At 35.9% G+C, this 144179-nt stretch overlaps 3 protein-coding genes across 4 annotated transcripts in view; 2 read left to right on the plus strand and 1 right to left on the minus strand.

Moving 5' to 3' along the window:
- Positions 1–6044: 6044 nt before the first annotated feature.
- LOC126979718 (nuclear factor of activated T-cells 5-like) lies at positions 6045–119496 on the plus strand. The gene is made up of 9 exons (XM_050829205.1): positions 6045–6601; positions 102348–102636; positions 108325–108510; positions 109049–109372; positions 110109–110208; positions 111939–112121; positions 115601–115781; positions 117693–117877; positions 119206–119496. Exons 1-9 carry the CDS (start codon positions 6508–6510, stop codon positions 119494–119496), a joined length of 1833 nt encoding a protein of 610 aa, XP_050685162.1. The 5' UTR covers positions 6045–6507.
- A 6598-nt stretch (positions 119497–126094) lies between these two features.
- Positions 126095–129877, plus strand: LOC126979760 (uncharacterized). 2 transcript variants are annotated; one of them, XM_050829279.1, is made up of 3 exons: positions 126095–126432; positions 126558–127758; positions 128116–129877. In XM_050829279.1, exons 1-3 carry the CDS (start codon positions 126382–126384, stop codon positions 128136–128138), a joined length of 1275 nt encoding a protein of 424 aa, XP_050685236.1. In that variant the 5' UTR covers positions 126095–126381; the 3' UTR covers positions 128139–129877. The 2 variants fall into 2 exon arrangements, with proteins under 2 accessions (XP_050685236.1, XP_050685237.1); XM_050829280.1 differs by having other exon boundaries at positions 126096–126432; positions 126561–127758.
- A 3028-nt stretch (positions 129878–132905) lies between these two features.
- The window catches only part of LOC126979758 (prolactin regulatory element-binding protein), a 15392-nt gene continuing 4118 nt past the window's right edge, over positions 132906–144179 (minus strand). The window contains exons 4-7 of the mRNA XM_050829278.1: positions 140964–141121; positions 137136–137379; positions 135228–135387; positions 132906–134750 (exon numbers count right to left, since the gene is read on the minus strand). Of these exons, the coding sequence (XP_050685235.1) occupies positions 134665–134750; positions 135228–135387; positions 137136–137379; positions 140964–141121 (648 nt within the window). The 3' untranslated portion in view covers positions 132906–134664. The remainder of the gene's footprint in view (positions 134751–135227; positions 135388–137135; positions 137380–140963; positions 141122–144179) is intronic.

Genomic DNA, 144179 nt, shown 5'->3' on the forward strand with positions numbered 1-144179 from the left:
AATCCAGAGGGACCTAAGAGTCGAGGGCTTGGACGACTTCACTCGTCGTCTCGCCGTCAACATGTTCGCGCGTGCCGACTCGTCCGATCTCCATCATCTGCGAGATCTGGCCCCCTGGCACGCGCGGCCACCTGACAGCCGCCGCTACCCGCGTGATCTCGTGAGGGACGAGGATGAAGAGTGACGTGTTTGTGCGCGGCTCGGCTTATCGCCCTCCCTCTTCTTCGGGGCTGATCGTCAAGACCCGCGCAAACCAGCAACAATCACTGGATCTCAGCTGAGGGAACAGGCGCTCCCTCAGCTCCAAAAAGATGACCACAAAGGGGGGCATCAGCTCCCCCAACATATATACCATAAATTAAAGAAGACGACCGCAGAGAGCAACAACTCTCACCCCCAATGACCCGCCCGTTTCAAAGGGCGGCGAGTGATCCTTGCTGCAGGGGACGAAAAGTCCTGATCAGCATTCCCCCCACCGCGCCCATGTGGGCGCGGCGAGAGAAGACCACGACGTAATAAATCGACGTTCTACCTAAAGCGAACCTGTGGTGGTATAGTTTTAGTGTAGTACTGAACTCCATTCCCCTTCACCCCCTCCGGCTTCCTTCATGGTCCTTCGGAACGGATCTATCATATAGACGGAGCCAGCTTTTTGTGAGATACTTGCGGGCAGTGGGTTGCTGCCGCAATCGCAAGTGGGAGACTAGCCATCCGGCTAAGTGTCCGCCAGTATCCTCGTGGGAGGAGACTGTCAGGTGAGCAAGCAGCCGGGAGCGTTCGTGTCTGGATGGAAGGGACGTGGTGGAATTGCAGCAACGTCAGGATCCGAGAAGAAAGTTACTCTTGGAAGGTCACGAGATAAGTGATTGGTGTGGTGAAATCGTGAGTAAAAAGCTATATTTACACTACTAGTGAAGTGAAAAGTTGAAAGAATATTATTTGCTTTGCAATATTGATCTTTAAATCTTATCGTTCTGGAACTTTAACTATTCTTACATCGTGTTTGAACTTAGAATTATTTGTTTTGAAAATTTACTTTGTGTTCTGGGACTTGTAATTTTTTCGTGTTGTTAATATTTAGTGTTTGCAATTTTGAACTATAAAACTTACCAATTTGGAACTTTAAGTTTTAGCAATAAGGACTTAGTTAATTTTAATTGCATGTTAGTTTAGACTTAGAATAATTTTGTAAAATCTGATGATACGGGGAACCTATGCCCGATTTTTCTTCGGTTAAAGAGTGTTCAAACACTTAGAAAAATTTCATCAATTTTATTTGACACGCTACCTGCGCTTGAACGGACGAGACGTGTTTGCGCGCTGGTTTTCGTGGAACTTACTATCGCAATTCCTTGTATTATTAATTATACGCGCCCCTTTGGCGCGCTTTTTAACGGTTCGAAGCAGTTGAAAGTTAATTAGTGTGTTGGACTTCTGTGTCGCAGGACATGAAGAGGGGCTGCCCTAGCCCCGGTGAGCAACCCTCGGCGAAGGTGATCGCCGAGATGGATGTGGACAGCACGGCCTCGCCGCCGGAGCAGGAGTCCGGCCAGCGGCTGCACGGCGGCCTGCCGGACTGGATCGCCGTGACGCGGCGGCGTGCGGCCAAGCCGCGCCCGGACAACGGACGCCACGTGTTTAAGCCACTCCCGGTACAGGAGACACCGGGAGCCAAGGTAACGGCCAAGCCCTCATTGGCGAGGCCGACTCCACTTATTATCTCCAAGGAGAATTTTGATTTTGAAAGGTGCCGAGCGGCGCTTCTCGCCGCGGGCATTAAAAAATTTAATTTTAATATTCAGCCTCATATGGCACAGCTGTCCTGCAAGACTAAGGCCGATAAAGAATCGGCCCTTGCAGCGCTCAAAGGTGTGGAACGTTTGCAGTTCCACACATACACTGACAAGGACGACAGAGCCCACATCTCTGTCATCCAAGGCCTGTACTATAGCTCCGCAGAGGAGCTAGGTAGTGCACTTCTGGAACTGGGGTTCAAACCCACCAAAGTTGAATTAATACAAGAAAATAATTAGATTTCCAACCATTCTTTCAACACCCAAACAACCATTTGTAAATAATATTGTAAATAAACCTATACATAAAATTATAAATAAACCTGTAAATAAAATTGTAGATAAATCTGTAAATAATGTAAATAATGATAAGTATGTCTGTACACAACAAGACATTAAAAACCATATTGTTGCCAACAATGATGTGCTGATGGCCCCAGTACAGACATTGGTGGAACTGGCTAATAAAGGTGATGATGCTCCTACCACTGTTGCAACAATTAAAGATGCTTTAATAAAAAATTTAAAATAATGGATCCATACCATATTCAATCAAAGTTATGTATCGCTCAATACAATATACAAAGTTCAAACAGCAAAAAATCTTTACTTACTTCATTTTTAAATGAAAAGTCTATTATATATGTTTATTAAATGAAACTTGGTTTAAAGATAATAGTTTTAAAATACCCGGATATAATATTTATAATAAAAACTCTAATAACCATCATAATGGAGTAGCAATACTCATTAAATCTTATTTAAAATATAATATCTTAGACACTACTTTTTATGAAGATATTCAAACCATTGCTCTGTCCTTATCTACTAGTAGTGGAAATTTGACTATTCTTCGTGTTTACTGTCCTCCTAAGGGACATATAAGAATAAATAGATTGCAAAATATGTATTATTAATAATCTTCCAAAACCTATTTTCATAGGTGGAGATTTTAATGCCCATCACATTGCATTTGGTTGTATATCTACTAAAAGCAGAGGCCTGGATTTATTCAATGTAATAGATAACTTAGACTTATGTATTTTAAATGATGGCAAATTTACTACTGTCAATAACCCAGGGCGAAATCCTTCCGCCATTGATCTTTGTTTCATTAGTGCTGGCCTCGCATCACTTTGCATTTGGTCTGTCCATGATGATACTATGGGAAGTTACCATTATCCAACAATAACAGAGATCTCAATTTGTATTGATAAATATCACATAAATTCTCCAGTAGATAGGTTTATATATAAAAAAGCTAATTGGGAATCATATTAAAATCTCTCCAAAACATTATTTGATAACCTGGTTTTAAAATTACCTGATCCAGTTTCAAGTTACAATGATTTCTGTGTATGTTTAGATACTCTTAAAGAAATTCCAAAGTTCACTAAACGAAATAACTTTGTAAGTAGGCAACCAGCACCTTGGTGGAATAATATTTGTGAACAAAGTGTTATTGCTTCATGTAATGCATTAAAACTATACAGAAGTGAGCCTAATATAGATAATTATATAAACTACAAAAAAAAAGATGCATTAAAAAAAAGGACTACCTCAGAACAGAAAAAGATAGGATGGAATAATTTATGTAACTCTTTTAATAGAACTACTCCAATAAGTAAGATTTGGAATCTCATCAAAATGTTCAAAGGTGTAAGAGTAGGCAATAAATCATATGGAGATGAGTTTATTTCTCCATTTCTAGAGAACTTATCCGATAAAAGAGATTTAACTGAGACTAATGACTTAGATAATTTATATAAATTAAACAATGATGATGAAAATCAAAAAATTTTTACTTAATTCATTTACATGGAATGAATTTACAAGGAGTTTACAATCTAGACAAAACACAACTCCAGGTCTCGATGATTATCCTTACATGATTATTAAAAATTTAGATGAATCTGCTCAAAAGGTTTTCCTTAATATCCTAAATCTACTTCGGTACAAGAAAATTATTCCACAGTCATGGAAAACTCAATGGGTTATCCCCATACTCAAGCCTGACAAATCTCCGGAGCTTGCCAGTTCTTACAGACCAATATCCTTATCTTCTTGTCTTGGTAAAATATTTGAAAATATGATTAAAGTTCGTCTCGACTGGTATGTTGAATCCAATGATATTATCCCACAATATCAATACAGATTTCGTAGAGGGCGTTGTTGTGCAGATAGTTTTGTCAGTATAATATCTGAACTGAAACATACAAAATATAAGAAGTTACACACTGTTTCTGTATTCCTTGATGTTCAAGGTGCTTTTGATAGTGTAGATCCTGCCATACTTGTTAGAATTTTGACTAGATTAGGAATACCAGGACTGCTTAGTAAATGGATATTTAATTTTTTGAATAATAGAATACTATATGTAAAATACAATAATCAATTATTTGGGCCAAAAACTGCATCAAAAGGTACAATGCAGGATGCTGCAATATCACCTTTGTTGTACAATATATATACTAGTGAAATTTGTAAATATGTAAATAGTTGTGATGTAAATATTTTACAATTTGCTGATGACATTGTTTTGTATAGCAGCAATTATAATTTGCAGATTGCCATAAACGAAATTAACCATTAATTATTTCAACTCTTTCAATATTATCATGAAATTTTAAATTTAACGATCAACCCATCTAAAAGCAGTGTAATGATTTTTGGACATGATAACCCAATTTATAATATTTTTTATAATGGACAAATTATTAACAGAGTAAATTCAAAGAAAAATTTAGGCATAACAATAGACAGAAAACTAACATTTGAAGAACATATAAAAGCCATATCCAAAAGTGCACTTAAGGGATTAAATGTTATGAAATGTATTGCAGGTATATCCTGGGTAGCAGATCCCAAAATACTTTCAATTTTGTACAAATCTATTGTCAGAGCTCACTTGCATTCATGAACAGCAGGCATGCAAATAAATTAGATATCTTACAGAACAGAGCTCTGAGAATAGTATCTGGTGCAATGTGTTCAACTCCCATAAGGGCCATGGAAGTTGAAACAAAAATAATGCCTTTAATTTTGAGGCGGCTTTTGCTTGCAGAAAGATACTGTCTCAAAGTAATATACTCTAATAAAAAATTTGTAATGAGTAAAATTTTATCTTATATAAATAGATCTCTAGGATCATTAACGACAGGGATTGATCTCTTAAGTGGTATCTCTCCAGAACTGCCCAACATACTTCTAGAAATAGATATGAAATTTTGTAAAATAAGAAAACAATCAAAATGGCCATGTTACTCCTTTTCTTACCAGTGTATTTTTCAACCCTTAACAGAAATGAAAAACACAATAAACAACAATTTAGATATGCTACAATTTTTAAGTAATAATAAAACATACTATGTTATGTATACTGATGGAAGTAAAGGGAGTGACTATGTACATTCTGCTCTATATGATCCACAAACCAAATTTTGTTCTACACCAATCATGCTCAATTTTTACAGCAGAATCATATGTAGTCTATCAGGCATTAATAAGAATACGCGAAATTCACAACTTTAAGAACTTTTTTATAGTAACAGATTCTTTAAGCTTAATAAAAGGTTTAACTAATATTACAGTTAATTTTAAATCGAGATTCCTATGACTGATTGTCTCCAATATATTGACCAAGAAATTCAAAAGTTATGGTTAGACATATGGAAGAAAGACCAAGATAATAAAGGAAAATGGTATGGCCGCATACAAGAAAACATACCTGTCAGACCCTGGTACAATCAATTGAAGGATGGCAACCGAGATTTTATTATACCACGATAAATAGATTGCGTTTTGGACATAATACTGCACCGTCACACCTTGCAAGATTGGGTATTGTTGAGAATAAAATTTGCCCACATTGCAATTCAAATGAAGGAACTTTGGACCACCTTATTTCCAACTGCCAAACATTTCTGATTGACAGACTTGTACTGGCTAATGAAATCAGTGACTCCAAAATTTTATGTCATTCTTCATCCCGCCCGCCTCCACTTGATCAATTATTAAGAGACACAAGAAGTTATAAACCATTATATAAATATATTAAGAATACAATTCTAACAATATAAAATAAAGTGAAGTGATAAGTGAACTGTGAAATGAAAAGTATACATATTTAGATAATTAAAAAAGACTTGACTTAAAGGTCTTAGTTACCAGGTCATAAAATCCAAAAAAAAAATGCTATGATTACTCAACGTCAAATGTCAAGACTCAGATCATTTTGCGCAAAGCGCCCTCACAACAGTGAACGAACAGTTAGGAGTGAAGTTGAAGCCTATGTTATGCGGATTGATACTCCCCCCTCTTATGACACTCGTAATTCGCAGCAGTATCAATCAGTTATCTGATTAGGATTGTAGTGCTTTTGACAAGAATTGTTTACGAAAAACTTACATTCATTGCGGTTCAACAAGTGTTGCAATTAGTGATATTATTGTGCGAATAACGTAACCACTGCGTGCTACTAAACCAAAAAGACAACAGTTTAAAGTGAACAATTTACGTAATAACCTACAATAATAATAATGTTAGACTGCTCTAACTAGTTTCTGTCTTGATTTGTATGGTTATAAATTAACTCTTGACGTCACACAAGGCGACCAATCACTTGGCATCAAAGAATGTAGTAAACTGCGTGCTTAAAATTTATAACTAAAAAACATTTTTTCTCTTATATAATATATGGGTCCCTACCACGTGAATGCGTGTTGAAAATATGCTATTGAAATGTACTGCCGACGGGAGACGTATCAAAGTGAATGGAACACCGGTGTCTCAAGGGAATGTAGCGAGAGGTAAGATTTTATATAGGTACTTTACGCATTTATTCTTTTCTTAATAAAAAGGCTGTTGGGTAAAATGTACATAATACAAGTTCAATCATAGTCACAAGGGTATGTCGAACCTCTTCATCCTACTTTCCTTACCTTCTTTTAGTGAAGTATTTTGATAAGCCCGACAATAATAACAATAAATTATTTTAGAAATTATTAGTCGTACCGCTTCAATAGTGGCGGGGAGGGAATGTTATGTAAATAAGTAAACCTCGTGTATCCCCCTCTCACCGTCCCTGCCGGAGATACCTTGTTTTCTTTTTTTTTAATTAAGACTAACAGACTTAGTTGCCTCTATGACCACACCCTAACACCTTGGTAAAAAGGCTGTGAGGTCTACAGTTCAAAAGGGTATCTGGGTGCAGGAAATTATAATTAATTTTTTTAAATATTACTTACCATAAATAAACTTTTGACCTGTAAGTTTTCGTTCCTATCCTATAAATATAATATTTTTTGGTTAACAAAAAAAAAAACCAGCCCGCCGCGGGTTTTTGGTAGAACTGCGTAAAAACCGAGCTTATAATTCAGGTAAAGTGGACCTAATGCCATAAGGGTTGTTGAACATAACGTGGAACGAATGGAGGTAGCTAACTTACGAACGCGATACTGTATAGTTTCGCGTTCGTTAGGTCGTTAGTTATGTAGACGTCTCGTAAAATGCGAGTGAAAAAAGGAATTTCCATTCCATCCAAAGAAATTGCACATCCATGTGCAAAATAATAATTTAAATATTATGCTGCATAGAAACTCATCTGTCTGGCAAGGAATCAATATATGTACGCACTGATTCCATGGGAAATTTAACTACCTACTGCTTGTTCTAAATATTTCAAAAGTGGCGTGTCGTGAAGGGCAGATCATGTCTTCTAAAACTGTCCATAATTTGTCCATGAGGTAATGATTTATCATAATTTGTCCAGATCTGTGCTAGATGAGGGCCATTCATCAGCTCTTATAAAGTTGCGCGACCAGGCGCAGACCCTGTAAAGTTCAAGGTACATTTTTAAAAAGCGTATTGCTCAGTAGTTTCACAACGCGATCAGTCAAGCGCAAGTCAGTCTCTTGATACACTTTGGCTGAAGTCTTCACCCCTAAGACATCATGACGCAGGATGACGACCACTTTTCCGACAGCTTTTGCAGCTATTTTGGAGCTATGAGCGTACACTTTGTAAATTGTTTATTGAAGTGCTCTGCAGTTGTGAAATTTTTTCACCAGTAATAAGCCACTTGTAAACTATAGGGGTCGATTTAAGACATTTTCTATATTTCGGAGATATTGCATCAAGCGTTAGTTCTTCTTAATACTACTCGAGAGAGTCCTAGCAGGAGTCTTCAATTCACGCGATAATTTATTTTGTTTTTTAATTTTTTTTCTAATTTTTAACAGGCCTTTTAAATTCTAACTGCCGATTTTTACGGTCACCTACAGAGGATGTGTCGGTATATCTATTTATATTATGATATGAGTACGAACATACAGTAATACCTTTTTAAGTGATTTGAAGTGTCTTGGAAATAACCAGCCCACCGTGAACCACCATGGGTATGTCTTCTGTTTTCTTTAACACCCCATTCCTTTTTTTGTGATTTAATATTAACCTCGAAAAAAATGTGAATTGGCGGGAAATTATCAAACTTTCTAATACAAGAAATGTTCCAATTTTGAATTCTTGTAAATTAAAGTTAGATGGTTTTATAATAATAATAATATTTATGGTTAGACCAGTTATACACCTACATAGTTATCATTAAATTCTCTATAATTATACGAATGCGTGTATCTTTTTGAGTTAAAAATAATTTTTAGATAGGTACTGCCATAGGGCTTAGAGATTCTTATTACATACAGCGACTGACGTTCTTGCATACAGCTCTTAAAATATGCATAGCCTATGTTTACATACTTGCAGAAAATTAAAAATTAAAATTCGCACATTCATTTGTCAGGTATAGACGCAAAGTTTACTTTGCATCAACTGAGAAGCAGCCACAACAAACTCAATTTAAATGATTAACATATTAATCAACATTTAAATTTATAATAAAATCACTTAATCTATTTCACTGCCAAGCAGCCTCATCACTAATGAAGTCTATTTATTATTAAGGCCTTATAACTCAATATAATTTTAACATAATGTGCATATCTGTTAATTGACAAATACTAGAGAGTAAAATGTCATTATTTTTATCTCTTATTTCTCAAGTAGGGCCCTCGTGAGTCGCTAAGAGATACCTATACCTATGACACGACATCCCTCTTCTACAAAAATATACAGCCAATATCAGCAGCGTTACCTCACAATATCTCGTTATATGATATGATAAATAATTTTTTTTAACAATATTTGCCGCAGAACTAAGTCTGTCCTGTAAAATTCTTCTCATTATTTTTTTCTGTTAAATTGTTGATATTGTTTTCGTGGGTTAACGTTTTGTCGAAAAAGACTTGTTTAAGAATTGAAGAGTTCCGTTACTTTATCCGTGGGATCCATATCCCATAGTCAGAACCGCACCAAAATATCCTCAAACTAATCATTAACTACATCCTTTCCAATAAAAAAAAGAATAGTCTAAATCGGTTGGCATGATATTGAGTTATTCGTCCATTTGTCGCGCACAGACTTAATGCAAATTTAAGACTTTTATGGTTTTCTCATGGATGCCATCGTCGGATCTGGAACAAACTACAATGGGAAGCACCAGCTTTCAAACAAAAAAAAGAATCATCTACTCCGGTTTACTCACACGAAAGTTGAGGTAACAAACATAAAAAAATAATATCGAATTGAGAATTCAATCCTCCTCTTTTGAAGTCGGTTACAAAAGGTTTTCCAATTTCAAACTGAAAAATCAGGAGGGTGTCAACGTTATCTATAAAAACGCGAAATATAGTACCATTTTGGTAAAACAAGCATCGTTAGATCCGCTATGATGGCGAAAGCTGTTATTTATATTTTACTGGTAGTTTCGTGCCCAGTTGGGTGTCCCATTTTTTCCTTACGATGAAATCACCTTGTGTGGCTCTTACTACCTACCTACTGAGGGTTTGTGTTTTATTTTATGCTTAATTTATTTCTTGTTGGCTTCTAGTAGGAAGTGGGTAAGTACCTAGGTTTAATATTAGAGACAAAACCCCTTATTCATAATAGTCTGCTAACTTAAAACATTTATTGATATTTTATCTGACATCGTGTACTGGTTTAGCGCTAATAACCTATTGTTAAATAGCAAGAAAACTAAATTCATTAAATTTACCGTACCAAATGTAAAAAATGTAAATGCAAATGTTTTGTTAAATGGAGAGGTGATAGAACCGGTGGAATCTGCTATATTTCTTGGCATAACTCTAGATTCCAAATTACAATGGGGCCCCCATATTGAAGGACTGGCGAACAGACTTAGTTCTGCAGCATACGCGGTTAAAAAAATTAGACAATTAACTGACAGATACGGCGCGACTAGTATACTTTAGTTATTTCCATAGTATTATGCCCTATGGTATATTGCTATGGGGCAACGCTGCCGATATTAATACAATATTTGTGCTGCAGAAGAGGGCTATTCGCGCTATTTATAACCTAGATCCTAGAGAATCATTGAGAGCAAAATTCAAAGAAATTAACATCTCGACTGTTGCTTCTCAATATATTCTTGATAATGTAATGTATGTTCATAGGCACATAAGTGAATTTGCCAGAAACTGTCATAACCATAATGTTAACACCAGGAACAGACATAAACTGATGATGCCTACTACTCGGCTAAGTCGAGTTAGTAAGTCTTTTGTAGGGTGATGTATATGCTTTTACAACAAGATCCCAGAAAATTTTCAAAACAAAGGTGTTACGTTATTCAAAAGAATTGTTAAAATACGTTTGTGTGGTAAAGGTTACTATAACATAAATGACTTTCTTAATGATACCACAGATTGGGAATGGAGCGACCGCTTTCAGGCTATTAAATAATAAGTTTAATTGTACAATGTTACTTTGTAAATGTTACTTTAATTGTAAAACATATTTTTGATGAAAAAAAAAAGCCCGCTGAGATTGTTGCGCCCATTCTTCTCAGGCCTGAGGCATTCACTTTGGAATGGGTGGTAGTTTTTTTTAACTTTCAATAAGTGATTTCACATCCTATTTTGAATAAAAATATTTGAATTTGAATTGCTAATTCTCACTCTGTCTTCTTCTATTGACCTAAGTCAGAATGAGAAAAAACACTCCTTAGCGGCTGTTTAAAGTTAGCGGACCATTATGAATAAGAGGGTTACTCTGTACATATATTATGCTTGATGTTGTTCTCTTTTCTGGTAATAATTTTGTATTTTTTTTCTGCAATCCCAAATCGCGATAAACCGACATGTAACTGCCGATGGAAAAAACAGGCCTTTATCAAGTCAACATCCAGGGAGAATGTTTTACCTTGGATTTATCACGAGAGCAAAAGAAACCTTGACTGGCAACCGCAGCCTTTTAATTATATATTGGTAACACAGTTGGATCGGAATCGATTCTCATTAATAATGGCACATATTAAGTTTATCATATATTTATTGTTTTTCAAATTATATTGCTTCAATGTTTACACACTTTTGAATTCCTTGAAATCATTGTAGTTGTTGTTTAAGTCTTCCTGGGGGTCGTTTTGAATGACCTCTTGGAAAGCATTCACCGTCTCTTCAGGGCTTTTCTCACTGTTGTTTCAAAGATATTGTCAGTGGTAGCTTTAATGTAGAGGGAACTGTTTTCCCGTCATATTGTAAAGAGTAACGACAATTCCCGAAGAAGCTAGCTTCTACCAAGTGTTTCGAGAGGTGACTTACTTCATTGTCTCGCGTATTTTAAATTATCTCCAGAACTATACAACTAAATAAAATTAAATACTGCAAAATCAAATTTTAATAAAATAAGATTTTCTTAATGACAACGTCACTCATTCAGGAAATTAATATTAGATTCCTAAAGAAGGAAGAAAGTTAAATCTTATTTTAATCCTATACTTTTTATTTTACTTAAATTATGAGTACAGAAATAAGGGTTGGTTTATGTTACTTCGGTATAACATTTTTTTTAAATAATAGTGTATAGTGAGAGCTTATCGACTATAGCTTTCGGCTGGCGGCGGCGTAACCCATAGTAATCTTCACCTGCCCGTATGTTTAACACTATACGTCCAAATATATTATTAAAAGGCATAAAAGGCATTTATTTTCTCAATAATTGATTCCTTTAGAATTATTTTTGATGATTTTCTAATATACTAGTTACTACTACCGCTTCGGAAACAAATGGCCTTGACCCAAACTGAGAGATAAGAAGCGCCGCAAGAAACTCTCCCAGAATTCTATTTTTGCGCTCTTTTTCATGAAATATACAATATTGTACTGTCATTGCTATTGCTATAAAATAATCATAATCTAGTCCCAGGCTGTCGGGTCACATAGATATTCGACTGTAGAGTAGTAGGATTTAAGACAGGGCCATTTTTAAAAAAAACATTTAAACTTATAAATTATAGATAATGCCTGAATAGAATCTTGATGTAGATCAAGACTAACGCTTGTGTACATACATTGTATTAACATATTACTCACCATTACGTCACAGTAAGGGATTAAAGTTTTTCGGTAGTGCTTCTTCTTCTGACTTGTTTTACAAAAGTTAATTTTCCACTGACTAAAGAATTTTTATAGTCGGTTCAGTAGTTATAGAGATTTAGCTCCTACAATTCTACAAACAAACTGACTGCCTACATCTACAATTACAATTTAAATACATATTTTTACACTAAAAGCAAAATGAATAAAATATGACACTGTTCTGATGTTTATAAATTTTTGTAACACAGCTACAGTCATAGTTTATTGTTGAAACATGTAAACTTCGCGGACACAGGATATAATGAGAATAAGAAGAAAGAAAAATAAATTGATAATAGATAATGCCTGAAAAGTGGCTGGTTAATAATTAAATTAATAATACTGAAAGCAAAATTTTATGTACGGTGCGGGACTCGAACCCACGACCTGAGAGTTGAAAAAAGCATACAAGATAATATGACGATACGTGACTCGAACGGTTGGCTCAGTTGGAAAGAGCGCTCGCACGGAACGCGAGAGGTCGAGGGTTCGAGTCCCGCATTGTTCATAAAATTTTGTTTTCAGTATTATTTGTGTAATTAATCCCAGAAGTAAGGGTTATTACTTTCAAAGGATTACCCCCCCCCCCCCCCCCCCCCCCTAGGATTTTGAGAAAAACATATCTCTGGGGCTCTTTCGGGTTCAGCATAAAATAAATTTATAGAAGTGTTCGCCACTCGTAACATTTGAACTAGAAGCTTAGAATGTACTAGAAATGTAAACAAAAAAGGAAAAAACTAATACATATTCTAGTTAATAACAGCAAAACACTTCATATCGAAAACGGAATTACCCAAACAATTCAATCTACTTATTTTTCTAAAGGTCACTCGATATTATATTTTCTTACGTGTATTATTTTTTCGATTAATTACTTTTTCTTATATATTTATCTTTTTTCATTATAATTTATATTCTTATTATAAAATTTATGTTGAATAAATATAATGCTATGTGAATTCACATCACATCCACTTAATTATTATTTTTTCTATGATTTCATTATTATGAATTATTATCATAATTTCAGCCAGAAGACGTCCACTGCTGGACAAAGGCCTCCCCCAAAGAGCGTCATGACGATCGTTCCTGCGCTGCCCTCATCCTACCTATTCCGGCGATCTTGACTAGATTGTCTACCGATACTACGTCATCCGGTACATGGTCACCATTCAAGGACTCTACTAGCCCCAACGGCTATCTGTCCGTCGAACTATGTGCCCTGCCCACTGCCACTTCAGTTTCGCAATCATTTGGGCTATGTCAGTGACTTTGGTTCTCCTACGGATATCCTCATTTCTGATTTGATCTCGTAGGGAAACTCCGAGCATAGCCCTCTCCATTGCCCGCTGAGTAACAATGAGCTTCCTCATTAGGCCCAGGTAGGCCCAGGCCCACTCCGTCCCCGCCATCGTCTGTCACCCCGTGGGACGGTCGCGCACGAAGTTGTCGGACTATAGCGACCCGCCCCGGACTGTCAGACGTAAATGAGACAGACATGTAGCTTAACACTAATCAAAGTATTTTCAAATTATTTTATCTCCTTCTTCGGCATATTTAGTACAGAAATAAAAAATGTGTAAACGAATAAGTATCCTTCTCTTCAGATTAATGTTATAAATGTAATGTAATAAATTCACGATTAATGATAAAAGTATGCTATATGGTCATAATAAAACTAATAAAGCTTTAATAGAAAACTAAACTAAAAAGTAGAATTACTCTGTCAAGATTCGCAATTTTTCCATATTTTTGTTTATTGTTTTTACCTTCAATAATTATCTTTGCGGTTAAAATTGTTCAAAACGTTCAAAAGCATACGGTATGCAATGGTCAAGGTCACCTGGACTTTCCATGCGCAAGAATTACTGAAACAGTTTTCCGAGAGCTAGGAGAGAGGCGAAATACTTGGAACTGCCCTGGATGTAAGTCGGGGTCTTTACTTCGCCCGCTATCCCTAGCACCACCTAATCCAGATTCATATAAGTTGGTTACGATTTACTCGCCTCAGAAGTTAAAGCTCCTGACAGCCCAAACAGGCTCCTTACCTGAACTTATTAAAAAAATTTAATGTACTCCAAACAGACATTAAAGCTGACCTTAGCAATTAGAAGCGATGTCAGCGATTTAAAAAATTCAAATTTTTTACTCTAATCAGTGGAATCCTTTAAAAATAAAATTGCCAATATCGACCGTGAAGTCCAGCGGCCTAAAATACAAACAATGACGTCACACTGCTTCAGTAGAAATTCAATCGCCTTTAATAAGCAAGCAAATCAAAGGTATTACGACGAAAAACGAAAATTTATATTCCCTTATGGATAAAATTGCTAAAAACATTAAGTATAAGGTGAATAAAGAACATATTAGCTATATCGCTCGAAACCGTATTCGCAACGATTTTATGAGTAAATAATGGCGGCATTGCAGGATAAAAAAACTAAATCAAATAAAATAATAGATTTAAAAGACCATTTTGTCGTTGCTGCGAAAGTCGGGAATCGTAAACCTGCGGATTTGGACTTGCGAGATGATAATCATTTATTTATCAAGGACTTACTTTTGATATCAAAGCGGTTTTTTATTATGATTATTTATTAACTTAGATGGGGTGCAAGATATTTTTAAGACAAAATATAACGCTTCCTATTATTCATATCAAATCAAAGGAGGATCTAAAAAACGGTTGTAACTTCGTTTTATTTTTACATTCTAACATCATATTATTACTGGTTAATATTTTATTATTTTATTCAGAAACAGACAGTCATTTATTACTATATTATTAGCTCAGAAACACTTATTAAAATATAGACCTACAGTTTCCTAGATTTTTAGAAACAACACCATTAATTATTTTATATAACACAAATTCTTAATAATAGACATAAGTTTTGAAGAGTTACATACTATCTACATTATTAACCATCAGTTTCTGAAATTTTAATTTCTTACCAACTAGCGCCTTTTCATTCATTAACAGTGGCTTTTACTTTATCGTATGTAGCATCGGATTAAAAGTGTTTTTGTAACTATCGTGTTTGCTTATAAAAACACACATTGTAACTTCTAACTATCCAAACTAAATAGCAAATTTGTGCTAAGTGCTTTTCAAATTTTTATCTTATCTTATAATTTTACTACTGCTGTAACTGTTGCTATTTTTATAATAAACACACAATTTGTTACTTTATCTATAGTAGCATTTGTTTACACGGGTTGACAGCACCTGATCGCAAATTAGAACAGATGTTGCTGCAATGTAGTCACATTAACCGGTTTGCTTACTTATCGCACCGGCGATCGACACTTGTTTGCCGTTATTCCACAGCTGCAATACTCTTAAATATTTATTCACTAAGCTTTCTTGTTGCAATTATTATAATGGTACGTTCATACGTTAAATTCAGACATGCTACAAGGAATTACTCTTAAGTTTATTATTTTGAGCCCCAAATATCTATATTATTTATTAACTGTAAGGTGCAGCCATCATCGTTTGAAACTAAAATATATTCTGATATTATATGCGTCACGCAATTGCTTAACTCAACTATCATATCTAGCTAGATATTTAGAAATTAGTATACTGTCGAGGTTACAATAATCTTCATTTCCTGATTACCAGTGGGAGGCTCCGCGCATATTTCCGCCGTGATGTGTAAGCATTACTGTGTTTCGGTCTGAAGGGCGCCGTAGCTAGTGAAATTACGGGGCAAATAAGATTTGACATTTCATGTCTCAAGGTGACGAGCGTAGTTTTAGTGCCGCTCAGTATTTTTGGGTTTTTCAAGAATCCCGATCAGGATGATCGGCACTGCATTGTTATGGGCAGGGTGTATCAATTACCATCAGCTGCTTACCCTTATTTTCATAAAAAAATACCTAACTTTTGATTGCAGGGTTGTGTGTGTGATTACTACAAATGTGTAGCTTTAAACCACAGGTTCTCAACGTGGGCGTTTGAGACTTTTGGGGAGGGCAGTAGAAGACCCAGAAAAAAATTGGGGCATTGAGATGGCGCAGATGGGGCATGGGTAGATTAAAAAATATAGTCTAAAAGGCAAAAAAATACAAGAAAATACTCTAGACAAAAACATATTCTCAAAGTGGGCGGTGAGCAAAATAAGGTTGAGAAACTATGCTTTAAACTATCTCTCTATCTGATCTGGTAAGCCAAATGGGTTACACACCCACCAATCCTCCGCAGGATCCTCCTTACATACTGTGAAAATAACTGAAGTAAACTTTATTGTGTCACTTAATTTTTTAGCCATGTATGCTGCAGAATTGTGTCTTTTAGCCAATCCTTCCTTGTTTGAGACCTCTGCCTTGATTTTTAGACCGCTTAAAAATTAAACAACTATAAATAAATATACAAGTAACTTTAAAGTAATTTTTATCATATCTTATAATAATTTCGTTCATTTAAGCTGCTTGGTTATCTCTCCCGTATAAGATCGCCATAGTTTTAAATCCGAATTAGAAGCATTTTTTTTATTTATTACAAACAAAATACAATTTTCTTTACAAAACAAACAAAATATGTCATGTTGAATTAATAGTATTGTACAATAAATAAATTTTCGTACAATAAGCATGGCTCCAACTGTATAAGTTAGGGGTATTTTGGTGATTTTTACTTCGCACTGTCTATAATAATAGAAATGTAATAAAAACTTGAATTTTCTTCTCAAATTTTGTAGATATAATATCTATTTTTTTGTAAAAATATACACCGTCAATAAATGGTTTCATGATTCATCTATGCGCTATTGTGGCGATTTATTTTGATAGCAGCCTTAAGGTGGCAGCGCAGTTTGAGTAAATAGTTAGGCATAAAAGGCATTTATTTTCTCAAAATTTATTCCTTTAGAATTATTTTTGATGTCATTTCTAATAACTACTAGATACTACTACTACTACCGCTTCGGAAACAAATGGCGCTCTGAGAGAGAAGAAGCGGCGCAAGAACTCTTCCAGCATTCTTTTTTTTGCGCTCTTTTCAATAAAAATATACAATATTGTACAGTCATTTCTATCGCTATAAAATAATCACAATCTAATCCCAGGCTGTCCGATCATTTAGATATTCAGCAGTGGAGTAATAGGATTTACGACAGAGCCATTTTTTTATAAAACATTTAAATTTATTTATAGATAATGCCTGAACAGTGGCTGGGACTTTATTATAGAAGTGTGTACATTTACCCTTAAAGCTATTATGTATCTTATGAAGCCTACTAGAATTAGTTACAAGTTAGTTATTTGTAGAACCTAGGTACGAACCGCAGGTGAAAAATAAGTTCATTCGACTCGGTATTCATGAGTATATAAGGCTTTAATGGACTCGCATCTAAGAAGCCTAATTACAAGTGGTTTGTCCTTATTGATCAATTATATTTTATACTGAACATACGAACTAAGTCACGCGCCCTACACATGTTGTTAATACTAAATTTTTATATTACATAAAGGACACCCGAGTAATTGCAAGCAATGGTATTTTATGCGAGTGTAAACTTTGCAGGTGCTGACTCGCTTTTATATGACATGGTATATGTACAGTGTACACGATAGGCGACCATCCTGTCGCATGTATAGATTCCATTTTACATTGGACATATTTTGACACTATCATGACATTTCATTGAAATATATTAATACTTCAACCGTGTTGTTTTTTTTTTTAATTTATATCATGATTGCCGTGTTGGTGGTTGGTGGATGTAACCATACTCATGTTTAATATAATTTACGCATCGCTTGCTAGAATGTTGCCATTTAGAAATAATAGTTTTTGCTAGCCTGAATAATTAATAGGAACATTGCCCCGGTCCACATCGATGAACCAACAAACAGATTAAATTATGAAGGATAGTCGCATTAATAGCTTTGAAATGTTATTTGTTTATGCTGTGAAGTTTATATCGATCAATACTGACGCAGATCAAAAGGCCGGTCCACGATCGAATTACGAGATCCGGTTCGAAATAACCGTGTGATATTAATATTAGCGCACCTTGAAACATTTAATTGGGACACTTTCAATGGCTATTAATTATGATTTATACCTAAATAAAGTTCAAATTAATAAAATCATTAGCTCTTTAAGAAAGCTGCAGTTCCCAAATTCTATTACTTAATGAATATCTTTAGTAGTTTTACTAAAAGTCTGTCCTATACTATTTATTGTATGCCTTTCGAGGTGCATGTGATAACTTATTACTTGCATCCATTTATTTTTCAGCCGGAAGATGTCCACTGCTGGACAAAGGCCTCCCCCAAAGATCGCCATGACGATCGGTCCTGCGCTGACCTCATCCAACCTACTCCGGCGATCTTGATCATATCGTCTGTCTTTCTTGTGGGGGCCTACCAACACTTCCGGTACGTGGTCGCCATACGAGGAGTTTGCTGCCCCAACGGGCATCTATCCGTCGAGCTATGTGCCCTGCCCACTGCCAATTCAGTTTCGCAACCATTTGGGCTATGTCAGTGACTTTGTTTCTCTTACGGATCTCCTCATTTCTGATTCGATCTCGCAGATTAAACATGTATCTCGATTCATTAATCTCGTTTATCCTCCTTTTTTATTAAAAAGAAAACCGGGTTGGGTCGTAATAATGTGAAGCTGTGTGTATGGTGGGGCTGTTCATTATGAGATTTTACCATCGATTCGGATCTCTTCTGCTAATTACTGATGATTTTAAAGCAAAAAAGTTGAGAGAAAGTGGTTGGAATTAAGAAAGGGTATGGTCTTTCATGACAATTACGCTAGACCACACAATCTTTAGCCACTCTTATAGAGTTATTAAATCATTATCCATATAGCCTTGATCTTGCACGTAAAGATTACCACCTGATTCGATTACTCTAGAATTATTTAGACAGTTTCAGGCTCATATCAAGACAGGTCAGCCAAAACTACTTGACGCATTTTTTCGATCAGAAGTGTATTAAGTATTCCAAAACAAAAAATCCATTGTTATAAATATTTCAGATATTCAGCAAATTAATACGGAGGAATACAATATGAACTCGACGTATAAAAAATGTAAACAGAAACGTGAAAAAGTGAAAAATGTGAAACGCAGTGACTAAGCGCGGGCGTCTCGTTGCGACTTGCGAGTGACAAAATGGCAATAAAATGGCCGCCGTCGTTTCTTCGTTATGTTCTCTATGACCTCCCTGATTAATTTGGCCGAGTAATAAAATTTACCGTAGTGCTAAACATAAATAAATTAATTACTTCAGCATTACAATTATGTTTCCTTATTTTGTACTTAATTGAAATTAAATCTAAAATTTATAAGGAATAAACAAGTTTATATAACATAATAGTTGAGAATCGGTTTCGTAATGTCAATTTACAAGCTATCTGTCATAATAAACCAACGTTGGCGATAACGATTAACCTAATTAAACATAGTTATTTGGTCTACATCGCAACTACCAACTACAACATTATTGTCGTATGATACGGCTGTTTAAGTTCTGTTTAACTATTGTACATTATATTATAATCCTTACAATTTGAGAAGGCGACACTCATCAAGCGAATTTGTTTGTAGTTGGTGTTGAAGTGAATCGTAGGAGTTCGTGGCTTATCGTTAATTTATCGCGTGGCTATCGAGTATCAAGAGGTCGTAACCGCCTCGCTCTCGTCTGTGTTTACGAATACAGCAACACGCGGTACTCATATGATTAGGTACGTTGCGTGACCTTCACCTGGCTAAATTCTAGAAGTTATCGTTAGTGCGGTTGTGTGCGTTGGCGAGTAGACTCGCTCGGGATCCCATTGCTCATTTTTACATTTGACCTACGCTTTTACTCATTCATTTATATTATGCAGATCTCTTACAAAATAATTTAATAATTTCTTTTTTAAATTCAATTAGTACCTAAAGTCCTCGAATGGCGACCACGTACCGGAAGACGTAGTGTTGGTAGGCACCCCACAAGATTGTCCAACGCTATGGTCAAGTTCGCCGGAATAGGTTGCATGAGGGCGTCGCAGGACTGATCGGCATGGCGATCTTTGGGGGAGGCCATTGTCTAGCAGTGGACGTCTTCCGGCTGATATGATGAACCGTTACGTTAAGAACCGTTAAGTCTGTTCGCCAATACTTCAATACGGGGGCCCCATTGTAATTTGGAATCCAGAGTAATGTTAAGAAATATAACAGATTCCACCGGTTTTATCACCTCTACGTTTAACAAAATATTTGCATCTACATTTTTGACATTTGGTACGGTAAATTTTATATATTGCGTTTTCTTGCTATTTAACAATAGATTAACCAGTACAGGATGTCCGATAGAATAACGTTCACTACATCCTACATAGCTTGTTTTTTTTTTACTTTGAAAATCAGTCAAGTGTCATCCGCAAGCAATACTACCTTATGTTTTTTCTCTATAAGATTAGGAAGATCATTCATATAGATAAGGAAGAGGAATAAGTCCAAGAATAGACCCTTGTGGTACCCCCATACTGAGAGGATTCCTAGGAGATCTCCTACCATTCACGTCGAGCCTCTGAATTCTATTGTTTAGATGTGAAGGCAGAAGATCGAGCGCAGTTCCTTTTATGCCATAGTGACATAGCTTGCTGACCAGCGTTGAATGTTGAACAAAATCAAAAGCCTTCGATAAGTCAAAGAAGATGCCAAGTGCATTCTGCGATTCCTCCCAGGCATCAAAAATATTCTTGATTATCTCAACACCTGCATCCGTTGTTGATCACACATTATTTCAAATGAAATACTTTATGAGAGTTAAAAAAAGCCCTAAACAAAATAAAACTTAATATTATAAACAGCTTACTTACTCTAATTATTAAGATTGTCTGGCCACGCGTGTTTGTCCGCTTGGGTTGTTTTGTTCTAGACGAAGCTATCCCGCCCAAAGTCACGCGTGGTGAGTACTTACTATTACAATTGGCTTGTCACCGAATTCAAAGCTATCAAAATGTAGCTTTTCAGTTTTTGAAGTCGGTTTTTTAAACGTAGTTTTTTTTTTACTTTTTAGTGTCAGTTTATAATCTTAATATATATGAATTGCGTGACACGTTGTTTGTGCGCGATGGATTCCTAAACTAATGAACGGATTTAAATGGGGATTACTTCATGGAGTGCAGTTTAGTCCAACTTGAGAGATAAGATAGTTTTTATTTCGATTTGGGACCAATAATTATTTTTATTACCATTTTTGTTTTGTATGGACATTTTCCATGAGAGATTTTTTGACGCACGGTTTGCACCAGAACTGTTCGGGGGTGAGACAATTCCATTATAACAACAGGGAGCATATTTTACGAAATAATTATTGATGTTATTAAATATTATTGACAAATTCATAAAAAACAGTATTTTATTCATTAAAGAACAACGTGTGTCGGATTAGCTAGTTATAATATAAAATCAACCTGAATGAAAACTTCTAAAAAAGCCGTACACAAAAAACCATTATATCGTCGACGTAAACAAAAATTTTCATAAAAAATGTTCATAAAATGAAAACGACTGGGCCAAACTATGTAAAATTTTATGGGACCAAATGGAATCTATTCTGCATCGAACTGAAAAAAAATCACGTAATCGGAGCATAAATCTCAGAGTAATCGGTGTACAAAAAAATAGCGATCGAATTGATAACCTGCTCCTTTTTGAAGTCGGTTAAAGAGATACATATTATACAGATCTAGTTTTCACAATAATGAATAATATTGTAAAGTTTCGAAAATCTATTTCGGCTCCACACACTCAGTACACGTTCAGTGAGCACGTTGGCAGATTCTTCGTTGTCATATAATGCTAGTAGTTGGAGATAATCATCACATAAGCTCAAGAAGATATTCAATATTAATAAAATTTCGCTTTTCGAATTGTGCTCAGGTAAGTAAACTTGAATACATAAAATATTTGTTCAGTATAGTAATTATAAAATTTGTTTGGTTATTCAAATGTTGTGAGCCCACTTGAGTGTAAATTCGGGTAAGATTCGTCTTCAATCAATTCGAAACGTGTTTCATGAGGCATCCTCAGGCGATGTTGACTCGCCAAATTCTGGCACGAGATTGAATTGAAATTGAGCCTTTTTTTTCGAGAGTAGGAAAATATAAGCCGTTAACCGCTCTTTTATACCCTCGTCCCATGATAAGACGCGTTGTGATTGGTCGGCTGTTTTGACGTATTACCGGAATTACGTAACAATGGCGAAGAGACCAAATTTTTTTGTTCATTCAAATTATTTGATTGTTAAGTATTCGTTTTTATGATTATAAGTGTTTACATAAACGCCTCAAATAAAACTGCACACATCGATATAAAACGGTCTTTAATGTTATGCGAGAACCCGTATCGGCCTCGTTGATCGAAACGATTAGACGCTGGCCGCTGATATCACGCATATCAACAACTCGATTCACGATTCTATATAATATTACTAGCTGACTCGACAGACGTTGTTCTGTAGATAATAAAAAAAAAATACTGTTTTATAAGAATTTTCCAATAATATTTCAAAACATCAAGAATTATTTCGTAAAAAATGCTCCCTGTTGTTATAATGAAATTGTTTCACATCAGAACTGTCAAACCGTGCGTCACCAAATTCTCTCATGAAAAAAAAAATCCATACAAAACAAATATTGAAAATAAAAATAATTATGGGCCCCAAATCGAAATAAAAACTATCCTATCTCTCAAGTTGGACCAAACCGCACTCCATGTAGTAATCCCCATTAAAATCCGTTAGGTTAGGAGTCCATCGCGGACAAACAACGTATCACGTAATCTATACTAATATATAAAGCTGCAGTGTTTGTTTGTTTGTTTGAACGCGCTAATCTCTGGTACTACTGGTCCGATTTGAATGATTCTTTCAGTGTTGGGTAGTCCATTTATCGAGGAAAGCTATAGGCTATGTTTTTTTTTTCAAAATTAGGGATCCGTAATAAAATTGCTATTTTGTAACATAAGGTGTAAAATCGAAAACCTATTTTTGCGTGCGCTGCAAAAACTATTGACAATAGAACAAAATGATGTACAGGCTATAATATAGGCAATATTTTATTACTTATAAAACCATCGCGTGAATTATACTTTATAATAATAATAATAATAATAATAATAATAAAAAATTTATTGCCTTGAACTTAATTTAAGTATACAATATCAGCTTATTACAAAACATACATTAAGACAAAAGGGAGTAGGCTCAGCTTATGCTGCCTGAAATAATATTTTCATGCAGCGCTGATTTTCAGCCATTCCCATCTCCCTAAGGTGTAAGGTGGGATACATAGTAAAGAGGGCAAACTAATAACGATTACAATGCAGATCTAAACTTTTTCTAAATGTATCAACCTCTGTATAAATTATGAGTGTATTTGTGAGTGTGAGTGTGTGTGTTGTATAAATATATGAGTGTGTGTCAATGTGTCAGTTTAAATGTAATATGAAACGAGTTGCAAATGTTATGGTTTAATCATGAAAAATATTTATATAAGGGAAGTTCTTTCCATACACAATAATTAAAATTTTCAGCTTCCTGTTGTTTTTTTAACAATGCCATTTTATATTTACCCTTAAACTGATTTATATTTTTTATTATTCTAAGAGGTGGTGGCAAATCATTCCAAATACGGGAAGCCATGAATTTGAAACTGGATCTATATCTTGTTGTTTTGTAGTATGGTATATTTAATAAGTTTTGAGAGGCAAAACGTGTACATTTTAAATTATAACTTCGGCTCCAGGACAATTTTTCAAATAAATATTCAGGGCGCTTGCTATAGATAATTCTCTTTATACTACAGGCATAATGCAATTCTCTCCTAGCTTTCATATTAAGTATTCGTTTGTTGTTTAAATATGGAGTTATATAGCCTCTGTTTGGAACATGAAAGGAGAATCGAATACATGCATTTTGTACCCGCTGCACTGCTCTCTCCAATTTATAACTAAGTCTGGGACCATATGTTGTACTGCAGTGGTTGAATTGGGAGAGGACAAGTGACTCAGTCAATGAAGTACGTAGTTCCTCTTTTAGGTATGGCCTTATTTTATATAGTGTTTTTAGTTTATAGAAAGCAGTTCTTATTTTATTGTTAACATGTTCCATAAATTTTTGCTCGCCGTCTAATACCAGGCCCAAATTACGCGCAGTTTTGACATATTCTACTGGTATATCATTTATTTTTACTTTTTCGTTGCAGTTACATATATATTTAATTTGGTTTTTTGTTCCAAGGGCTAACATCTGTGATTTAGCTGGATTAAGTGACAGCGAGTTTTTTTTTGACCAATTGTAGATATTTTCTAAGTCCTGATTTATTTTACGTATAGCGTCTTTGACATCCTTGCCTTTGAAAGAGTAATACAGTTGCGTGTCATCAGCGTAGAGGTGGTACTTACAAGTTTTTATATATTTGGGGAGGTCAGCAGTAAAAATGGAGAAAATTATCGGGCTTAGCAAAGAGCCCTGTGGGACACCTCTAATCACAGGCAGCAACGAAGAAAGAAGTTTTTTACCAGTTTTGTCTTCAATTTCCACCATTTGGCTTCTACCGGTCGGGAACGTTTCAAACCAACAGCAAGTATTTTTGGTGAAACCATAGTGTTTTAGTTTTGACAGCAGTATTTCTGAAGGGATACAGTCGAAGGCTCTAGAATAGTCTAGCAAAACTAGTATACTACTATATCCCATATCCGATGCTTCTGTCAAATCATCAGTGATATGTAGAAGGGCTGTTTCTGTGCCGTGACCATTACGAAACCCAGATTGATATTTTTGTATTACTTTTATACTGTCGAGATAAGCAACCACTTGATCTAGGACTACTTTTTCTAAACATTTGGATAGTACGGGTAAAATAGAAATTGGTCGTAAATCATTTAGTCCATTAACAGTTGTTTTTTTTGGTATAGGTTTAACAAGTGCGTTTTTCCAACAAGAAGGGAATTTATGAGTTAATATTGACGTATTATTGATATTTGTTATTATAGGCAGAGTAACTTCAACGGTAAGTAAAATCATGTCAATGTCTAATTTATCAACACCCATAGCTTTAGTTTTGATAGCCTTTAAAATATTAAGGACTACCTGCTCTGATGTAATTTTCAGTTCAAATGCTTGTTGTATACTGTCTTTTTCGTTTGTCGTAATTTCTATATCTTCTTTGTTGTATGGGGGTAGATTTAAAAAATGAGCGTTTATTTCATTTGGGTCTTTAAGGTGGTAACGAGGTGTTGACTGATTTAGTAATCGTAGTAATATTTTTTATATTTTTCCACAAGAGGGCTGGTTTGTGAATATTGTTATTAATAGAGTGTTCAAAAAATGCTTTTTTTTCTCGTTCCTTAGTAGCTGTAACAAGATTCCTGAGGGTACGATAGTATGTTTTTGAGGTATCAGATTTAGTAATGTTTGCTTTCTTTAGAGCTTTATCTCTCAGGTTCATCATAATTTTTAAACTGTCTGTGATCCATGGTTTAGGTGGGCCTCTTAGAACTGATCTCTTAATTGGGGCATGAAGGTCGAATAATGTTAAGATATGATCGTTAAAAGTATCAACCATATGATCTACATCATTGAAGCTGTTGATAAGATGCCAGGGAATTAAATTAAGGTCTTTATATGGCAAAACAACGTTTGCCGGGTCAGCTAGTTTATATATATATTAAGATATCTACACGTGTACATACGTGTAGATATAATATTAGTACGTGTGTTTTACAAATTGTTAAAAATATCGCGAATGACAACAAACATAACATGACGCCGCGGCCGCTCTGACACCGGCTCCGATCTACATTTGATAATCTACGGCTCCGAGGTTATATTTTATCACACAATTAAAACATTTGCAAGCTTATCGCTAAGGAGATGTGTGTAGCTACTAAAAGTATCATTTAACATTTAATCGGAATTATTTTTAAACGCTTTCTATTAGATTTACCTGTATGTATGTATGTTTGTTTGTTTGTTTGTTTGTAACCGACAAATTTGGGCGCGATTTTGACCCACTTTAAGCGGCCGGATTTCGTTCAAATTACGTTGATTTATCGAGGACCGATGAGAATACATTAATTTGGTAAAATTATTCCATTTTTCAATTTGCAAAATAAGATTATTGTTAATTTATATATAATCTTTTCATTTTAAGTTTCAATCAAAGCGTGTTTTTTAGTTTTTTTTTTAAACTACTTTTATATATTTCTATTTATTATTAGTATTTTCTTTGATTAAAGAGAGTGTTAAACATTTAAATAAAACACTTTTTAATGGATTGAAACGCGTGAAATTATAACTGTGTTTTTATATTAGATTTTGGACTGAAAACCCCCCTGTCCCCTAAAAATGATATCTGGAAAGGTCTCGAAACATCAGGTTAACTTAAACAATAATTAAAATGTAATTTTTACGCAAAAATGTAATGTTAACAACACAGTTACAATTACACGCGATTTAATGCTTTAAAAAGTGTTTTATTTAAATTAATTTTGTTATAATGTGGAGGAGTTTAGATTCTAGAAATCTAGAGAATCATTTATTCATTATTAGTAGTTACTAGTTTTTTTTTATAGTGTGGCAGTTAATTACGTAGTATGTTATTTTCGCCTATAAACCATAATAAAGTGTAATAGTGTTTTGTTTTAAGACTTTCTCCTAATATATACAATATTTTAGAACTAGCTTACCCGGCAAATGCTGTTTTGCCATATAAATTATTTTTAGGGTTAAACAGTATCTTGGAAATTGCAACATTACTTTATTTTTCTAAAATAAACGTAGCCTAAGTTACTCCTTATTACATCAGCTGCCTGCCACTAAAAGTTCCGTTAAAATCGGTCCAGTCATTTCAGAGATTAGCCGAAACAAACAGACAGACAGACAAAAATTGTAAAATAAAAATAATTTGGTGTATGTACCGTATATATATTCATATACATGTAGTAAAAATCGGTTGTTTGAATATTACAAACAGACACTCTAATTTTATTTATATGTATAGGTATAGATGAACAGACGCCTGTCGAACAAATTGAGACACAATTATTGTAATACATATATGTATGTATTTTACAAATATAATTTGTCAAACTGACTGGCGTGAAATAACAAGGAATAAGTAAATAATACTCCTCCAGCATACTAAAGAAACTTATCTATAGCAAAATTATTAACCGTGTTGATAACTAAACGTGACTGGATTCTTTATATCTTAAGAACTTCTCTGTACCGACTGAATAATGTTATGATAAGCGCAATAACGCTCTTTATGAAATCGGCCACAACATTGTGAAGGATGAAATTAATAAAAATTATTGAAAAGACTCAATAGGTACTTGTTTTAATATATTCTTGATAATGTAATGTATGTTCATAGGCACATAAGTGAATTTGCCAGAAACTGTCATAACCATAATGTTAACACCAGGAACAGACATAAACTGACGATGCCTACTACTAGGCTAAGTCGAGTTAGTAAGTCTTTTGTGGGGCGATGTATATGCTTTTACAACAAGATCCCAGAAAATGTTCAAAACAAAAGTATTACGTTATTCAAAAGAATTGCTTAGAAACGTTTGTGTGGTAAAGGTTACCATAACATAAATGACTTTCTTAATGATACCACAGATTGGGAATGGAGTGACCGCCCTCAGGCTATTAAATAATAAGTTTAATTGTACAATATTACTTTGTTAACATATTTATTCGATGAAAAAAAAAGCCACACAAACAATGCAAATACACACTACAATATAGTTGCCGTAATAAAAAAAAGCTATTTTTCTTGGGTGTTGCGGTATTTAGTTTGAGCACAGCGGAGACCAAACCTTAATCTAAGTAAAAATGTTTAGTTTTAAAATAATATGATGCATGTGACAGCTGTTTTTGCACTTTATTTTTCATCATCTGGCGGGCTTAGTATGTGTGCCTCTGAGTTGATTCCGATACGAACCTGTTTGTTGTCATAGACCAAGTATAGTTACTAAGTATAGTATAGTAAGTAACTAGACTAATTGATAGCTTCCGTCTCACTCACATGAGAAAAAGAAAAACTTATGCGAGTCTTGTGTAAAGAAATGAGATAGAGTGATTAGATTTTTGGTTTCGCCATGCGTGCCGGTTTTTTCAAGGTAGCACACACGGTGTGCCAAACAAACTTGACAGCGTTGCACAGATATTTTGTTTACTTTTAATTCCGTCTATAAAAATAAGCTATTATTGTTTAGAAACGTATATCCACGATTTATTCCACATCCGTGACAATTTTAAGTAGAATCGAAGGAAATATGGTGCGATGTTGTGTTTTACGATGTAAAAGTGATAGTGAAAGAACACTTGTGTTATATTATGTACATATATATAGGGTATTATCTGTGTTATGTTGGCCACGCCAAACCGATGTCTAGTTACTATACTTGGTCTATCATTCTAGCACTCTCAAAAACACTTTATCACGGATTACGTAGAGACGTATTCTTGAGTACAGACCGCGTAGTAAACGAACAATATGTACTACGAAGCTCTTACGTTTACCGTGTCATACATGATTCATCTAATTTTGTTAATGATTTATATTTAGCGAAGAATGCGGACGCGTAACTTCTTCGAAGTGATGTATCGCTTGATATATTTACCTCTCACTCTTTCGACTGTTGTATGCGCAAGAGTAAAAAGGGAAGATGTATTTTGCACGTCGCGTCAGCCCTGACCTTGGAGAACTATGTTAGTTAAGCCTGTATGTGAGTGATCTCGAGTAATCTGCAATGTGGGTGATAGTGGGCTTGATTTTGTTGATGATAGAATACCAACTGGAGCTCACGGTCCACAACAATTGTGGCACATTGAAGACCACAATTTTGATGAACGTGGCAGCCAGTTTATTAAAAACCGCACTGCCTGATGGTGAGGACAGTATGAGAGCTCAATAAAAAACAATCATGAAATTCGGTGTCAGAAAGCAGGTCATATAAATCTTGGGAACACTCCATGGGCGAACAAACTGTTCAAAGAGAACTGGACAGTTTGAATTCATTCAATTGGGTTTCACCTGGTCAAAATAAAGGGTTGCCAGGCAAGCGATGACAGCTGCTGCACCCTATAGCGCGCGTTTTTCAGTTGGTTAGGTATTAAGAGGCTTGTACTTTGAAAGCTGACACCCAGAAACATCATGAAGCCTTTGAGATGTTGTGTTACCGCAGAATGCTCCGTATCAGCTGGACACAGAAAATCTCGAAGTAGAAGAGAGTACTTCAGGGCGTCGGCAGAAGCCGGGAGTTACTGCAAACCGTCAGGACGAGAAAAGTTGAATATTTGGGCCGCGTGCTAAAGCACGAGAGATACCAACTGCTCCAACTTATAATGATGGGCAAAGTAGAAGTCTTCTTAGAAGGCGTCGTTTGCCTTGCTTCTTCGAAGAAGAAAAAAGTCCTGGTTGCGTAACATCCGGACGAAGATCGCCAGCGTAGAAATGCTATTTTCTTGAGGCAGACCGCGAAAAAGTCGCTGACGGCCAATCTCCAGTAGCGCAGAGGCACAAACAGAAGTAGAAGGTATTAATAAAAAAAAACTATTCGTTATATTGTTTTGCCCAAAATTGTTTTATAGGTCTGAAATGATATAATATATTTTATTATGATAGAAAAATCAATTTTATTCATATATTATACTAAATAGGACGTTTCAAGTGACGTCATCCGAACCAGTTCGCAAGGCTAGGTAATTACAATCAACTAATAGTTGTTTATTGAATAGCAAACAGCTCAATATTACCATTCATAGAACTAGTGGCTCACTTCTACTTTGCTCGAGTTTCATTTAAAAGATGAAATGTGAGAATTTAAAAATATATGCATTATCTTTCAGTACTGTCTCATATAATTAGGATAATCGGAGGAGTAACCAGTAGGAGGCTTCTAGGATGCCGGTTATATTATGGGTACCACAGCGGCGCCTTCTTCTGCCGTGAAGCAGTAATGTGTAAGCATTATTGTATTGAAATGGGACTTAACATCTTATCTCTCAAGGTGATGAGCGCAGTTGTATTGCCGCGTAGTATTTTTGGGTTTTTCAAGAATTCTGAGCGGCACTGCATTGTAATGGGCATTGCATATCAATTACCATTAGCTGAATGTCCTGCTCGTCTCCTTATTACCATAAAATAAACTTAAGAACCTTACAGTCTTACAGATGACCTTATAAACATTAAATAGATTTAAGTATAGATAAACTATTAATAATAATAATACTGACACACTCTTACACAAATGATCTTGCCCCAAATTAGGCATAGCCTTGTACTATGGGTGCAAGACAACGATATATTTAATGGAATAAACTAACTTAAACATCCATGACTCGGAAAGAACCATCCATGTTCATCATATTATAAATGCTTGAACCTACCGGGATTCGCACCCTCTATCTCGGTAGGCAGGGTCACTAACCACTGGGCTATAGAAAGAAAGAAAGAAAAAACGTTTATTCATGACGATATAATACAATAAAACATAAAACAAAATTGAGAAATACTATTTTCTATACGTTACAAAGTGGTCCCAACTCAGCATATTTGCTGGTATGAAAACCAGCGCTGATCTTCCGTTGGGCCATTTGGTGAAGTCGCCTTAAAGATAATTATATAGTAACTAATGCGTAGACTGAGTCAACAAGATAATGTATTAGCTTGTCAATTTCTGAAGTTTCTAAAGTTCTGACTGACAAGTTGACAACTCTGTCAAATGTCAATCTGAGTTCGAAACATTAAAGTAATAATATTAAGTAGGGGTCGACATTAATTATTATTATAGATTTGAAAGTACCACTTGTTTAGCGTGAGGAGTATAAACATAGTGACAAGTCAGGAAGAGTGGGGGATGTAGAGAACAGATAAAAGCAAACAGTAGCGGTCGGTGGTTTTTTGTCATGACTTGCAAGAATGCGATGTTTAATTCAATAATTAATTCGGTAGTGTTGCGTTTTGCTTGATGATTAACATTTGATTGAATATTAATGTTTTTATCTAGAATTGATGTTCGTGTTAACATGTTTCTGTGTAACACGAGATCAAAACTACGTCGTTGGTTTAAAAACAAGCCTTTTCGAATATTGTTTTACAAATGATATCGTTAAGGCAATGTCTGCGGTATATTGTTTGGGTATTAAGATTTTTTTCATGAAAATAAAACAGTATTGGTTACACAGTTTTGCTTCACGGCAGAAATAGGCTCTATTGTGGTTCCCATAATATAGCCGGCATCCAAGAAGCCTTCTACTGGTTAATCCTCCGACTATCCTAATTATATATGGGACAGTATTGAAAGATAATGCATTTATTTTTTAATTCTCACATTTCATTTTTTAAATGAAACTCGAGCAAAGTGATAATGATACCCATATAATCTGGTAACCATAACACACTGGTTTGTCAAGAAATTTAAAAGTGCTTTGAATCTTTCTTCGTTTAATATTTTTTTTATGTTTGTATAGCGATAAAAACGATCTAGGAACATGATATCTATCTCAATATTATGCCTCTGTTCTGAAGCGTGACGCTGCGCCGCCCCACTTCTACGCCACGAGTAAGTCCCGCCCACGAGCTCTGTGTTCGAACCGTAACGCGTAACCCAACAAAGTTTTTATACTCGCAGCAGCGAATTCTAATTAAAAAGCGATTCACTCGATTGTATGAAACGTGATTGATAGATTGACAGATAACGGCTGTGATCTTGTAAAGAATGGAGACAGCCGAAATCCACTTCGCTTTAAGCAATTGTTCGCTTTCAAACTTAGCCGGATTATACCGACTTCGTCGCCAATTGCCATACTGTAATTACAACTAATTCAAACTTAAACATTTCACACTAGGTAGGTACCTACTGTAAATCAGTGTTGGAATTGGGGTGATCCTTATTTCAATTCCAAAAAATGCTGAGTGGTTGTCCTTTTCGTGACGCCGTATTTTTAAATTTGTTAATTTTACTATGTATTTAATGTTTTGTGTTGTAATGAATAAATAAATACTTTACTTACTAAACTAAATTTAATTTTTTCTCTTTGAGCCGTAGCAGCACCTTTAAATGTGTGGAAATGTGGTCACGTATGGTGCGATTCGGCAATTAAAGTCAATAATTCTGAAAGAGATTGCATTATGTATGAACTGAATGATATAGAGGAGATTACGAGAACAAGAACAGAATCGAAATGAATATTTTGGTTTTCTATTTTGTTCGTGTTGGCTTTAGATGATGATTTCGACAGATCACGGTGGCAAGAAACGCGCCCGCGGCTCTCGGTAATTCAAAGTGTTAATTGTTCAGATACGATAAATGACTGTCCGAATCTCTGTGGCGCCATTGTAGCTTGGGATCTAATATTATAGAATTCAGAGGAGGAAATTAGAGGGAATAAATAGGAAGAAAACAGGGACACCACTTTGCACAGGATGCCGGCTAGATTATGGGTACCACAACGGCCTATTTCTGCCGAGAAGCTGTAATGTGTAAATATTACTGTGTTTCGGTCTGAAACGCGCCTTATCTAGTAAATTACTGAGCAAATAATAATAATAAATCTTTATTTGTTGCCAAAAGAAAATACAATTTTGCATAAAATTACCCTCGACCCTCAAACTAGGATAGCCCATCACATGGAGGTCTCTTCCCAGTTGTGCAATGTAAAACGTCAAAGAAAACATGAACTTATTTTAAGGATTTTTTTAAAATGACACTTAACATCTTATATCTCAAGGTGTGACGAACGTAGTTGTAGTGACGCTAAGAAAATTTAAATTTTTCAGGAATCCTAAGCGGCACTGAATTGTAATGAGCAGGGCGTATCTATTAGCTGAACGTCCTGCTCGTCTCGTCCCTTATTGTCATAAAAAAACTCAAATTAGATCAGCCCACATAGGCTTTGTATGGTAATTGGGAATAGAACCTTATTTCAGAAACAATCACCTATAACGGATAATATTATAAGTACAACTAGTGGACCCAACAGACGTTGTCCTGTACACACGTCTTAAATTTGAAAAATCGGTCAAAAATTGAGAATTATATTATATGGACGGAATTGAGAATCTAAACCAATCTCAAATTCACTGAAACAAACAAAAAAGTCATCAAAATCAGTCCAGCCGTTTAGGAGGTAGTTTAATTGTGAATCTAAACCATTTTCGAATCCACCTGAACACACACACCAATCTCAAATTCACTGGAACACACAAAAATATCATCAAAATTGGTCCAGCCGTTTAGGAGGTAGTTCAATTGTGAATCTAAACCATCCTCGATTCCCCTTGAACTCACATAAAAAAATTCATCAAAATCGGTCCAGCCGTCTAGGAGGAGTTCAGTGACATACACACGCACACAAGAATTATATATATAAAGATAGTTAGAACACAGTGCTAGTCCGATGTTTAGAACAGATACCTGCCCAGGGGCGTGCATATCATATAGGCAATTAGGCAGTGCCTACCTCGTTATAAAACTAAATAAATATAGCACTTGTGTTTATGTTAATTTAGATTAATTTGGTTCCTTTATTTTATATCCAAACTTCTTATTGAACACCCACTCATAATATTTTTCCTTAAGCTACTTACTTACTTAATACCTTCGGTAAGCAATCCTTTTATATTCTAAAGCTCAACTACGACTAGTTAGAACCACAGTGCCTACCTTACTAGAAAACTATTGCACGCCCCTGTACCTGCCCCATATATTTATTACTCCTTAAGTCAGTTGTCGCGTTCGATCCATAAAGGAATGTGAAATATGAGAATAAACAAATTTATTCCAAATTCAAACAGACAAATATACACGTTTTTGATAAAATTATAATTATATACGCTAAAAAAAAACTTCTCAACCTCTATAACCACCATTTTGCCGCCTCCCCTTTTGTATAACCACCATATTTTTAAAGTGAAACTTTTACTACATCGTCTCAAACTTTTTCGTCTGTGTGTTGCGTGTCGCGTGACGGTCGGGCGGCGCCTATAGTTCGCAGCAGCTGACCGTGTAGTGTATAGACTATTACTCATTTGTGCCAGTGCTCCACGCTATTTTGTTTGTTTTTGTCAGTGTTTAATGTAAATGTTGTTATTTATTATTTCCCATTATCATTCCAATTTTCCAAGTATAAAATTAACATTGATAAAGCGATTTTAATACCCTTAATGGAATATTATTCCAAAATTTTTTAGTAAAATGTCTATAATGTGAAAAAGAGTTTCACTTTTACCGTAGTGTCATAAAACCACAAAATCCTTTTTGTTTTACATCCTGTATATCTAATATATAAAATTCTCGTGTGATGGTGTTAAACTTTGAACTCCTCCGAAACGGCTTGACCGATTCTCATGAAATTTTGAGTGCATATTGGGTAGGTCTGGGAATCGGACAACATCTATTTTTCATTCCCCTAAATGTTAAGGGTGGTCCACACGATTTTTTTTAATTTTTTGACATTTTTTTTTAAATTTGTTTGATTATGAGTCAGCATTAAAAATACATACCTACAACTTCAAATTTTCACCCATCTACGATCAACAGTTACTTTTGTATCGCGATTTTAATATCGGCAATACAACGTTTGCTGGGTCAGCTAGTGTAGGTATGTATTTACCAAATGTTTTGAAATTCAAATATACCTTCTGATACGACATTCAAATTTCTACACACCGGAATACATTAGAATAATTTTATAAAAGGATAACAAACAAAGTGTGTACTTTGTGCATTACATAATACTAGTTTCAAGGCCGTCGCCATTATAACGTGTGATATAATCTGTGTTTGTTCGTGACTACCCACATTAACAAATTATTATATGTATTTGGCATTTTATGGCGCGCTGAGAGAAGGTAAACTCTCTGTATAATCCCTACTATCCCTAATAATATTATAAATGCGAATTTAAGTTTGTTTGTTACGCTTTTACGCCGGTGCTACTAAACCGATTTTAATGAAATTTGGGACAGCGATAGACTGGAGCTTGGGAAAGCACATAGCTGATATTTTATCCCGGAGAAATCTACGATTCCCGCAGGATTTTTGAATAATTGAAATACACGTCTATGAGATATAACTATACCAATAGAAGGTTTAGTTTGCCATACCAATCTTCCTCGAAATTAGATTAGGAACGGTAGCGAAAACGGGAACCAGAACTGGATTAGGACATTAGATAATCTTTAATACCAAACTTGCTTATTATTATTAAAAACCCTTTGTCTCGCGGACGAAGTCATGGGGATCAGCTAGTCATTATATAGAGTTATAAACAAGCCGATATAGAGTACAAATAGTACTCTTCTGCAGCACAACTTAACATGCAATTAAACATTAGCTAGAGGTCCCGGGTTCGAATCCCAGAGGTGCAAACATTTATAAATAATATGATGGATATGAATGATTATTTCCTAGTCATGGATATTTAAATGTATTTATGTCAAAAACAATTAATGTTTATTCAAATATACCTAAACTAACGCTTTTGAAGTCGTCATTATAAATATTAATTTTTATTTTTTCTGAGTTATTTTCGGAAAAGTAGAGCTCGTGGAAAGAATATACAATAAACTCAACGGCCACTTTTTTTTTTAAATTAATGAGTATTTTACAATAGCTGTAATACTTATACATCACAAATTAGTTTTTTGTAAGTCGGTTGCATCTAATACATGCATCGTGATCAAAGTTAATGTATACTAATATTATAAAGAGGAAACATTTGTGTTTTTATATGTATGTTTGTAATGTTTTTTACTACTAGACCAATTTAAAAAATATTTCACCATTAGAAAGCTGCATCTTCACTGAGTGACATAGGCTATATTACATTTTCAAACAAAATAGGGATCCGTAATAAAAGTTCAATAATATTATAACCCAAGATGTGAAATAATTAGTCATAAAAAAATCTATCTGCGGTAACTATTATTATAAAAAATGTTAACAGTATTATAGTATATCAATATCTACAAAATAATAGTTAAAAAAAAACTAAAAAGCACGCTTTATACAAAATTCAACTAAAAAATAGAAAATAAATTAAAATTGAAAATAGTGTAAAAAAGGGGTGTAGAAGAATTATTATTTTAATAATATCTTAAAAAGCACCCCACGCTTTTTTTACAATAAAATATATTTTTTACACTATTTTCAATTTAAATTTATTTTCTATTTTTTAGTTGAATTTTATATAAAGCGTGCTTTTTAGTTTTTTTTAACTATTATTTGTTTTTCATTGTTTAGTTAAATTTTCTATAAATATATTTATAATATCATATATTTTTAAAACTATTAAGTACTTTAACATCAATTCCTGCCGTATCGACTATAGATGAAAATTATATAAATTAACAAAAATCATATTTTGCAAATTGAAAAATTGAATAATTCTATCAAATTAGTGTAATGTCATCGGTCCTCGATAAATCTACAAAGTTTGAACAAAATCTAGCCGTTTAAAGTGGGTCGAAATCGCGCCCAAAGAAGTCGGTTACAAACATACATACAGGTGAAGCTAATATAAAGCGTATAAAAAAAGTCCGCAATGTCATATGTCCAAATACTGTAGTTGTGCCACTATAACTACTTTTTTACATTATAAAAGTTCATATAAGTGCCAACAATAATCGAACCAAATTATTCATACCTCTGTATTAATCCTTATCCCATTAAATGATATTTTATTAAAGATCGTTTCAATACCTGTATAAAACTTTTTAAATTATTAAAATCGGACTTACCATTTAAAAAATATAAGGAATTTAAAAAATGTCAATCTAAAGAAAATAATAAAACTTTTAAAATTAACTTAAATTTAAATGTTAACAAAAATAAGTTTGTAGTCTGACTTAGTAGACTTTCCACTACCACGAGATCGGTATCTAAGCGAGTGAAACCGCGGGGTAATGCTTGTAATTTATATAATTAAACATTTCCTTGTCTTGCACCCACAGTACCTTGCCCCAATCTACCAGTACTATTGTAGTACTATGCCTAGATTGGGGCAAGATAATTTGATTGTGATTGATTTATTCCACATCACCCAAATTAATTTACAAAGTTTTATTATACACGTTAAAGTAAAACATAACAATATCGCTTAAAGTAAAATAATATTTGTGAAAATAATTATTTAACAATACAATCAAAAATGATGCGAAAATGGACACCGCTCAGCGTATGCTGTAGCAAATGATTCTGCGCTGGTTTTCAGCGTAGCCCATTACGAGATAAACTCGCGCGGTGGTTTAAACTAAATTTTTTATATACTTACAGCATAACACATACTTAAAACTGAAAACCTACCCAAATAACTTATACGGAGAAAAACCAACATTGAAGAATAAAGAAAGAAAAAGTTATCAATATAAAAGATACAAAATATGCAAAAGTTGAAAACAAAATATGATACACAAGAAAAAATACAAACGTTGCGATTACAATATAAAATAAAGCCAGTTGAGAAAATATACATACATAATATATTCAGTTTACCTAAGATACAGACTCAAGTTTGCGCGTTTACCACTAAAAAAAACCCCATTTGTCGTATCACCGCTCTTCGACAACACTTCCCTTAAAGCCACGCCTAGTATCGGAATACTGGGTCTCGAAATCTCAAGCGATTGCCAATTTCGTGGCCATCTGGAGGGCAAAGCCAAATTGGCTTCGAAGAAGCTGGGCGTCATCAATAGAGCACGGCAATACTTCAAGCCGGCCCACATTCTAGTGCTCTACAAAGCGCAGGTCCAGCCACACATGGTCCAGTCATCTCTGGTCTGGCGCACCCCAGTATCAGCTCGATCCATTTGACCGCGTGCAACGCAGAGCAGCTTGAATTGTCGGGGACCCGGTGCTCTGCGAACGGCTGGATCACTTGGCGTTGCATAGAGACGTCGCTACATTGTGTGTTTTCTACCGCATTTATCACGGGGAGTGTTCCGAAGAGCTGTTTAACCTGATTCCTGCCGCCGAATTTCACCTTCGCACGACACGCCACAAGTTAGGATTTCATCCCCACCATCTGGATGTGTGGCGGTCCTCCGCAGTGCGGTTTTCAAGGAGCTTTCTTCCGCGTACTACAACGCTGTGGAATGAGCTTCCTTGTGCGGTGGGTACCTTCAAAAAAAGCGCGTACTTAAAGGCCGGCAACGCTCTTGTGATTCCTCTGGTGTTGCAAGAGAATGTGGGCGGCGGTGATCACTTAACACCAGGTGACCCGTACGCTCGTTTGTCCTCCTATTCCATAAAAAAAAGATATTTAAATTATAATCCAGAATTATTATTTCAAATACTGGTTTCTAGTAGGGCTTCCAATGCCGCGGCCTGTATTTAATCTCGGTATTTGCGGGATTCCGCATATCGAATATATGCACATTTTAAAACAATGAATTTATCAACTCCACATTTATTTACGAACATATTACTATTAAAAAGAGATCAATCAAATTACCGGTTTTTCACAAAAAAAACAATAACAAATTCTGAATAAAAAGCAAATCAAAACAAAACAAATCGTTTTCAAAAAATACACAAAGCAAAATTTAAAAATCAAGCAAAAAAAAAACATTTTAAACTGATAAATTAGTACTTAATTATTAAGTTTGTCAGCTTTTAATCTTAACTGAAAATGTTTGAGAAGGAAACACAACATGTCCAAACTGACGTCTGCCAAACTACTGCGTATTTTAGACGCAATATAGCCTGCAGCAGAAAATGCCCTTTCTGGTTCCATACTTGTGGGCGGTATTCCTTTTAAGGGTTTGTACGTGAATGAAAGATTCATGATTCAGGATGTATCAATAAACTTCACGAACATACGAAACAGTTAAAAACTTGAGCTATTAATGATAATAATTCACGCAGATTATCCTATTTTGCATCGCATGCACGCTTTTTTTCAGTCCCGCAATTCCCGCGCCCGTAATCTCGCGGGATTGGAAACTGGCGCAAAGTATTTGACGTGATCTATCCCTTGCTACCTTATAATTTACTAGCTGACCCAACAGACGTTGTTCTGTGGCTAATAAAAAATACTGTTTCATAGGAATTTGCCAATAATATTTCAAAACATCAAGAATTATGTCGTAAAAATGCTCCCTGTTGTTATAATGAAATCGTTTCACAGCGGAACTGTCAAACCGTGCGTCACTAAATTCTCTTATAGAAAATATGTCCATACAAAATAAATATTGAAAATAAAAATAATTATGGGTCCCAAATCGAAATCAAAACTATCCTATCTCTCAAGTTGGACCAAACTGCACTCCATGAAGTAATCCCCATTAAAATCCGTTCATTAGTTTAGGAGTCCATCGCGGACAAACAACGTGTCACGTAATTTATATATATTAAGATAAGATTGAAGCCACAAAAGCATGACCGAGATTCTGAGTGTATTGACTTGTAGAATGATTGTTACTGACGACCCCTCGGCCTCGTCGTAAAGAGGATGTAAATACTACATAATAAGAGGCGGACTGCCTAAGTAACAATTGCAATTTAGTTTAGTATGAAACGTGCAGTGATTTGACATAAGTTTGAAATAGTATTAATTGCAGTATCGCGATTGGCCACAAAGTATAACCCGGCTAAGTTTGAAAGCGAACAGTTGCGTAAACGTAGTGGATTACGGCTATCTCCTTTTTCTACAAGATTATAGCCGTCATCTGGCAATGACTGCATGTTTCATACAATCGAGTAAATCGCTTTTTTCATAGGCTGCCTCGCCGTAAAATGAAATCGAATAATAGAAACCAATGGCTTGAAAAAAATTTATAACGTTTTTTTATTAATTATTAACATTTGAAATTTCTTAGAACCTATTTAATTACAAAAATTAAGCTTTAGGTCTTTGAAAACTTTTTTTTATTTAACCCTATATTGTGTTGGGGGATTGATAAAGTTTTTTATGCTTATGATACAATATGTTTTGTGGGAGAAATCACGGCTATTTACGAATGCTAAAATGAACATAAAAAACATTTATAGCAAATAAAAGAAACCTTAACAAAACATATGATATAATACAATTCATAAAAAAAACAAAGTGTTGGTTAATGTAGGGCTCAAAGGATAGGTAGGATGCCGGCTAGATTATGGGTACCACAACGGAGACTATTTCTGCCGTGAAGCAGTAATGTATAAGCATTACTGTGTTTCGGCCTGAAGGGCGCCGCTAGCTAGTGAAATTACTGGGCAAATGAGACTTTACATCCTATGTCTCAAGGTAACGAGCGCAGTTGTAGTGCCGCTCATAATTTTTGGGTCTTTCAAGAATCCTGAGTGGCACTGCATTGTAATGGGCAGGACGTATATTGATACGTCCTGCCCATTACAATGGTAATTGTACCATCAGCTGACCGTCCTGCTCGTGTCGACGCCCCTTATAATAAAAAAAAAATTAGAAGTAATTACTCTCACTTCTGGGATTAATTACACAAATTAAATTTAAAAAACATAATCTATGAATGATGCGGGGCTATGAAATTCCAATTCAAATCCAATTAAAGAAACATTTCACAGGTAAATACTAGTTCTACTATACTGCTTTCGTGGTGCTTATTTTCGTTGAATATGTTAACAAAAATATTTTGTATTACATTTTATATACGCAGTTCTCTATTTTCTAAAAATTATATTATTTAGAAAAATATGTGTTAGAAAATAAAATATTGTATACGTGAATATGACGCCGTTTATCAATATTTGTCATGAGGATTGTCTAAAATTAAAATACAACACACTTCACTAACCCACTAACACATCTGAACATTTAAAATTTAGTCTCGCCGTAATGAGGAGAGTGTTTGTCTATAACGCCAGTATACTAAGTTTATCATTATAGGCTAATGATGGATGTTAAGGCTGGGGACAGAGCCAACGGCCTTGAGGAATCGAGCGGAGCTAGTTTACCGCTCTCGTACAAGATCGCCATATTTTAAATCGGAATTAGAAGCATTTTTAATTTATTACAAACATAATAAAAACATTCTTTACAAAACTATGTTATGTTAATTGGTGTACAATTAATAAATTTTGTACAATTTTTATCTAGATTGAATGATAAGTATGGCTCTAACTGTAAAAGTTAGGGGTATTTTGGTGCTTTTTTTTCGCACTGTCTATAAAAAAAAGAAATGTAATGAAAAAATTAAAAGCTTTCATAAACCGTCAAGAAATGGTTTCAACTATGCACTATTTTGACGATTTTTTGCGATAGCAGCCTTAAAGGGAATGCTAGTTTATCAAGTGGTTATAAAGTGAGATTAGTTTCACCCGATGTTAACGGTCACACGGGTTTCGTAACTGCGTTTAAATGTGGTATTTATTATAATCTGTGCCGTTCTCGAGAACGGTCGACCGCGATGTGAAAATCATACGCCACGAATATATTATTTAAATAACTGATAATTATGTTGATTAATGTTGTAAATGCAAACTTTCAATTTGACGTAGCTTCGTATGCTAATTTAATAATAATTTAATTGTGAATCCCAAAAAATATTCACTCTCTTTAAACAAACGTACAAATTTTATAGTCTGACCTAGTTTTTTCAATGTACCGTCTATTTCAATAAACTTTCCGAGCTAACTTTGAGAATCGATGCCATATCCGTTTTTTTTATGAAAATAAGGGATGAGACGAGCAGTACGTTCAGCTGATGGTAATTGATACGCCCTGCCCATTACAATGCAGTGCCGCTCAGGATGCTTGAAAAACCCAAAAATTCTGAGCTACACTACAATTGTGCTCCTCACCTTGAGATATGAGATGTTAAGTCTCATTTGCCCAGTAATATCACTATCATACAGCTACGGCGCCCTTCAGACCGAATGCATTATTAAAATCATACAATGATGGCCCCCGGATTACAGCGGTCTACCATCCGCATGTCTATAGAAAGCACGTGCGAACTAAACAGCTAATACTACCTACATGTAATAAAATATCAAAATAACTATGATATTCTTTTATTAATAGGAATGATTGCGATAGTAAAGATTAACATAATTACATGAGCGCTATCGCAGTCTTGTCGTTTATCTTATGTACACTGTACTACTCGTATCTACTTGTAGATAACAGGCGCATGACACGCCTTCACCGAGCCTGTTTGAGTTTCATTCGGAGTTGAATAACTGCTGTTTGTAATTCCTCGTTACACAAGGTGTTGGGCGCCCCACGTGCCTGCTCTCACCCGCCTCGTGTTTATCGAGACCTGCCGGTACTCCACAACTACTCTAACAAGACAGCCGCATAGACTGGTTTTGAAACATTGTCCTAAATCAACACTTTTTCTTAAAAATAGCCATAGTATATAATATTTGTATAAAAAAAGAAATATCGAACTTCTGCCTTCTACCGCATTTATCATGGAGAGTATTCCGAAGAGCTGTTGAACCTGATTCCTGCCGCCGAATTCCACCTTCGCACGACACGCCACAAGTTAGGATATCATCCCCACCATCTGTATGTGTGGCGGTCCTCCACAGTGCGGTTTTCAAGGAGCTTTCTTACTTCTACTACAAAGCTGTGGAATGAGCTTCCTTGTGCGGTGTTTCCGGGACGATACGACATGGGTACCTCCAAAAAAAGCGCGTACACCTTCCTTAAAGGCCGGCAACGCTCTTGTGATTCCTCTGGTGTTGCAAGAGAATGTGGGCGGCGGTGATCACTTAACACCAGGTGACCCGTACGGTCGTTTATCCTCCTATTCCGTTAAAAAAATCGAAATCGGTGCAACCAGTCGAAAGTTTTGAGGTAACATAAAAAAAACATACCGACGAATTGAGAACCTCCTTTTTTGAAGTCGGTTAAAACTTATATAAGAAATTGCCTGAGGACTTGAAAATCTGTCAAATAATATGTTTATACGAAGACTCTTTAAATGGCTGCTTGAAAATATTTTTTATAGTATTAATGAATATTTAACTTAGATTAATAAATAAGTTTTTCCATGCTTTTAATTTAAGCTGGGTAGAGGACAAATTGTAATATTTAAGATATGGATTTAATTTCATTTATTTTCTTGTTATTTGGCCTTCATCTAGGTACTACCTTCATGAAAAAAAAAACAATATTTTATATTTGATTAAAAAGAAAAGCAAAAAAAGCTGTGAGAGTTTCTTGCGCCGCTTCTTCTCTCTCAGAGCGCCACTCGTTTCTGAAGTGTAGTATATTAGAAATGACATCAAAAATAATTCTAAACGAATCAATTTTGAGAAAATAAATGCCTTTCATGCCTTAAGGGAAGGACTTTACGAGACAAATAAAAATTGACAACAAATTTTTATACAAATATTATTTGAGTATTTATCCCAGAAGTGAGGGTGAGACTTTAAAAATATAATAAATTGTTTAGATTTGCAAGAGCTGTTTAGAACTCCTGTAGATGCAGCCACAACCTGAGAGTTGAACAAAGCATATAAGATTTTATCAACTAGTATTAGATTAAAACGTGCCTTTATGCCTACTTATAAAATGGCTACTCTAGACCAAATAAAGTCAACGCCGCAGTCACGAGTGACGACACTTTTGATATTGTCATTCAAAAACATATGAATGATATGTTGGATACCTCCGAAATGCATTGCTATGCGATAGCATGGTTTATTGGTAGGTTTCTATCGACATTTCTATCGAAAGTACTGGAGATTCCGGGAAATCTGTCGAAAGAAACTTGTCTTCTATCGAGTCCTCTCTTGATAAGGTTGCGGAATGGGGTGAAATGAACCTTTTGATTTGTCCAATTTAACTACCAGATGACTCAAATTTACGTTAACCACTTAAAAACCTATTTGTTCGCTCTTCAACAATACTTCCCTTAATGCCTCGCCTAGTATTGGACCACTGGGTCGATTGACAATTCAGCGGTCATCTGGATCTGGTCACGAATTGCATATAGCAATACTTGAAGCCAGCCCACATTCTAGCATTCAATTCGGTCAATTTAGACATGTTCGACCCTCATAATCAATTTTCGTTTATGTGGCCATACCCCTGGGAAAGCACTTTCGACAATAAGAAGTCGATATCGATCAATTTGGGAATATCGATATTATAATATAAACAATGAATTTTTATTCTATCATACATCATGAGTTTTTGAAGGATTATCTAAATGCACACGATGGAAATAATAATTGCGAAAATTATGATCAATACTGGTAGACCAGAAAGACGTTGTTCTGTACATTATAAAATAAAATACTGTATTTTATGAATTTGTCAATAATATTTCATAAAATCAAGAATTATTTCGTAAAATATGTTGGTTGTTATAGTGAAATTGTTTTACAGCAGAACTGACAAAACGTTCTAAGATTACTTTTTATGTATCACCTTATAAAACCAATTACTCAGGAAACACATATTTTGTAAAGCGCTCTTCTACTGAAATCATACTGTAATTTATATATTTTCATTAAATATACAAAAATATAAGATAATAGGCGATATAATACTCAATATAAAAAATTGTTAACTCTAAATAATAAAATCATTGTTGTTGTGTCTTGCTCTTAACTATCTTAATATATATAAATTACGTGACACGTTGTTTGTTCGCGATGGACTCCTAAACTAATGAACGGATTTTAATGGGGATTACTTCATGGAGTGCAGTTAGGCCCAACTTGAGAGATAGGACACTATTTATTTCGATTTGGGACCCATAATTATTTTTATTTCCAATATTTGTTTTACAGTATAGACATATTTTCTGCGAGAGAATTTTTTGACGCACGGTTTGACAGTTCTGCTGTGAAACAATTTCATTATAACAACAAGAAGCATACGGTACGAAATAATTTTTGATGTTAAAATTTTATTTATTTACCTACGTCCGTAGGGTCAGCTAGTACTCTTATAAATTTAAATTTTTGTTTTTGTTTGTTTTTTTTTGTAGCTTACATTAGTCTAAAATATCTTTGTTATTTTTTTCATTTATATTGTCCATTGTAAACATATTAGTATTTAACTGTTTTGTCTTTTAGTATATGTATATTATATATATTTGTTACCTGACTGTTTTATTCCTGAATAAATAAATTGGAATATTGGAAATAAAAATAATTATGTCTTCATTAATCAATAATAATTAAGTCCTAAATCGATTTATTGAAGTTGCTACGGAACCCTCGCTGGCCCTTGGTGAAATAGACGCTTACAAACTAAAGGTGTACTAAAGATGAAGTATATGGTAAAGCTTTGAAACATACACACAAAAAAAAACACAGTCATAGTAAAATAATGCACCTCCTCGTAGTACCAGAAAATTGTAAACCTTTCGCTTGTGTAAACGCTGAGGTCAGTAATACGATATTCTGTGGATCCAGTTATCGTCCTCTGCATCAAAAAGCATAGCCGAGTCACTGCAGAGTGAGGTCTCAATCTAGTTTCTTCTCTACGACGATCCTCGACGTCGGTTACCTTAAGAATTAGGTATTTAAAAATTAGGTATGATTTTTGAGATTTAAAAAAAAAATTGTTATTTAAAATGTTATCTTATTAATTAATAGCAACTTAATCTCCTATTTCAAAAAGATATTAGGTTAGACAAAGACATATTTTTTCACATCATATTATAAATATTTACCTAAAACCAAGTACTTAAATTATACACAACCAAATCGCTTAAACTAAACATAATTAATTTTAAAATTGTTTAGCTTTGGAATACAATGAATTTTAATAGTGACGCGAAAATGGACACTTATCAGCATTATATATCAAATCAAATCACTTTATTCATTTAAGTCACGGAAATGACACTTATGAATGTCAAAAAATTTAATTTCTTGTTAAATTTACCGCGAATGCGAATTAAAAGCGCGTACACCTTCCTTAAAGGCCGGCAATGCTCCTGTGATTCTTTTGGTGTTGCAAGAGATTGTGGGCGGCGGTGATCACACATAAATACCGCTGCTTCGTAGAGGGTTGAGCTAATGAGAAAAAGTGGCAAGAAACCAATTGCCACTCTTATAAATTAACATTTACAAGTTCATCGTTTCACAAATCATTTCAATCACAATATATGTGAATGTAATGTAACAAAAAAACTCTTACACGAGTAAGTTAAAAAAAAAAATCTCAAAACATATATATTATTTATTGCAATAGTAGTAATAAATAAACAATAAAAACACTTGGAGATTTTTACTAAATATTACTGACCAATTTAAAAATATTTTTTAAAACCAATAAATTAATAACGGCTTAAAAATAATTTCAATTGACTTTTGCACTGAGCGTTACTTCCGTCAGAAAAAAATTCTGAGTTACCCCCAAGTCGCGCCTAAAGACATTTTACTTCAAAAATACTGAAGGTTGAACGGTGACGGTTGAACATAAATAAATACGTGTTATCAATGATCATAAATTGAGTTAGAAGAGTTGATCACATCGATGCATCAGGTTTGTACAAGTCTATCGAGTTAGTTTCTCGAGACATTTCCGCACTTTCACAACGTCCAACTAGTTTTTGTAAATAACTGATCATTTATGGCGGCGTGCGGTTATCACCGCACGTAATTTGTCGTGCGTTATAATTAGTACCTACCTTTCGCCGTTTCGAGGTAAATTTAACTTATTATAAATGTAAATAGGTATACTACTTCAGCTTGATTAGCACTTTAAAAGGTATAATTAATTAAAGTATTGCTCTAATCGTCGGAATCCAAAGTTTGAAGTTTTTATATTTAATTTTATTGAAAAGAGAGCAAAGAAGTTCTTGAGCCCTTTCTTCTCTCTCGGAGCGCCATTTGTTTCCGAAGCAATGGTAGTGTTTGAATTGACATCAAAAAAAAAATCTAAAGGAAACAATTTTGAGAAAATACTTTGGCCTTTTATACCTTTTAAGAACCGCTTGTTGTCTTGGCGTTGCATAGGGACGTCTCGTCATTGTGCACTTTTGACCGCATCTATCACGGGGTGAGTTTCCGGGAGCTATTTGAACTACATACATACATGTAATCACGCCTCTTTCCCGTAGGGATAGGCAGAGACCACTTCTTTCCACTTGCTACGATCCTTACATACTTGTTTCGCTTCGTCCACTTTCATTATTCCTTTCATACATGCTCTTCGGTTTAGGGTACTCTTGACCTGGCTTTTTATCAAGACGTCCCTGATTTGATCTCGAAACGTCCGCCTAGGTCTACCCCTTCCAACACTTTCATTCACACTGGCCTTATACACTTTCTTCGTCAATCGTTCTTCATTCATTCTCTCGACATGTCCAAACCATCTCAGCATATTTGAACTGTACCTTCGTTTTCCCTCTCTTGGCACCCACGCTAACACTTCGTCAATCTATTGTTGTTCATCTTAAATCCTTCAAATATATTCTGCCCGGCGCCGTTTATGTAGCCTGATTCTTATTTCAATTTTAACCTCACCTTCTTCTCTGAATGACAACTCGGTGGTAACCTTTTGTAAGATAAGACCCAATAAAACTGCTTCTTCATATTTTGTTTTTGAAATGAAACTTCTTTAGAGTCGTTGTGATTTCAAACCGGATGCAACGGAAAAAACGACAGGTAAGAGACACAAATATAAAAATGTGTAGGATGAAGCCAGCAAAGAATGAGACAGAAATATGCATACTATTTTATTTTTAATTATGACGCGAGTAGACCTTAATATATTATTATGTCATACGCACGACTTATAACTGCATAGAAACCAGGAGAACATAAATATGGTAGCGGTGTTAGTAATGTCTTTCATAGCGGTTGAAATCATGTGTCATCGTAGCAACATGCACCAAGACTTCATACTATGCAGTTTAGAGGTTCATGCACAATGCAGGTTTCACGTCTGACGTGTGTACTTTGTACACACGCATTTTTTTTTAAATATTTATATTAAGTGTATGCTTGTACACAGTGCTATCATATTTTTTTTATTATTATTTATTTACTCATATTAAAAAAAGAGTACAATGAAAACTTAAAACTAAGATGCGCCACAGAAACCTGTGTAGGTTTATGTGTGGTGCAAATGCATCACTTCGCTCACAACTACTGTACTTAAGAAGTATTTATATCAATATTTTATTATTATACATAAGAAGGTATATTGTTAAATAACAAAAGATGAAATAGAAAAAAAAAAATGACTTATAAACATAAATATTAAGAACTGTTAACACCAGACATTACATCCCCTTTTCCTCTTAGTGTATACTGCATATTGTTAAATGCGTATTTACACGAATTTTTATTTTTGAAGATGATTGTGTATAGATCTTCAGGTAAGTTATTTAATATGTTAGGTAGCATGTATTCCCACGTCCTTTTGCCATACACATTAACATACCTAGGTAAAATATATCTGGTTTGATTAACCCCGGTCCGCAGTTTATCATGCCTAATTTTTTTTACTAACAATTTTATTTTATCATACTCTTCCAGAACTACCGACATGTTTATTTTATCAAAGACAGACATCACTTTGCAATGTTTAAAAACGTCGATTTCATTATTAAAGTATGCAGGTATTATCGTTTTAAATATATCTGCTTTGGAATAAGCAAAGATTGCTTACCGATGGTATTTATTATCTAGCGTAAGGAAAAATTTTAGATGTGGGTGTTCAATAGAGGTTTGGTAATAAAATAACGGAACCAAATTAACTTTAACACTAGTGCTATATTTATTTAGGTTCGTAACGAGGTAGGCACTGCCTAATTGCCTATATGATATGCACGCCTCTAGTATTCTTTGACATATTCAAATTGTTTCCCCCACTACTTTTATTAAAATCTTTTATTTAAATCTTCAACAAATAATATGTAATAGTATGTCGGAGCCGCCGCGGGTACAAACAATTTTGATACCTACATGGGGGGTGAGACAGGACTGGTAATCAAACATTTTGGCTTTTTCATATCATAGACGTAAGTCTATAAGCTAGTATATTGTAAAATATACTAGCTTATAGACTACAAAGCGTGCAAGAGAGAAGAAAAGCGAATCTTTATTTTAACTGTAACGACTATCAAGATAATTATTGCTGAATTAACTAGGTAGGCTTTTTTATGACAATAAGGGACGAGACGAGCAGGACGTTTAGCTGATGGTAATTGATACACCCTGCCCATTACAATACAGTGCGCTCAGGATTCTTTATGTACCCAAAAATTCTAAGCAGCACTACAACTATGCTCGTCAACTCGTCAGTCTCATTTGGCCAGTAATTTCACTGGCTTCTATTACCGCTTCACGGCAGAAATAGGCGCCGTTGTGGTACCCACAATCTAGCCTCCCACTGGTATGCTCTTTCAACAATTTGTCTATCTCAGGTTTCACGAGGTTATCATCACGCGGAACGATATTATCAACAATAATTATTACCAGACGCTCTAACCAATCTAACATAATATTATATCAAGCTAATTATTATATTATCATTATTATATCTAAAACCTTAAATCACTTTAACGAAATTATACAGCTGACTATTTTATTATTATCAAAACATCATTATAAATTGAAATAAGAACCGTGTCGTACTTTATTTGATATTTAATTTAGATACTTTGTTGTGTGAACTGCGAATTGAAATTGAATCCCATGGATCTAGTGTGGGGACATGTCAAGGGGTATGTGGCCCACAAAAACACAACAGTTAAGATGGTATTACGTAACGTTTCAGTACAAAAAATATGGCAATAGTTTTTGGTTTTTTTTTATATTGACACACCTTTACACAAATTATCTTGCCCCATATTAGGCATAGCCTGTACTATCGGTTCAAGACAATGATTTTTACTATTTATTTATTTATGTATTTAAGACAACAAAAGGTCCATATATAAATGTTAGTAAAATAGTCTTAACCTATGTTAGGAAATACAATAGTAAATTACATATAGTATGTTAGTAACAAACTTATTCTATATTAGTTGATATAATTAATAAACTTACAAACTAAAGCAGACATCCAGTGCGCTTTGAATGCGCTGTCCTGTCTGTCGGCTATCACCTTCAAAATAATATTGGGACTCCTCTCCAACCTGTTTTTGAGGGAGGCGATTCTTTTCCGTATGATTGCGGTAAAACCATCGACACGGTTCTCCACAAACATACCGGACGCGCTACAATACCGAGGCAGTCCCAACATTATCCTGAAGATGTTATTATATTATATGATACATTTAATACAATATACTTAATTAAACATACATAAATACTTGTAAACATGCATGACTCGGAAACAAACATCCATATTTATCATATAAATGATTGCCCCTACCGGGATTCGAACCCGGGACCTCTAGCTTAGTAGTCAGGGTCACTGGTATATCTGTTGTCAAATTGGATCAGTTCATTTTTTTTCCCGCCATATTGAGAATTGTTACTAGATTTTTGTAACGGTTTGTATTATATAACAAGTTAATTTATATAATCACAATAATTTATTTAATAAGCTAGTAAGTATATTTATTTTTTATCCTTCAAATATTTCACATAAACCGCACTTAATACAAAAAGGTTTGTTACCACTGTCAGTAGGCAAAGAGGTCATTGAACCAACCTCTTCCTGCTCCGCGACTGGACTTACAAGAGTTACATGTGACTGCAAAAGAGGCTCTCCGTAACGTGCGCCACCAACCCTCTGTCAAAATTAAGTAAACTTTATTGAAATAGGATTAAACTAAGCGCTTTTAAATCATCATTCATTTAAATTACGAAATATATCCTATTTCGTAAAAAGTAGAGTTCGTGACATGAATATACAATTGGCTACTCTTTTGAATCAATGATGATTTTACAATAGCAGTATTATACTTACATATATAATAAATCAGCCTATAATTGAATCATGGTCAAAGTTAAAAAGCGTTAATTATCATAATATTTAAGATATCAATTGGCGTTGCGTACAGACGTCGCTTCATTGTGTATCTTATACCGCATTTATAACGGGGACTGTTCCGAAGAGCTGTTTCACCTGATTCCTGCCGCCGAATTCCACCTTCGGACGACACGCCACAATTTAGGATATCATCCCCACTATCTACATGTTTTCAAGGAACTTTCTTCCACGTACTGCAAAGCTGTGGGATGAACTTCCTTGTTCGATGTTTCCGGGACGATATGACATGGGTCAAAAGAAGCGCGTACACCTTCCTTAAAAGCTAGCAACGCTCCTATGATTCCTCTGGTGTTGCAAGAGAATGTGGCGGTGATCACTTAACACCAGGTGACCCGTACTCTAGTTTGCCCTCCTTTTCCATAAAAAAAACGATGTATTAATGATACGATCCGCTGATCATAGATACATCTCTATATATGCATTAACAGGGAGTTAATTAATTAACATAGGCATGCCGCTCACCTGGCTTACAGTTGATTCAACTCGGCGTGGGACGGATCTGTAGTCTGGACGCAGCTGTTTACTCGTACACTATTAAAACACTTAAATAAAACACATAAATTTCTTGCCTCGCACAGCCACTTTGTGGAATCAACTACCGGCAGCGGTCTTCCCGAACAGATACGACTTAGGGACCTTCAAGAAAAAAGCATACTCCCATCTTAAAGGCGCGCAACGCATTTCTTGACACACCTGTTGTTGCGAATGTCCATGGGCGGTTGCCTCACCTCTCCCCATCCCGTGAGCCTCTTGCCCGTTTGCCCCCTCTCATATAAAAAAAAATATTACTCTGTGTTTACTCAGTTCTGTTAGATTTAATGGTAATCGTATTTACTTCACATCAGGGAGAAGTTTGGCCACAATAGCAGAACACTCACCATCATTATACAAATGATTTGAGTTTTCTTTAGTGTTAATTCCGCCAATATTTGTCTTTAAACAATTCGACACGTGTTTCGCCTCTACACGAGGCATCCTCACGAGATGCTGACTCACCAAACTCTGGCACGAGACTCGTTCTTGTTAAAGACAAATATTGGCAGAATTAACATTAAAGAAAACTTAAAACATTTGGATAATTATGGATTTTCGCAATGTAACGCCTTCAATAAATTTTCGAAAACTCACCACTTAAGCCTAGTACCCATTGCAAATTTTTACCGCACAGTATTCACCGTGTTGATTATAATCCGCTTCATTAAAAAATAAATCTAAAAATTCAAGTAAATAATTGAAACTTTCATAATTTCTAACACAGTAATTTTATACTTAGAAAATTTTTCTAATCATCCTTATGGCACGCACAAGATGGCACGAAGTATGTGTCAATGCCTACGCTAGCGCGCGGCTACTAGATTACAGGTTGCTCCGAAATGACATTATGGAATATTGGTTTATTTAGGTGAATTATGTTTTTTTTATATTTATATTTTTTATGATTAAGGTTAAATTTATGTATTAATTTTATGTTGCCATCGTAACGGCACGCTGTTTAATGAGCCGACCTTTATTATAAGCTTCTTATCACTGCAATATTGTTTGATATTCGTTACCAAAGATTTTACTATATGCTTTCAACATACCTTACATACAAAGTAACAATCCTAACCCCAGTTTCATATAAATAGTGTGCTAGGACCTCATGTTATCGGACATATAAAATTCTCGTGTTTGTCACCAAACTCCGCCGAAACGGTTAAACCGATTGATATGAAATTTTGTGTGCAGTTCGAATAGGTCCGAGAATCGGCCAATATCTATTTTTCATACCCCTAAATAAAAAGGGTGACCACACCCCTAAATACTTTTTTTTTGACAATTTTTTTTATTTTCATTTTATTATACATACAACATCAAATTTTCACCCTTATACGATCAACCCCTATTTTTAATCACGATTTTTATATTATTCTATTCCATCCACAGATCCGCAATAGGGTTGCAATATGGCAATCGAATATAATGATTATTGTAGTACGATAAATTTTATGAACGATATATTCGGTAGGTCTGAGAATCGGTCGTCATCTATTTTTTATACCCCAAAAATTTTAACTATTAATTTTTTTTATATTAATTATTATGGCAATACAACGTTTGCTGGGTCAGCTAGTTATACTATAAGTTCCTTCAGATAGAGCACAGTACTTGCAGATTAAAACAACGCTGCATCCCGGTGAATTCTATTTCGGAACGGTATTTTCGCACGAATTATTATCTGTAAGTTCAGGCGCGAAACACCGTTTGGTAGAATCCGCAATGCACGTGAGGCTTATTTTTGCCTTTTTACCGCACTTCAACCGCTATCTTGCTGCAAGCGATTATGGGCAACTCTGACCACTAGCTTCTTATTAGCTCACCTCAATAACAAAAGATAACACTATAATACTGCACAAATAAAACTAAACAAAATTTTATGAACGATGCGTGACTCGAACCCGCGACCTCTCGCGTTCCGTGCGAGCGCTCTTTCCAACTGAGCCAACCGTTCGTGTGACGTATCGTTGATAAAATCTTGTATGCTTTGTTTAAACTTAGTTTACCAGAGGGAGGCTCCTTTGCACAGGATGCCGGCTAGATTATGGGTACCTTAACGGCGCCTTTTTCTGCTGTGAAGCAGTAATGTAACACATTACTATGTTTCGTCATAGCTAGTGAAATTACTGGGCAAATGAGACATAACATCTTATGTCTCAAGGTGACGAGCGCAATTATTGTAGTGCCGCTCAGAATTTTTGGGTTTTTCAAGAATCTTTAACGGCACTGCATTGTAATGGGCAGGGCGTATCATTTACCATCAGCTGAACGTCCTGCTCGTCTCGTCCCTTATTTTCATAAAAAAAAGCTCCCAGGTTGTGGCTTCATCTACAGGACCTAATTTTGTTTTCAGTTTTATTTGTGTAATTAATCCCAGAGGTGAGGGTTATCACTTTAAAAACATAAAAAATTGTTTACTATAATACTGGTATAAATCTATACATATAAATAAAATAGGAGTGCCTGTTTGTAATATTGAAAAAACCGTTTTTACTATATGTAAGTATATGAATATATTTACGGTACTTACACCAAAATAACACATTTTAAAATTTTTGTCTGTCAGTATTTCTGTCTGTCTGTTTGTTCCGGCTAATCTTTGAAATGGCTGGACCGATTTAGACGGGACTTTTATTGGCAGGTAGCTGATGTAATAAGGAATTACTTAGGCTACGTTTATTTTAGAAAAATAAAGTAATGTTACAATGTCCAAGAAACGGTCTAACTCTTAAAATAATTTATATGTCAAAAAACGTTTGCCGGATCAGCTAGTATCTAATATTAGTAAAATGTAACTTATTTTAATCAGTCGCGATGTTAACTTGTTTACAGCCGGACCTTGGTTTCATAATATAACAGAGTTTGCCTCGGCGTCTGTGCTGTCACTCAGATACCTGAGTTGTACACATATTATAATATTATCTGTAACGTTGCGTTACAGTTTGCGTTGTTACGCTTGGCCTACTTCACTGCTAATTAAGTGAGAAATTTTAAAAGTATTTGATCAACCATCATTATTTATTTGTCCCATTCGTGGCATACTTTTTTTTCCACCAAATACTTGATTGTTATCGCTATATGCATTTAGGTTGCATTACTTGTGTGGTTACTTAATCACACATGGATTTATTTTTTATTTTTATGAAAATAAGGGACGAGACGAGCAACACGTTCAGCTGACGGTAATTGATACGCCCTGCAGTTCCGCTCAGGATTCTTGAAAAACCCAAAAATTCTGAACGCCACGGAACGGAACTACAATTGCGCTCATCACCTTGAGACGTAAGATGTTAAGTCTCATTTGCCCGGTAATTTCACTAATTACAGCGCTCTTCTGACTGAAACATAGTAATGTTTACACATTTCTGCTTCACGGCAGAAATAGGCGCCGTTGTGGTACCCATAATCTAGCCGGCATCCTGTGCAAACGAACCTTCCACTTGTGAATGGATCAGAACTAGACCATCAGAAGTAGATTTTAATCAAATAGAGCCTCATATTCAACGAAAAAAGAAAGTTTAAGGTATTTGGTCTATATAAGAGTAACAATTTATTATAAACTTTAAAAAACAATATTCCGAATCTGTTCTTGATAGATAGAATGCTGATGCAGATTAACATAAGAAACTAAATTTTAAATTAAAAAAAATATTTCTTGCGTGCGTATAAAAGTTCAAACTGTCGTGTGTGAGTCCTCTCTCATACGCGGGATCGTTGTTGAATAAAACAATCTAATATTCTCTCGTACTTCTATATTCTTACCACCTTTTTCAGAATAGTCTGCTAACTTAAAGCATTGCTAATTCTCACTCTGTCTTCTTCTATTGACCTAAGTCAGAATGAGAAAAAACACTCCTAAGCGGCTGTTTAAAGTTACTTTACTTCATTCTGTCTATTCGATTGTCTTCTTATTCGCGTCAATATTCAAATTTAAATCATTTATTATTTTTTATATTTACGGCCAACCTTATAATAATGAGTTTTTATATACGAATAAGACCTCCTTGTTACAATGCACACTTATGTACGTACGCATGGAGACAAAACAAAAGTCGAAATCGGGTGTCGGTGTGCGCGTGCATTCACTTATAATTTTTCCCTAGCGCGGCAAAGATGTAATAGTAATTTCATAAGTTAAACGAAATTTTCAATGTAAATGGATTGAATAAATATTCATAAGTCACAAACGTAACAACGCTAAACAGATGGAAGTATAAAAGCTTGTCTCTACACTTAGAGCTCCCTGTCTAAAAACATAAAAAGTTACTGACCACATTGTATCTATGGAACCAGTATCTTGTCAATAAAGATATTATCATGCGCCGGGTTCAATACATTCACTCATTAAAATAAAATTATTTACCCTGTCTACTTAGCTAGAGGTCTAGGGTTCGTATTGAAATTCAAATTTAAATTTACAAGTCGTTATATATAAATATTTTTTTTAAGATAATAAGGGACGAGACGAGCAGGACGTTCAGCTGATGGTAATTGATACGCCATGCCCATTACAAAGCAGTGCCGCTCAGGACTCTCAAAAAATCCATAAATTCTGAGCGGCACTACAATTGCGCTAGTCACGTTGAGACATAAGATGTTAAGCCTCATTTGCCCAGCAATTTCACTAGCTACGGCGCCCTTCAGACCGAAATACAGTAATGCTTACATATTACTGCTTCACGGCAGAAATAGGCGCCGTTGTGGTACCCATAATCTAGCCGGTATGCCATAAGTATGCTTAAGTAGGTGTATTGTATTTTATGTATCGTTGTCTTGCGACCATAGTACAGCCTCTGCCTGGTTAGGGGCAAAATAATATATTGTGTAAAAGTGTGTAGTTATTAGTTAGTTATGTAAAAAAAAAAGTAAACATTAACTAACAATCTATCAACAAAACAAAATTTAATAATTAGAGCCTCCAGCTCATTAAAAATACAGTGCTTTGCGTACTAATGAAAACAATGGGTGACGTATTGTTTGATAACAGATGTCGAGACCAGAAAGACAGACACTTGATGGTAAATCATACGCCCTGTTCATTACAATGCAGTGCCGCTCAGGATTCTTAATAGAACCTCAGCCTGAAATACCAGGAGAAACTTACAACCCATGTAAAGGATTGCGTCTTTGAGCGGAAAGAGTGGCTTCTAGTTCACTAGGCATAATAGATATGACGTCACAAATCTAAGTAAAAGATTTCAATAACAACAAACGGAGAGTTTGATGTAAAGTAATTTTAACAACAATTTCTCGACGATGACTCTATGCAGATATTCCATTTCAGCCGGAAGTCGTCGACTGTTGGACAAAAGCCTCCGCCTATCCTTCCTGCGCTGCCTTCATCCAACCTATTCCGGCGATCTTGACCAGATCGTCGGTCCATCTTGTAGGGGTTCTCCAACACTAAGTCTTCCGATACGTGGTCGCTATTCGAGGACTTCATTGCCCCAACGGCCCTCTGTCTGTCGAGTTATGTGCAGATATACATATGCAGAAAAAATAGTGGCTTATTGTTGCTAGCTACGGCAAACCGAAATACAACTAGATCTTGCACAATTACTTCTTGGCAGCAGCAAAAAGAACCATTGTGGTATACCCACTTAGCCGGGCTCCTGTTCAACGAAACCTTCCATTAATATGATTCATTTTGTTTCAGGTAACATTATTATTTATTCACAATATTACTTTGAGCAACTAGAAATTGTAAGTACCTACTGATTAATTCTCATTTGGAGCTCCTATGTTTACTTCTACCACGTTTCTGAGACGGGGCCTTGACAGCGGACAGTCGGGAAGAAGGACGCCTTAGTGATTATCTATTATATCATTGTTATTTTTTTTAAATTTAACTAATTGCGGAACCCCAATAAACTGTTGAACAAAATGGTTTATATAAATAGGGACTAATCACTCCAGCAGGTACTTATGGTACTTCTAATTCATATAAGTACCTAATACGCGCAAAAAACAAGAATTTATTCTCATAAACATCTCGCCGTCGCTTATAACTACTTGATAATATTATGAAAAGAGTATTTACTAAACATAAGTTAAATGAATCCAAACAGCAGCCATATAGTATAACTAACTGATACCAAATATTGTTAATAGCTCTTCAAATTGGACTTTGTTCTTACTAACGAGTGCAGCGATTATTAAGCCATTAGTAAACAAGAGACCACACTCCCGGCGGGTGATCATTTCGTAGAGAACAGTTTTATATCCGGGCTATAATTACTGTTTATTAGTAAATTAAATAGTTTTAACAAGTGATCTGTTTGAGCGGTAAATGTGTAAATAGGGCTAATGATATGCAAAGACGCCATCTTGTCAAACGTCACTTTTGGTTTTTATGCAAATGGCCGCGATTAGGGTTACCAACTAGTAAATTGTAAAAGTCCGGACTTTTTAGTTCATCTCGCTTAGATTTCGTTTCTCGTAAAGATTAAAGTCTTATTTGATATAAGTTAATATGGAGTTTTGTTACTATATTCTATCTAATTTTAAATAAAATTCGGACAAGTTGGAGAGCCTGACAGAATCGCAACAAGAGTCCAAATAAGTCCGGACATGTCCGAATTAATCCGGAACAATGGTAACTCTATTCGCGATGGGTAGATACAGCGTAGTATACTAATTCCAGTGATCTTGGTTGATATTCGTATATGATATAGATATAGATTGCAAATGATTTTGTTTAGTTCAATAGTACCTTAAGTAGGTTCATAAAGATTTAGGTTTGAGTTCGCACTCTCTCTCTATCTATCTACGAACGTGAAGGATTTTATTGATATTTATTTGTTTACATTTGTCTCTGATTTGTGATAAAGTTTGCTGCGTGTGTCTCACGAGTTAAAGTTAGAGTACATTCGTTCATCGCAATTTATTATCCAATATAAATTCCTATGTCGTGGCGGTGGTGAAGTTTAAGGCTACCTTTTGTTTCAGAAGTACAATGCTGGTTGTATAATTAATTAACTGTAGGTACATAATATGTTCGGATAAAGTAGTGGCCATCAGAAGTCAGAAATATTTGTTCAATTTTAGTTTTTGCCATGTGCGTGCAAACCCCGGACGTAAAAATAATAGGGGAGTCCCAGGCCCTAAGGTGTCGTAAGAGGCGGCTAAGGGCTTTCTGGAAGTGGGAGAGTCACGGTGTCGTAAGAAGCCACTAAGGGCTGTTTAGAAATGGGAGAGTCAAGCTGCCGTCTTATGACGTCAGCACAATCGGGCCAGACTAGTCCGGGTTAATTACCGGCGTGAAGTAGCGGTCTAGTTGCGGTGTTCCGGGACGATACAACATGGGTAGCTTCAAAAAAAGCGCGCACACCTTCCTTAAAAGCCGGCAACGCCCCTGTGGTTCCTCTGGTGTTGCGAGGGAATGTGGGCAGCGGTGATCACTTAACACCAGGTGACCCGTACGCGCGTTTGTCCTCTTTTTTCCATAAAAAAGTATTATAGGGTCAGGGGTAAATCCTATTTAAAATTTGCTTAAAATATTACAGAAACACAGAGAAAAATATGTTATCGTTTAATGGTGTGGCGGGAAAACCTCTGTATTCTAAAATATCCTGTGGTCTCATAAATATTCGTTACGGAAGGAGATATGTAGTGATTGGGCTTCTTGTCGGTACGTGACTCGTAACGCAGGCTATGCGGCCGATACTTGACATTATTAAGATGTATCCGGAGAACCTAAGCCCTGAGACACAATCGGTCTTACAAAATAAACTTGTTATACCATTATACCTGAGATCAGAGTGCAGCAACTAATATGCTACGTCCAAGTGTGTGTACTCGAGCTAGTCTAGAACAATGTGTGACGTTGACGTGCCACATGTTCGGTTAAACTTTGCTAATAATTGAAACTAAAATGCCGGGTTGCGTAGTAAATCTTTGTAAAAATAATACTTCAAGAAATAACTAAGACACGGGGATCACATATCATCAGTAAGTATTTTGTATTTATTTAATTTCAATGTAAAATAACACGAAGCGTATTAAAGATACAAAATTTTAAAGATAACACGCACACAAGCATCTTACCAATACACACTACAATATAAAGATGCCGTAATAAAAAAGCTGCTGCTCTTAGATAGTACGGGATACCGTACCGTACAACTAGATATAGATGGAACGCAGCGGAGACCAATCCTTTAGCTAAGGATTCAAATGAAAACACTTAGTGTAAATCGTACAACTAATGCATTTGATTGTTCTTTGCTTGTCCTTGGTCCACAGACACGTACGAAAGTAATTCATAGCATTAATGAAATTTACTCACATATGTTTAATTTAAATGCTACTATAATTATACAATCTATTTTAGGATGTTTTGCACTTTCAACAAACGAAAACCGGATTGAAGCGGTTCTAAAAACGTATTTGCTGCGCAGGTTAGGACGTGTTCATTTAAATATTTTTATTACATCGATAAGCTAATTACAACGGTTGAGGGCGGGGTCCGATTCGTTCGAAGTTTAAATAATCATGAGACTCAGCTCCTCAATAAAATTGGTGTGACGTTTACCATCTCATATATTAAGCCTCGTATCGTTGATTCGCAGTCTATATATATTTTTTTTTTTTAATTAAATAAGTACACTTTTAACTTATTGATATATCTTGCCAAACTTTAACAGTTTGTTGGCAAGGTAATGCGCTTAAAAAACATTTAATTATGTGTACATACTTAACTACTACTTACTTTAAACTTAACTATGAGGACTTACAACTAAACATTATTTTTAATTATTAATATTAGACCAAAGAAAAGATTTACCAAATCTATATACTAAATTAGCCTATAGCATTGTTGAATAACATTGAACAACATTCAGTGAGATTTATTCAATGCTATTCAACAGCGCATTTTTAATCTTAAATTTAACTGCATTTTTATTTAGTTTGGGAACACTCCTCAGCCACGCTATCTCGTTGTATATGACTGGCACCACATATTCATTCAATCTTTTATATATCAATATATAATATATGAATCGAGACATGGCACAGTCACGGTAGAAGAAGCAACATCAAGTCAGTTCAAGTTCCAAAAAGGAGTTCGTCAGGGATGCTTGATCTCTCCTATTTTATTTTACATATATGGAGAACATATGCGTATATATATACATGCGTCAAACTCTGGAGAACTGGCATTGCGGTGTTAAGATAAACGGTGTCAGACTATCCAATCTCCGCTATGTAGATGACTCCACCCTATTTCATCACCTGAAGCGGAAATGGCGGAAATGATTAATCGTCTAGAGACAGTCAGTCTAGAAATGAGTCTAGCCATCAACAAGTCAAAGACCAAACTCATGGTGATTGACCGTTTCGGAGCCATCCATCGTACCAACCTCCTAAAAGAAAGAAACAGAAATTACCGAACTGAGTAAGGTGTGGAAAGACCGAAATATAACAAATCGATCAAAAATGCACCTTATTCGCACACTTGTCTTTCCCATCGCTTTCTATGGTGTGGAAACGTGGACAAAAAAGGCCGCCCTTAGGCAGAAAATCGATGCCTTCGAAATGTAGTGCTGGCGCAAGTTGCTGATGATACCTTGGCCAGCATACCCCACACACGTCTCTGTACTGAAGGAGCTGAAAATAGAGAAAACTCAGCGCCTGTCCGCAATCTGGCCTGCAAAGAATAGTGCGACACTTTGGCCACATTGCTTGCAGAAATGCCAATAATTTGGAGTGTCTTATGGTGACAGAGATGGTAGAATGAAAGACACCGAGAGGCCGGAGTCTTATACGGTGGTCTGACCAAATTTCCAAAGAGCTGGAGGTGTCAATGCATATTGCAATACATCAGGCAACGGAACGTAACCAATGGCGACAGCTAGTGGACAGGATCAGAAGGAGTCACGATCCTCAGCAGGGAGGGAAACGATTGAGAAGATATTTAGCCTGTCGTCAACAGCAAACGTCGCAAATATGTCGGTTTCAGTGAGTCTTACATCTTTGTGCTGTTTGGTGTCGAGTCAATGGCCCGTGGGGTCCAGAGGCGCGGATCTTCTCGCCTCAATAGGGCTACTAGCAACCTAAGCGCTGGCAGCTATTTCGGTCAACGGATCAGCCAATCTATCCGACGTGGAAATGCTGCAGTATTCTTGCTACGCTTCCTCGTAATGATAGTTTTAATTAAATGTAACCATAGTATGGTAAACATAGTTATAAGAATAGCCTGTTGATGCCGACATCGAACTCGAATTTCGTAACGTTAAAAATGCAAACCTGTGTTCCATTATATTACTGTTATAGTCTTACTAAAAGAAACTACAATACACTTCACCATCGATGACGTATATTATTTTTAGACGACATTTCTTCTGCCAACGATTGATTGATTTCCAATTTTTTCCCTGACTTATACATAGGTGGCTCGCTCTAGTGCTGTAACCAGTATACACGCTTATAGCGACATAGATATAGAAGAAAAGGTCGTATGTGACGTGCATGACTTCAACTACACGGAGTCGATTTAAGTTTATAATAATATTGACACACTTTTACACAATATACATACATAAATACATATAAACATCCATGACTCGGAAACAATTGAAAAAAAAATAAACAAACAGTGAACAAGTAGTTAATCGATATGGACACGCCTTTAGTCATATGCAGTAATGGGTTCTATATAAACAGATAGAATAAGATGTTATGGTTTTTTACATAGGATAATAGGATAACGAAAGGATAATAGTTTTTTAACACGCTTCTTATTAGCTTCATCTGTTTGTATGTATGTATGTATGTTTGTAACCGACGCATTTGAGCGCGATTTTGATCCACTTTAAACGGCCAGATTTAGTTCAAACTTCGTAGATTTATAGGACGACCAATGACAATACATTAATTTGATAAAATTATTCCATTTTTAATTTGCAAAATAAGATTTTAATTAAGTTATTCGATTTGATTGATTGCTAGGGACCCTGTTTTGGAACGCCTACATTTACGATATAGGAGCTAGCATCGTTAACTCAGATTATTTGTTGTATGCTGATGATAAAAAAGTCTTCATTAAGGTGCACTCTGAGGATGATTGTGAATTATTACAACATGAGCACAGTCAGCCTCAAAAAATGCCAGGTCATTAGTTTTTCTCGCAAACCTACACCAATAATTCTCTCTTACAGTTTTAATGGAGAGTGAATACTTAATCTTGGTGTCTTCCTGGATTCCAAAATGAATATGTCAAATCACATACATTGCATAATAAATCGCGCTTATCGTAATTTGGGCTTCGTAATGCGTACTTGTCATCCTTTTGAAAATCCACTTTCCCTAAAAATAGTTTATTACGCATACGTTAGATCAATTTTAGAGTATGCCTCCGTGATATGGAACCCATTTTACGCCATATATATTAATAGGTTAGAACGAATTCAGAAAAAGTTTTTAACACACTTAAACTATAAATTTCGGAAAGTTGCATCCAACTACAAAGACAATTGTCGCATATACAATCTGCTGACATTGCAGGAAAGGCGTACTGTCTCGGACATAATGTTCTTACATGATGTGCTGAGCGGTCGTCTCAACTGTCCCTTTCTTCTGGCAGGAATATGCCTACGCGCTCTTTCGTTGCGCACCCGTGACATTTCTACTTTTCAAGTTCCTACTCGTCGTAGTAATTATGGCCAGAACAGTGTTCTCACTCGTTGCACAAATGTATATAATAAATCCTTCAAATATATAGAACCATTCTACGGTTCTAGGTTGACCTTTAAAAACCACACCATAAAAAGTATTGTAGAGAAATCTCATTTGTAACAAATATCTTTATTTATTCATTAATAGATTAAACTATTAAATGTATGTATTGTACTATTAAATCTGTATATCTGTGTATGTATCATGTTTTTCTCTTATTTATATTCATTTTTCAGACTTATACATTACCATTATGCAACCAACGCAGGCACTTTTAAATACTTTTTTTTTAATTCCTCTGATCGTGTGTTATTCATTGTTAATTTTTTTCTTTATTATTGTAAACACTGCTGTTCCTTCCATTAGGTAAACTGTGGTAGACTATAATTGGCTATGTTTTTGTATTTAACTATAAGTGATTATTTTGTATTAAGCTGTTGTCAACCCAAATAAAAAAAAAATTAATAGAACCCATTTCAGTTTCTATAAAAAGCGTGCTTTTTGTTAACTATAATTTATTTGTAGGGTGATAGGATAAAGAATAGGATATATATATCGTCTTTTGTAACGTATTCCTTGTCATGTTTTATCGAGTTGATAAACGACACACGATAGAATTAATATGTCTCGGGATCGGATCGTTGTGTCGCGCCTTGCGGTTAACCGATTATTTACTGGACAGGTGGTCAGTGGTCAGTTCTGGTCAGCTGCTGATGGGAGCATGTTGTGTGCTGTGCTATTAATATTATGTGCCTTTGGAGCTTAAGGAATTGACAGAGCAAGAAACAAGTCTGGTATGTTTTTTTTTTATCTGCTCAATGGCTGAATTTAGATATCAAAATTACATACATATGCTATTAAAATGTAATATATTTTGTAATGTAAACAAATACAACGCAGTGTGAACGTATGACAGAAGCGTGCACTCCAACAAGCCGCGGGCGAGATTGATAATACCATATACGGCCGTTCCCAATATTCAGTCTATCTCTTACTTGAGATAAAAATCTTAACTATCGTTGACATTTCTGTCCCAATAAACTTATCGACGGTAACTCACCTTATCCGTACACGTCGTCTGTCAATGGGACGACGCCGACTAATAGCTTATCAGCGATAGAAGTTTGTATGGAAATTGCAATTCACGCCTCCGAACATAAGGCGATAAGAATAAATTATCGGGTATATTGGGACAGCTTCAGATTATTGACAGCTAATTACTGACAGTAGAAGGTAGTAATTTATCTCTATCTGTAGATAGTATATTAGGAACGGCCGACACAAGTATGCAAGCGAGTTTTCCTCAGTCGACCCGAGCTGACTTTTCGCGATCGAGCGCGACGTAGCCAAGCGTGACGGCTCAGTCTCATTAAAAGCCGCCAAAAGAAGTTTTCGCATTATTATGCGGACAACCGAGCTTTACTCGGATTTTTAAGAATGTACAAAACCTGAACAAAAAAACAACCCTATAGGACATCTGGATTCGAGCCGGAACCGAAATCAGAAGACCCTTCTGCCTTCCGGATCACCCAATTGTATTGTATATTACAGTATTGTATAAAGTGGCGAAATGTATTGAAAAAAGATTAAATTATATTGAAACCTAGCTAGATTGATTTATCGCCCCCGAAATCCCCTGTGTACTAAATTTTATGAAAATCATTGGAGCCGTTTCCGAGATTCAGATATATACAAGAATTGCTCGTTTAAAGATATAAGATATACTCATATATATATTGAATATACAGTAAATTAGTTGCCCGATGACTCTAGAGTTTAGTAATCAGCAAGAGATATCACTTTTGCTTATATTCAGATACTTATCATGTGAGTAGAAAGAAAAGCACCTCAAGATAATAATGAACGTGTTGAGTTGAAATCAGACTTGTTTGGTATTTTTAAATTGTTTGTTATTGTGTCAACGAGTGTGATAGTTCCTTAAGCTTATACAAACAATAACACAACGCAAGCCCGTCGTCCGGGCCCGGGACACTGATAAACATTATAGGAAATATGACTTGACAAATTAACCGCAATCGTGTAATAAAATCCGAACTGTGAACTGTTGAGTCATTAAATTATTGTGACGACTGCGGTAGTGAACTGCGTGTCCTGGAACTGATTATTATATCCGAAAATGGATACATCGAAACGTTTTACTAGCACACGGACGGAGCTAAGGCAGGCCGCACACCAGATAAGTACTTGTGTAATTGTGGTTACACATTGGGCGAATGCGCTCGGCGAGTGCACACCCGTTTGCTCATTTATAAATTCGGCCAACGCTTTTACGACTGTATAATTTTATTTAATGCAGATCGGGTTCTACATAGAAAGTGAGACTTTTTTTTGATAAACTAGAACTTTTCTCTGAAGATCCCGATTTTTGGGTAATTTTAAAATTTAGGTTACCTAATTGTTAACAATTTGTTATGTTTTTTTAAAGTGATAACTCACTTCTAAGATTAATACGAAACTTCTTTGATTTGATAACCTGCTCAACCCAAATATTTGCATAGTAGGAAATTGCCTTGAGAGATAACTGTAAAGTAGATCCGGTATCCACAACCTGAGAGTTGAACAAAGCATACAAGATTATATGACGATACGTCACTCGATAAAATTTTGTCTTTAAATTATTTATTACTTAATTGTCTTTATAAAAAGCACGAATACAATGTTTTTATTTATACTTAAAAACCGCAGTTGGAAATGTGTATCTTCTATCGATGAATTCGATATGATGGAATACACAAAATAGCTGTACGTCCTGTGTGCATGTAAACAATACATTCACTCGAAGTGTATTATCGTTTGCGAGTGGTTCTGGTGTGCGGCCTGACTAATAATGCATACAAGTGACGCGTAGCATTGTCTGAATGTATAGCTGCATCATTAATTAATAATCCATTGAGTGTAAGTTCTCACAGCTTGCAACTCAACCCGTTTCGTATTATTTGCCAGACCGTGTTTTCCTTAGCCACCAGCTTCGATAAAATATTAATTTATTATGTATGGCTAATGGCAACTCTTTGCGACTCATCCAACAAGTGTTATTTGATAGCTTCGATTCATATTACTGTTGGATTATATTCCTCTATTCTATCCGGGATGAACCCTCCAGAACAATCGTTTAATATTTAAATCAAAGTTTTTGTAGGCAGACTAGGTTCATTTACTTTTGGTCCAATTTTACAACTAATTTATTTATTTATTTAAGCCTTCAAACTACTTTTAACTATACAAAACTGTTATTCTACTATAAATTCTAGTTTCTACTTCATCCCACTGCTGGGCGAAGGCCTCCCCCTTTTTCTTCCACAATATTTTGTCAGCTGTTGATCGGGTCCAGAGTACTCCTTCAATCAACCTGGTGGTAGGTCTGCCTCTTTTTCGTTACTATTACCAATAACTAATTACCAGAGTTAAATTTTTCCTCTAGTATTTACCTTTCTCATTTTACGGTATGATAATACAATTTGAAAAAGCTTTTTAAGTCAAAAACAACTATTCAAACAGTCGTGACCATTTGTACACATGTTGTCAGTGGTATGAATTTTTATGAGTGTGGTTTTTATTATCTCGAAATTTTAATGAATCCCTGATTATTCGCAATAACAATTTAACGCGGATGAAGTATATAAAAAAGTATCACTTACTTATATAAAATTTTAATTGTTCTTCTGCAAATGAATTCATCAATTATAATGTTTTTTTTTTTTTAATTTATGTAGATATAAATAAGGAATAACTTTACATGTGAATAAAGGAAAAAGAAAAAAAAATTACGTTGTAAACAAGTTATGAAGCTATCTAGGTGAGTGAATAATTATGTCTGTCTGTCACTGTAATTGTGAGCGTTATAATTGATTAAATACGGTGTGCGAGACTTTGTTATTAAGATAAATATCTTAAGGGCATATATTCAAAACAGATTGAAACGGTATGGGCGTGGTAATTCCTTTCACCTCAATACCATGCAACTGGGGTAGCATGTGCTCAAAACCGTAGATATGCAATTTACTTGAACACAATATTTTTGATAATTAATCAAATACGTAAAAATTAAAAAAAAGTATTTACGTGTATAGCGTAAATATAGTAGGTACTACTCCACCGAACTTATTGAAGTTATAATATGTACGATGCACGCGCAGACCGTCACGCAAATTCGACCCCCTGACGTTATCTGATCAACTAGACCATTTGTATCAAATCACAGCTCCCAAGCCTCTTGTAACTCTTATGTCTACTGAAACACAACCAATGAACGAGAATTAAATAAATCTAATTTTACATACAAGTTTCAGAATAAATAAAAATATTTCTCTCGAATTGTATAAAAATAATTTAATCATATTTAATTATACGTTATATTTTATCTTTATTATAATATTAACTTTATATAATAATATTTTCATTGGTTGTACTTAATACCTTCTTTAATGTAATATCTTTTTTTTTACAAACACGAGTAATAATTTTTCAAACGATTTTTGTTTTATTACGCCAAAGAAGAATTAATTCTTGCGAGCGTACATAAGTAGACACCTTTTTTTTTCAAATATTGTTTTATATATGTAGTAGTAAAACGGTATCTAATATATAAAATTCTCGTGTAATGCAATGTTTGTAGTTAAACTCCTCCGAAACGGCATGACCGATTCTCATGAAATTTTGTGTGCATATTGGGTAGATCTGAGAATAGAACAACTTCTATTTTTCATCCCCCTAAATGTTAAAGGTAGTTCACACCTAAATTTTATTTTTTTAGTTTTTGATATCACTTTAAAAAAGCCACACAACTTTTTCACCTGTCTACGATCAACACCTATTTTTGTATAGCGATTTTAATATTATTCTGTTCCGTTCCAGCAATAGGGTTGCAAGATGGCAATCGAATATAATATTTTTTTGTATTATATATATTTTTTAAGTTTGCTGGGTCAGCTAGTATATGTATAAAAGGTGTTGCTCAGGCACGGTCTACTTTCGTGTTTCTATACCAAAAGGGAATGTTATTTTAATCGTGTGTCGGATAGAGTCAATAACGATGTATGGACCTGTCTGGAACGGAAAGTAATCTCAAGTAATTATGTATGTTACAGTTGTGTAATTAGTTCGGGGAATTGTATTATTGGTTATTCTGTTGCGGGTGTTTGATCGCAGAACTTGGCGTCTGGTTACCTGGACACTTGGTCACTATCGAACTTACTTAATTAACATCGCATAGTCTATAATACCCGGACGACCGAGCCTTGCTCGGATTTTTAAGAATGTACAAAACTTGAACAAAAAAAAAAACTAATAGGACATCTGGATTCGAACCGGGGTCTTCTGCTTTCCGGATCACCCAATGTCCCATCTGAGCTATAATAGTCTTGTATATAGTGGCGAAATTTACCTTTGTATTCTAATGTTATTGTAGCTGTTTCTCATTCAAACATGGATACAACCATTTTTTTTTAAATTGAAACCTAGCTAGATCGATTTATCACCCCCGAAATCCCCTGCATACTTAATTTTATGAAAATCGTTGGAGCCGTTTCCGAGATTCAGATTATATATATATATATACAAGAATTGCTCGTTTAAAGATATAAGATATAGTACACGTGTCATGGAGACTTTGATACCACTCAGTTGAATCTTAATAGTGCGCTGGATACTTCATTTTCGGGATTGAATGAGAGACCAGAGTTATAATTATACACCACTAGTATTTACTGCAACAAAAAATTGAGCTACGTTAGGATAGGTTGGATGAGGGCAGCGCAGGACCGATCGTAGTGGAGATCTTTAAGGGAGGAGGCCTTTGTTCAGCAGTGGACGTCTTCCGACTGATATGACGATGATGATTTAGAATAGGCGGAGATCGTAGACAATTAGTTTTTTGTACTTAAAAATAACAGAATAATTATATTACTGATCGAAAATCCTGTCTAAAATAATCGTCATAATACTTATTTAATGAAAGTGTATCAACGTAGGAATTCTGCCGGTGTCGGGGAGTGACAATCACGGGTTCAGGCAACTTGCGATTTATGAAAAGAAATGTGACTTATTGGGATCTATGGACATATATTTCGAGTTTACTCTTTAAGAATCAATTTTCATATAAGGCGCCCGGTATGAGAAAAATGTTGAGAGTAAAACCTACTCCTCAAATGGGATAGTAACGTATTTGGTGCGCATCGTTTCTCGCTCGTTGAGGATTTATTTGATTTTTTTATTAATACGCTTTTATTAGCTTCTGCTGTATGTCTGTTTGTAACCGACTCCATTGGACTTGATTTTATTTAGTACCTGTTCAAAGACAATCGTTCTTGAGGAATAAACTCCAGTCGTGTGTCGGAGCTGACACACACCCTTTTATTTCTCATAAATGTGTTCAACTTTGACGCAGTGTTCAGTTTTGTCGTCTTAAGCACACACCTCTTATAGTAGTTCAATATTCCTTTTATGTTAAATGTTATTTTTTGTACGAACAAATCAATCCAAGAAGTCTTTTTGACACTTCTGCTGTGACATTTAGATGGCTTAGATAAATTCATAAAAGCAGCCTTAGATTAGGAATTGGATAGGAAGCGGAGACGCTTCGATCCATCAACCCCGTATTGCAACAAGTATTTTTGAAGGATGTATCCCGATTTATAATCCGACATATGTATACTATGTCCACCTGCATTGAACCAACACATTCCAATAGAACCACATCGATTATTAACATAAGTGGCCGACACTCGACTCTTGCGCACGTCACTAAACGACTGCGTGTTTCCAGACGTTATTAATTAAAATGCATCTTTATATAAATGCGTTGAGGTTCATTTTATGTTAATTGAATGTGGGGTTTTCCGCTTGAAGGTGATCCGGGGGTTCATTCTGGGGTTTCTGTGCGTAATTACTTCCATACATTGCGCATATGTATTCTGCGTCGAAGGTGTTGATAATATTTAACCGACTTCAAAAAGGAGGAGGTTCTCAGATCGATTTTCTTTTTTATGTATGAGCACCGATTACTCTGAGATTTATGAACCGATTCACGTAATTCCTCTTTAGTTCAATGCGAAATAGATGCCATATGGTCCCATAAATATTAAAGGTTTTCATAAGAGGTTAATTAAAAGAAATTTTTAGTTATTTGATACTTTTCAGTTTTTGAAGTCGGTTTTTTTAAACGTAGTTTTTTTTATGAATATTTTCAAATGAATGTAATGTAATTTCAAACGAAGAGGGAGTAACATTGGTTTATAAAACTTGACTTATAGTGAGTAGGGTTTATTTGCCAATTATTGTATTTAAATGGCTTACATAATATTTTCATTTCTTTACCTATACTAAATCATAATAATTAATTTCGCTTCGATGGAATCGAAATTTGAATGTGGCCCTGAAATGGATTTGGAATGCCTTTCACTATATCGAAAATTGCAGCTTTGGGCATATTTATAACAGTGACCCAGACACCAAACGAGAATCAATGGTCTAATATGAGTTTAAGATGTATCATTTAATTTATGAATACGGATTTAGTCAGTTTCTATCGGTGTGGGTACCGACTAGTTTCGGACCATTCGGTCCTTCATTAGGGTGAGTGAAATGGGTTCGCAATAACGTCCCGTCAGATACTGCGGCCTTCTGCAGTGGTGCGTGGCTTGAATACGCAGAATAGAAATTCGGATATTGAAGTCGATCTCGATCTTTTACCAGTGGGAGGCTCCTTTGCACTGGATGCCGGCTAGATTATGGGCAACACAACGGCGCCTATTTCTGCCGTGAGTAACGTGTAAGCATTACTGTGTTTCGGTCTGAAGGGCGCCGTAGCTAGTGAAATTACTGGGCAAATGAGACTTGACATCTGATGTCTCAAGGTGACGATCGCAGTTGCTTAGAATTTATGGTTTTTTCAATAATCTTGAACGGCACTGCAATGTAATGGGCAGGGCGTATCAATTACCATTAGCTGGACGTCCTGCTCGTCCCTTTTACATTATTTAGAAAAAATAAAATAGTTTTGAAGAGGGTAATTACTCTAAAAACATTAAAAAAAACTGGTAACACACGTGATACTATGACAATGTGTTTGCAGAACAGGGACTAATCACTGTTCCAACACGCGGGGATTATGCACCACTACATTCGCGTTACAGTTATTGTTTATATTGTACTAGCTGACACAGTAAACGTTGTATTGCCGATATTAAAATCGCGATACAAAACTAACTGTTGATCGTAGACGGATGAAAATTTGAAGTTGGATTTTAAAAAAAAATGTCAAAAAAATTTAAAAAAAAATCGTGTGGACCACCCTTAACATTTAGGGGGATGAAATATCCCCGTCCGATTCTCAGACCTACCCAATATGCACTCAAAACTTCATAAGAATCGGTGAAGCCGTTTCGGAAGAGTTCAAAGTTTAACACCATGACACGAGAATTTTATGTATTAGAAGATTATATTACTTGCATTATGTGCTACTTGTCTTGTAATGTATAAATACTTTCTAAGCGATGTCAGCCGGGTAATTGTATTGTTACCACTCTTTTTCAATACACTTCGTAAAGTAAAGTGAGCCTTATTACATCGTGCAAAGTTAAGTTAGTATCTAACTGCAAATTATATGAAAGTAAACAGGCATTTACAATTTAACCGGCTGATACAATTTTTTTAGTAATAACATTTTTTATGCCGCTGATAATCCATTTACATTTTTGGAATGAATAATTGTTCTTTATCATTTATAGGGTGTGCAGTGCCGGTATTAGTGTTTTTTTTTTATGCCAATGTGGAACGACGAGCAGGACGTGCAACTGATGGTAATTGATACACCCTGCCCATAACAATGCAGTGCCGCTCAGGATTCTTAAAAAACCCAAAAAATTCTGTGCTGCACTACAATTGTGTATGTTAAGTCTCATTTGCCCAGTAATATCTGAACTACGGCGCCCCTCAGATCGAAACAGTAATGCTTACACATAACTGCTTCACGGTAGAAATAGGCGCGTGTTGTGGTACTCATAATCTAGCCGGCATCCTGTGCAAAGGAGCTTCCCACCGGTAACCGAAATGCAGGACCTTTATTCGTACTAATGATAATATTATATTTTAACTTATAAATTAAAACTAAATTTTTCAACAAACACTACACTTATAGAGTTTCACGAAAGAAGCTTCCTGTATTTGTTACATATGTTCACGTCTCATACATCCTGTCTATGGCCCTGAAATTAATCTCGTTCCTACAATTATGCTCCAATTTTCCTATAATGAATCAATTCAGGTGCATAAATAGCCACAAAGTATCTTGGCATTTAATATATAAATGAGGATATAATATGTTAAATATCCACGCGAAATTATTGAATTGGTTCGATAGAGTAAAGTTTATTTGAACATGTTTTATAGAATCGTAGAAAGCAATTTGAAAGGAGACAACAGCTTAGAATAAGTATTTAAACTAACGCTTCTAAAATATTGTTTCTACTCAATTTAGGAATCCTATCAAATGAGTTGGTAACTGCAACCAGTTGTTATTTGTTATGGTTTATTTAACCGTTTCACCTATTCAAACCATTACATTTATATTAATATTAGCTGCTGACCCAACAGACATTGTTCTATTAATAAAAAAAAATCAGATTTGTAAATTTGTCTGAGGATTAACACGCCTATAGTTTTCATTAACTAATTTAATTTGAACGTACTAAGTTAGAAGAAGAAATCGTATTTTAAGTTGTTTTATAATATTTTATGTTGTTTAGTAACATTTATGTTTTTATTGGGATAATTTTATTGGTAGAGACATTAACTTGTTATGCCTATTGTTCGGTAAGGTTCAGTTACTAATTATTTTGTTGGGCGATGTATGTACTTTCATAAGATTTTATTAGAAAATGTGCAAAACAAATGTGTTAAGATATGACTTACATTATTTTAACATAAATGACTTTCTTATTTGTACAAAATATTGATGGCCTTACTCAGAATGTTATTTAATAAAAAAAATTGTAAGAATTTTTACAAAAAGAAAAGAAATCCGTTGAATTTCTTGCGCCCGTTATTCTCAGTTCTTACGCATAAATTTACGAATGCGTGGTAGTTTTTGACGCTCAATAAGTTTTTCAAAATCCTATTCAAATACTTTATATAAAAATATTTGAATTTGAATTGCTTCACCGAAATTATATGTTATAAAGAGTATTTTCTGATAGAATATATAATGTTGACACGTTTGCGCTTTTTTCTGGTGCCTTTATTTTTTATTGAATGTTTTTGCGGTAGAGATAGGGTTAGAGTTGCCACAAGACTTGGAACATGTTTTAAATTTACCGGTTATTAATCGGTGCTAAATTCAAATTAAAAAAATCCTTATACAATAGGATCAACGCAATCACTTTGAATAGTCAGTTTGTATGTATTATTTTATTTGGAGCGTAAACGTTAAGAGTGAGTGTTGTATTAACCCTTAGTAACCGGTGAATTATACGAATGTCGAATCGTGTCGAGCGTACTTACAAATTGTGGACTGTATGCAATAATTTTAATGGTCTTAAATGTTAACCAGAATTTTTGTCCGATTTTGCAAGCCTTGGTCTCCATAGGGTGATATTATGTTAGCGATCCGGCTACGGATACTGGTACCTTTTATTACTTAGGTCCGTCTGCAGAGGACGTCTCAATATTGCGACCAAGTGTATATAGTGTCTTTTGTACAGGTGTGAGCAGCGACAAAATAGATTTCATAAGGTTCAGGTATTGAGATGCCTTCTGGATTACGGAGCTTAGTAAGTACATATCTATGTATATTTTACAAGAACAACTATTGAACTCGAGTTTTAGTACGTATAGATTCGGTTAGCGTTAAATTTACGGCGCCTTCACACAAATAATATAGTATATATATCCTTATAGTTATCAATCCAGTGCCGATTTGAAATCTCTGAAAATTTCAAGTTGCAATGTGTAAATGACCATCTCGCTATTGTGCTGACAGTAATCATATTCGATTTAGTGCCCATTTCGTCACACAGAATCAGATTACCAACACACATGAAATGCGCGCCAATTTTACACTTAATACAAAATTAAAATAGATTTAGTTTTGACAACCCTGAGACCTATATTTAATTGTATGTCTTATTTTCACACCCAGTGAATTATATAATACTAACTGCCCCGACAGACGTTGTTCTGTAGATAGTAAAAAGAAATACTGTTTTATAGGAAATTGCCAATAATATTTTGAAACATCGAGAATTATTTCGAGAGTCCCAAATCGAAATAAAAACTATCCTATCTCTCAAGTTGGACCAAACTGCACTCGATGAAGTAATTATTTAAATCCGTTCATTTGTTTAGGAGTCCATCGCGGACAAACAACGTGTCACGTAATTTATATATATTAATCTTAATAGTATATTATGATGCAAGTGACCAAAGTTGAATAATACACGGTTCTGCGGGTTGTCGCCTGAACTAATCTGGTGAGCAAGTTGCTCACGAGTATCATTCCCACTTATTCAACACAAACAAAAAAAAAACTATGAAAATTATGGCGCGCAAGTTTTTTTTTGCGCGCGCCAAATGTAAGGTTGATTGATTTTATATAGCCATACTTCAAAATTATAATTTAAGAGATAAAATGCATATATTTTATAACAAACTATTGTGAATTATAAATAATTTGATAAGAATAATTGTTGTTTAATTATAATTGTTTAACTATTCAAAAAATATAAATGGATTTTAAAATCTCTTTGTTGTTACAAATAACTGTATTACCCGGTTAAATTGAAAATGCTCTGTTTACTCTCATATAATTTGCAGTAAGCTACTAACTTTGTAGGGAGAATTGTATTATTTACTAGTGTGTAATATTATTATGCACACGTGGGTTATAGTTAGGTTTATGGCCCTAAGAACCATGTAATAAGGCTTTACGAGCAAGTAATTGTTGAAAATAATTTTCCAAAATTTTCTGACTGATCTATTATTTTTTATCCAAGTTTTTTTGGTACCGTAGTTAAGGTTTGATACCGTACCGACCTGGGAACACCCCGCAAGGGAGTTCATTCCACAGTTTGGTAGTAAGTGGAAGAGAGTTGAAAACCGCACTGAAAAGGAAAGCTACTCCGCCATCCCAGGAGGGATTCCGACAACTCCAGTAGAAGAGTAACTCTTGAGTTGCTGCTCCAGCTGAGATTGCGGTGCACCATACGAGAGATGAGGGAAATACTCTATATGTGACTCGCTCTATTGATTATCACCAGTTTCTTCGAATCTTTACAGATGATTTTACTTTTCAGATGACAGAGTTGGCAATCGGTCAAAATTTCGGGACCCAGTTTTCCGATACTAGGCTACAACGAGAGTGTTGTGCTTTCTTGAGATTAATATGCAAACTTGTGTGATCTGGGGCTCAAACTGAACAAGGTTCAATTTACCTCCGCGACTATAATATAAGATGTCTCCCGCTATTGATCGATGATGTCCCTTGAGAGCCCTGCATGGTCGATGTATCACTAGTCCTGTCGTCAGCTTAGCGATGCGTGTTGGGAGCGTCTAACATATCATTAAAATGTAGCAGAAACAGTGTAGAAGATAGTTTCTGCTATCGCCTCGGGTAAACACTGTCATTCATGGGCAACAACCGTCTACAACTTGTATGCTGGGTCTTGGAACCTATACACTAGCAAAAATTCTCGCGCAGCCAAAATGATGGAAATTTTGTGAAATACACTTGTGCAATACTTGATAAAAAGTCTTTTTCAATACTAATTGTTAAGCCTTTTCTTGCTTTCAATGGCACCGCCGTTATATCCTAGAAACACTAGAAGACCATTTAGATACAACAGAAGGTCTTCTGTTGTATCTAAATGGCGAAAGGCGTACTGTCAGTCATTGATATGTTGGCGATCCTTTAGATATGCCATGAGCTGGTGGTTCCAGATGCTCTTTCCATGATTATCGCTAGCAGGTTGTGGCAATATTCTTAGCCGGATGTGGACTTTCGCCTTTTCGGCTTTCAGCTTTAAGAAAGTCTCTCATTCCAAGTAATATTTCAACACACTTCTACTGCATTATTTTTACAATTATCTTATTAAGAGTGCGGTGTGCAGACTTATGTAATAAAAGCCTTTCAATTGCTCCACTTTCTTGAAATATTATAAAGTAGTACCGACAAATTTGACACATCCGTTTCATAAACTTATACGTCTTAAAATAGGTTGCCAAATAAAAGATTTTATAGGAGAGTTAGAACTTAGAACCTCTCCCTGTGGGAGGCTCCTTTGCACAAGATGCCGGCTAAATTAAGGCCACAACGGCGCGTATTTCTGCCGTGAAGCAGTAATGTTACACACTTTACTGTGTTTCTTTCGGTCTGAAGGGCGCCGTAGTTAGTGAAATTACTTACTTAATCCTGAGCGACACTGCATTGTAATAGGCACGCCGTATCAATTACCATCAGCTGAACGTCCTACTCGTCTCGTCCCTAATTTTCATAAAAATACAGTTCTGTGAAGGAGATAATCTTTTAATCTATAATTATTAAATATAATTTTTCAGGTCTTTAAAAGTGCTTTGAGTGATTCTGATTAATGTTCGCCCAAAATATTCATATGCATAGGCCATAGCTTTTAAAGCGTCTTGAAAAGGCCCAAGCGTAAGTAAGCCGTGTATATGGATACACTTTGTAGAAACCAATCGCTACAATTCTTTTTTCTGTATTGTGTTTCCATTCCATTATTGCGATTGAAATGTTATAATTCTGTATTAAATTTTAATTATCGAGGTTTCTAACATTCGAAACTGTATAACACGTACCGAATCTGAATTAAAATCTCAAGTTTTTAAGTTATAACAATATTTATGGCCAGGCGTACTATGTTATCGCAAGCATGTAGGTTTGTTATTTTTTTAGATCTGATGACATAACTTTGTATTTTTATTTAAATATCGTGTATATAAATAACACATACAAAAGTACAATAATAACTGTACAATAAAGGAACCAATGAACTCATTCATTTTATAATTACGTATCGCTTCGGCGTGCCCTTAAGATCGTCTTAAGTTACCACCTCACTACTGGTGTAATTGTTTATTTTACGCACAAATAAAATGACTTGTGATTGTGGTGCCAGGTCGACCTATTATGTTATATCTTTAAACGAGCAATTCTTGTATGTGTATATACATATCATCTGAATCTCAGAAACGCTCCAACCATTTGCATAAAATTTAGTATTCAAGGGATTTCGGGTCGATAAATCGATCAAGGTAGGTTTCAATTTAAAAAATGTAGTTTTATTCGTGTTTTAATGAGAAACAGCTTCAATAACATTAAAATACAAAGCTAAATTTCGCCACAATATACGAGACTATAACAGCTCCGACGAGACATTGGGTGATCCGGAAAGCAGAAGACCCCGGTTCGAATGAAGCATTAGTCCTTTTTTTTTTCAAGTATGTACAGTCTTAAAAATACGATTGTTGGATGCAATTACTAATTGTGACATTAATCACAATCACGCACCCTAACACAAACAATGAGTTCAGGCTCTACAGGTTGATGCATCCAATATACGATAATTTTCATTTATACAGTTAATTTTTTATTACTTTCAATGGATTAATTTATATTATTTAAACACGACACATATTTTGAATGCAGCATCTTACAAACTATATTGTTCTGTATATTACAGCCATTATAAAATACTCTATTTGATTGAAAAGTTTGGCCATTGAGTTTCTTATATGATCTTGTCACGAGCTCAACTTTATACGAGCGTATAGTAAATTCAGTAATTTAAAAGAAATATTTGTAGTAGTTTAAGCTTAATTGAATAAAGTTTATTGGACTTCAGCGAAAACATCGTGTATTATGTCTGAGTTTGCGTCGGATGATAATTGGATGTGTGCTCATCATCATAAGTGAGCGTCAGTAGAATGCACTCGGCAGTCGCTTATCGATTGTGGTGATAAGAGTGCATTGAACTGTTGTGACGTCGGACTGCCCAGCGCCGCGTCCGACTCACTCTATAATCACTCTTGTCTGGGTTGTGACAATTATTCGCTCGTTCTCAAACAAACAATCACATTAATCAAGTACATTGCTATTGCTAAAGACTATTATGCGAGGACTCATAAAGTTTGAGCAGCATCTGTCCAACACCTCAAGTCTGTTAGTAAATAGATCACAATCAGGGCGGGCTTCTACGAGGCGTTTAAATAATTTCAAGACTCGCGGCACGGGCGCCGCGGCCGCACGTGATACCGTGCGACACGTGGGTACCGTCAGAAGACGGTGATTTCGGCTCCTGTTTTGAGCTCATTATGAATATTTTCAATTTCAATTTATTTGTTAAGATTTTATTAAATTATAAAATAAGAATAATAATACAAGTCTTACTTAAAAGCTAGTTATCACTGTGCCTGAACTAGGTACCTGTGTACTAAATAATCACAAAAAAAGAGAAACTTAATAAAGTAAAATGGTATAAATTAATCTACAGGTTAAGTATATAAGTAAAAAATGTCTTCAAAGTAATGACTATTAACTAATACAAATAAAATATAGATAATGTTTATTTTAACACTATTAGTAATTTTTCTGTATCATCATGTATCTTCATATTTTGAAGTACTTCATGACATATCACATATAAATATCAGGGACATTTATGAAGCCCCGGCTAACTTTAAGTATATTATACTAACTATGGGTCAGCCAGTGACAGCCCATACCTGTTTTTAAAAACTGTCAAAAAGATTTCAAATAGCTTTGGCGTATATTGATTTAGACCCTTGACTTCGTCACATGCCTCATGAGGAATTGCTCACATACTTGGTAAACAATGTACTATTGAACTGTCACGTACATATTTCCGATACCATCGCTGTGGAAAAGTGAATTAATTGTGAAAAATCGATAAAAAACTAAACAACAACAACCCATGATTAAGTAAGTAGGTTTATGGCACTAAGTAACCCACAACCCCCATTTTCCCTTGGGTATGTTCTCATTTAAGATGAGCGTGGGTCTACCTGAGTTTGCTGAAAGTTTACACTAATAGGACTGTTAAAAGCACGCATTTTGTGCCATCGAGTAAAAGGCTCTTTAAAACTATAGTTAATCGAGTAAATATTATTATGTATTTTCATTTAATTACGAAAGTTTTCGGCGGCCGAACCTGTTTGAACTGGATATGGTCGCCTTTTACCGGAACAACCAATTGCACACAACATTCTCTTGATGGCATGTCGAAAACATAACGTTTTATACGATTAAGGTCCAGTTTTAACAACAAGGTGAAAGTATATTAACTGGTGCACTTTTTAATATTAAATTACTCATATTTTCAGAGACTCTTATGTATAATTGAAGCTTTTATTTGGGTGGTCCATTGCATCAAATTAGAGTCGCGATTATGAATACAGCTATTTTCAATTTAATGATCGATGTTTGAATAATATTTTTTTAAACTGCACATTGTAATAAAGACGTAAAAGATATAAGTATTGTAATTAGCGGTATTATAATCATGTCGTCTTTGAGTTTGAATACTATTTTTGTCGAGTAACTTCTGTCTTTCTTTGCGTAAATAAACAAAGTCATAATACTTTATTATTTATTTTGTAAAGCGAAAACTCGAATGCTTTTTTTGTATATGGAAATTATGGAAGCTAGGCTGATACTAAAGTAGCTGGGCGTCATAAATAGAGCACGGCAATACTTCAAGCCAGCCCACATTCTAGCGCTCTACAAAGCGCAGGTCCGGCCCCATATGGAGTATTACTCTCATGCCTGGCCTGGTGCACCCCAATATCAGCTCTAACCATTTGACTGCGTGCAACGCAGAGCAGCTTGAATTGTCGGTGAGAAAGTGCTCTGTGAAAGGCCAAGTGGCGTTGCGTAGAAACTTCGCTTCATTCTTTGTCTTCTATCGCATTTATCACGGGGAGTGTTCCAAAGAGCTGTTTCATCTGATTCCTGTCGCCGAATTCCACCTTCGCACGACACACCACAAATTACCCACCATCTGGATCCTCCACAATGCGGTTTTCAAGGAACTTTCTTCCACGTACTACAAAGTTATGGAATGAGCTTCCTTGTGCGGTTTTTCCTCTGTTGTTGGGTGGCGGTGATCACTTGGCGGGTTGCCAGATTGACAGAAATTGTCGGACATTCTCTATGTCACTGCTATGGGACCGGTTAGGTATACAGTCATGCGTAGAATCGCGGATGGTCATTACAGTCTACGCGAAGTCAAAGAACGGATAGGTCAAAGGCGCCATAGAATGTATAACTTCAAAAACTATGTCTAAAACCCAGCGGAATTAAACAGTAGAAAATACGGAAAGTTTACTATTTTAGGTATCCCCATATAAAATCAGCCAAATGTTAAAAATACTTAATAGGTAGTTTTAATAAAAGTAGAGTTATTATGAAGAAAATATTTACGTACCTACAATATAAGTGAAACTCAACTATTTCCGACTAAATGCAGGTATAGGATTTCATGATTATAAAAGAAAAACCGTTGTGACACAACATACTCCCGTAGTGCCGACTCCAAATATTTTTTCCAAAGAACAATATTAATAGATATAACAATCAATATATATATAACAATATATTTATGTTTGTTACCTTAAAACTTTAGACTGCATGAAGCGATTTTCATAATTCTTTTTTTATTTGAAAGCTGGTGTTTCCCATGTCGTCCGGATACCTTGGCTGACACCGACTCCAAAAATAACAATAATCATTACTAGAATTAGATCGTATAAAAATACGCAATTATTTTCATACTTTTTAGTGCATATTATATCTATTGCTTTGGAATAGTGTTTTTGAAGTCGGTTGTTTTTTTTTGTTAACTTTTTTATTAGTAACAGAAAAATCTCTATCGTTTGATACTTAGTTGTTTTTATAAAGCAAAAGTTAGTAGGCTGGGGACACGTCTCGAAGGATAGAAAGAGCCGATCATGTTCGATAGAGCGCCGGCCTCGCTCGACGTCGGCCCTGGTAACAAGTGGGACAGCGGCGCCCGGCGACTGACGACCGACCGCCGAAGGGTGTGTGTCAATAGCTCCACGATCAACAGTCCACCAGCTCCGGACAACACCCCCCACCCCCCACCCGCTCCTCACACCTCTACGTCTGACAACATACACGTTGCTGCTCAATTTATTGATGCACAACAAACGTTTGCTCTTTGTACATTTTTAATACTGTAGTACCTGAGGTTAGTGATGGGACGAACATTCGGCAAACATAAAAAAAAATGTTGTTTTTTACCGCGCTTTTTCGGGTGTGATGAGGTAGCGTCTTGTTTATGCATCGCGGTTAGTTATGCCCCACCCGCACTCCGCGCACCCCCGCAATTAGCAAATATGTCATCTTCTTCATCCTGAAAGGCGTTTTTGTTTACACTAAATGGCGCCTCTTCACAACCGGCGATTACATGCGAGCACGGTCGTTTTTTTTTATGGAATAGGAGGACAAACGAGCGTACCGGTCACCTGTTATTAAGTGATCACCGCCGCCCACAATCTCCCGCAACACCACAGGAATCATAGGAGCGTTGCCGGCCTTTAAGGAAGGTGTACGCGCTTTTTTTGAAGGTCGTATCGTCCCGGAAACACCGCACAAGGAAGCTCATTCCACAGCTTTGTAGTACGTGGAAGAAAGCTCCTTGTAAACCGCACTGTGGAGGACCGCCACACATCCAGATGGTATGGCGTATGGACGGCTTATCCGCTTCTAGTCGCCGATAATCGTCATAGTGATGGCTGCGATCGGTGACGTGTCGGTTTTTCGGGCACGCGTCAATGGGAAGTCCCGTGTAGTTTGTGTGCGCGTGCCCACACAATCGCTGGTAATTCATTCTCTGGAGGACTCTATACAGTGAGCGATGCCGTGCGTACTTCGCGTCGTCGTCGCGGCGTTGTTTTATTTATTTACATAGCGCGAGAAAGATACAATTACTACTGGGTGGTCAAATGAAGAAACATTTAAATTCATAGAACTTTATCAGAACTATCCAGAAATATGGAATCCCAGACATAAATATTACAAAGATAAAAAAGGTAGGTATATAGGCACTCAAATAATTATCGTTACTAGGTTTATAATCGCTCATCAATATTATAAATAATATTAACAATTTGTTATGTTTTAAAGTGATAACCTTCTCTTCTGGGATTATCTACATAAATAAAAAGGAAAACAAAATTTATGAACGATGCAGATCTCGAACTCGCGACCTCTCGCGTTCCCGGCGAGCGCACTTTCCAACTGAGCCAGTTCGAGTGACGTATCGTTTATAAAATCTTGTATGCTTTGTTCAACTCTCAGGTTGTGGCTTCATCTACAGGGTCTACTTTACAGTTGATAACCTTTTCAACCCCAATATTTGCATATTAGGAAATTGACATGACTTGCAAATCTAAACAATTTGTTAAGTTTTTAAAGTGATAACACTCACTTCTGGAATTAATTACACACATAAATCATAACATTATTAAATCATAAAATCCATAATGTCCATCTTGTGGATGCTTTCACGATGATCAACTTTGAGTAACGATCATCGCCGATAGTGGAAAGGAGTCATTACATATTATTATGTGCTCTTAGATAAATATCAATATTTTCTTGTTGCAAGTGTTAAAGGGCTTGTTTTATTTAACAGATATGACAGATTTTTGACTCTATTATTTTCAATCGAAAAGTGCAGTTATTTTGTTTAGTTTTTTCTTGTACCGTATTTAAGCTGAAAAACCTAAGTTCGGTTAAACCGTATGTAAAACAAAGTTCGACCCATTAGCTAATTTATAATTTGACACTTTGAAATATTGTTATCAATCTAAAATAACACAACGGCCGACATCACTTTGCTTACCGTGCTTACGTAGAGAAGTCGCGAGTTCGTTTATGTTAAATAACTTTACCATAAAAAGTAACGCTCATAACTTATTTTAAGTCTTTTGTTGAGCGATGTATGCTTCTACAATATGATCCCAGAAAATGTACAAAACAAATGTGTTACGAATTTTAAAATTGTTAAAAAACGTTTGTGTGTGAAAGGTTATTATAGCATAAACGATTTTCTTAATGACACCACGGACTGGGAATAAAGCGAACACCCTGAGGCTTTTTAATTATAAATGTTTATTGTACGATATCACATTGTAATCCATATTTTATATTAAAAAAAAGACCGCTGATTTCTTGCGCCCATTCTTCCCAGGTCTGAGGCAGTCTCTTTTGAATGGGTGGTAGTTTTTGACGTTCAATAAGTGATTTTAAATCCTATATTTTGAATAAAAATATTTGAATTTGAATTTATGAAGGGCCTAATTAATAGGGCTAACAACGTAAGTACACCTACGTCAATTTACCGAAGCGTGTATTTTAATATTATGCATCCCCTTAATTAAATAATGTATTAACTTGATTCTGCTTATGTATACTAATCTGTATTTATACTATTAATAGTCATAAAAGTTTCCCTAGGGTTTAGTTGTCATATTTGATTGATTATTGTGGCATGTAGGAGGGCGGGTGGGGAAAATCCCTCCCCACCACCCCGAGTGTACTTGTAATAAACCTAAAGATAACTTTGTTACTTCAAACAAGCTCAAGCCCACTGCTTTATCTGTTGTTCGTAGATTGATATAATAATAATACATGTTTATTCAAGAGTATAGATTACATATTTTAATATGTTAGTAACTTAAAAAATTATACCTTCTAATCTTGATCCCATCCGGGTATATGCCTCCTCCATCTTCTTCCACAACTCTCTAGTTTTTACCTGCCACTGTAAGGAGGTCATCACTCCACCTTATTTTGGGTCTACCTCGGTATCTGTTACCTAAGGGACCACTCCATCGTGTCGCTTTTAAAGTTTATCTTTGGTCTGGGACCTACCATGTGGCTAGCCACATGTCCTGCCCATTTCAATTTCATTTTAATGCATGTTCAAGGACATCTGTAATGTTGGTTTTTTCCTGATGTTTTTGTTTCGGACTTTATGTATCTTTCCGAGCCTCAAGAGCGTAGATTGATATAATTTAATCTAAATACATAGTTTTTTTTTAAATATATTAATTTACTTCAAGTATGATTGATCACTACTGGACACTTTCGTTGCTTTGTACAGATGTTTTTTTTTAATCTAATAAAGAATATTGCAGTTAGTACGCTCTCTCAAGATATTTACCACCGATGTTATATTAATTCTCAAATATCTTTGTTCTTGTTGTATATGCACTGCCAGCTATGCACCTTTCACTAACCCACTCGGCCAAATGCACATTACCGATAACTTCCTTCTATTAACTATAATTAACCAATTTGTCGTTATTACTGCGCATTTAGAATCCATTAGTTTATTTTGATGCAAAACAAAACTGTGTTTAAAGTTAATTAGTGCCTAACTACTGACGTATATTGAAGAGACGAGTGCAATGTACGGAGTGCTCATCGGCGCATGCGCAAAGTTTTACCTGGTATATCTGGTTTGATCTGGTTTCGTCCCCGAACCCTACTACGGACTCCACATACGATGATTTGTCAGCGGATTGTTTCTTATAATTCGCAATAACTATTATTACTAAAATTTATTGATATACGGCCTTACAAATAAACTTCGTATAAAGTTATACGTGAGAATAAACCAAGAAAATGCAAAATGATGACTATATCGCTGACAACACTGTCAATTCAATGTATAAGACTTATTTATTTTATGTATAACATTGCTGTGCCCTTGCAGGGCGTCACATATTGTGTATCCATTAATGTACCTACCACCCTATTGTAAAATGTGACTTGCAATAAAATACATAATATGATTTGATACAATGATAATTCTGAAGTTTTCCGAATGTCAAGCAGCCTTGCAAATAAACGCGGGAAATGTTATACGTCCGAATAAACCAATCTATGTCTATTCTATTCTATTTGTAAAAACATTTTGCGTATAGTTTATCTAGGTTTATTCTCAGGAATAATTTTATACCAGGTTTATTTATAAGGCCGAGAGTCTATAAGTCTGTAATTTTTGACGTGATAACAACGTAATACTATATAAAAACAAGATGGCGGATAATGATATGGCCGCTACGCAAATGAAAAAAAAAGTGAAATATTTGGCCAGCTCGGAAATATTATTATTTTTGACGACATTTAATGAAATTAAGAAAACTAGCGCTTTACAGAAACGTATTTGATTTGTTGCAAAATACACATTTTAACGAGTAATCTTTAAAAGACAAAAAAAAATTGAAAAACAAAATTTTATGAACGATGCGGGATTCGAACCCACGACCTCCGGCGTTCCGTGCCGTTAAAAAACATAACATATTGTTAATCTTGAAAAGTTTGATTAATATTTTTGAAGTTAAGTTAAACACCCCAAATAAGGAGTTTATTTGGCGCGTTAGGGAAAAATAATTATCAGAGGGAATTTAAACTATGCGCGCGCACACCGTCACGCGAATTCGACACCCTGATGTTAGCTGGTTAACTAGACATACCTACTACAGCTCCCAAGCCTCTTGTAACTCATGTCTACTGGAACCACAACCAATGAACGAGAATTAAATTTATATACAAGGTTTAAAATAACAAAAATAATTTATCTCTAATTGCATAAAAATAATTTAATGATATTTAATTGCACGTTATTTAACTAATTTATGCGGTACAATAATATTTTCATTGGTTGTACTTAATATCTTCTTTATTACAATGTTGTTTTTTCTACAAACTTAATATAGCATTTTAGCACAAAAATATTTTTCTTTTATTACGCCAAAGAAGAGTAACTTCTTGCGTCTATTATGAAAGGAGACGTGCCAAGGGTCCTTGGACCCTCACCCACCTAATACAGTTTAATATAGTTCAATATCTAAACTTCTTCCAATCGTGATCTATATATATAAAAATTTATTGCTGTTCGTTAGTCTCGCTAAAACTCGAGAACGGACCGATTTGGCTAATTTTGGTCTTGAATTATATGTGGATGTCCAGAGAAGGTTTAAATAAATAGGAAAATGCTGCTAAATTAAATAAAAACAACAAATTTGTTTTTCCTTTGATGTGCCTATACTAAATTTCTATCAGAGAATTTATTGACGCACGGTTTGACAGTTCTGCTGTGAAACAATGTCATTACGACAGCAGGGTGCATATTTTACGAAGTAATTTTTGATGTTATGATATATTATTGACAAATTCATATAAAAACATTATTTTATTTATTATATACAGAACAACGTCTGTCGGGTCAGCTAGTTTCAAATAAAACTTCAGTGTTTCATTGTAAAAGAAATTACTTTAGTATGACGTTTGTTACTTTGTGGGCAGTGGTCGGTGAGTCTGTGATTTTTAGATCTGTGCTTGCGACTGGAGAACAAAATACGACATAATGAACTGCTTTGTTTGAATGAATCAAATTTCTAAGAATTAATATCTTTCTTTGACGTACTCTAAATGGCCGGGCTCAGGATGATACAACACTCTCTTACCAGTTCCTCACAGTAATTGTTTCGCTGTTATTGAAATGAAAAACACCGAACTTCTATTCTGAATATATATTAAATCGTAAAATGGTCGAGTGAATCTTTATTTGGGTCTGACATAATATTGATACTAACTTAAGAAGAATCTCAAAAACGATCTGGATTTCAAGTGTCTGACATTACAATACAAATACCCGACCGTCAATTAAATATATATAATGTTATTTGTAATAAGAACAAGATAGATACTTAATGACAGCGACATAATATATTTGACATCAAGTAGACATATAGTGCCAATTTCGTGTGCAAGCGAGAGCGAGGAACAAGCGATAAAGAGGCACGATCGGCGTAAGTGTTCGGCTTGCAACGCATCTTGTTCTTTGATTATTTAAAAAAAGTAGCATCGGTCGGCGAGTGCAGTAATAATAGGTAATTTTGTATGACTCATATAAACCATCTTATAAAAAGATGACTTCTTATGACTTTATCACCTGAGATTATAGTCTGTAAACTGACCTTACAGACTTAGTCGGCGTTGAGCACTTCTTGGGACGGGTATAAAATGTAAAACTCGCGTTAGGTCACGTGGCCTGATCGAAAATTCGTAACACAGCCGTTGAAATTATAGAATAATTAAACTTTCGGTGAAAAGTGAAAGGATTCAAATTAGATTGTCGACAAACTTTAACTTCAGTTGATATAATGATATCAACATTGACTATTGACATGCAGAGACGGAGCTTTTTACCATTACTTTTGGTTTTAGTAGCTTACTGAAGTGAAAACTCCTTTAGCGGCGTAAATTCGTAGGACAGTCATTGAAATTATGGATAAGTTGAATTTTCTGAGCGATTAACTTTTTTAGGTAAAATAATTGTAGTAGATCTGAAGTGTTAATTTTTTTATGTAATATAAATTTTCATTTTTGTGTACGATAGCGCAAAATTTAATAATGTATTTAACCACATGAATGCAAGTACTGTTATACCGATAAAGCAATCCGTGCGATATTATTCCCTAACCATTCCAAAATATTTATTCCAAAATGCACAACGTTAATGTTCACGATTTCACTTCTTCCGGAGTGAAACCCGTAATTTTTTTGTGTATCCAATATTGTGCTGTTAATTTCTCAAAAAGCACCTCGTCTGTCACTTCAGGGCTACAGCCAGCTCACGTGGCCGATAGTGTGCAAACTGCAGACACTCTTCAATGTCGTGTGCTTCGTGTGCAATGAGTGGAGACGAGTTTCTCTTGATCACAATATAATTGCGCGTGCGCGGGCGTCGAGCGTGCGACGCGGAAACCACGTGATGCCGGTCCCCTCCCGCGCCTCTCCTCGCCCCGCCGACCTGCACGACGGACGCGGCGTAGCTGTCTCGTAGTACGTAACTTACTTAACCGAAATTCAATGATATAACTAGCTGAGCACGGTGAACTCGTAGCACCTATTTATAAGCTAAAACTGAATGAAGCGTATGAAAATATATCATAAGACAGCACAAAGAAATGGGAGGCTTCTTCGGATAGGATGTTACCACAGGGACGCCTTGTCACACTATTGTCGCTATTATATTTTAGTTGCTAGTCAAATAAAGTTCCAAAACTCAAGATAATGTAAGTAAACCATTTAGAACAAAAAAATTAGGCGGGACAATTTGGAAGAGTGTTTTACAAAATATTACCAACATCCAATGTTTAGAATTAAAGTTTTTATAAATGTCACAAGATGATTTGAAATATGAAAAATCTGTAAATTGTTAGCGCTTGTCCCTTAGATAATAATATATGAGCAGTCCAAAATATTATTTTCCACGATTTTTAAAACTCTATTATAAGAACTGTCTTAAGACGTGTGTGAAGTGTAAAAACCTAAAACAAATAACATTGTATTACAAATCAGTTAATTAAATTAAATAATTCACTCAGTAATTTTCTCTATGTTAGGCACGCACGGGTAACACTTGTCAAAAATGATTAGCGAAGCCCACACTATAGTTAAACTACTATCCCCTTATTCATAATGGTCCGCTAACTTTAAACAGCCGCTTAGGAGTGTTTTTTCTCATTCTGACTTAGGTTAATAGAAGAAGACAGAGTGAGAATTAGCAATGCTTTAAGTTAGCAGACTATTATGAATAAGGGGGCTAGTCTCTGACACAACTTTGCTCACATAAGGCCTTGTCCACATGCAAAGAACGACGGCGAACGAAAGCTATTTCGTTCAATAGTTTTCTTTTACCATAGATCGTTATTTATTAGTATGTGTACCCAACCCAAAATCTCTTGAAAATTTTGGTGATAAATGTAGCTACCCTAAATCCAATTTTGTTTCCCTCATGATTTCCATACACGGTGTGCAAAATCTATGATGTTCCATTAAATACTTGAAGCGTGATAGGGTGACAATGAAACGAACTTACATTCACATTTATATATTTTTTTTTTTTGAGAGGAGGAAATACATTTACGTGTTACGTAATATGTCGGACTCGACACCCCATACCGACTAAAACCTCCTCTATGCTGTTAGCCCTGGCTTTTACAGCGAAGTAGGACGTGGGCCGTGGAGGCCGCAAAGACTACGCAACAACAGTCGCGGGGCGTCTCCTAAGAAGACTCGAACCTCGGACCGGCTGTGTGCTTGTGGGAAGGTTTATCACATTTATAGTGTTAATTAGGAATAATATTAACATCTTGTTGACTTTACTACAAATATTATACTACATAATAAATAAAAAGTAATCAAAAAATGTAAAATGTTGTTGTACACGAGACAATGATAAACACGATTTAACGACAAATAAACGACTGTTTTATAGCGTTGGCGTAGCCATTAAATTATTCAAGTGAGTTAATTATTCAAGATCTGCAAATAATGCTATTTGCTGATATTTACGACCGCTGACTGCTGCTGCCGGAGGCTATCGGAGACTAAATTTGAGCTGTAATTTTCTAAATTTGATCATAGTTTACCAGTGGGTGGCTCTTTTGCACCGGATGCCGGTACCACAACGGTGCCTATTTCTGCCGTGAAGCAGTAATGTGTAAGCCTTACTGTGTTTCGGTCTGAAGTACGCCTTAGCTAGTGAAATTAATGGGCAAACGAGACTTAACACCATATGTCTGAACGTCCTGCTGATCTCTTCCCTTTTTGTCATAAAAAAATCTCCTATGAAAGCGACTTGCCGTAGAAACCTTTAACTTTATTAGAAATTGTTTGAGCATACAGCGCTTATAGGTTATGTCGGAAATTACAAGTGGAAGATTTTTGAAGTACCTAATAACACTTTTATTTGCATATTATCACGTTGTACTAAACGAGGTGTATGTACTTCGACGAGGCGAATTCATTTGTACTTAATTAAAAAAAATCTAAACATCTATTTGGTCTATCCATACGAGTAGTAAATATCGGAACAAAAGCGTATGTCATTCCCATTCTCAGGACTGAGGCATACCTTTTGGAATGGGTGGTAGTTTTTGACTTTCAATAAGAGATTTTATATCCTATTTTGGATAAAAATATTTGATTTTGATTTCAACAATATTGGTAACGACACAATCGTTGAACACAATACACTTATATAAAATGACATGATTTTTTTCTCATCTCAGTACTAATAATTATGACGCACTTATGATATACTCAGAATAGACGTATTAATAAATGGCGTTGTTCGGATTTCAGTGGAACAAATTATATTGCAATTATAGTTGGGAAAACCAAGTAAGGTGCTCTTCCGCACCTCCCCGCGCGCCCTCGCACTGAACAGTAGTGGAGCAAGATATCATGATAAGCCCTGGCTATATACAAATAACAACGATAAACGTAAGCCAGCACGAAAGGTCACATTCCTTCGTTCGTTAGCTTTGATTCGCGGTCGTTTGTAATTATATGTGGACCCGGCATTATTTGCGGGGATATCTGCGAGTGGTACATACTTACTCTTAGACCGTTTTATTATGAATAGTTTGCTAAGGCCTTCAACTACAAGGTGTAAGTTATAGAACAAAAGAGTATCAATGTAATATATTAAATAATTATTTACTTATAAATGTTGAACGTGGAGTTTATTTGGTTGTAGTTACTTAGCTACCTTGTCTCGAGATACTTAAATAATTCCAATATCATCACCTCAACTGAAAAATGTCCACTGCTGGACCAAGACCTGCCCCAAAGATCTCCACGACGATCAGCCATACGCTGCCCTCATCCAACCTATTCCGGCGATCTTGACCAGATCATCGGACCAATTTGCAGAGGGCCTATCAACACTGCGACTTTCAGTACGTGGTCACTATTCGAGGACCTTACTGACACAACGGCCACCTGTCAACTATGTGTCATACGAACTGCAACTTCAGTTTTGCAATCATCCTGTCTATGGCGATGACTTTGGCTCTACTACCGATCTCCTCATTTCTGATTCGACCTCCGAGCACAGCCCTCTCCATCGACCTCTGAAATACCATAAGCTTTCTCATAAGGGCCATAATTTACGACCACGTCCAATTCCGTAAAACTTGGCCGTCTTTTTCATCAATATAACTTCACCAAATGTTTGTGTATACAAACACTTTATGTTATATATTATACTTATACTTACTATAAACTTAATTTATTAAACTTGTTCAATTAATAATAGATTCCATCATCAGATCAGATGTTAAATAAAATCGGTCCACGAACGGCGCAGATACAAAAAACGTTTTAAGTCGAATTGAGAAACTCGCACACACTATTTCACAATTAACTTTAATTGACAAGTTACTTGGACGTAGTGAATGTGATTCTAAGAGCGCTTTCACACTACGTCCGATCCGTATCTGTGAAAAACGGTCCGGTGTAGTCGTAGAACTATTTCTAACGGTTGACGGAAAGAAATCGGATGACGGAAGCCGGATTTAGTGCGTAGTAGTTTACCAGTGGGAGGCTCCTTTGCACAGGAAGCCGGCTAGATTATGGGTACCACAACGGCGCCTATTTCTGCCGTGAAGCAGTAATGTGAAAACATTACTGTGTTTCGGTCTGAAGGGTAGCTAGTGAAATTACTGGGCAAATGAGAATTCACATCTTATGTCTAAAGGTGACGAGCGCAATTGTAGTGCCGCTCAGAATTTTTGGGTTTTTTAAGAATTCTGAGCGGCACTGCATTGTAATGGGTAGGGCGTATCAATTACCATCAGCTGAACGTCCTGCTCGTCTCGTACCTTATTTTCATAAAAAAAGTAAACTACCATAGAAATTGTTCTTCGATTACTTCGGACCCTGTTTTCACGGATACGGATCGGATTCGGATCGCACGTTGTGTGTAAGCGCCCTAAGTGTATTAATATTCATTATAGCCCTAAATTGCGGTTAGTACAGCTAAGTTACAATTTGTTTACAACCTCATCTTAATCTTATTGACGTCATCGTGTTTTTAAGTTTGGTATTTCAAAGCTTTCCAACAAACTCCAAAGCGTCATTGGTTTTTACACTCGGCTCGCAATCCTTTTTTATTCACAAAAATATTTGCAACGTTTTTTTGCTGTGCTGTAACGAGTAATTTTAATTAAGTACTTGTTCAATGAGCTTAAGAGATACTTTCAGTGTAGCAACTGATTATTATGAAATAATAATTGGACTTTTTATCTCCCTACTTTTGTAATTATCATACAAATGTGCAGGGAATTTTAAATCTTTCACACACTTCTATAATATTTTGGAATTGAACGAGGTACAGTAGTGTTTTCGACAGTCTTGCTTAAAACCTTTGACTTTTTCTACAAAAATTTTTATTTTACGAAAATATATTATTATAAAATAATCTGTATCATGAATTATAATATAAGTGTGGGTAAGCATATTGCTTAGGACATTGAGATACTGTACAACACAATTACTAAAATACCTTCAAAAATTGTTACTTTTTTAACTACATACTAAAATTCGTATCCCATTTGAAAGGAGAAAGATACTGTCAGAAAAGTTTAATATCTCGATTCGTCTTGCTATTACGGTCATACTGCAAAATAAAACAAAGTAAATTGTTCTAAAATAAAAGTAATTTGACGACCTGTATAGCCGAGTGGTTAGCGTTCCTACCTACTAAGCTAGAGGTCCCGGGTTCGAATCCCGGTAGGTGCAAGCATTTATATGATGAATATGGGTGTTTGTTTCCGAGTCATGGATGTTTAAATGTATTTATGTAAATTTATGTAATGTGTGTAAGTATATTGTATTAAATATGTCATTGTCTTGTAACCCATAACACAGGCTATATATGCTTAACTTGGGGCAAGATAATTTGTGTAAAAAAGTGCGTCAATATTATTATTGTTTGTTTAAAATTTTTATAAATCTAAAAAAATATTTAAAATTTACTTAAATACTTACATAAAAAATACTTAAAATGATTTCAATAAATCTAACAAAATACTTTTTTAAAGTTGAAACAAAATTTTAATTATGGAGAGTTTTTTCTTTTTATTCTTTAGCGATATAAGGTCCACTACGCTTTTTTATTTTATCTAATAACCGAGTGAAATATATAAGTATTTATATTATATTTTTTTACTTTTTAAAGCGAATTTATTTCATCTATACCAAGTTGATTTTCTAGTACTAAAAATAGTTAAATTAATTAATGTAATAGAACTTATAATTAAAAGGCTCGATCGTTTCTTATATCGTATGTGTGTTGATATATTTTTAATTAACCTGGTGCTCCAGGTTACGGTGCAAAGCCAGAGTAATGACAATATGTCATCGGCCCAAATCGGCGACCCGAAGTATGCAAATTTGTTGTGAAAATGGTGGAAAATCATCCGTAAATTCTAATATATAAAATTCTCGTGTCATGGTGTTAAACTTTGAACTCCTCCGAAGCGGCTTGACCGATTCTCATGAAATTTTGAGTGCATATTGGGTAGGTCTGAGACATCTATTTTTCATCCCCCTAAATGTTAAGGGTGGTCCACACGATTTTTTTTTAAATTCTTTTGATTTTTTTTTTAAATTTGTTTGATTATGAGTCAGCATTAAGAAATACATACAACTTCAAATTTTCACCCATCTACGATCAACAGTTACTTTTGTATCGCGATTTTAATACCGGCAATACAACGTTTGCTGGGTCAGCTAGTAATATTATATAATAGTTTAAAAAACTAAAAAACACACTTAAAAGCTCAAAATTCTCTTTGGTATTCGAAAATTCCCTAATATTAGTTAAATCGGTTAGAGATAATTTTTAAAATGTAAAATTAACAACAATTTTTGTCAACGATTGATAATAATTATATAAATTAACAAAAATCTTATTGTGCAAATTGAAAAATGGCATAATTTTATCAAATTAAAGTATTGTCATCGATCCTCGATAAATTTACGAAGTTTAAACGCAATCTGGTCGTTTAAAGTGGGTCAAAATCGCGCCCAAATGATTCGGTTACAAACAAATATACATACAGATGAAGCTAATAAAAGGCGTGTCCAAAACAGGCAAGCTTATATAAATCGTATAATCAAAATTAAAATATTTCATCACATCACACAAAGCTGAATCTCAACCGGCTCATTTACCTTCAGACTAAATACAACTTTTACCACAAGCTCACCGGATTCCGGTCCTGATAGTAATCTGCGGTGTTTACAAAAACATACATAATACTTATGTTTCATTAATACGCAGAACTGCGAACGCTCGGCCAACGAACTGCGAGTACGACCTCAAACAACAACTAATTAAGATAACATTCTGTTTTGCTACATCGTGTTTGAAACGCTTACATTACTTCATGATATTATAAGATACTATATATACTACTAACTGGCCCCGGCAAACGTTGTTTTGCCATATAAATTATTTTTAGTGTTCGAACGTTTTTTCCCAGACTTACTTTTTAAAGCCGACAACCACGACCACGAAAAAGTCTTTTCATTTTTCGAGTTAATATAATAAAGCATAAAGCACTCATACAAAATGTGGCTTTCTATACGTAAGAAAAAAATTAAAATCGTTTCAAAAGGTCCAGAAATTATTAATAGCTTGCAGATTGCAGATTTCTTTTCTACTTACTTCACACTTCTTTTATATTGTGGATAATTCACAAAATATTTTTATAAATTATAGCCTATGTGTTATTCTGGTGTGTAAGCTATATTATTGTAAAGTTTCATCAAAATTCATTCAGTAGTTTTTGTGTTAAAGAAGTACAAACATACATCCAGACATACAAACTTTCACATTTATAATATTAATAGGATATGATATTATCTATCTTACCTTGTAGAAAAAAAAACACAAGGTAGTAATGTTTGCGGATAACACTTCACTCATATTCAAAGTGAAAAGAGGCCAAGTTTTATATGACGGAGTAAGCAATCTGACATCATTTCCTTAGTTGTTTTTGAAGTTATACTTCTTAAGGCGCATTATGAAAAAATGATGAGAGTGAAATTTTAAGATGCGCGCGCATCACTGTAACTAAAAAGTAACAGTGTGAAGCTGGTTCCTAAAATTTTCTGACTTTTGCGACGTCTGTTATTTTTGTTTGGTTTCTTCGTGCATTATTAGGATAGGCAAAGGGTTCAAGCCCCTATAGCCGTATTCATTATGTAATAATTAATAGTCAAAGCTAATATTATTTCTACAATTGTTATTTCTACAAACTACTACTATTACAAACTAAAACTAGCACGAGGAATAAATAATTTGAAGGATATTTGCTTTGTTAGGCCAAAGAAGTACAACTTCTTGCGTGCATACATAAGTACACACACACTTTTTTTATAATGATATTATATATGCCCTGTAGTACTTATAAAACAAGTAGATAGGTTATTTTGGCATGACGTAGTGTTTACAGCATAATAGCCTCAATGTGTCTCGTAAGGTCCTGGAAGCCATAGAAATCGACCGTCGACCTTTTTTTAATAGACACAAGGGTTGGGCTCTGCAACCTACTTGGAAACCTGTGTTACAAAACGCATCTCGCAATAAGACCCATAGTGCCGATGATCACGTAGCGGACATTGTGAGTACATTTTGTGCACCCGTGGACAGCAATAGTGACACAGTGTCAGTGATACGGTGGTCGTCATCACCACCTGCGCCCCCCGCCCTGTCCAGCCGCGCACTACGAGCCCAAGTCCGCAGTAAGAGACGGGACGTTATCGCGAACCCACTGCACTTACCCTGATGAAGGACCTCCGAATAGTCCGAAACTAATTGGTGCCCACACCGCTGAAACGTGAGTAAAGCCGTATTAATAAATAAGCATAAAAGCCGTTGGATCAAAGTGCACATCACATCGGAACTATCGGCCCGTGACCTGCTTTCACATGTGATAACAATTCGTTTGTTTACTTATTGAGTGTTTGTTTACATTTCTCTGTTGCTCTGTTATCTAATGTCTTCATAACCCTCCATTTGATTGAGGAACAGATAGTGACCGACGCCCGGTGTTAAGTGATCACCGCCGCCCATATTCTCTTGCAACAACAGAGGATTCACAGGAGCGTTGGTGGCCTTTAAGGAAGGTGTACCTAAGCTTTTAGTTTAAGGGTGTTCATGTCGTATCGTCCCGGAAACACCGCACATGGAAGTTCATTCCACAGCTTTGTAGTATGTGGAAGAAAGCTCCTTGAAAACCGCACTATGGAAGACCGCCACACATTCAGATGGTGAGGATGATGTTCTAACTTGTGGCGTGTCGCGCGAAGGTGGAACTCGGCTTGATACCCAGCTGAATCAGCCCAAGCCCGGAGGTTGGCGTTGTAACTCCTGAATAGAACCATGCAACCAAGCCGAGTTTGGCCTTATAAGAATTATTATGAGACGTAGGTACTCTTTCTATATATAAATAGTAGATATCCTTTCTTTAGATTGTACTGATCCCTAGTAAGAAATACTACTTTTTCGCGCCACATATACGTAAATGCGAATGTTTATGTGTGTCAACTTAATTTTTATTAATCAACAATCAACTTTATTAGTTAGCTTAAAATTATATATTTATATTCAATTTTTGCGCTATCGTACACAAAAATTACAATTTATATTACATAAAAAAACACTTCAAAACTGTTGCAATTATTTTACATTAAACAGTTTATCTCTCAGAAAAATCATCCATTATAAATCAACTTTCATCCATTATTTTAACGACTGTCTTATGAATTTTAGATCTGGCCACGTGTCCTGACGCGAGTTTAACATTTTATACCCATCCCAAGAAAAGTGCTCAACGCCGCTAAAGAAGTTTTCCAAAATTACAACAAAAAATACTGACTTACGATATTACCTATTTACTATGAGAAAACAAGGCATCTAAACTGAAAACAGCATTTTTTTTAAATATAAAACATTAAATAGAAATTTAATAAAAAGGCAAAAAATGTGTACAAAGTACCTAATCACGCGAACATAAACTAAATACAGATGCGCATCGAAAAAGATCTGTTTCAATTTAAATAATTACGCCACCTCACTTAATATACAAAACTATGAATCCTAGAAGAGCTAATTTGAAATTATAATAGAACTCGATCACGTGTAGAGCCACGGTGCCCAACGGTTTATTCGGTTTGTGACCTATTATTTCGATGCATTACGCAACACACACCTTGATATTATATTCTGTAGTAGACATACACACGTAACAAATATTCAAACGTAATCTTATCTTTAGTCTTTAAATATCTTATAAGTGACTAGCCACTGGCCTGCTAGCTTACATTTTTTTTAATGAAATTAAGGGACGAGGCGAGCAGGCTGATAAGCCATGCCAAGATTTTTGAAAAAATTCTGAGCGGCACTACAGTTCGCTCGTCTCCTTGAGACGTAAGATGTTAAGTCTCATTTGCCCAGTAATTTCACTAGCTACGGCGCCGTTCAGACCGAAACAAAGTTATGGTTTTTACATTACTGCTTCACGGCAGATATAGGCGCCGTTGTGGTACCCATAATCTAGCCGGCATCCAGTGCAAAGGTGCATTGTAGCAGGGCGTGTCAATTACCATCAGCTGAACGTTCTGCTTATGTCGTCCCTTATTTTCATAAAAAAAACTATTTATTATTTGTTTCATAATCTGACGAATGTACTTTCACCAATGTATTGATAAGCGGTGCGTGAACACTGAACCGCCTATCCGTAGCAGAGACGGGCCAGGGTAATGAACTCAGACCGCTTCTATTTACATTGATGTTTACGGAACAATTACGACTAATAAATTTACTTCGATTATAGTTTTTTTCATTTTAACTATTTTGTACGTCGTTTTTTAATCCAGTAGTAGTTAAAAGTTATATCATCTTATCTTATCTTAATATATATAAATTACGTGACACGTTGATTGTCCTCGATGGACTCCTAAACTAATGAACGGATTTAAATGGGGCTTACTTCATGGAGTGCAGTTTGGTCCAACTTGAGAGATAGGACAGTTTTTATTTCGAATTGGGACTCATAATTATTTTTATTTCTAATATTTACTTTGCAAGGACATATTTTTTGTGAGAGAATTTATTGACGCACGGTTTGACAGTTCTGCTGTGAAACAATTTCATTATATAACAAGTATATAATATGTTACGAAATTATTCTTGATGTTTTGAAAAACTAATGACAAATTAGTATAAAACAGTATTTTTTTTATTATATACAGAACAACGTCTGTTGGATGAGCTAGTAGTTATACATAATTAATTGGTAATGCAAAGTTGTATATCGACATTTAACCCTTCAAAAACTATAGATATCTTTTATTTTCCAAATCTATTTATCTAAATTGTTATTTGATTCACCTACCGCTTTATTACCTGTACATAATAAATTGTCAAACAATTGTTTAAATGCGGGTCATACAATCTTAGATCATTATCCTTGCGACATTTCGCAAGGACGAAGTTTACAGCTGAATTTAATCGCTTCCTTCGAACTTTATCTGAATTTATATGAGCTGCCGAATAATGACTCATAAACCAGATTACATCACTATCATCAAGTAAATCTGGGCTTTATTTGAAAAATAATTATATAATGTCACACAATATTTCTTTTTTGTAGAGGTGACCTCGTAACTTTAGCGTCTCGTTTTAAGGAGATTTACCGTTAGTCTGATCAGCAGCATAGCTAATACTGCTTTTTCTAAAGTAAAAATGAATGACGTTTGAAAAATTATGAATTTTTAGATTGATATCTCAAGATAATCATCGAGTATGAATCTGTGGGGATGACGCTGAAAATTTGGATGACCCTATTTCGTCAAGACTCTGGCAATAGCCACAGTCGACATTTGTCTACTGTGGCTATGCTATATAATATTTTACTAATATGAGCTCCAAATAATATCTTTACACGTAGACGACCCCATATAAATTTTATTATGCTTCAGCTTTATGTTGTAGTTTTATGTTTTGTACGGCTCGACTAATACGGCGTCGTATTTATATTGTTTATTTGACTGAACTGCAAACGATAGCTCTAGTAAGTATCGTTTTGATGATTATGCTATAGGGCTGTCAATTTACCGTGTCAACGTAATTAATAACACACAAGAACGACACATGTGAATAACTTCGAACATTATAATATAATAATTGACTAATTAATAAAAAATTAAAAAAAAACTATCCATTTTTGTTTTTAAATTTACGAGTGTTCCGGAATTAAATCTACGTCCAATGCGATGACAGAAGTCTGCAAAATGTAGATAAAATAAAAATACTTTGATCAGCATATACTGATATAGGTATTATTGTGTACATCTTGTTTTGTACGTTTCTCAGCCTATGTGAATATTTAATACAACATAGATTTAAAGTTCTTATGTAAGTGAATTGTAATATTTCTTTATGAGAATATATACCTTAATCTTAAAATATGAGCTTTCAGCTGGGAAATGTTGTGGCGAACGGTTTGTGATCAGCGCAGTGTCAGTCTAAATCATCTAGCTGAAACATCCAGCACGGTAAAACTATTGTTGTAAAAGTGCCAGTTTTGTTAGGACTTATATATAGGATATTATTAATCTCGTCTCATCATCAATGCATCCCGTTTCTGTTTTGGCATTTGAGGTTTGTAAATTCACATTTGATGGGATTCCAATACCATCACGATCATTTTTGTACACATTCAAAATCTAAGTAAGATAGAAACAACGACTAACCCAAATGTAAAATCTTTTATTAAAATCAAGTTGTCAGACAAATATTAAAACTGGCAACTTACTAGTAAAACTATAGGAAATACATGATTAATTGCAGAATGCAGACATATTGAATGAGTCGTTAGTCATTTACGTCATACCTTGTAAATTAATTACTATTAGTACCTACGATTCTTTGAAACTCCCTACGTTTTGATTAACTTCAGAGTAATGATGCTGTTCAATGTTTATTAAAACCACTGCGATATATCTACATACCTACTGGTGATATGTAAGATACACAGAACAACTTAACTTAGATCATCTTTGATGATGGTTAGGTGACTTGGTAAATGATCAACATCTCCCATGTCCTACACACCAGAGGTTTTATAACACGTTATTATTGTTATAAGGTTACATTATCTGTCGACACAACAAACGTATAAATAAACTTTCGGCAAGATATCCTAGGAAATATTATTATATTTAACATATTGTGCTTAGTATTGTTGTGTACCAAATTATTTTGATACATTGACGAATATAATAACCTCACTGTGTCTGATACCGCAGTATAGACCTGTCTTATCATCATAGTCTGAATGATTATGTTGGCACTTGGCAGTCAAAGCTACTTCAGTAAAATCTTTATGAGGTTGATAATTTACACTCAACACGGCGCGGTCGAAATGATCTAATTTGTCACTTTAATAATACAATATCGATCCCGATCTACATATTCTGAGTGGCGTACCAGTATTTACGAATAATTCTATAAGTATGGCGATTCGTATCATTAAACTGTATCGTATTCTCATCACAAGCGACGGCGAGATGTCAATATACAGATAGGTCTCCCAAGCGAGTACATGTACGCGTAGATGTTAGAAGACACCCATGTGTTTTTCGCAAATCCTACAAAGGCTTTTAAGGCCATCGCCATCGTAATCTAAAAATAATCTTTGCCGCGCATCACAAACATTTTATTCTTGTACGAACGTACTTGTTTCTTTGGAGCAGGGAACATTAATATCTTATCTTACTAAGGCTGCGATCTATAAAGCGTACTTAGACTTTACTCAGACTTTACTTACATACAACTTAAGTGACAGTGATGATACGCGAACAAAACTTTTTGTCGGCTGTCCTATCTTAAGCTCAGTATTATTTCAGCTGTCAAATGACGCATGTTTTGCGCAAGTAAAGTATGATCAAAGCATTTATACTTCGCTCTATAGATCTGAGCCTAAGCTGGTACACTATCAACCCTTAAAAGCCTCCTTGGACATCACTTTTATTAATTCGTAGGCAGGATGGATACGGACGATGATATTTATTATGCACCCCCTTATATTTATGGTAAATGAAATGTCACGGTCGAAGATATACTTGAACTACTACAAATGAACCCGCTTACATAACAGTGATCGGTAAAACTGCGGAAATATCTAAATCAATTCATGTTTTTTGTGGTATTTAAATTTCCCAGAATTTTGGTTGACAATAAATATGTTCTTGAATATGTAGCGATCGAAGTTTATATTTTTTATCGGTATCTGAAAGACTTTTGTCATTTTGATTTGCTCTACCTCTTAATACTTTGATAAATAATGAGAAATTTTATTATGATTATAACATTGGCAAATTGAAAAGTAGAGTCAAAGGTAGTGATGAACTATGAATGGGTTGTAGGGTCACCTAACCGTAAGTGATCACCACCGAAACACTAGATGCATTCCGACTATCTCCGGACTTAAATTAACGTTCAGTTTTCAGGTATCTATGTCGTATCGACAGGGAAACAACGTTAGAAATTCTATTCGAATTTAGAATTAGTGGTATTTCTGCCCTACGATAAGAAGAAGATGAAGATTTGCTGCTACATCAGAAGAATCACAAGAGTGTTGCCGGCCTTTGAGATCATCTCCTTTTTCTGTCGTCAAGCAGTAATGTGCAAGTACTTTTCTGGATTGAAGCGTGCCAAAGCTAGTGAACTTATTGGGTGAATAAGACTTTACATCTTATGTCTTAAAGCGACGAGCGCAATTGTGATGCCGATCCTTTCCGCCAGTTGAACTTCACTATTTCTCATAACAAACAAGGCTTGACCCTTGTCTTCCTACGAAGTTAGGTATGATAGTGGAGGGTCTTTACACTATGCATACTATATGGAAGTTCGTCGGTGGCTAACATAACTATTACTATTTCGATATCTAACCTACCGTTTGTTGACAGGCATGAAAATGACTATGTCTACGAGTGCTACCATGAGTGCCCGTGTGCATAGAAAGGTAATTCGGGCGCCGCATAAACGTGCGCACCCTGGCAAGTACATCGCGGGCAAGATGGTGCACCCCGGGAAGAGTGCGCTCGTTCCGAGCAGGAGTGCGCTCAATCCGGGGAAATTCGCACACTTGGGCAAATTCGGGAAGTTCGCCCATTATGCGCACGCACATTCGTTCAGGCCGCCGGAGCCCTGCGAGAAAAGTAATGACAGCGGACTGGGCCCGGAGCCCCTGCACAGGTAAGGCTTGCACCGCCATGCTTATGTCCGTACCTACGTGTTTCGCTTATTGTTGTTCAGCCATGTCTGATGTCTGCATACGCTTGTTGTGTATCAATTCAATTCTGGGATCGACCTATTACAAAGATGCATCGATACTAACAAATTGTGTTATGATAAAATATCAGTAATATGTTGGATTGCGATATAGCTGCATGACAACTAAATAATAATTGCTAGAGCGGCATGTGGCTTGGCATTGTAATCATGCGATCAAATAGTGTCTGGCATGTTTTACTTACTAACTTTGGGAATATTCGTTAACAATATTGTTATTTCTAAATTAATTTTTAAGGTTTAGAGTAATATGATTAATAAAATTAACGCTTATGAATATAGTCACAAAGCATTATATCGCGTTTTCATGTATTTATGAAGATAACTTTTAATTGTCTACAGAATTGTGCCCCCTTTAGTCTATAATATAGGTCATACCTAGTTGGTGCACAACTCCCGATACGAGAGGGTCAAAGGTCGCATCTAAACAGACACACACACCGACATGTATCTAATTTACTAATTATATGTTTGAAAATTTCTAGTAAAACAATTTTCTGACTAAATTAGCTGGCGAAATTCAACAGTCTAATATGTACTAAAAACATTTCTTAAATGAAAATTAAGTCAGTTAAAAGTTCATTTTAGGTAATTTAGGTGTGCATACATAGCTAACAGATATCTCTCGCCGACGCTAAAATTGTTCTTTCTGTTTATTTCAGCATTGCAAACCTCGTGACATGCAATGCAATGCGCACCTTTCCAATTGTGAAATGTGGTTTAATCCGTCATGCATTTTTCCCTGTCTTGAATTTTTCGTAATCATATACTTGTTTATAGATTATGATCGTATAGACACAGAGAGTTATTTTAACTAGATTATCAAGCTGTTAATTAGCAATCGCTCCTAGTTCCGACCTTCATAAATCGTGAAATCACATTGATGCACGTACGCCTGTCGCAGTATCTTCAAGAGATACGATATCATCTTTATAAATTATTTAAAGATTAGCTTTTGCTGAGCAACTCTATGATATAAGTATTAAATATTTACACATTGATCGGTAAACAGACTTTCCTGACAAAAATTGTATTTTCTAATCGAATTTTCATTTCATATTTCAGCCTTTCAGGCTCACTATAATAAAGCCTGGATTGTTAAATATTGTAGGAAATATTTGGCACTGAATATTGATTTTCATGACCTTAAGCCAAAAAGTAACCCTCGAATCCGTTTGTTTCAAAACCGTGGCGGATACCAACACACGGAAGAACATTGGGTCAGTGTGTGAATACAACAGTAGCTAAAATCGCAACTAGCTTGTAATAGTCTGCGTAAACATGTTACATCATTTACTTTTTGGTCAATTAACGAATGCTTGAATTGCTCACTTTGGTTTCGTTTCGCAGTTTGTTGTTAAAAATTACTTCTTCGATGTATGAACTTGTATGAATTACTTCCAATCTCGCCTAGATTAGTTATTTCGTTAGTGGATTTTTTGATGTTGTTGAAATCAAAACTTCAGTTGTTACAATTATAGTATCTGCTGGTCAACTGTCTGACTTTGATTGACAAGGCCTCATCGGCAATGGTTAAAGTTGCACTGCTTTCTTATTTTAGCTTATTTTCCTTCCCTACGATATGAATTAATATCATCTTTGTTCTGTTTCTTGAACGTCTTCTTATATTCTGGTGAGTATTGTGTTAGATCATCTGAAGACTAATATGCTGCAACAAAACATTAAAATAGTATTACCGCTAAATTTACTGTTCTATCATCAATCATCTGATGAAAATATTGATATGGGCGGGCGGACTAATAGGACTGGACAACATATTGCTGGATGATACTGTACAGCCAAGTTGCCAAATCCCACGTTTGTTAGACGTCGCTCGCTTTAAACTTACTATGTAGATCAACTTCAGACACATTTTGTGACACGTAATATAAATTACAGCGTAATACCAGACAGTGGCCTTGATTTTACATTTCCGCATTATCATTTGCGAAAGTGTGTTTGTATCGTCTTGAACATTCAAATTTCAAAACACATTGAATCAAAACACTTTTAAAGCAATGGAAGACACTATATATTTTTGTCACAAATCAGATAATAAATAAGACAGAAATACTCGTAAAAGATAAAACTTTCCTGTTTTAGTTCGATAATTTATTTTGAGCGCAATGTATTTTTTACTCAAGAAAGTTTCATGATGTTTCTAAAATCATGACATGCATATTCATTAAAACCATGGACATTAAGATTTGATTGATTTTTATTAACATAATAGTTAAGACAATAACTGGTCTACGTCTCAAGTTGAGGTCACCAGTTTACTTGGCCTAATTTCTATAATTTAAATAAATAAGAGATTTTGCCAAGGTCTTGTCAAGGCAGACAGCCTACCTACCATACGTGGCGCTGATAAACTTAGTGCAGTATTTAATTACAGCACAAATAATGTTTACATTGCAGTAAATATGTATATTTCATAATAGATTTATGTTATGAATTGTAGTTCAAATTCATTAAAATGTCATGGTAACAGTATAAGCCATAATTATGATTTTATCATTATTCTAGGCATTTAAGTTTGACGCTGTTTTAAGGTAAACTAATGGGGGTTTGGGTGGTAAATTAATAGTTATTGCCAATTTCTATAACTTCTAATTTGTTAGAAGATCTCAAACGGCTTTGCCAATCACCTTATCTGTAAACTTACAATGTAGTAGAAAATCTAAGACCTGTTTGTTGGCCTCTTCTTCTATTTTTATAATACTTCGCAAAATATGTCTAACCCACAGACTTACAGCCCGATAATACATGACCAATTTTGCTTTGGCAATGTGTGCGTTAGCTAGTGGTAGTTTAGTATTCAAAATACTAAAGAGCCAATTCCAAACGTGGCTGTCTGTTTACGATTTGACTCAAAGTCAGTTACGGTCGCAACAGTTTCTTTTTTTATCTTGCTGTATCTCCGTTAGAGTGGTTCTTCTCTTTCGCGCGCTTTGTCTGTTTGAACGCTAGTATATTGAAATTCTATTGTCTGACGACTTTGTCATGAATCACTTGAATTTTTATGATGTGTCTGATTCCCACTCCACATAATTCTTCTGGAGAGATCGGGGATGATCGTGTCACTTGGTGATCCTTGATTGCTTCCTTTATGCCGGCCACGGGCCACCATTTATCCATACTCTGTACTAATATTATAAAGAGGAAAGATTTGATTGTTTGTTTGTTTGCATTGAATAGGCTCCGAAACTACTGAAACGATTTGTGTTGGAAAGCTACAGTAACCCCGGGTGATATAGGCTATATTATATTTTTTTTAAATAAGGGATCCGTAAGGATTCCAATAATGTAACCCGAGGTGTAAAAAAAATACCTAATATATTTTTACATCGCGTGTGCTGCGAAAAGTATTCATGGCTTTGCAGAACACATAATTAAATGTTGCAACACCGTATTACGTAATGAGTGTTCTTTTATTACTTCTTTGGTCCTGTGTGTACGCAGACGAAGTTGCGGGGTATCAGCTAGTATTATATATACTTAATACCACACAATAATATTAACACTCGGTTTGCGTCATCACACGTCTGGATAGAAATCATTGACACAATTTTAAGTTATAAATAAATTCACTGCTTTATGTATTGTTTTATAAATAACACGTGGAAAAACAATTTAGTTATAAAATTATCTCAATCGTAAGAATAGCAATAATGATTTTGTATTTAAAAGATTCTTATTTTTATTAAATTAATATGATTAAATTGTAGAGTTAAGTTTCATTGATTATTCCCTGCTTGCTAGTGATGTGCCGGATTTTCAAAAAAGTATCTTAAGATTATACGGATCATTATAGAATATCGTAGTGAAATACAAATATGACTGACAATAATAAGTGTCTTTATAAACGTTTTAACTTAGATTACTCTTTTTTTTTTTCGGTTAAATCCAGTTCTCAATAGCGTCCTGAACTTCATTATATAAGTTTGTTATAATGGAAATTATTGATTTTGGGCAAAAAAGTGATTTTTGTGAACTCATATTAAAATTTTGTAAATATACTGACAATAATCAATATTTTTTTTCCTTAAATTTTTTTCTTTGGTGACTATCTATACCTAGCTGATATATGTGTTTCGGTCTGAAGGGCGCCGTAGCTAGTGAAATTACTGGGAAATGGATAATTAACGTCTTATGTCTCAAGGTGACGAGTGCAATGGTAGTTCTGCTCAGATTGATTGGATTTTGCAAGAATCCTGAGCGGCACTGCATGTTATGGGTGGGGCGTATCAATTACCATCAGCTGAACGTCCTGCTCGTCTCGTCCCTTATTTTCATAAAAAAAAGTACAATGTACGTGATACGCCAACAGTAAGATATGATAAAGATACAGACACGGGTATCTGGCACATCACTATTTATTGCCACATAGAACTGCAGTTAATACATAGTTGTTAACGGTCTTCTAATGTCGAGCATGTGTTAGTATCTTACTTCGTTTAATGGTCTCTGATATAGGTATGATGAATCGAAAAATATAAATCATATTGTGAGCCATGAATAATTTTAGTTATCTTCGTAGTATAATAATAATTGATGTATTTCTGTATTTTATTATTTTATGGCTACGTTTTGGTGAAAAATGAGAGCATGTTCATGGTGATGTTCGTATAGCGATTATGTTATTCTTGATTAGAATGAAGACTGAGATTTTTTTATTTTTATCTCAATTTATTGTCTCTTTCTATCCTTCAGCTTTGACACACTTTACATTCGATTTCGAGTGAATGAGCGAAAGGTGCAATATTATAGATATTTTTTGTGTGGTTCTAAGTATTATATTTCGTTTTATATAATTAGTTAATTCAACCACTTATCCTTTGGCTTTCAACCCTATTCAGTAGTTCGTGTGTGTAGCTTTGAGTGGTTATACATTTACACTCATAGATTTTTTAAGTATGCCCAAGACTGTTGAATTGAATTTCTGGTATCATTCGTCCATTTTATGCTTGAATGTTCGCTGACCGCTCAGTATTTGCGCCCGGGCCTATACTAAGGCAGTGATTGTGATTGCATAAAGTATAAGTACCTGATTAAAAATGAGTCACCTATTAATAAAAAAATACTTTTATGATTTTTCACCGCAGTGCAAAATTTAATTTGCTTAAAATTATATCATGAAATAATGTCTTGTGACTAATTCGCATTAGCTTGATAATCAAATACTATTATAAAAATATAGGCATAAGGTACAAGTTACAATTTCCTTGTCCAAATAAATTTTTGCATTAGATGAACACTAAATACATAATGCATTAATTTAACTCTCCAAAAGGCAGAATATCTGACCTGAAAATCTGATGGCATCCTTCGCACAATTCATTGCACTTTTTAAATTGACAAGATGGCCATCAAAAAAGAATTTATTTACCAAAATTGTCTACTTTATATCTTTGATCAAATTTTCTTTTAAGAATTTCGTATGTAGGAACGTAGTGTAACACTAAGATGGCTGACATGTTCAGGGTATCTCCTGTTTATGTAATTTGCAAGTTGAAGGTGACATTAATATCCTGTCAGTTTTCTCGTCAGAAATTGTGTGCCATTATTGGAAATATGAACGGGTATGCGCAGACTATCAGACCCGTGCGAGGATTGGGATCAGCGAGAAGCAAAACGTCCGCGCCGGCGCGATATCGAGTCTGCAGTTAAGTTAGAGTGTGACGACGCCAATGACGCTTACTCGTTTGCTTCGCCCGCGCTGCCCGCTCCCGCGCTCGCTACGCTGGACGCTGCGCCCACTACTGTGCCCATACCCGCGTACGTTATTACAATCATTACATAAAATATTATTATTCGGGAAATCGTATACCAGTTGCTCCTTGATAGCTCTGGTTAGAGTATACCAAACAACTTGTCAGACCCCAGCATAATATCTGGTGATGGAATTGACCCAGCAGGCGATCGATACATTTCACACTCCGTCACATCCATCATAACTTTTCAGTTATACAATAATATATAAACATTAAATTAACTTATGTATATTTGTTTGATTTTATAATATTGAGTGTTACAACACACAAATTCATCAACCAAAAACCAACCTATTAAACTAGATGACATTCCTATAATTTTAATTAATAATATCATTGTATTAAATAAATAAGGTAAGTATACTTATGGTGTTATACTATAATTATTTCCAGATAATTTTTGATTGAGTATCGTTATGCATGTATTGTTTTTGCATTTCTGTCGCATAATAAATTATCTTGTGACTATTGGTAAGATCATGATAAAGACAGTAAAGCACACTCCAGGAATGAATGATCAGCAAAACCTATTCTAATTTCAGAATACGAGCGGGAAGCAGTCTTTCTAGTCCAAATTTATCAGAATCGCCTGGAAAAAGGTTTCAAGACATCTCCTACAGGTCTTGCGGGAAACTTGCAAATAGCGGGAAATTGGCCAGCAAGTACGCAACAGGTGGTAAACTTTCTGGCAAGCTAGGGGGTAAATACGGAGGAAAGTTAGCCCAGGCGCTTGCGAGGCGAAGAGCTTTAGCCTCCATGACGCATTCCGGGCCTTCGGGGCTGGCGGCCCCGTTAACCAGCAAATCCAAAGATGGGACTGTGGAGTTGCAGATATTATGCCAACCAGAGTCTCAACACAGAGCGAGGTGAGACCTTTTGAACTTTCGTAGTCCTTGAGTTGATCGGAGCCAAAAATGATAGTTGAACATGTGGCACGTGGACTTCCACCTATATTTAGCTGATCACTATTTAAAAGTGTCATCCGACTTTCTGAACCAAGATGCTTAATTATCTGATGAAATAAGTCGCTGAGTACGACTACTCAACCTCAGTTATTTATGACTTACCAATACACGAATTTGCACAATGCTTGTCGACGAAAACAACATTTATCTTGTGACAGCCAGCGCTCTAAAGACTCGTACCAGACTTTTTAGATTTTAGACCAAATTTTAACTTACTAGAGGTAAGACAAATCTATCCTTTTACGCTTTCAATAACCTATCGACATAAAGCATTGGAATGTAACTGTACTGGACATAACTATGGATAGATAAGATCTTGTCATTAAACGGTGACAGCAATGTATCCGTAACTAGAGATACGTTATTGAAAATGACCGCTAATGAATCTGATATACAAGTAAATCCCTATATCTTAGGCCAAGGTTCGCCTTTTCACATTAGCTAAAAAACCTGAAGGCCACATAGAGCTTACAATATTTGCCAACACGAAATAAATGCAGACTGTAGGAGGAAATCTTAAAAACGCACTGGCTATATTAAATATATTTATTTAGGTTACTTACCTTTAAAAGCAATAAATTGGCATCGGAAATATTATCTTCAACAATTCAAAAATGTTATTCTTTTATATTTACAGGTATCAGACTGAAGGAAGCAGAGGTGCTGTTAAGGATAATTCAGGCAATGGATTTCCTATAGTGAAACTAGTCGGCTATGATAAGCCTGCAGTTTTACAGGTAAGTTACATACATAGCTTTAAACTAAGCTTTTATCCGTGCTAACCGCCAGGCTTCCTCAGTCACATGATGAGGAGGAGAGATGGGGATCTTGAAAAGCTAATCGTAGTTGGAAACAGGGAGAACAAATGAGCCCTCTACTACCGATCGCTGACAGATACCGATACTGATATATCACAGCCCTGGTTCGATGCATCAGTTACAAGCAGAAACTGACTGCAAAACACAGACTTATCGAATCTGATTTGCGGCGCGGGTGGTTAAAACTTAGTATCCCGTAGCACGAATAATGAGGTAAAAAATATTGTAGAGTAGAGATAGAGTAAGGTAAAAGGTAAAGACAAGGTAATGCACCGTTCCAGAGAAAAAATCATTATAAGTACTATACCTTACCTCAAATTATGATATTTTTTATCAATTGGGACATTTTTATGGGTAGGAAAGAAAGGGAAACGCCTAGAATTCGTTTCTAGCACTCGCGGCCCGCTACGCTCGACTGGTGCGTTGTTTTAACTGTTGTAACATAACTTAACCTAACCAATTTTAATGAATTGTAGTTGATAGAGCTTTGGTCCACGATTTTCAAGAAAAAACGAAAAAAAAATCTACTTTCCCCCCTCCTAATTTGTTAATGGGGGGGGTTAACGCCTACTATTCGGTTCTGGCGTTGTTTTAACTGTTCTAACATAACCTAACCTAAGCATTTTTTTTCTGTTTTCAATTTATTTCATTTTACTGTTTTTCATTCAATTTATGGCTGTATGGGCTTGAAGCTTGCCTGTCCTAATATTTTACGGTGAAACCAAAATCATATCATGACAGTTTTTAACCTCCCGCCGGAATGTCAGCGCTCGTGTAGTGTTTATTTACGTGATTTACCTGTTTTACGTTAGAATTTTTTTCGTTATTTTTGAAAACGGTGCATTACCTTGTAATAAGAGTGGTATCATTATAATCGTGGACTAAAGCTCTATCACCTACAATATTTTGTTTTCTCCAAATTCGTGCTACGGGATACTAAGTCTAACCCGCGCGGGTGCTGCTAAATCTAGGCTGGTATGCACATATCCGTGCCTTGTTGTATTATATCGTACGAGACACTGGAAACATCATGCCGGCGCCAAGGGTCGAATATAAAAAAGGTACGAGTCTGCGGTCGCTGTTGTTTTATGACGTGGGCGTCGGTTAAGCACTACACCCCTGTTCAGGCATCATCGATGTCCCAAAAGTGGCGTCAACGAAGACCCGATATACTGAATCAATTTGGACAAGCCATTCAGCATTATGCCCATTGTATTCGCCCATATTTTCGCCATAATTTCAGCGAACGGTGTCTGCCTTAAATCGGGATGTGTCCAAGCACATCGGAGATAGAACGTAGCCCATGAGACGATCCAATTTTGCGTTACAACTATGGGATCTGTAGACACAAATAATGATGCTCCATTTTGTAACCGGTTTACTTTACTTTTAATTAATTTTAACAATTTTGGATTATAATCAATACTGGCTATTATATGAATTACTTCAATACCTAATCATTGTTTTTTTTTATGTATTTTCAACATTCTGATAGGGGAGATCAGTCTGACTGAGACAATTGACATAACTGATTTTTGTTCAACATCGACATTTTCTGTCACATTTTCTGAGTCAGATTTGAGTATATATATTTTAAAATAACAGGCTACTTTTGGTTATAAAATAGTAATGCAAATTTTGTTTGGCAGGTTTTTATAGGAACAGACACGGGGAGAGTGGCGCCGCACATGTTTTACCAAGCGTGCCGGGTGTCTGGCAAGAACTCCACGCCGTGCAAGGAGAGGAAGGAGGACGGCACCGTCGTTATCGAGATAGACCTGGAGCCGACTAAGAACTGGCAGGTCACGTGCGACTGTGTCGGAATATTGAAGGTGCGTTACAAGTTTCTTTGTTGCCAATCTCGCACTACACTGAGCGTACATTTATCGTATAGTGGCTGGTGTAATGTCCCACGTTTGGTCATGAGTGCAACAAGTATTCTCCACTATGTAGCAGTACACCCGGGGACGACCGCTCGCAACGGATAGCCGACTGGAACTGGCCTCCCGCTTTTTTTTTTCGAGAGTAGGAAAATACGGTTACGTATTTACGCGGGGCGTAATATGTCGGACTCGAGTGTGACTAAAAACCTCCTCTATGCTGTTGGCCCCGAAGGCTTTTACAGCGACATAGGACATGGGCCGTGGAGGCCGCAAAGACTACGCAATAACAGTCGCGGGGCGTCTCCTGAGGAGACTCGAACCTCGGACCGGCTGTGTGCTAGTGGGAAGGCGACCTCCCGCTGTACTGTGCATTCCTTATATAGCACTGAACGTCACACGGTTAATGTCACTGTCGATGTCATGACAGTGAGAAAGATTGTTAACAGATACTCAATTCAGACTAGATGTCAATACACTACAGCTTTCGACATTCAACATCGACTTTCAACACAGGTTGAAAATACCGTATCGATCTATCTTCTTTAATGTTAAGACATAGGTACTCGAGTTATTTTGGGCGGAGTTGACCCACTCTTAAAACGGCTGTTTATCATTTAAATTTATTAAATCATTTTTAATGTTAACCACCAATGACGTTCTATACAAATAGACAATGCACCTCATACAAAATCAAAGCCGAAATATGGCACATGTCACAAATGACTCCATAATAACCTTCGACTTCTATGTCTATACATTTCTGATTGTGTCCTTTCATCTGTCCCATTCTGACAAGAGGGTCTTGCTGGGGACTTGCTAGTAATATTGTACCATATTTAATGAAAAAATATTCGTTTTATTAAATTACTTCCGTTTTTTGCATCTCAATCTTATATAATAAAAGAAACTTACCGATGGTAAGTTTCAATGGTAAGTTTTGTTAAGTAAGTCACACCATCAATTTTTGAAACGTGAATGTATTATTTAAGCATTTTTTATAGCACACTAAGGCTTATTGATTGACACACGACTAAGGAGAGAAGTGTGCTTACATTGGTTTTAAGCACACTCTTGCCGTTCCGTTATCAGATTGCGAATGATATGTCCATATGTATAGAACGTCATTTTTCACCACACGTAAACCAATGTTTATAGCTCTTAAACAGCCGATTATATTAACCGAGGTCCAAAGCATCGCTTAACCGTCCCTTGATACCATATTTTGACATCTGCTGAGCATCTGAGTTTTCTCTTCTCGTCTTTCGTCATTAAATTATTTTCATAGCCCTTTTCAGCAATTCTATGTCTTTGGAAATTATCTCACCCCAAAAGACAAAACTAGGATTGAAGTTGAGATATTAGAAGTTAAATAAATAAATAGTTGTTTAGAGCGTATAGGCACGCAGACGGATGTTATATCAAGTAGTGTCGCGAGTCGCCCTATGTGGCCGGCTGGGATCGCCGCTAACCTGTCCCACTTATCAACGCCGGGCCGACAGCGGTCGTCTTGCGACACTATCTCGGGTCAACGAGCTCGAGAATGCCACTTGCATAATTATTTTCGTATTACACTAACAATTGGTCGATTGTTGATGTTTTCCTGTTCGCCTGTTAGTCTGTACGCAGCGTGTATTACCAAAGGGACGTACAATAAAAATTGTGATAGATTATTTTTTTATGACAATACGGAACGAGACAAGCAGAACGTTCAGCTGATGGTAATTGATACGGCCTGCACATTACAGTGCAGTGCCGCTCAGGATTCCTCAAGCCTAAAAATTCTGAGCTGCGCTACAATTGCGCTCGTCACCTTGAGACATTAGATGCTAGGTCTCATTTGCCCCGTAATTTCACTAGCTACGGCACCCTTCAGTCCAAACCCCACCGATAACACTATATTGTGTTGTCGGTAAGTTTAAGTTGTCATTATATATTTTGATATTGACACGAGAGTGGGTCAGCGATTGGAAATAATACTCCGCTTATAGGAACGAGTCTTTATTTGCGTTCACTTTTTCTGAACTTGCACTTCGCCGGTCTACCACTGTTCCTCTTGTTGGCGGCGGTACCTTCAACGCGTCACACCGCACCGAACACTAAGTATCTTCTATCTTCTTCTTCTTGGAGCACTTTCACTACTTCTTCTTTTTTACACTTTCGAGTCAGAACTAGATTTGCCGTAGGCCACGCTTAGTACGGCTTATATACCCCCGGATCTGTTCCATTTTCAAAATGATTCTCCCATTCCATATTTAAATTTAAATTGTACTAGAAAATTCTTTTAACTATTTTTATCCTGCTTACACATTTTCTATCCCTTTTTTCTGTTCGATTTGATCCTAAACTTACTAGAAATTTCCATTAACTTTACAAAATCAATAAATTCCATACTGGTAGGTGTATTGAACCCGGGTCCACAGCGTCTAAAGTTAACACTTTTACGCTAGAGCTACGAGTATTGCTGACGGAGCTGTTGAAATTATCAATGTCTTGAAGTTTGACAACTCTCGTCATGTACGTTGCTGCACGATATGACGTTTGACAACTCTCGTCATATACGTCGAAGCGTTGCTACGCGACAATATTAATAGTTGGCTAACCTATTACTTACTTTATATATTTTTTAAAATTTTCTGGTCTACTTATAAACTCCTGTTTCTAATCTCAGCAATTGCTGCTATATTATTCTTGAATCTATGTTCTCTCTTCAGTAAATGGCTTTCTGTCATTTTATCACACGTCTATTGTAAAGTATTCAGCTGTAGATTCTCCAATAACATAAATAAATCTCTAATATAACCACACTTGCAGAACTCCTTTAAAATAACACATAAAATAATATAAAAATTAATGATTTGGCGGCCAAGTAAAACCCATTTAATATGTATGTCAAAGATAATATTTTCTAATTATGCATATATATTGATAAGCATGTATGATAGCGAATGATCGTGTAATTTGTAAAAATTAAGCGCCACAATGTTATTTGTATTTCATTTTCAAATATGCTTTATTACAGAAACAGTTAATTACATACTTACTACCTAGTAGACATATACTATATGTGTATAGTGTACATATTATTTTACGACCTAGTTGAGAAGGCAAACTGTAAGCCGTACCTATGTAATTCCTTCTCCTCCTCGTATCGTCCCTCATTTACATAAAAAATAAGGGACGAGACGAGCAGGACGTTCAGCTGATGGTAATTGATACACCGTGCCCATTACAATGCAGTACCGCTCAGGATTCTTGAAAAACCCAAAATTTCTGAAGGGCACCACAATTTCGTTCAGACCGAAACACAAAAATGCTTACACATTACTGCCTCACGGCAGAAATAGGCGCCGTTGTGGTACCCATAATCTAGCTGGCATCCTGTGCATAGGAACCTCCCACTGGTGGTAATGTGTCTGTTAATCTTTCAGGAGCGTAATGTGGATGTGGAACATCGGTTTGGAGAAGTCCTGGGTGGAGCGGCCGCCGGGGCTCACGCGGCGCGGGGCAAAAAGAAATCAACAAGATGTCGCATGGTGTTCCGCACAGAGATCATGGACGCGGCTGGCAGGACCGAGCTGTTGCAAGTCTGCTCCACGCAGATAATATGTAGTGAGTACTTATGATGGACCTACCTATTGATAGACCAAATAGACGTTTAGATTTTTTTTTAATTAAGCACAAATGAATGCGCCTCGTGGTAGTACATACTCCTCGTTTAGTATAACTGTCGTATCATAAAAGTGTTATTAGGTGCTTCAAAATTCTTCCACTTTTCACTTCCGACATTACCTATAAGCGCCGTATGCTCAAACAATTTCTAATAAGATTTAAGGTTTGTACGGCACGTCGCTTAACACCTTCGTAGGAGTTTTTTTAATGATAATAAGTGACGAGATGAGCAGGACGTTCAGCTGATGTTAATTGATGCGCCTTGTCCATTACAATGCAGTGCCGCTCAGGATTCTTGAAAAACTCAAAAAATCTGAACGGCACTACAACTACGCTCGTCACCTTGAGACATAAGATGTTAAGTCTCATTTGCCCATTAATTTCACTAGCTACGGCGCCCTTCAGACCGAAATACAGTAATGGTTACACATTGCTGCTTCACGGCAGAAATAGGCGTCGTTGTGGTACCCATAATCTAGCCGGTATCCTGTGCAAAGGTGCCTCCCACAACCCTTTGAACAAAGCTTACGCCTGTAAACGAGTTTATCTACATTAAAGATTCTAAAACAGTTAGCTTATTGCCAATATTAAAACACCCAATGTCCTAATACCCATTAGATACATCATCCAAACGACTACTGTAATGAAATTCAGTACAACATTATATCACTCCTTTGATGATATTATGACTTTTTTTTTAATGTTAGCAGTAAGCCAACTGATTAAGAATCTTTTATAGAGGATTCATATTATGGGTGTAGATAAATGCAACTATGCAACTGTTTATAATTAGGTATTAAAACACTCACTATTATCACCTATGAACCCACATTCGTGTTTTACTTCCCCTTATCACACAATAGTTGCATCAATAACTATAACAGGTTCAATTCTGCTTAGATCATTATTTACACGTCAACATAGACTGTAACTATGAAAACGTCGAAAAAAAATTAAGTTGACAGTTAACATCTATTTTGAGCAATGCACGTACACTAACACAAAGTAACATACACATCAGGAGTGTTAGACGTAGCTTGTCACATACACCAAAGTAATAAGCCCGGCCTATTTTCATCGGCTGTCTAGCAGCTAGAGATTATAAATAACCTAAGCAATGCATAACGCGTTTAAATGCTGACCGCTTATTTTGGAACGTCAAACGTCTTCAAGTTCAAGAGCTGTCACTGTCGTTATCGCAATAGAAACATTGACATTTAACCATTGTCATTTTGGTCATACTTATCGATGACAGTTTTGGCAGATACCTATTTGATACATTCTATTATTTATGACATTGACAAGTAAACTCAGGTTACGTCAACGCTTTTTGTTCAATCGAGATGAAGACTAGAATTTGAACTCGTTTCGAAAAACTGAGTTTTATTGAACTCAGTTTGAAGTGTTATTGATAAAATCGGGGCTCAGACTTCAGGTATGTACACGATGCCGGAGTCGCAACGGCGGCAGGGATACGTGCATTGTAAAATTAAAATGGATGATTTAGATTGTTAGCCTTTATAAAGTTAATTATGCACCTTCACGAGTAATTTAGTGTGTTATATTTGAATATTCTTTTTATTATTAGAATACCTATTGGTGGTTTAATTGGCAGTAATGCCAAGCAACTTCGACTCATTGGATGCGAATATTTGTAATATTTATTTTTTCTTTACTTAGGAGTACACCTTATTAAAAGTCTTTATTAAAGAAGAGGAGGACAAACGAGCAAACTCTCTTGTGGATTCAAAGGAATCCCAAGAGCGTTGCCGACATTATAAAGCGTCGAATATACTGGTAAAAATTTAAATGTGTTTATGTGTTATATAAATACTTAATTTTGTATTTTAGCCCAACCTCCTGGAGTACCAGAAGTGTGCAGAAAGTCGCTGGTGTCGTGCCCTGCGACCGGAGGCCTGGAGCTGTACCTGCTTGGCAAGAACTTCCTGAAGGAGACTCGCGTGGTGTTCCGGGCACAGCATGAGGGCAGAACGTGGGAAGAAGAGGTCACACCTGATAAGGAATTCTTACAGCAAGTGAGTATTCCGTTTTTTATTGAATTAGCTGAAAAATATTTTAATGGAATAAAAGGTACAAGGTACATACGAGGCACAAGCTGATAAGTGATCACCTGTGCCCATGCTCTCTTGCATCACGAGAGGAATTACAACAGCTTTGTAGAATTTTCACTTAGTTCGAACAGATGTGAGTTATTTATTATATCTGTACTTACTTATCGGCTTTTATAATTTGTGAGCTATAATTGTTTATAAGCTACTCCGGTAAATTAGGCTCTTACTTATTGCGCTCTATAGTCGACTCGGTTCGATATATGCCGAGCACGACGTCTCAACAACAACATCATATTCAATACCCACAAAATAAGCGTCCCTTAAGAAGGATGCATATGAAAAAGCTGCCACATTTAAGAACAACGGAAGAAAATTTATAAATAATACATGATAACATAAAAAAAAATACAAAATAATTTGCTCGTCCCAAATACCACAGTGGCTGAAGACGAAGGTTTCCAACCAGTGTGTGTTGCCAGTGATGACTTACGATACGTAGACGTGGTCGCTAACTATGGACCTTATGAGAAAGCTCATGGTCGCTCAAAGGGCAATGGAGAGGGCTATGCTCGGAGTTTCCCTGCGAGATCGAATCAGAAATGAGGAGATCCGTAGGAGAACCAAAGTTACCGACATAGTCCAAATGATTGCGAAACTGAAGTGGCAGTGGGCAGGGCACATAGTTCGGACAGATGGCCGTTGGGGCATTTCCCTTCCTATGGACTTATCAACCTTTCGGTTATAAAGATCTACATCCCATTTGCGCCAAGCCACTACGACTCCGCCACCAACGGAGGGGCACTGATAACCAGTGAGCTCCCCTCCCCCATAGCCCCCGTGTCGGTAAAGCTACCTCCACCACGTTTGACGGGTAACCACCGAGGAACCTTTCGGAACCATCTACTTCAGGTCAATTGAAGGCCACCGCGCCCGTTGCTCGGATAACCGAGATGAGGTGGCTACTTGGCCAACTTTTTTGGGTGAGCACCCTGAAGTACAGCTGAACACCCTATACCGACTGTCCACTAACAGACGTGACAACATACATCGCGCCTGTTTTCAACTGTAAAGTCCTCGAATCGCGACCACGTACCGGAAGACGCAGTGTTGGTAGGCCGCCACATGGACCGACGATCTGCTCAAGATCGCCGGAATACGTTGGATGAGGGCAGCGCTGGACCGATCGTCGTGGAAATCTTTGGGGGAGGCCTTTGTCCATCAGTGGATGATAACATATCACAGAGGTGAATATGAAATGTTTGTCGTCTGATAGTAATGGTAACGTTTCGCAGACGCACCTGGTGTGCTGCGTGCCCGCGTTCGCCCGCGCCGACATCTCGGAGCCGGCGCCGGCGCAGCTGTTCGTGCGCTCGGGCGGCAAGGCCAGCGAGCCGCACGCCTTCCTGTACACGCCGCCCGCTCGCGACACGGGCCCGCCGCACGCCTCGCGACACCACGCCGCGCCTGCAGGTACTCGACCACCCCGCCCCGACTCCCACTGCTACCCACTCGCGCGTTTTACTACTACTACCATATGTGTCATAAATACAAACAGTGACTCGAATCCTTTGTGCTACCGCTAAACATCTACAACGTTGTCTCGACATCTAGGTGTACTTTTCAAAAATGTACTTTTATGTCACAAAAACTTGACATAATATGTTAAGGCGCGGACTGACTGGGATTGTAAACGCTACAACCAATCCTACAATATTTGTGTGTCATTCATAAGGCTGAGCTGCAAATGGGCATTTATTTTACCGATTTCTTTTGTTTAAAATTTACGTATTAAGTTGAAAACTTGTTCGGTTGAAATTTTAGAAAAGTACTAATTCTATTAAATTCTTTAAGAAAAGAATATTGTTATAGCTGAAAATTCGAATTGGATATTTCAAATTATATATAAATATTCTATTCGGTTCAACATTTTCTTTAAGTCCTTCTTTGTGCACTGTATTTTTTGCGTCGGATTATTTTCATTGCGTTATGTTGTAATCGACTCTCTAAGAAACTAATTTTTGACGATATTGTGGCATGAGTTCACCAACCGTGCAACTGATTTCGTGTTTGTGGGACGCCTAAATACGTACCGATTCGTTCCATTGCGAATCGATACGACACCGCGGTCAGAAGAGGGTCGCACTGTTTTTATTATGGCACCCCGTCGTTGTTTTGACCGAGTCACTTTTTTATTTATTGCATAATATATAGTAGTAAGGTCAGCCATTTGTTAAACATAATGCTTACAGCTATTGTTTTATATGTAAATATTATCGTGGATTCACTACTTATGGTAGAAACTTCCTATATCTTACAACCTTACTTTTGATTCTATCTGAATTGTTATGTTTAACAAATTAATAGAAAAATGCGCGAGTATCATCATTTATATGCCAATTTTAAAACTAATTGTCATGTCATGTAGCATGTACTCTAACATTGTCGCTTTGATGTCAAAATAAATAAAAATTGCTGTTTATTACGTTTGTAAGCATTTCTCTTTCATAGTTAAACTAACGTTGATATATATGATCGTCTGTCGCCGCGGTAACAACTCCACTGACGTTGCTATTGATTTAAAAAAATCAAGCAATTTAGTCCTTAAAAATAAAAATAAAGTAATTTACCCAATCGCTTGCCCGCATTAAGACCTCTTAACAAACCACCATCCTTGGGGCTTCTGATGCTAATAATTGACTATAATCAAGAGCTGTATATTAAAATTATCGACGTTTACTTTAATTATTGAATGCATAATGTTCTTTTGTAATTACACATTATAATAAAACTATTTTAAATGTTTTGAATCATAGATTATCACTTCATTATTAATCAAATATAATTAAATCCGCGATCGTAAATCAAAGTTAGTGAACATCTCCAACAGTGTTCACTAGCGGGCCCATGTTTTATAACGCTAATTACTACCCGCTATGCCACGTAAGTACAATACTCCATGTTGGATGTTACACAGTAGCAATAATTAGAGTGCCTGGGGTCTACTATACTTAGGAATACAGCTACAGTGTAAAGATGTATTTTTGTGCCACAATATCCCTCCACTTAGAATCACATCGGCTTTTGTGTTTTGAATCGGGGTCGAGATCTGACATCAACAGACACTACAGGGTGCGACAATGTCCCTGCCCTTACAATTACATCGGCCACTGTCATGCTAGACGCAGAATGGTGTTTTGTGATGCAAGCGAAGGTCGAACGTCGACGGAGACCTGGCATTTTTCGGGATGTGATGTTAGCAGAAGATACAGTGAGGACGAAGAGCATGTGCTTCTCGGGAATGATGTTGTAGTTTTAATTTTACTCTCTTCACCAGCGTCTAATGATCGTCCAAATATTTTTTAACCATGTTGAAGTAATCACTTATGATTAAGAGTATCTCAATATAATTAACAAAATGTATTAAACAGCTTGTTTATACAGGTCGTCCTGTACTTTCACCTAAAAATTGGAGTCACTGTAGCCGTAATCCGAGGTTTGCACGTTCATAAAGCTCCAGGCGCTCGGCTTGATGTTCAATTTCGATTTACAGCTAACATACACAAAGAATTAATGAAATGAAATAGTTTTATTATTATTAAATGTTTGTTTATTTGATTTCAGTGGTTTCATGACAAAGCATTGTTATACTTAACCCATTGTATTAATTTGTTTAATTCTAATATTTGTTGTTTCCTTTATTGGACTTCTCGTACCCATGAACGGGACTCGTGAGGGATGTATAAGAATGCTTTTGGTAGCACATTTGAGCAACATTGTTAGTTTTGTTTGTTCAAATGACTGATGCTTGTTTAGGTAGTACATAGTGCCGCGGCTCTGACCTTGAGTAAATAATTTGGTGACCCTACTTATTTAAAAAAAAATTAAGGTATTACCACATTAGATCGAAGACTGTAGACATCGACACTAAATATTGGAATCTATTTTTAATATTACTTTTTAAAAGTGCAGGAAGGAAAGCTGTCTAAGTTACTTTACAATTAATTTATATTTTTATTATTTATATAGATATCTATTGTTTTCTATCAATTGGTATATAACTAAACTCCTGCATAATATTGCCAGATATTTTGTGAGTCAATTCGAAAGCTTGATTAATAACCTGGATTGCAATGATTGAAAGAAAACTGAATACATAGTAGTGGAGGATACTTCGCCACGGCACTAGCGTGCTACCAATACGATATATTGCTTTAATTCGACGTTTGCTTGACTCATCGATGTGCATGTGTGTTACAATAAGTTAACAGTATCTTAGTATAGTTATAGAATTGAAAGAAAAGACTGATGCGTATATGCGTACTGTTTCTTTCTCGTCTGTTCAAGCTAGGTCTGTCTAGGTAGCGAGTCGGCTGCCGTCTGCCCGCGCCCTGCCCGCTCCATTATGGTACTGACTACTGACACGTCACACGTCACTTGACACTTGACACATGTCACACGAAAACCACTCACACCCGCCAGTGACACTGCCTGTTCTACTTCACACAAACGCTTACAATTTCACACATTACTGAACTAACATTCCTTCCTTTCACCTTTGATTTCAACAAAATCAAAGCCATTTTCTTTCATAATTTATAAAATGTATAAAAAATGGCGACTTTTTATTTAAAATAATCAGTAACAAATATAAAGTTAAGTTTAAATACATAATTTGATGATTTTTTTTATTATAAATATAATTTTTTTTTTTGATAAATCACTTCACACTCACAGATTTACGTAACATGTTTCCAACTCTACAGGTTAACTCACAGATATACTGACACAGTTCCACAGAACACACAACAACGAAACACAATCACATTTATCCCATACACCCCCCATTTTAGTTATAATCCGTGTCTCGACGCAATAGCGCTCCGCATCCATTTAATATTGCGTTTACAAAGTCAAGTAATATTATATTGACTAGGTATTTTATATGTTTATATTTATTGAATGGAGGTAAAAATATTAAAATACATCAGTACTAAAATAAAGAATTATAATTTACTTTTTACCGTAAAAGCGTTCTCGTAATAATTATAAAATAAGTAAACTGAGCAGTGACCTTCATCTATTGTGCGGTTACTATTTTTTTTTTATTACTTAAATTTATAAAAGAAAATAATTTCAATAGGCCGCTGTTTGTGTGATCGTAAAGCGATATGAATGGATGACGATAGAGCGCAGAGGCACGTAGCGTTCGAAAGTTCTAGAGTGTGAGAATAATCGGCCGTGTTGTCAGGTGAGGAGCGTGAGCCGCGCCCGCAGTCGTGGTGGGGCGCGGGGGCCGCGGGGGTCTCGCTCATGGCGCCCCCCGCCGCGCCCCGCCGCCCCTCTGTCGTCCTGCCCGACCCGCACTCGCCGCTCGGCTTGAAAAGCGAGGTAACTATCATCTATTGAACCAATTAATTACGTTCAACAAATCACACAGCGTTGTTCTTTTAATATGTTTATCTACACCCATGCTTTAAAGATTCTGAAACAGTTAGCTTATTGCCAACATTAAAACACCCAATGTTCTAATAACCATTACATTGTCCGAACGAGTGTTGTAATGTTGTACTGAATTTCATAACAACACTCCAATTTTTTTTTCAATCCCTTAATGCTCAAAGAGTTTTAACAGACAGTCACATTCTTATTGCTCGATGCGTGGTATCTGTATGAATTTCAAAAATATAACATTTTCACTTAGGCGCGTTCCACAGTACCAGAACGTCGCGCGCCGTATAATGTTTCAGAATCTTTTAGAGGATTCATATTATGGGTGTAGATAAAGTCTTGAATGCAACTATTGATAATTAGGTATTAAAACACGCATGTGATACTATTTTCACACTCTGCTTCGCCTCGTGAGTTAAATCCACATTAGTGTTGTAATACCCCTTATTACACAACAGTTGCATAAATAACTAATGTGTGGATTTTGACCCCAATGTTTTTTTATATTCATTCCGTAACCTATGCAAAGGTGAATATTTTATACCGACATTCTGACATTGACAATCAACAATGGCGGTCGAGCTGCGGCCGCGCATAAAGTTGTGTTCTGCGTAATTTATACGTTGTAATATGCGATTTCTGTGTCTATTGAAAATTAAAATCGTTGGATTAAGTTGAGTCTTGAACATTTTGAACTAAAATAAAATTTATTACTTTTTTATGTAAAAAGAAAAACACGGTGTTTAGGCTAAACATGTAAATATTAATAAAATAGCATTATTTTCACATTATGATGGTTTCAAAGCAAAAAATTATCTTGTATATTTAAGCTGTTATTTTTATTATGCGTTGAATAAATTTTTCCCGAATGAATAATATGTAGTATGCATGTATGTTTCATGTTAATATAATCAAATCACGAAGTTCCCCCGGGGCTCGGTAGAGGTTATGGTCCTTCATGAGCCGTTTGACATACTTGTCTGGCTCCTTCCGCCATCAAATTATACATAACATCAAGCCTTTCATACAAGCGCTATTGTTGTCTGTTCTCTTAATCTTTATACAGCAGAATGAACGCCGGCTCGAACTTTTCCATCACCTCCTTTCACTTCAGCTCGATTTATGTATGCAGTCAATCTCTTCCTTCATCCATCCTGTGTACATGACCTAACTACTTATTCTCAATAACTGACACTACAAATATTTACTTCATTTATTTTATTTAAAAACTATGTAAAAATTATACAAATTTTATACTTAAATTATTTTAAAAACCGAAAACATCGCCGACGAAATGTGTAATTTCGCACCATGACCGATTGTTATAAGCGATACTTAATAGAATAGACTTTGAACATTACAACCACCAAGTAAGGTGTTAATTTGAATGAATGTTATTTGTATACATTTTTGACGATCTTTTATTAAGCGATTGTGGATTTACTTGTATACAGTAGTTACGTCAATATTTATACGAGAAATACCATTGAAATTGCAATATTTTACATTTAAAATAACATACCTTTGAGAGCCTAAGCACTCTTAAAAAACACCTTAAAATAATGTGAAAATTGTAAGACCAAACTGTGAATGAAGAAAAGGAAAAATTAATTGATCGTAATTATTGTTATTTCAATCTGTCATTGTTTTACTGATTTACCTACCTCTCCTAGGTTCCACGAACCTTTCAGCGAACCCCAGAATAACTTCTAATTTTTTCACTCATGTGCTTTTAGGTACAGCTGGAAATAGCACTTTTTTCCAAAACGTCAAAAAAAAAGTCTATGGCATATTTATTGAACATCGAATAATAACTATAAAGCCGTAGATGGTGTTCGTAAGGGCTGTGTGCTATTTTTAATACAATTTGTTATGCATAATAATGGACAGTTGGATGCCAACTGACATGTATGTTGGAATAGCATTACTATATAAGTACATGTCCGGTGACATCTAAATGACTGTTCTAAATATGCCGTATGTTCGATATGAAATTTATGCAAGGCTCAGGGGAGAGGGGGCGCCCGTTAATTACGGAAGGTATTCTAGGGGGGGACCAAGCTAAATCTTTCCAAATTTCGCTTAGGATCGAGGGGGTGTTGGCAAATTCGCGGTCAAATCACGTAATTATTTTTCTAGCAGACCCGGTGTAAACTTGTGGGAACAATTATTTCTAGAATAAAATATGGCCAAATCTGGCACGAGCCCTGCAGAGCAGCTATGTAGCGCTTGATTGTTTAAGCGCTATCGGCCAGCTTATACTTCATTTGCGGCGCGAGCCAATATCCACCTGGAGACTCTTATACTAGCCTGCAATACCTTTGTCGAGTATCGGAACAGTCAAGTCCATTGTAATTGTCAATTTTTCCATCCGTATTCGCCGCGCGAGCCAATAATACAATCGTCCCAACTGCGCGAACAAGTCTTTGCTAGTCTTCAATGAAAGTAATAGAACAAGTTCTTTTGCATTTTTCTTGATAATCCAACACGTTTTCAGCCAAAACAAACATTTTGAAGAATTGTGGAAAATCTTAGTATATCTCACCAAGATGGGAGGAGGACGAGGTCGAAAAATTGACAATAATTAATGGACGCCCTCAAAACGCATCAACATAACTATTCAACGATAAACTACTACCCTGGTTTTGGGTGCTCTGTCACATGGAAGATTAAATTGCTGAAGATGTTTTTTCATATAAATTTCCTATTAACAGTTTTTTTTTTCATTTAGAAAAATATTGAATAGTGAGCGTAGTTTGATCGAATGAGGCAAAGAAAGGCACGATAAATAATACAAAGACTAATATTTAATGAACCTGAATATATTATTATTTGTGCGTACTTACATTGCTATATATTATAATACATTGAACAAAAATAAACCAGTGAGCCTATCCGGTTAGTAGGCGTCAGTTACATTAGTGGTAATTGGGTCGGCACAGGTAGCTGACGAGTCGAGCCAGCAGTCGGGTGAGGGCTGCGAGGAGCGCGAGGAACTCGGAAGCGACAATCTGGCCGTGATGGATCTGCGCCTCAAGTCGGAGAACATCGCCAGAGACACACAGACACAGGTCTGTCACATGACACATAACTATTGACTAGCATTATATATTTGAGCGCTTTAGCATGAACTTAATTGTTGTATTTTTATTAATGATATCAAGTTAGTACCCATGTTAATAAACATCTTTCTCAGCAGGTTGGCTTCGTAAGCGGCTACGATTCCATAAAACTATCACCGACTACCTCGTCAAGCCAACCGTCTTCCCCGATCGCCTCTTTCCATCAACAGCTGCAGGCGATACAGAACCAGGTGCAAACTGACAAAATGGTTGAATCTGTGACTGCTGCCATCTTCAACTCTGACAGCGGAGGGCAAATTTACGTTGATCAACCAATATTACCTATGAATCCAATGAATCAAATGCAACAGCTTATTTCGAGTAAGGCACAGATGGATCCATTAGAAACGGACATGAAAGTCCTTAGCTCAGAACTTTTGATGTCAAGCACAGCAATGCAGGCATCAGTACTGCAAGCAACAAACGAACAGCGGCTCATGGCTTACAACGAAGTGCATCAGAATAGAGAAGACAGTTACAACCCATTCAGAGCTATGACCAAAATGGAAGCGTCACAGTTCGAGCAACGGCTGGCGCAACAGAGTGCGCAAATGGAGGCCCTGGTGGAAGACGCTATGAAAGCCACTGCAGCAATACTTCCGTCCGACGCGGCTAAACTAGATGAACTCGTAAATTCGACAGTGGACGACCATCTGTCTGGTTCAGCGACGTCTCCGTCGGCGGCGTCACACGCTTCAGACGTCATACTGAGTCCCAACGCAGCAGTCGTGCAACGTAATTCCGCCACAGAAATGCTTGCACCTATGCCATCTTCCGCCATTTCCCCTGATGTTATTCTCAATCCCCAAGTATCACCAAGTCTTCTTTGCGAGAACAACCAACGAATCGTCCTCCCCACCGGTCCTTCTCAGGAAGAACTTATGATGATTTCTGATATTCCTACATCTGTAAAGACACCTCCAGCTGCCGTTAAGTCTATGATTTTGAATGCAGCCGCCGAGATTCTGACTTCCGACACGACAATGAATGCGTTAGTGACGTCTGCTATAAACACCGCCAATATCTTGTCCACGGAGAGCGCCGGAGGCAACGGGGCCATGCAGACGACCGACGCGCAGCCGACTGACGATGCGACGTCGGAGACTCCTCTGTCCCAAGCAGTCAGCCAGGCCGTGACTCAAGCCGTCAGCCAGGCCGTGAGCCAGGCAGTCAGCCAAGCGGTCACCCAGGAGATGACCGGCCCTGTCCAAGGGCTGACTGATATGAGTGATCAGGACCTGCTCTCTTACATCAACCCCAGCACCTTCGACCAGGGTGAGTATTATAGCATGGATTTTTACTAGTGAATCCGTATTAGTGCCGCTCTTTTAAATACAGTTAGTAACCATACCTTCGTAGTACGATCGAATTTTGTACAATTTTTAGAAGAAATTTTGATTTAATGTTAAAACGAAGATACAGTCCCAGTATTTATTTGAGTACTTAATAATTATCTAAGTATTTCTATTATTAGGAATTAATTTATGTTGATATCGGATTGTTTCTGTTTTTCCAAAGTTAAATTTAAGGCTTTTTTGTTAATTTAGGGAATATTGAAATTTTACAAATTAATTATTCTTGTAACAACTGCAAAATTACGATGACTAATCTCAGAATTTAAATAAACCTCAGTATGGGGTGAGAGTAAGTATTAAACCGCCATATTTTGCAGTGTAAGTGTGACGACGTGGGAACGAGAGAGTGCGCGCCGTGGCTCAGTGCATTTCATTCGTTTAGTGAACTTCCACGGGCTCAAAGCAGTTTTTATGTGAATTTTTAATTAGCCCTGACACTATAATTTCTTAGTGAGTGATTGAATGTACTGAAACGTTATGATTCTCATATTTTTAATTATATGTTTGTGCGTTTGCGTTTCAATTATACGTGAGACAGTATTACAGGGCTAACAAATGTTAAAGATACGTTATTGTAAGGCCGCGTCCGCGCACGTGCCATGCCAGTGCGGACTGCTTCGTGCGCCGTTATAGAGTATAATAGTCTATGGTGGATGACAGTTGACACAGGTAATTAGATACGATTGACAGACATGGTTCTGTTGCGTCGGTGTTGCTATATTATAATATTGTTACTAGTAAATCTTATTATAGTAGGTATGTTAGATAATGAGATGTGTATTTTGATAAGAACAGCTAACATTTCGAATTTTGTGTAAATATTGAATAGCTTTGTTTTTATGTTATTTGTTGTAACGAATGGTGTAGTGTGCTAGTTAGTCGGTAATTAATGTTTTTGAATTTTCCGTTCTAACATATCTTAGCCTTATTATACTCGTCTCCAACAAATTTGTAGTCAAATTCAATTATTTACATTGTTAATTTATAAAACAGCGTAGATGTAGATAGATGCATTTTTACATTGATTTTTAGTTTTATTAAGTTAATAATTACAATGTATAGTGAGAGAGGTATAAGATGAAAATCCCACTATCAGAGTGTTGTATTGACTTTGAAGTATAGGTAGTTTTGAACCCCGTGTAGGTATGAAACTCGTAAGTACGTGCTGACTGCGGCGGCCTCTACAGAGTAAGCCAGCCAGTCGGGACTCACTAGCGAGCAGCGACGCACGCGCGATTTGTTGACACCTACTTCACAGTTCCGACCGTGATTTAAATATTTAGAAACATAAATAAAGCAACGCATATTAAAGGTTATTGCGATCTAAATTTAATTTTTTAAGCTTTCTTAATAAATCGAGTAGTTGTGGTTTCAGAGCCGTCTTCAGACAGATTTTGAAGTTGACCTCCATTTTAGAAGGAGCCCATTTGAAAAGGACTCTACATACATAAGAAAGAGTCGTTATGAGCATGCAAGAGCGTAGAACAAGAGTAGTGATCATTAGTAAATACCACACAATGTTGAGTATTGCTGATAAAGTAGAGAGCCCGGGTTCCAGATGTTGACCAAAGAGAATTTAAACACTAATGTTAACTGTGGATTGAGAACATCAAAACTGATGAAAATTTCACAGACAATAACTCAGTCATTCGATTTATGAATGAATGGGGTTGAAACCTTACAGGGCAGCTGATATAACAACACAGTTTGAAAGGTTATCTTGACCATCCCATACTTAGGTACTGAATGACCAATATACTACACTTATTTATTAATTATAATTTAGTAAATCTTCGTATATAACATCTGATATTTTCAAATCATTTTCCATGCCCTTTCAGAATTTATATGAAAATTAATGTTTTTCTTACACGCCTTTTATATAAACTTAACTTATAACCGTCTATGTAACGGGATCCTTGGATACGATTTTCAATCCACTTTAAAACTACGGATTGATGTGAAACATTGCAAACTTATCAAGGACCGATGACAATTCAGTAATTTTTCTATTTTCCCATGTCCTATTTTACTGACTGGATCATCAGGAATAGCGATATTGTTATGCCCGATACCTGGTAGTGTTTTGTTTGCCAAAGACCAAGGTTCGAGCTAATACGTTACTACAATTTTAGCATCGTATTAAGGCTAAAAAATTAAAAATAAATTGTAATTTAAAAATGTTATCAATACACAGAATTCTAGACTGATTGATATTGCGATATTTCTCAAGTATTTTATATTTGACTCTCATACATGGAAGTATTTTCGTGGTCAAAGTTTTGGGAGTACCTATGAAATCATAATCAATGTAAAAATGCCTTTAATTAAGAAATGTTATTTTTTGTCGTAGTTTAATGTAAATTTAAGGAACCGCACTGATGTTACTATATGAACATATTAGATGCATAAATCATTTTCCTAGCAAAAACAATCGTTGAAATGACAGAATGTCCCCCCCTGCCCGCACGCTGCTAACCGCTCGCGACTGTATATCACGCGAAGTCTCAAGGTAACTGTTGCGGGTCACGCCTAAATAGCATTCGATGTGCCATCGTGTGTTATATTTGATATGAATGTGTTAGAGCCGTCCGCCTAGTCGTCCAATCAATAGTTATTGTTTTGAGTGAGCTGCCACTTATGTTGTTCAACAAGCACTCATGACTGCGTAGGACACGATAAAACAACATCAATTAAAATGAATCACTGCCTAAGTAATTGGTAACGTTGGCTATAAGGTGCATTTTTCAATTCAAATATCAAGTATATAAGTACTTTATAAATACCTTCATTGAATTGACGAACCTCAGAGCTTTATTATTATAAAATAATTGGTAGCAAAAAAATGAGCTATTCAGAACTTATTTTCAGTAAAAAATAATCGTTGCCAATATATTTACAAAAAGGCAATCGATCTATATCCAGGGCCCACGTTAAGTGCCTTTCTACTAAATTTGAAATAAAACCAAATGTTGCATTCCGAATTAAATATTTACAAAGGAAAAACTATGACTAAATACACATAAGTGTCCCAAGGACCATGTCAATACACAAAATTATCTGTAATTGCCAAAATTATACTCAAATATTTTGGATCTTATATATAGCATTATATTGAGCTAAGATACTAAATAATAATCTTTTTGAAGTCGAGATTCGCGAATCACTTTTGGCATCACTGATGACGTTGTTAATATGTTGTATCATATGAATGTTATATTTTATATAGGTATTTAATGTTTTAAAATATTTAAGTAGATTAGAATTGTAAGTAAATGTCATATAATATTGTTGTTCATGTAAAACGATCACAAAATATGTGTAAGTAGTTAACAGTCTTCCAAACGAAAGGCACAATTATTATACAACGCGCTCTGCAACGAATATATTTGCGGGTAGGTATCATTAATATTATTGATTTATAGAAAAAAATTACAGGCAAGATAAATGATTTTTATGTTTATTAAATTTAATTTCGGACATATTTCAACTTATGAATTGTTTGGTTTACCAAAAATAAACTGTCGTAATTTATTTGCAGTATATTTTGTGTCAATGACCAACTTGAGCTGTGCCGTGTATATAATTACATACCTACACCCGAATGTGAATATTGAGCGGAGATTTCGTCGTTTCTACTTCAATTCAAATTGTTCTCTTTGTTTAGGATCAAAATTAATCGTTATATGCTTACCTACAATATTAATGGTTAACCGAAATTTAAGATATGTACATACATAAGTAAGTATATTATTGTCATTAAATATAAATAAAGTGACACCGCTCAAAATTCGCTTTTCGGGGAATGTGTGTACCATTTCAAAACATTCAGTGTCTGTTACGAGCTGCATAGCTGTTTAGATTTGAGATTCCCAAGGGAAAGATTTTATTATTGTTGGGACACCAAAATTATTGCACATTTTTTTCTGTTTGAAGCGTGAGGTACATTTTTACAAAGGTTGCATAGTAAACTTAATCACTCTGCCAAGCTGTACCTAGTATTTGCAGTGTTTTCTATCAATTATGAACCGTTGAGTATTTTTACAAGCGCGCGTTAGTCATTATTTTAATGTAAATAATAAGTCTGTCACTCTACAATACACAAGTTACAGCTGCTGACTTTTTTAAAATTTTGCGTCGGGAGTAAGTACAGTCTGCATATTGTTATTACAGTCTGCATATTGTAAGTACGGTCTGCATATCGTAAGTACGGTCTGCATATCGTAAGGAACAGCTTTAGCACGGTTTCATTTAAGTTGTAGTCGTCACTCGAGGTTCTCAATATGATGAGTGCGCGTCCAGTTCAGACATGTCGTATTGAGTAATGAGTGTTTGAAATATGTTTGCACGTCTCCTGGATCTCTAGTCGGTCTGAATCAATGCAACTTGCCGAACATTTACGATATATTGTGTTAATTGTTTTAATGTAATGAATAAATGTTATTAAAAAATGTATTGGTATTTTATTCATAAGATTCCTATAACTACAGATAAACCAGACTGGCCTCATTTTTTGCTGTCACAGATGTAAATATAATTAACGCAAACGTTGAAGAATTATCGTCTACATTGAATAAAATCTTGTTACCAGCTCATAGCAACAGAAAAGCACTTCTCTTTGCTTTAGTAGATGTTGTGAATGGCTCAGTGACTACGCAGAGAAGATCGTCGATTTAATGGCAGGAAACTTGAGCAGCTGTGCGAAGGATACGGTCGATTGGCTCAACATGATGCAATATTATAGGAAGTCGACTTAGATAATTTAACGTCAAAAAAAAAATTGTTGGGAGCCCCTATTTTCAGCAACTCATGTACACTAAAACAAAGCGAGATAATTATCGCAAGTGTAAGTAGCTTATCATGCACAATTAACTGTTAAACTTGGCCTATACAGGCCAAGTTGCTTAACAGCTAGAGACTATCTAGACGTATAAATTATCTATGGTCGGTGATTTGTGCCTTGCAGTCACAAACAGATCGTTCTTGACTGTTTGCTACGCTATGTGACACATTATAATATAAAAATTTCGAAATTAAATTAAAACGGGTAAAAGAAAAACGAGCATAGAAATAATGCCATACATTTAATTAAATTGATTCTATAACTAATTAATATGAGCACGATTCGCACCTCATTACCTAATTGAACCTAGACAAGCCCGCACTGCCTTCAATACCGACCCACTCGCAACCCAAGACAGACATTGGCGACAATATTGAGTTTGTGTTTGGCTAAACGAGCTTAATATTTAAGCTTGTCTCCGTCGTGTACACCAGTCTAGCGAAACTCTAAGAAAAAACCGATTATATGAAACGTGCAGTAATTGATAGATTGACAGATGACGGCTGTAATCTTGTAAAAAACGGAGTAGACCGTAATCCACTACGTTTTAAGCAACTGAGTGCCAATTGTGAGATTTTTTACCTATTCAATCGCATTAAAGGTAACTACGATTTGTATGGCGTCGAAAGAGCGCTATGATGTTTTCCTCTACATTCACTAGATGGCGCTCTGAAAAAATCTGACACTTGGCACTCTGTTGGCTTTCAAACTTAGCCGCATTATACTTCGTCATATTGTAATTACTATTTCAAACTTATGTCAAATCTCACTGCACGTTTCATACTAAACTTAATTTAAATTTTTACTTAGGCAGTATCCGCCTCTTATCACATCTTCTTTGATGTACACTATTCGCATGTCGTGGGCGTGTGGTGCAAAGAGGACTTTCATAAAACTATTATTTAAATACGATTTCATTTCAGCCTTGCAGTTTTCTGTTAGTTTAAATAACCAATACCAGACAGTTCAAAGAATGGGAGGAAAACATAATGCTTTTTTATATAAAATTCAATCACTTTTGCTACACGCCTACAAGAGTGTTTTTACTACCGGGACACTTATTGGTCTAACAAAATTAATATATTATATTTACAGCAACATATTATTACATATTTTCTAAGAAAATCACACCGAAATGCCCGTGAATATAGCTAGCTAGCTAGATATAAACTGAATTATAATGTATAATAATAAACGTAAACAATATAAAAATAAACAACACAACTACATACATAGATGCACTAAACAGAGAATAGAATAGATTTATTGTACGAAAGTACATCCTGTGTCAAATCATTGTATGACTCGACAATTTCATAAATATATAGCGACTAAGTGGCGGTGCCCCATGGCTCTAACACTGATTTGTTTCTTTGCAGAAAAATAATGTCTAATAATTAACAAATACTGATTCTAAAGACGTAACTAATGATATTATGAAGTCTTGAGCACTGTTCGGAGTTGCTCGCTCTGTAACACGAAATACCCGGGCAACAGTAGAGTGGATCTTTTTTTCTATTAAAATAAGGGCCGAGACGAGCAGGACGTTCAGCTGATGGTAATTGATAAGCCCTACCCATTACAATGCAGTCCGCACAGGATTCTTGAAAAACCCAAAAATTCTGAGCGGCACTACAATTGCGCTCGTCACCTGAGACATAAAATGTTAAGTCTCATTTGCCCAGTAAGTTCACTATCTACGGCGCCCATTAGACCGAAACACAGTAATGTTTACACATTACTGCTTGGGCGCCGTTGTGGTACCCATAATCTAGCCGACTTCCTGTACAAAGGAGCCTCCCACTGGTAAACTGTTCTACGGAATGCTACGTTATTGTATCATAAATAAAACTTCAGTAATCTCATCTGAGAGTGAATTTTTATCACGTGATACCATGAATGAGTCGCAAAGATCGCGCGCGGGTCGGACACGGCAGTGTCTCGCGACGTGAGCCACGAGTCACGCGAGCAGCCCGATATAGACTATATACCTAGATACGAACATAAACAGAATGTACAGAACATGACGAATACTATCAGAGTGACGGCGACCCACGCCGGCATCGTACCTGAGAACAAAACACGTCATTTTAATTGAGTTTTCTAAAAATATTTCGCAGAGTCTAGTTGCCGGTCCGTTTGGAAATAAAAAGGTGAAGAATGACTCTTTTGCTCACCATAATAATTCCATGTTCTCCAACCGAAACAGGATACAATAGATCAAATAAAGTATTAGAGTCAGTCAACTGAGCAATTGACTTCATTCCAAGACCTTCGACAGAACTAGCAGTACCGACTACCGATATCAGCCTAATTCACTAAGGAGCCATAATTTCACTAACTATACTACTATCACAGTATTCAAGGACTAGCAACAAGATTCGTGAACAAGGATTGAGAGACTGGAAAAGCCTCTCCAAATACCACACCAAAATACATTCATATTCATTCAGATCATTGTTGAAAGACAGATTGCCAAGACACAGAATAAAGAAGAAATAAAGAAGCGTGCGATGCAAACACCAACGTTACAGCAGTATACTGACCTCGAGCCGGCAGCGTGTGCACCACGAGCCGGTTGTCGACGGAGATGGACAGCAGCGCGGCCTGGGCGTCGCTGATGATGGAGGGGCCGTAGCCGCGCACCGGCAGGAACTGGAGCCCCGTCACGAACATGCGGTGGGCGCTGTTCACGTGCACCACGCGCTGAGCGAACAACAATATCACGCTCAAACATTTGTAACATCGGTTATAGTAAAATAATAGGGACATTCCACCCTCAAAGGTGTCCTAAGACGGCTAAGGGATTGTTCAAGTGGACGCGCGAATGTTGGGCGCTGTTGCTATCGACGTTGTGCAGGCCTAATGAAAAGTCACATACGCTGAACTATAATAGCAATGCCTTCCATTGTCCTACAGTTGACACGTTTGGAAATGGTCATTACTAAACGCTCCGTTAATAAGATCAGACAGTTGACTCATGTGAACACTAGTCTTTTGGTCTATTTTGGGTAGATAGGTACTTGCGTAGCATTTTCTGATTCCGTTTGTTATTGTGGGGAATTGCTCTTAGAGAGATCTAAGAGCAATACATAATCAAGTTATTTATTTATTATTACAAGGAAACATAATAAACACATCACAATAATTGAACAATATAGAAAGAGATACAAAATATAAATATAGATGCGTCTTAACACATGTTTCACAGATACAATAAAATACAAAGAGAAAAATCAAAGGTATACAGTTACAAACGCAAACATTCACAAATTAAATTAAACTTGGGGCAACGATAACAACGATTTTAATTTTAATTCAAAACCATGTCTGAACACAGCGGGCAAGCACGAAAATATGTCGAAGTCAAGAAAACAATTGTTATAAGATTAACACATCCTGTGTAATGGCGCACGAAACCCATGTTGATGAACATCCTAACTAACCCTTCGGTCATAATATTATATAAATATAATGTATGTTGGATTAAACATTACTGAATTGAAGAATAATTGTAATTTGAATTAATTCAATTCAAGAAGAAAGAATATATTGTACCTATGTATCATTTAATAAGTTAGCTAGTATTAAGAGCTCCTTCATAGGTCTTGGTATTCAATTTTACAATAAAATACCAGACAGACTAGGAGTCATCATCATCATCAGCAGCCGGAAGACGTCCACTGTTGGACAAAGGCATCCCCCAAAGATTTCCACGACAATCGGTCCTGCGCTGCTATCATAAAAAGTATTCCGGCGATCTTAACCAGATCGTAGGTCCATCTTGTGGGGGGCCTACCAACACTGCGTCTTCCGGTACGTGATCGCCATTCGAGGACTTTACTGCCCCAACGGCCATCTGTTCGTCGAATTATGTGCCCGGCCCACTGCCACTTCAGTTTCGCAATCATTTGGACTATGTCGGTAACTTTGGTTCTCCTAGGGATCTCATCATTTTGGACTTAGGACTCACTGCGCACAAATTTAAGAAGTATTGTAAAGCTTCTTCGACAACGAAGACTTATAAAGCGTAGTATAACAGGTTATATAGAATGATAATCATGCATGGTTCTGCACAGGCCACCTAACACTGTATAGTAGTATGTATTAAGCAGACAATTTCATTATCATATGATTTAAAAGATGGGCTGGGAGTTTCTTGTCAGCCATTCTGCCCATGTCAAAGCCACTTTACAGCGTAGCTTGATGACGTTCACCAAGTGTTGTTGCAATATGTTATGTTATTGTCATTACCTATGATAAATAAATATATTTCTATATTCTGTAGGTATGAGTAGTTTTGTATTTCGTTTTGAGAGTATGTATTGAGTACCTAAATGACGAAACGGGTATCGAACAAATATTATTATTAGTAACCATCGTTAGTTTTAATAGTTTTAGCGCACGTGGCCTACTTCTGTAACCCTAATTTCATCGCATATGAATTCACTAACCTGTAAACTAAATGCGATGAAAATATCAACCGATCCGCTAAACATGGTGCCGACGCCCACGTAGCGGCCGTCGTCGCGAACGGCCAGAGCCGACAACGACTCCGCCACAAGAACAGCCCGCAGCGGGGTCCCGGCGCGGCCCTCCCACAGTTGCAGCAGGCCTTTCTGCTTGCCCGACCGCGACAGGGGGTTCGCGATCGTGAACATCCTATAATGGTTCGGCTTGTCTTCTATCATACCAAACCTGAAATTGATTGAAAGTCAAAAACCCATTCCAAAAATACTGCCTCAGACCTGAGAAGAATGGACGAATTTTTTGGGATCTAGTTGTAAAAGCATATACATCGTCCCATAAAAGACTTACTAACTCGACTTAGCCGAGTAGTAGGCATTATAAGTTTGGCTGTTCCTGGTGTTAGCGTTATGGTTATGACAGCTTCTTGCAAATTCATTTATGTGCCTATGAACATACATCACATTATCAAGAATATATTGAGAAGCAACAGTCAAGATGTTAATTTCTTTGAATTTTGCACTCAATGATTCACTAGGACCTAGGTTATAAATAGTGCGAATAGCTCTCTTCTGCAACACAAATATTGTATTAATATCGGCAGAGTGGCCCCATAAAAATATAGTTATTTACCACACAAAAACCTCCTTAAGCCGCCACCATTACTGGACACATTTATGAAAAATAATTCATCACAATGGCAAAAGTTTATCATTAATAAAGCCATTTTATTTTAAGTAAGCTAGAGTTAAGGGCTCCTTCATGGGTTTTGGTATTTACTTTTACAATACCAGACAGTACACTAGATCTCAGTAAGCACAAATTCAAGAAATATATGAATACTTCTTTGACATACAAGGCTTACTATAGTAAAACAGAATATATAGAATATAATGACGCATGGTTCTTGTCTGAGTCTAAAATTATATAATATTAGATTGAATCAGCTAAGTTGTTGTATGATTTAAAGATGAGCTGGCAGGCTTTCATCACCATATCATCAGTTCTTCTCCCCATGTCAAAGCTGATGACCTTTACCAAGTTTTGTTGCAATTAAATCTTAATAAGTATATATAAATTACGTGACACGTTGTTTGTCCGCGATGGACTCCTAAACTAATGAACGGATTTTAATGGGGTTTACTTCATAGAGTGCAATTTGATCCAACTTGAGAGATAGGATAGTTTTTATTTCGATTTGGGAACCAATAATTATTTTTACTATCAATATTTATGGACGCACGGTTTGACAGTTCCGTTGTGATACAATTTCATTATATCAACAAGGAGCATTTTTTACGAAATAATTCTTGATGTTTTGAAATATTAGCAAATTCCTATAAAACACTATATTTTTATTATCTACAGAACAACGTCTGTCGGGTGAGCTAGTAAACTATATGTATCACACGACTACAGGAAACCATTAAAACATATCAATGGCTGTTATTGTGTGCGCTCGTACAATTCACGATTTTAATAGGCTAGGACAACTTGACCTCTCCGCTACGATAGACTTCTTACATTAATACACTATCATTGATAAAAAAAATATACTCTGATTCATTTGAATAAATACTTTTTCATATATGATGGTTTCGCGGTATTCGCCTGTTTAATTTAGCCTTCATAACATTCAAATTTACTTGGCATACATATTTTGGCATATACTTGGCATCAGGAGGCAATTAGGCAGTGCCTACCTCGTTAAGAACCTTAATAAATATAGCACTAGTGTTAATATCGCCTCGTGTGATAATAGTTGTTATCACATGAGTGTTTTAATAACTAATTATCAACAGTTGCATGCAAGACTTTATCTACACCCAAAATATGAATCCTTTAAAAGATTCTGAAACAGGTTGCTTACTGCTAACATTAAAACAGCCAGCCGTCTTAGTAGTAACCTAATATCATCCATTACTGATTATATACAAATAAACTCAAGAATTATTTATTTTAGTAATAATTTACATTTTGTATAGAGCAATTATTAAAATTCACTTGAATATTATGTTCTTTTGAAGCGTTTTAAAAATCCGGCGGTGTGCTGTCAAAACTTGAATCGTTCATTTTTTCAATAATAATGGCGGGGTTTCGAATAACCTACTTTGTTTAACGGCGCGCCACGTTCTGTTAGTGTGGAACGCGCGTAAACGAAAATGTTCTTTTTTTGAAATTCATACAGATACCACGCATCGAGCAATAAGAATGTGGCTGTCTGTTGAAACTCTTAGCGCATGAAAGTATCGAAAAAAAAAAGGAATATTGTTATGAAATTCAGTACAATATTACAACACTCGTTTGGATGATGTAATGGTTATTACGACATTGGGTGTTTTAATGTTGGTAATAAGCTAACTGTTTCCGAATCTTTAATAGATAATTTAAAGCATGGGTGTAGATAAAGTTAATTTACTACCTACGGAAGGCAGTCTATAGTTGCATATATGAAGCAAGTAGCGTTTCATACAACTTATGTCATACTGTCGGACTAAAGCTCAACTATGACTATTTAGATCTACAATACCTACCTTGCTAGAAAACGATTGCACGCTCCTGCTTGGCATATACATTACCTACTAATGCTTTTGGAAAAAACTAATTTCTATCGCGTTTTTATAGTTATACTTTCACTCTGCGAGACTAACATATATTACTAGGTATATAGAAGTACCTATTTGTTGTGGCTACGAGAAATTCATCTTAAATAAAAAGAAATACGAAAACTAAAATAGCTTTAGCTAGACGGACACTATCTTTATCCACGGCGTGACGTCATACACGTTTTTCATCAACTTTAAAGAGTCAAAACCCAAAAATAATATTAGTGTTAGATTTTGATTGTTGTTTAAAACAGGCTTGTTATAATTTTATGATAAGTATCAAATTCAGCACACTAGGCAGTCCTGCCAAATGCGAGTCCACAGAGTAGCCATGACCAATACACATTAATCCTTCTTATATCTTCCCTTTCTTGGCGTGCGTCCGTCCAGAATGGGATGTCACGATGCCAACTTTTATTTTTATTTTTATGGAATAGGAGGACAAACGAGCGTACGAGTCACCTGGTGTAAAGTGATCACCACCGCCCACATACTCTTGCAACACCAGAGGAATCACAAGAGCGTTGCCGGCCTTTAAGGAAGGTGTACGCGCTTTTTTTTGAAGGTACCCATGTCGTATCGTCTCGGTAACACCGCACAAGGAAGCTCATTCCATAGCTTTGTAGTACGTGGAAGAAAGCTCCTTGAAAACTGCACTGTGGAGGACCGCCACACATCCAGATGGTGGGGACGATATCCTAACTTGTGGCGTGTCGTGCGAAGGTGGAATTCGGCGGCAGGAATCAGGTTAAACAGCTCTTCGTAACACTCCCCATGATAAATGCGGTTGAAGACACACAATGAAGCGACGTCTCTACGCAACGCCAAGTGATCTAGCCGTTCACAGAGCACTGGGTCGCCGACAATTCTGCGTTGCACGCGGTCAAATGGATCGAGCTGATACTGGGGTGCGCCAGACCAGAGATGACAGCAATACTCCATATGTGGCCGAACCTGCGCTTTGTAGAGCGCTTGAATGTGGGCCGGTTTGAAGTATTGCCGTGCTCTATTTATTAATGGCTGACAGGCTTGCCCTGCATGTTTCAGTATGACACACTCTCTGTTAACCCTACTTAAACATTTTATTGAGATAAAACCTTTAGATGCGAATGCAACAGGCAACCACTAGTAAACCTATATAATATCCCACTTCTGACAAAATCAAGTATTTAAGTTTAACGAAACAAATAGTACACACATTGAACATACTTGCATCTCCTAAATAAGTATTTGGTTCCGCCGGGAGGCTGGCACGTGAGCTGCAGCAGGGGCGGCGCCTTCTCGTCGGTGCTCCACACGCGGGCCACCCCGTCCTTCGCGATGCTGACCAATCTGTTATCGCACGGACTGAAGTCTAAGTCATCCAACTGGAAATAGATTTGTTTTTATTTCTTAGGTGGGCTTAAGACATAGGCCATCATATTTAAGTTCGAAATGTAATGAGAGTAAAACACTTTTTAAAGGGTTAAAACGCGCGTTGTGGTAATTGTAATTATGTTTATCTAATTCTGAAACAGTTAGCTTATTGCCAACATTAAAACACCCAATGTTGTAATAACCATTACATCATTCACACGAGTGTTGTAATGTTGTACTGAATTTCATAACAACACTCCTTTTTTTCGATCCCTTCATGCGCTAAGAGTTTCAACAGACAGCCACATTTTTATTGCTCAATAATATATGAAATTAATAAATATTAAATAATAATTAATGATATTAGGTTAATACTATGACTGGCTGTTTTACTTTTAGCAGTAAGCTAACTGTTTTGGAATGTTTTAGAGGATTTATATTATGGGTGTAGATAAAGTTTTGTATGCAACTGTTGGTAGGTTACGTTGGTAGTACATTAGGTATTAAAACACTCATGTGATACTATTATCACACTCGGCTTCGCCTCGTTTGATAAACCCACATTCGTATTTTAATACCCCTTATTACACAACAGTTGCATAAATAACTATCATCTACACCCGTGCTTTAAATCCTCTATTAAACATTATAAAACAGTTAGCTTATTGCCAACATTAAAACACCGAATATGTAATGAATACTAGGACTGGCTTTTTTTAATGTTAGCAATAAGCTGTTTCAGACACTTTTTATAAAGGATTCATATTATGGGTGCAGATAAAGTCTTGTATGCCACTGTTGGTAATTAGGTATTAAAACACTCATGTGACTCTACATATTTTATATTGACCCACATTCCTGTTTTAATAACCCTTATTACACAACAGTTGCATAAATAATTCTAAACTGAAAAACTAAAATAATTGATTTTATCATCTATTTTCTCAACACTAATACTTTATAATTATATGATACTAGCTGTCAGACGCTGTTCTGTCAAAAGAAAAAAAATTATGTAGTCTAAAGCCATCGGAAATGTGAAAATTAAATATAATTAGTTAAAAATGAAACAAAAACATATGTGTAATGATCATACCCTTCAACTACCGTTTTTAAAGTATTAAGATGCCATGAAGATATACATTTGCCATCGCGGGCGGGTAGACCTATATAATATACACAATTCCACCATAAATTAATTGTTAAAATATCTCAAAGAGTTAAGACAGTGTTTTGGTTGAAAGCTCCCAGACGGCTTACTTTTTCCGACACCTCTAACAAACATCGTAAATGTATACAAAAACTTAACAAGTTACAAACTAAAACCTTCCTCGAGAACCACGCTATCATCCTATCCATTGGTGTAAAGAGCATGAAAATCAGTGCAATAGTTTTTGAGTTTATTGCGAATAGACAGACAGACAGATTCGGCAGAGGACTTTGTTATATAATATGTAGTCAGCACATAAAACAATTGATAATTTTTTCACAAGAATAAAATCTTATCTCAGTCATCATTTCTTCTTTGGTATTGAAAACAAACTAAACATTGACTAATTCTCAAAAACTATACATGGCTAATAAATTAAGTGTAGGAAATAATAAATTAATTTACGTGTAATTGTATCAATAAAATAACTCCGACCGAAGATTCTATTTTAAACGAAATTCAGGTTTTTTTTTACATCCTCTTTAACAATGTTTGTAGCAAGCATTCTGTCCAACGTCATAATAAAACAGTTGCAATAAAAAAGTTTATATTGTCCAAAGCGCTAAGTTAAGATTAGAAATAATTTTAATGGTGGTGAAGTATTCTTAAAATTTCCCCCCATTTTCTTAATTTTTCTTTCCTTCTCCTGACAATAACAAACACAACAAAAAAAGAATTAGCGAAATCGGTCCAGGCGCTCACGCGTGATGGCGTAACCAAGGGAAATAGGGATTCATATTTATATATATATATATATATATACTTCGAATAATAACGCTTACTCATGTTGACTAGGCCCAAACGAAATGAAGCAGTGTCAATGTGGTCGTTTATGACCACATACGTTTCCCGCCGCGTCAGTGTCATTCTGTCAACTTCCAGGACAATCAGTGCGCGAAATTTAATTGAAAAATGACTTACTGTGCAGTGTAAGGGTGTCAAAGCGTCTCATAATAAAAAATATGATAAGTAAATCACATTTCACACCTAAATAATATTTCACAATTTTTAATATAAGCTAATACATTCGTCAAAACAGCAAAATATTTTGTAAGCAAAACAAACGCCATTAAAAAATATGTTGCCAGCTATGAATGTACTATATACCCCGAGTTCCTCCGATGGGATAGTTTTTTGTGTATATTGGTTAATTATAATATCTATATTGATAGGAGGGTATAATGTACGACGCCACATGATGTTATAAGTATTCAAAGTCAAAGTCAAATAATCATAGGCTTAAACCAAGCGCTTTGAATAGTCACTAGAAATATTTCTTTTAAATTACTGAATTTAAAATATGTTCGGAAAAAGTTCAGCTCGTGAAAACATTAACGGCCACTCTTTTTAACCGACTTCAAAAAATGAGGAGGTTCTCAATACGTCGGTATGTTTTTGAAGTGAACTAGAGAGAGTGAGAGAGTGAGTTCTTTATCTACGTATGAGAGAATTTTTATAACAAATTGTCACGATTTTCGGTTACGCGTCATTTTGTTTTTTTTTAAATCCAACATGGCCGCGCGCAAAAATTATTATTTCAACAGTATGGATATCGTATCCGAGGTTCTCGAGGGTTCAGAGAACGAATTTGGGATCATTTTTGAAATCTAAGATGGCCGCCGCGCAATTTTATGATTTCAACAATATGGATATCAAATCCAAGATTCTCGAGGGTGCAGCGAACGTTTGTGTTTTATGGAGCCTACTCTGTTATACAGCTCAAAATTTAATTTAATTTGTAAGCAAAATTTATGAACTCCAATCCGCGAGCTGTCTGGTTCCGTCCATCTTCCACTTAGCTAACCGTTCGAGTGATGCTTCGTTCGTAAATCAAGATTTACGAACGAAGCATCACTCAA

This window comes from Leptidea sinapis, chromosome 4, assembly GCF_905404315.1.
Source record: "Leptidea sinapis chromosome 4, ilLepSina1.1, whole genome shotgun sequence".
NCBI lineage: Eukaryota > Metazoa > Arthropoda > Insecta > Lepidoptera > Pieridae > Leptidea > Leptidea sinapis.

Coding starts and splice junctions, on each gene's coding strand:
- LOC126979718 (XM_050829205.1), top strand. CDS start 6,508: ATGCGTGTTGAAAATATGCTATTGAAATGTACTGCCGACGGGAGACGT. Junction 109,373..110,108: donor GAGTCTCAACACAGAGCGAG/GTGAGACCTTTT, acceptor TTATATTTACAG/GTATCAGACTGAAGGAAGCA. Junction 112,122..115,600: donor ACTGTGTCGGAATATTGAAG/GTGCGTTACAAG, acceptor TTAATCTTTCAG/GAGCGTAATGTGGATGTGGA.
- LOC126979760 (XM_050829279.1), top strand. CDS start 126,382: ATGGATCTGCGCCTCAAGTCGGAGAACATCGCCAGAGACACACAGACA. Junction 126,433..126,557: donor CCAGAGACACACAGACACAG/GTCTGTCACATG, acceptor CATCTTTCTCAG/CAGGTTGGCTTCGTAAGCGG. Junction 127,759..128,115: donor CCCCAGCACCTTCGACCAGG/GTGAGTATTATA, acceptor AATAAACCTCAG/TATGGGGTGAGAGTAAGTAT.